Here is a 127,518-nt window from a genome sequence, read left to right as displayed (position 1 = left end):
CTCGATACATGAAACAGTCATCGAGACATATGACACACTCATGATCAACTCGATACATGAAACAGTCATCGAGACATATGACACACTCATGATCAACTCGATACATGAAACAGTCATCGAGACATATGACACACTCATGATCAACTCGATACATGAAACAGTCATCGAGACATATGACACACTCATGATCAACTCGATACATGAAACAGTCATCGAGACATATGACACACTCAACTCGATACATCAAACAGTCATCTAGACACATGAAACACTCAACTCGATACACGAAACAGTCATCGAGACATATGACACACTCAACTCGATACATGAAACAGTCATCGAGACACATGAAACACTCAACTCGATACATGAAACAGTCATCGAGACATATGACACACTCAACTCGATACATGAAACAGTCATCGAGACATATGACACACTCATGATCAACTCGATACATGAAACAGTCATCGAGACATATGACACACTCATGATCAACTCGATACATGAAACAGTCATCGAGACATATGACACACTCATGATCAACTCGATACATGAAACAGTCATCGAGACATATGACACACTCATGATCAACTCGATACATGAAACAGTCATCGAGACATATGACACACTCAACTCGATACATCAAACAGTCATCTAGACACATGAAACACTCAACTCGATACACGAAACAGTCATCGAGACATATGACACACTCAACTCGATACATCAAACAGTCATCGAGACATATGACACACTCAACTCGATACATGAAACAGTCATCGAGACATATGACACACTCAACTCGATACATCAAACAGTCATCGAGACATATGACACACTCAACTCGATACATGAAACAGTCATCGAGACATATGACACACTCAACTCGATACATCAAACAGTCATCTAGACACATGACACACTCAACTCGATACATGAAACAGTCATCGAGACATATGACACACTCAACTCGATACATCAAACAGTCATCTAGACACATGACACACTCAACTCGATACATGAAACAGTCATCGAGACATATGACACACTCAACTCGATACATCAAACAGTCATCTAGACACATGAAACACTCAACTCGATACATGAAACAGTCATCGAGACATATGACACACTCAACTCGATACATGAAACAGTCATCTAGACACATGAAACACTCAACTCGATACACGAAACAGTCATCGAGACATATGACACACTCAACTCGATACATGAAATAGTCATTTAGACACATGAAACACTCAACTCGATACATGAAACAGTCATCGAGACATATAACACATTCACTTGGTGCATGAAACACTCAGCTCGGTAGACGAAACAGTCATCTCTACAAGAAAGTCAACTCGATATTCGAAACGACCAACTAGATGTGTTTACATATTGCCATGAACGCTGCTATTTCGAAATAACGTTAATAAAATAATTGAAATAACGACAACATAATCGAAGTAACGAGAATAAACTTGATTTTGTTTAGAAAATAAACTAAAAAAATGAAATAACGAGCAATTTCGATGAAAGCAAAATAATATACTACCAAAGTGGCACCAATGGGCCTTCGTCCTGTTAAACCAGATTCCACTGTACATCGTTTAACATACATACAGTAGTACTTTGTCTAAGATAAACAAGCTCTTACTGTTGGCAAACCGCACGTTAAAACAAGAGCAGTGACAGCAATAGAGACGGATCCGATCCGTAGCACAAAATCTGTTCAATATCACCTCCCTTCTGGGGTTTAATATCTTCTGGAAATGCAATTGTCAGGTCTGGCGGCAGTAAGGCATAGACTTACTTCAATAACTCCTTCCAAAAACAAGCATGACAGTCCATATAATTCTGTAAACACAAGTAGTTTTTCCCGTTTAAAATAATAAAGCCTAAGGACATAAAACACATGTGAGCATGCTCATACCTGAAGTACAGCGGTATATAAATAAATAATTATTATCATTTCCCTTTTCAGACCAGCCGAGTTAATCGAAGTGAATGACTCTACAGGGTTGCTTCACTTCTCAACACACTGCACAAAAACTCGATGCAGAGGTTGTTCAGATGGCCCTCTCCTTGAAAAACTGTATCTGGGCCGATTTGATATGGCACTCCGCTTGGTTGACACCCATTTCTGTACCGTCCAGCAGTACAGAACCATCAATAAAATCAACATCGACATTGAGATTATGTCCCACATCCTTGGCTAGTTTTAGAAAACTGTTGAATGCCTTGTTTTCATCATGAGTCTTGACATGCTTCACAAGAGGATCATCAGACAAATAAATGTGTGCAAAAGTGCACGAAACAATTCTATCATAAAGAGCATACAGGTTAATGAAAACACGCCCTCCCATCATAATTTGTAAAAATAGGCGATCGAGGGAAGAGCGAGTAGGGTGTAATCTATTGTCTGACATGATTCTTCGTGTGAGGAAGTCAATACTCTGAATTTCTTGTTTCGTGCATGTACGAACATCAAAAGAATGCGAAAGGACGGGTACAGCATAAGTATTTGTCGCTTTGACTTTACTGAGAGATTTTATCTAGGACATGCCAGAATCATTAGTCAAAGGACTCGACAATGAGAGTTTTAGAGTGGTTTCTCCTCTGGCAATAAGCTCAAGGTCATCCGTGTGCAGGGGGTGAGTAAGGGGTGTTGCAGATCTGTGCTGGGGGAATCCAGGATGACAGCATTTCCTCTTTGCTGAGCAAAAGGCTGGAAGGATTTTTTTACAAACAGAGAAGCAAAGGACAAAAAGAATCGCCCTGAAATATTCCTCTTCTAAAAGAAATGGGTTCCGAGGTGATCACCTACCCCTGCGAAAAAATCTCAAGTTGAGATGTATAATCAGTTCTTCTTATTATTATTACAAAAGGAGTACTAAATTAAGATTAAACTGAATCCGAAACATGGGGTCAGTGTGATGTCAATATCTGAGGCAAAGTAATTTTAGTGTCACATACCAATTCGTGAACATGTTGTAGTCAGAGGTTATATGGACATTGAATCAGATCAAGTTTAGCAAGTGGAGTAGAAATTGTAAGACTTTTCAGGTAAGTTATTAACATCTGACATCGTAGTAATAATAACAATTTAAGCCTAAGTTTATTGCAGCTACGTCAGGTATTGATTATCTGAAAAGCGGATACTACTTCAGGTTGAGAACTAATCGTATAACTAGCTGCCTCATTCATATCTGTGTATAAATGTGTTATATTTTATTAGAAAACAAAAACAATAGTTATTTTAAATCAGAATAAAATATAAAAAAATCCAATAATATATGTTTTTATTATTTTCATCTCGCGATTCGTCAAAATTTGTTTTCAAGTTTAAGAGGTATATTTAAAAAAACTATTTTGATATTGATGGAGACATTAAATGAGGTTTCTTTAAACACTTCACTAATTTCTCACGGATCAGAGGATTGAAAAACACTGCATCTCATGTATTTATATTTTTTACATATTTCTTTTTCGAGTCGGTGAAAACTTTAACCAGGTTTGAAATCAAAGGTCTGGGTTTACATAACACACACCGTGGACAATTTTAGCGCCTTAAAGCGGGTAATGCTTCTTGTGGTGACACTTGCATATTAAAACTGAACTATATTTAACACTGATTTAACTGAAAGGCTTTTAGCCGGGGAAGTCTTTCAAGGCGATTACGGCCGAGGCGGAGAGCGGGAATGTTACTATGATCTATCCGGTGCGTTCTCAATGTGTTATTTACGCTGAATGACTTCACAAATACTTCGTAAACCTCCGTAATACCGACTGACACCCAAGCCCTAACACCAAAGAGAGAGATTTGAGAACAATAGACTGACGATCGGATGAAGTCCACTCCAGGCATTTCAAGAACAAAAGTAGTGGTAATCCTAGTAGGATCTTGGTCTCCCAGTGTCCATTACACTTGGCTTGATCGTCTGCATTCGCAAGCAGTGATTGCAACTTGATCGCAGATTAATCCAGCGAGGGTGCTGTGCCTCTGATTGGCCGACGAGGATGGGAGAATCTAAGAGCAGACGACAATCGCACGGTGACAGATTACTAAGGACACTCGTTGAATTCAAAGTAGTCACTTTGGCGTAAGTAAGGTGAGAAATACGCTGCGATATCCCCGCAGTATTGTCGCCAATTCTGGCATTGGTTTCATGCGAGTGTATCAGCGCACTCTCTGGAATGGCACAGACAACGGATCCAGAAATTATTGGATGCTAAATCGGTGGTCGTGTTTAGCATTTCGTCGCCCGTGGGTGTCAATGGAAGACAAGCGTGTTGGCTCGCCTTATGCTTGGGGGCTGAGTTTAAATGTTTAAAGTTGAAGCATAACCCGCGTGGCTTTCGTTTGGATCTCGCATTCATAGAGCCTTAATCATGAGAAAGCCAGCTGTTGTTAATCCCTTTTTTGGTGGTGGTGGCATGTTTGTTGTTTTGGTTTAAGAAAAAATGTTTTTTGTTTTTGCTGTTTCTTATTGTCGCAATTATTAATTTTATTTTATAATTATTTACTTTGAGTTGGTTTTTTTATTTTTAGGAAGGAGGTGGGGAAGTGGGGTTGTTCCAGCAGAAAAAAACCATTTAATTTGGTGTAAAACAAAATAAAACGAAGAGATGAATGCATTTCATATCTATTTGATATTATGCTAATGGTGGCCCAGTCACGGGACGATGGCGCTGAAAGAGTTCTGCCCCTCAAATTATTCATTTGCCCTAATGTATGAACCTTGGACTGCCAGCACTAGGGCTGCGTCATTTTGAGCTTTGTTCCCACATAACCCCCGGGGAAACCTTACACAGGCTTTCCACAACACCCACCAATCATAATTATTTGGTGGGTGTCATCTTACCTCAAATGCGTGGATCGTTGCTCATGAAACCAACAACGGGTGCATCTGTCCCGGATTCGAGTAGTTTTGTTGGTTTGTTTGTTTAACGCCGCACTCAGCACTATTCCAGCAACATGACGGCGGTCTGTAAATAATCGTGTCTGGACCAGACAATCCAGTCATTGACATCATGAGCATCGATGTCATGCATCAACCAAGTCAGCGAGCCTGACCACCCGATCCCGTTAGTCGCCTCTTACGACAAGCATAGTCGCCTCTTACGACAAGCATAGTCGCCTTTTACGGCAAGAATAGGTTGCTGAAGACCTGTTCTACCCGCGATCTTCACGGGCTGACTCGAATACTATTCGAGTGGAATATTGCTGCCCGTTGCGTAAAACAACATTCGCTCATCTTCTTATAAACGTTCCAAGCTTTAAACCCAAGTCACTCATCCATCACAGTGAGTGAGTGTGGTTTTACGCCGCTTTTAGTAGTATTCCAGCAATGTCGCATCAGGGCCCCCGTTCCTCAAAGCGATCTTAGCGCTAAGGTGATCCTAAGTCCCATACTTTAACATAGGGTTACGATCATCGTAACGCTAAGATCGCTTAGAGGAACGGGGCGCAGAAGATGTAAAAAGGCTTCATCCATTGTACGTATACCAATATGGAGAATCGACCCCGAGTTTTCAGCGTGACGAGCGAATGCTCTAACCATTACGCTACCCTACTGCCACCATACATCACGGAACTGAAGACGATTGCCACGTATGCTTGACGAGGCCACCGGTTGATTGGACTAAATAACCTTTGGGATTGACTGGCATATCACCGTCTGATATTGAAGGTCAAAGAAATATGACGATTATCCTAACGACAACTTGAGACTTATTGATAGGACTTTGACTAAACCTGATATAGTTGGAGCCAAAGACTATTAGGGGTGTCTATTTGATCAGATTTAGGTTCGCGGTCGTTTGAGGCCAAGGTCACTGGAGATGACTTCATGAAAGCCGGATGATGTATGGGAATATTTATTATATATCAGGGAACACTAACTATAGCTTTTCAATCAAGAATGAATTTATATTTCTATTTATGTCACATGTCAGGCCATTTCAATCTAATTAAAATCGTATATTTTACTCTGGTTCGATAACACTCAGACATAATGCCTTCACTAAACTCAGTTTTTTTGTTTGTATGTTTTTTTTTAAGTCGCACTCAGCAATATTCCAGCTGTATGACGGCGGTCTGTAAATAATCAAGTCTGGACCAGACACTCCAGTGATTGGCATCATGAGCATCTATACACGCAATGATACGATGACATGCATCAAACAAGGCAGCGAGCCTGACCACCCGATCCCGTTAGTCGACTGTGACCGCAAGCATCGCCATGATGCATTCCATCCTATCCCAATTGTGTGGATCGATCCTCATGATGTCAGTCAGTGGATTGTCTGGTCCAGACTCGATTATTTACAGACCGCCGTCATATAGCTTGACTATTGCTGAGTGCGGCGTTAAACAACAAACAAACAAACAACCATTCAGGTCGAGGAAGCAGAAGGACCCTCTCCAACCCACGAGATTTAAGAAATGAGCAGATTTCGTCAGAAATTGTTATGATGTTTGTTTGTTGTTTAACGCTGCATTCAGCAATAGTCTAGCTGTATGACGGCGGTCTGTAAATACTGGCGTCGGCTTAGGTCGTTTCTCGTAATAACAATCACTGGTTTGTCTGGTCAACTCTCGGTTATGCACGGTCCATATAGCTGGTATATTGCGTCATTAAGCAAAAAGACACCTTAAACAAATTTGCATTTTCATCAAGTTTTTGGGGGGTTGTGATAGTTGTATCTTACCATGTACTTTACAGACAAATTTGCTATCTATGATGATATAGATATTGAGGTGTCATTTAACTTGGATTCTGTTGATCGGAAACGGTATGCAAAATGAACTGAAAGAACGCACATAATTACATACTCACCGACAAAGGAAACGTACCATATACGCTGAAAGGCAAAAAAAACCATCATGTGGATGTATCATATAAATATCTTTATTTTCAAATGCTTATATATGTAAGTAAAGACATCGGAGAAGGTCAGTGTTTGGCCCCCATGAAATTAACAGTCTGGGGAATGTTTTTCGAATTGTGAATTTGGGGACGCACCAGAAGACATCACAGCTGGGGGGTTCAAAATCAGTACCTGGTGTGGCCATCTCCTGTACATGGACTGGACTAGCCTGTTGATGAAGGCCATTGGGATATGGGCCCATTTCCGCAGGAACGCGACACGCAGTTCTGCTGCAGTTGTCGGCCTTGGGCGTACGTCGTTGAATCGGCGTTGAATCTTATCTCACAAGTGTTCAGTAGGATTCAAATCCGGACTGAGGGCAGGCCAAGGCATGATTTGGATGTTGTGCTGCTGGAGGAAGTCCCTGGTGACTCTGGCAGTGTGGGGACGGGCGTTGTCTTGCTGAAAGGTGTAGTTTTGATGACAGGCTAAAAAAAGGCACGATATGGGGTCTGAGGACTTGGTCAATGTAGCAGAGAGCTGTGATGCCATTACCCCTGCCTGGACCAATATTCTGAAAGACCACAGGTCCCACTCTCTGGTTCAGTCCGATTCCACCCCAAACCATGATGCTTGGGCCGCCCCACGCGTCTCGTTCCATAACACAAGCATCAGCATAACGTTCGTTATTAACTTCCAGGTGTTAATTGGTCACTGCTGGTTTAATAGTCTGTCAGAGTATTGTTTTAGCTATCTATTGTGTGCAGTCTTAGCTGACCCATGACTATCCGGGGTAGAATAGGTCAGACACGATGTCAATCACTGGATTGTCTGGTCCAGATTCGATTATCAACCGACCGCCGTCATATAGTTGGAATTGTGCTGAGTGCGGCGTTAAACAACAAACAAAACAAACAGGAGTACATATCCGTGACATACATGGACGACGGTAAGAAAGCAACACATGAGTTCTCTGCGAGCACGTATTTGATGAAAACAATTCTAATGTATGACTTGCAGTTGCTCCGCACGAGAAGCTCGCACCAGAGCTAGAGACTGCAACGCGTGTCCCGGACTCCTCGTGCAAAGCTGATTGACGTCAGCCGCGTGGGATGCATTGACATTTGAAATCAACACCGAAGTACTTTCGTCTGCTCAAGTCGAGTGCCTGTCGTGATGGCTAGCCGTCCTCAGTAATATTTGATCATAACAGACTTTGGATTTTGTTTCTGTATCGGAAACATGCTGTGTATTATATTCAAGAGGAAGTCCAATTTCAACACGAACGTGTTTAGCGTGGCCGTTGTTTGAACAAATATTTTTTTTAAGAGAAAAATGTAATTTTCCAGGTTTCGGATGAAGTCGTTTTTATTCTTAAAAGAAGGATGCGGAAAGCTGTCGTGTTTCATTCAGATGGGCACAGATGGATCCTGGTTTGTGCTTCGATCTGCTGGTTAAATCCCACATGTGGCCCATGTGCGATATTTGGTCTGTCAGTGTTCCTGTGTTTGAGGGTTCCACGTTCCAAGGGGGCGGTCGGGTAGCCTAGTGGTTAATGCGTTCGCTCGTCACGCCGAAGACCTGGGTTCGATTCCCGACATGGGTACAATATGTGAAGCCCATTTCTGGTGTCCCCCGCCGTGATATTGCTGGAATATTGCTAAAAGCGGCGTAAAACCATACTCACTCACTCACTCACTCCAAATTCCAAACTTAAGGGGGCGGTGGGGTAGTCTAGTGGTTAAAGCGTTCGCTTGTCACGTCGAAGACCCGGTGACCCTCGCCGTGATATTGCTGGAATATTGCCCAAAGCGGCGTAAAACCAGGTTATCAGAAGTGTATATCTTATCAATTAAGAATCTATTTAATCCTATAAACTACCGATGCGTTTAACTGTAACTTACTCTTGATATCTAGCTCTTTTATCTCAGCACCCGTGAAGATGCGGGTTAGAATAGGTCTTCCGTAAAAGGAGACTATGCTTGTCGTAAGAGGCGACTAACGGGATCGGGTGGTCAGGCTCGCTGAATTGGTTGATGCATGTCATGTCACTGTGCCTGTTCCGAAGATGCTTCTGACACCACGTCAAACGTGCCGCTCTATGAATCGGAATACGGAGTTTGCCTCTCGAAACCTTTTCCTAATGGTCTGGGCCCCGTTCCTCAAAGCGATCTTAGCGCGGCGATAATCGTAAGCCTATGTTAAAGTATGGGACTTGCGATCATCTTGGATCGCTTTGAGGAACGGGGCCCTGGTCACTAACGTTAGCAGCGTTCGAAAGCTGTAGGGCGGTCGGGTAGCGTAGTGGTTAAAACGTTCGCTCGTCACGCCGAATACTCGGGTTCGATTACCGACTGGGGGCACGGGTGGCCAAGTCGTCTAAGGCGCCGCGATTCGCTGTGCAGAGTTGCGTCCCTTGGGTACGCCAGAAACCTATGATTGTGGGTTCGAATCCCTGTTCGCCCCGATTATGTTTCTAGGTTTGTCAGCACCATACCCGTGCTCGGGGGTTTCACCGAAGTGGTAAACGTCTGAGACCTGCATCACTTCGGGCTTTCCCCCCACATTAAGCTGACACGCCGTGATATAACTGGAATACTGTCGATTCCCGACATGGGTACAATGTGTGAAGCCCATTTCTGGAGTTCCCAGCCGTGATATTGCTGGAATACATTTGTATTACTAAAAGCGGCGTAAGACAATACTCACTCACTCGCTCACTCACTCACTCGTTAGCTGTATTCTGGGAGCATTAGCAGTAATGGTGCTTTGGCATAATGCGGTCAGGCGATGAGTCGATTGTGTATTTGACGTCGACGCATTAAGATGTCGTGCCACTTCACACAAACTGATGCCTTCCCCTAGCAACACGTTAACCTCGGCTCAATCAAACAGCTGTTCCCTATCAATTTTGAATTTGTGTTAATGCTTTTTAAAACATGTCGGTAAGCTCAATTCGTTAAATCAGAATCCCTCGGGTTAATGGGTTTTATGCGCCTTACGTAGGCGAGTGGTGTAAAACCTAACGCGGGACGCATAGAACCCCATGTACCCAGAGTCATCCTGTAACAACTGAAACTAACCCGCGCATATTCAAGTTTATAGGAAATGACTGCATGAATTTCAAAAAGCTTCCGTCCAGCACGTGAACGATGCTTCTGTGGTCCAATTGGCCGTCTGCCCCAACGGAAGTCATTTCAGGACGTCGTTTATTCCAGAGTGAGTGAGTGAGTGAGTGAGTTGGGTTTAACGCCACTTTTAACAGTATTACAGTTATATCGCGGTGTCTAGCTTAATATTTGGAGTACAGCTCGAAGTGATGCAGGTCTCAGACGTGTACCACTTCGGTGAAACCCCCGAGCACGGGTATGGTGCTGAACCATAATCGGGGCGAACCGGGATTCGAACCCACAATCATAAGTTTCTGACGTGTCCAAGGGACGCAACTCTGCACAGCGAATCGCGGCGCCATAGACGACTAGGCCACCCATATCAAACTACATGTACTAAACTTTGAGTGAGTGAGTGAGTTGGGTTTAACGCCGCTTTGAATTCCAGTTAAATCACGGCGTGTCAGCTTAATGTTGGAGGAGGTTGAAGTGATGCTGGTCTTTCAGGGGGCTGACAAATGTAGAAACATTTTCGGGGCGAACAGGGATTCGAACCCACAATCTTAGGTTACTGGCGTACCGAAGGGACGCAACTCTGCATAGCGAAATGAGGCATTTAAGAGTGAGTGAGTATGGTTTTACGCCGCTTTTAGCAATATTCCAGCAATATCACGGCGGGGACACCAGAAATGGGCTTCACGCATTGTACCAATGTCGGGTATCGAACCTGGGTCTTCGGCGTGACGAGCGACCGCTTTAACCACTAGGCTACCCGACCCCCCCTGAGGCAATTAAGACTACTGGGCCTCCCGTGTCCCTACAAAGCTTTGAATTCATTCCGTGTTCAACGCTGTGTTGGACCTTCTAATGAAAAAGAGGCAGTACGTTTCGTGTGACTGAAGTACTCTCGTATAATTTGCTATTTACTGTCTCGAATTAACTAGGTTGGGTGGTGGGCGGAAATGGGATTAAACGTAGCGTTCAAGATTATTGCACACTGACTTATCACGATTTAATAGTGCTACCACACTAAACACCGTGCCGCAGATTAACATGAATACCCAACTTAGACACAGCATGCCGACTCCGAGCTCACCAGTCCTTGTTTTACTCCCTTACATCTGTGCGCCAGGGTAACAACAAGTACCATCCTTTAACGTCTTTTGGTATGACGTTGTCTTGGATCGAAACCCGACCTTCCGCTCTCCGAATTCAGCGGGACCAAGTAACATGTCAAGGATCCCAGACCCGTGGAGATCCGGGGTAGAGAAGGTCTTCAGCAACCCTTGCTTGCCGTGAGACCCGTGAAGATCCGGGGTAGAAAAGGTCTTCAGCAACCCATGCTTGCCGTAAAAGGCGACTATGCTTGTCGTAAAAGGCGACTAACGGGATCGGGTGGTCAGACTCGCTGACTTGGTTGATGCATGTCATCGATCCCAATTGCGTGGATCGATGCTCATGATAATAATCACTGGATTGTCTGGTCCAGGCTCGATTATTTACAGACCGCCTTCTTATAGCTGGAATATTGCTGAGTGCGGCGTTAAACAACAAACCAACCAAAGCAATCAAGGATCCCATGCGTGTGGATGCTCTTAGGACCGCGACGTTAAATTTTAACTGACTCACTCACTCGTATGGCTGATGGGGACAGTTCGGTTGTGTGATGATTAAGTCATGTGGAGCGTTGCTCATAGCATCACCCACCTGTTTACTAGCCCCTGCTCATACTGTCACTCAGTATCTTGCTGCGCACAGACTTTATCATTTACCAGTCGTCGTGATGCAGCTGGAATATTGCTGACTGCTTCGTTGAACAAATATCAGTAATAGTAATTGTGACTGATTGAAGTTCAAACAAGCTCGATCATCTCCGTGGTCAGTGTTAGAGCGTCCGCCCGGAGAGCGGAAGGTCCCGGGTTCGATCCCTTGCCGCGTCATACAAAAAGACGTTAAAAGATGGCACTTATTGTTACCCTGCCTGGCGCTCGATATTCATCGCCTAAAACAAGGACTGGTCGGCTCGGAATCAGTATAATGTATCGGAGTGGGGTCTTCATGTTAAACTGTGGCATTGTAAGTCAGTGGGGTAGCACAAATCGGCATTAGTATAGTCCGGACTAGTACAAGCAGCCACACACCCTCACGTAGCTGGAATATTGCTGAGTGCGGTGTTACAACATACAAACAAACAAAACACACGCGTGCATGCATATAATCTTGTACGCGACGATAAACCCCATTTTGCCCTCACCTCAAACGAGCTCATTCGCACGCGTTGCAATGTAAGGGAGGTAACTCTACACATATTGGAAGGACAGTAAAATATTAATGTCTGTTCTGTCCATGTTCACAGGCTGAAGGAGAGGTGGCGTCATTAAACTCGCGACTGAGTGCTCGCTATGCAAATATCAGAGGACACCCCATTTACCACAGGTTAGAACAGGCCTTCAGCAGCCAATGCTTGTCGTAAGAAGCGACTAACGGGATCTGGCGGTCAGGCTCGCTGATTTGGTTGATTAAGTCACAGTATCCCAAATGCGTGACTGATGATGTCAATCACTGGATTGTCTGGCCCAGACTAGATTACTTCCAGACCGCCGTCATATAGCCAGAATACTGCTGTGTGAGTCCGACGATTAAGTGACTCACTTACATAATTATGAGATCATGAAAGTCCGAATGTGTTTTCTAACCTCGATCAGGTTCTCACGCACACGGAACGAAATCGTCGACTGTCTCTCGTTATGACCGTAGTTCGTTATAATCATATATACAACAAATGGTCGGGACTAAAAAATAAGTTCGTTATATCGGTCAGTTCGTTATAATTGTGTTCGTTATAACCGTAGTTTACTGTAAAATACAAAATAATGATATTCCTTCTTGTCGTTTTTGTACTATATATATATATATATATATATATATATATATATTTCTGTAAAATTGATATATATATATATACATACTATATATATATATATATATATATATATATATATATATATATATATATATATATATATATATATATATATGATGCAACAATTTCAACAACAAATTAGAAAGCAATTTCATTAAAAATGTTCGATGTATTACAGTAAACTACTGTTATAACAAACACGCTTATTACGAACTGACGGTCATAACGAATTTATTTTTCGGTCCCGGCCATTTGCTGTAAATATGCTTATAACAAACTACAATTGGCTGTCCCTTTGAGTTCGTTTTAACCGTAGTTTACTGTATATTAATATTTTATTTTTGAGCAAATAGTCTTAAAACAACATGGTGATGTTCAAATATCAATCATCATATTTATAACAAAAATAATTTCTCTGTTCGTAAACAGACAAACGGAAGAGACTGTGGCGTGAACACAGTGATGCACGCTGAATCTCTACTGAGGGTACAGTGTCATGTCTGAAATGTTTCAACAGTAACTTCACTTAAATATTTCCAATGATGAATGAGTGAGTGAGTATGGTTTTACGCCGCTTTTAGCAATATTCCAGCAATATCACGGCGGGGGACACCAGAAATGGGCTTCACACATTGTACCCATGTCGGGAATCGAACCCTGGTCTTCGGCGTGACGAGTGAACGCTTTAACCACTAGGCTACCCGACCGCCCCTCCAATGATGAAAGCAATATGAAGTCTTTCATAGGCATCTAGATGCACTTTTTATTGATAAACACTTTTATTCTTTGTCACAAAGTTTCAGAGCTTCTTCTTGCCCCTTCGCGGGTACAGAGTGCATAGTGTTATATACACAGACATGATGACGATATGTTGACACAAGGTAGGAGGGGGAGGGAATGACATGTGGCATTAGTAATTATTACACTTTAGTCATGAATTTTACACCTAAAGCATTAATGGACATTTTATGGTAATCGTTTATGAAATAAATTTGACTATTCTTTCACTTTCGATATTTGTTGATACAGGTCACCTTTGTCAGGACCATTTATGCTACATAATAGAACATGTTCTTGTGCAAATTACCAAGGAAACTGTTTTGTCCCTTTTAAGGAATCAAAATGGAGAGGCATTCAGTGGCCATCACTGGCGTCACAGGACAGAAGTCACTGGAGCACGCTACATTTACACAACTTTAATGAAATGTTCGTGTTAAATCAGAAGGTGGGTATTGCCAGAAAGAAACAGATTTAGATATATTTGATTGTGTCACTTTGGTAAGCGTCTTTATTCATAGTGAACACATCCTAACAGCCTCAATGAGTTGCTGATGCTATGTATGGTAACCTGAAGTGTTTATATCTATAATGTCTTACAAACTTCACAAGACAAAACTACATTGTACATGAGCAGACTGAAACAAAAGTCAACATGAGAGGATTTCACATAAATCAGGTATAACCACCAACAAACATATAGCCCCAGTGTAGTGGAGAAAATGTCTATTTTATGCAGCTCAATTCGAATTGCGTGCATGTATTGATGATACGAGAAACAAAAAAAGCAGAGACATCAGCTGTTACACAAAATGAATCAAAAGCCGCTCATAGATTCACAATGAAGAGAATTTATTTGGTTAAACATATTTTTATTTCAAAAGAAATCTGGATCGGTAAACAAGCAAAACTTGGTTATGTAAATACCTCTCCTGGTAACAACTTTACAACAGCTGGTTATATATCAGATTATATGTAAAATAGTGCTAAACATAAACATACTAAATGCACAAATGAAATATATGAAGCCAATACAAGTGGTGTCTGTGAAATAAGATATAGCAGTTATCCACATGCATAAAATTAAGCTACTCGAATCTTTTGCTTTTGACAATGAAATCGTGAACTGATTTAAGAATAGTCATGTTTGTAGAACTGCTAACTAAACTACTGCCATGTAATATCGTTTTTAAATCATACCCATGTGTGTAGAAATACATAGTGTTTCTGATATAATCGTATTTTTGACAAGTATAGAAAAAGAGAATCTATTCATCTATGGGACACTAAAAGTACTCACGGAAATGAAAAAAAACTGTTTTTCTCAATTTAAAAATCGACACAAAGTGTTACGTAGCTGAAAATACGAAATAACAAAACAACTCGAAAAGTACTAGTCTGGATTTGCTAGTTTGATCTCAGTGAACAATACAAAATGTACTTTACAGGAGGTAATTTGTCGGCACTTTCAACATTCAAAAATCCCGACATGGATACAGTGTGTGAAGCCCATTTCTGGTGTCCCCCGCCGTGATATTGCTGGAATATTGCTAAAAGCGGCGTAAAACCAAACTCACTCACTCACTCAACATTCAAAAATAAAACTAAGTCCAAATTGACATAGCAGAAGCAGACTATAGGCATTATGCACCTGTTCTCACCTGTCGTCAAGGTGTCATAGGTCACCTTGATCTACTTACACCTGGTTATGCCCTGTTTCACAATAGTCTGTTTTATTCACATTTTTACACACTTTTACGTGTAAAAAGGCATAAAAACATTTGATAGGCTGTATTTGTGCCACGGCCCAATTAGTACTAATTTAGTTGTTTGAATATTTACATATTTTGTATATTAACTGCATTTATTTAAGATCTGAGGTCGAAATAACAGGTATTTTTTCATTTCCGTGAGTACTTTTTTAGGAGAGAACGTAACGGAATACACTGCATACATATCGTTTGTCTCTATGTGAGCAAGTGGCCTACAAAACACAAACTACCAAGTGTAAATCAATATTTCTTGATAATACAAAAAACTCATTAGGAGCATGGTACAACCTTGACAAATAAATGTTAATCTTACATTTTCAAATTTTTCAGAGTGTCGTGCCCTGATGACGCGGCCTTCTCATGATGTCTGCTACACAAGGTATAGAATGGGAACTGATGTCTGAGGAAATATGCAGAAACGACAAGTATCACTTTAGATAGATCTGAAAATGACTCTTAGAATTAGTAAATATTATAAAACGTATCTCGCCTAAATATCAAATGTGACAAAACAATTGTTGAGATCCATTTCAAATTCTAACGACCAACATAGCTGAGACGCCCAACGCTAACACCGTATTCGTGCGTGCGTAATTCCCGTGCACCCTTTCGAGTTGAGTTGACTGGTTCAACTATGTCATATGGCCCTGTGACGCAGGGGTAGCATTATGCAGATGGCTGTTACAATGAATGCTCGTTCCACCCGTGACGAACAGGTCTGAAATATAGTGATAGCTAAATAGACAGATTTTTTATTCATGGACCGATTGTCTTTAAATGTAATATCCAGTTATGTATGACTGTATAATAATCGCATACCAGCTTTGACTGAAGTAGGTCCGATAGTTTTTCAGAAATTGTAGTAAACGTCAGTACCTTAAATTACCTTCCAGATTATACACGTTGAGCAAACCATCCCCTATCTTACAATGTCATGATTGTATACTCCTATGTATTTTACTGCTGAATATCAGATTTTTTCTCTGTAATGTTTAAACATGCATACAACATATATCTTACTTTTAGTAAACTCTCGCAAAAAGTATAACACAAACATCCTAAGACTTTACAAGCACTATACGAATCTTTACGAATTAATACAATATATCCCCTTCCATGGCCAGAAGTGGCATAACATTTTTAAGAAATATTAGAGAATAATTTGATTTCCTTTAATTCTTGATTTACTATATTATTACATATACCACTGTGTCCAGAAGTGGCCAAGATTGCTATTTTCAAGAGAAAAGTTTCAATGATATTTACACATAGCACATCCTCTATATCTCCGGGGATCGCATGTCAGTGAGCGTCGGTAATGCATACTGAAATGCTAGCGCTGGAGGTATAGAAAAGACATATCACCACCGCGTGCATTTTTGACAAGTTTTCCAGAATATCTTGTAACACCTTTATAATTAAACAAAAAACTGTTCCCATATGCTACTATGTATTGTACATTGTTCACATCATGTAAACTGGACGGCAAAAGAAAGTACAGGTCGAGTTCCACGATCGATAAAAAAGATAACAAGAAGAGGTTTTGTTGTGGGTAATATAATCTAGTGAGGGGTAATAAATGATTAATCAACCACAGTTTGAATGAAATTGTGCAATAACAGGTAATGTAAGCTGCATGTCGAGTTTTACTTCTGACGCACCTTTTCCTGAGATCGGAAATGTTAAGGTTGTGCGATAATTGCGCTCACGCGGCACAGGATCTACCTCTGGCTATAAAATTACGTAGAGATGGACATTATTGAATTTCCTATCCGGTGGTCTAAATTGAACTGCAAATATTAAACCGGTTTTAGGAAAAGGCACTGCTAAATGTTGTCCGAGAATTTATTCTGCGTTGAAAAACAGGAAATGTCTCAGGTTTTTATCGTACACCGATCAAAGTACTGTGCGATGTTTTTATTTAGCAGCTTTACGGAAACTGGGAGAACAAAATACTGCCTTATATCTGAACGACATAACTAGATATCAAATGGAGTTATATGCGTTTGTGTAACGACATACATTCAATGCGAAAAATAGCCTGTCGTAAACTCCGCTGTGCTTAGCACTAGTTTATTGTAGCTCAGGTCACTTGCTGTGAAATAGCTGTGGGTAAAGACAATATATTTTCGTGGTGTTTTGTTAACGAGGGACCAAACTATTCAAACACAAATATCGAGATAAAAGCTGTATGACTGTATTGGCGTCGCATTACCGGCATACGTGAAACGTGATTTTGTAAACACTATCAAATATGGCGGAATGTTCACTTCGTGTTTGTGTATTCTACTAAACATTCTAAACGATTCTTCGACCGTTTGGAATGATCATTTGCGATTTGATAAGACAGATGCTCGTGATCACTAATATGCTATTTTTGAAATTCATTTCTCCGAGTAAATATCCGAAATTAAGATATCAAAACATGCTGTAAATAACGTTGAGTGGTGATTTAGTAATGTGTAAAAAATGGCGCCATTTACGATGTACCTAATTTTCAGATGTCATTTTCAGCACTTTTGCTTGGCCTAAAATGCCAGTGGATGATATCACAGAACAGGGAATTTCCCACCTTATTCAAAACTGTGAAGTGTATTTGTGTGGGTGATGTATTTTGAATTTTATTAGACTTCAAAGTGAGGGTTGAAGGGAGGGACATAGATCTATGTGTCCCTCCGGCATCCCGGGGGTTGATGACAGTAGCGGGTGACCACGCCTAGGTGAACACTACCAAGCTGACTGTCGTTCATTTCAGGATTGAAGTTGTAGTTGTTGACGTTCATCAGCTGATGAAGACAGTGCCTCACGTGAGCAAATTCCACGAAGCTAATTTTGCTTTTATGGCCAAAAATATTCGTGTTGCGTTTCTTTTTTTGAAGAGTATAATATCTTTTTTTGCGATGTAGGGTTAGTCGAAAAAAATAATTCTGACAAAACATTATTTTGACAGCTGACAGTTAATTTAATTTGTCTGTAAAATATAAAACTCAAGACAAACTTTAAAATCGATGTGCAATAACTAGGCTCATTGACTAACTTGTCATATACTTGATGAGACCGTGAAGATCCGGGGTAGAACAGGTCTTCAGCAGCCCATGCTTGCCGTAAAAGGTGACTATGCTTACGGGACTGGGTGGTCAGGCTCGCTGACTTGGTTGATATATTATACCAAATGCGGAGATCGATACTCATGATGTCATTCACTGGGTTGTCTGGCACAAACTCGATTATTTACAGGCCGCTGTCATATACATGTAGTTGTAAAATAGCTCAGTGTGGCGTTAAACAACAAACAAGCAAACAAACATTTGATGACCTCTTCTAAACTGACGGCCAAAAGAAACGTTACCAACGATATTTCCTGGATAAAATATGACCAACACAATTCGAAGCAGCAATAGCAATTGTATTGTAGAAATACATCATTCAGAACAGTTAAATGTGAATTTACTAATTCAACAACAAAGTCCTTGACCTCCAACAGGGACATTTCTTGACAAGGGGTCATGCGTCCAGTATTGGTTACAACTTTAAGGTGACGACGGCCCAAACCGTTCAATACCGGATATGACCTCCATGAGCGGCAATGCATCTTCGAATGCGGCGTCGAACTGAGTAGACAAGTGTCCTCACATCGACTGCAGGTATCCGATTCCATTCCTCACGGAGGGCAACGATCAACGCTTGTCTCGTGAAGAGAGGATGTTGACGTTTCCGAAGACGACGCTCCAGCTGGTCCCAGAGATGTTCTATGGGGGACAGATGTGGTGATCGAGCTGGCCACGGCAGGACAGCCACGTTGTTGGCCATGAGGAAGTCTCTAGTAATACGGGTTTTATTGGGTGTGGCGTAATCTTGTTGGAACACCCTCCTTTGTTGACGTTGGATGAAAGGAAAAACCACTGGCCGTAAGATATTGTCAATGTAGCGTTGTGCTGTCAGATTGCCTTCGATGCTGACAAGTTCCGTCTTCTCGTCCCCGCACAAGCCGCCCCAGACCATCACACTTCCGCCCCCGTAAGGTTCAACCTCCTGGACACAACAAGGAGTCCTACGTTCACCACGTCATCGATAAACTCACGTCCGCCCATCAGGTTTGAAGAGTTTGAACCTGCTCTCGTCACTAAACAGCACTCGCCACCATTCCCTTTGTTGCCATCGCTGAGTTTCCCTGCACCACGTCAATCTGGCACGTAAATGTTGACGGGTCAGGGTCATGCCCTTGAAAGGGCGATAAGCCCGGAGACCATAATGTCGTAGTCGTCTGGTCACTGTTTGTCTGCTGACCGGATGTCCTAAGCTGTTGGCAGCTGATGACGTCACAGTAAGAAATCTGTTCCTCAGATGAAGTACCCGTAAAAAGCGGTCATCCTGCGGGGTCGGGACCTTTGGTCTGCCACTCAGTGGTCTGTCTGCGGTTCTGCCACTCTGTCGGAGACGTGCGACAAATCTGTTATTGGTCATCTTGGAGCAGTTCATGTTAATAGCAACCGATCTCTGTGTCGCTCCCATCTGCAGCATACCTATAGCTCTATCCCTCTGGACAGCGGTCAGTCTTGGCATGTTCGTTGGTGTTAATCATCGCAACCAATGATAGGGAACGGATCCTTGCGTAATATATACCCAGAAATTGGCCGATAATTTGGGGAAGAATGTTTCAAAAGATTGCTGAAAAACACCAATATCTCCAAAAATCCGCAAGGCACGTGCAAAGAACGACAGAGAACATGAAGGCTGTATTCGTGAGATGTGTTCTTTACTGTTTTTGAACAGGTTGGCATCTTTGTTTCAGAGTGGCAAATCAGTTAATGTTGGTAACGTTTCTTTTGGCCCTCAGTTTAGTTGATGTAATGAGACGATGGTGACAATGAATGCCAATAGGGACCAATACCCACGCGGCTTTACTACTCCATATACACACGTTCACAAACTGGGTGACATCACGTCCCACTACGGGCAAGCAGATTAGGGGAGATGGCGAGCCCAGTGGTTGAGGCGTTCGCCCGTCACGCCGAAGACCCGGGTTCGATTCCCCTTATGGGTACAATGTGTTAAGCCCATCTCTGATGTCCCCCGCCGTGATATTGCTGGAATATTGCTAAAAGAGGCGCAAATATACACTCACTCATGTTAAGTCGTGATATTGCTGATATATAGCCAAAAGCGGTATAAAAGAAGACTTATTCATGTTAAGCCGTGATGAGCTGACTAATGTTAAGCTGTGATATTGCTAGAAAATGACAAAAAGCGGCTTAAAAACGCACTCGGGCATGCGATTAATTACAGTCGGGCATGTCATTCATTTAAGTCGGAAATACTATTAATGTAAACACGTAAACAAATAACCAACAATATCTTGGCTTTTTATGATTTTATTGAAGCAAGAGGTTAACCGAAGCAGCGCATTTTATATCAGATATGGCCGCGTGGTCGGTACACACCGTTACCATAGCAACAAAAAGATAGATAAAACAATAAATTAAATAGAAAATTGACAGTAGATTTTTATAATATTGTATATTGTATGACTTGCAGCCTAACAGCATAAGCTGATGCCGTGACATTTTGGTCACTTGTACGACAAGACAGGTGATCACTCTTGTTACGTCCGCTTCCGATACTTAATATGAGCAGTGAAATATGCACCATGACGTACATGAATGACGTAATAATTCATGACATTGAAGAACACAATGTAGGTAGCTGCCTTTTCACATCAGACGTTGTAGCGATGGACATCCATATCGAGTGAGTGCATGTTGCTTTACACCGCGACCAGCAACAGTCATCCTTACAACGCCGGTTTAAAAATGATCAAATCAGGCCAGGTAAACAGGTGGTTGATAGTATGAGCAGCTATCCTGATTGGTGTACGATGGCAAACCAGTTCGTAACCACCCGATCCTTAATTAAGTCGTCTGAATAACAGTCATTCAAATCAAAATAAACTGCGTCCAGCGATTGCCTTGTGACAAGTAGATACTCTTACATTTTGATTCTACTTGTTACTGCAAGACAAACACATTATGTTAATTTTTTTGTTTAAATGCAATTGTCCGACCTACATATTGATCCATTCTGTTTGGCATGTTACGTGAAACACATTCTTTCTATGTTTGGCCTCAGTATGACCGGGAAATGACGCCCGATTTGACGATTACAACTTATTTCTCTGACCTCTTAACAGAGTGGCCTTGTTGAATATCTACGTAACGTAACAGTTACGCTAATGACTAAATAAATAAATTGACAGAAAATAACAATATGGTCACCAAACGAGGAATTTGAAGATGCGCCCGTACAATCATCAGTCGCATGGCGACCGTCACCCGCAGTTCAAAGGTATCTTGGCTCAGACAAACGGGAAGCCCCTGCATTTTTGAAACCCTTCTTCTGTAACTTCAAATGTTATTTTGTATACAAGTGTATCAGTTAACAAGGGATAACGTGTGCCACAACACAAGTTTTTTTCTCTGAGTCCCATTTGCTTAGCCTGAATCCCAAATACTACTGCACCGATTTCAGAAGCACATGTCAGAGTTCACTCTACAAAGGCAGAACTATAATTTACTGAACACGTTCTTAGGTGCATAATATACTGCAGAAACATCGAAACAAAATTGTATGTGGGACATTTTATGCAAACATTTTTTTCAGAATTTGAATTCCGCGTACCAAATACGTATATTATTAAAGAATCCTCTCTAAATAGATACCTGAATCCCGCGTACCAGGTGGTTGGGAGCCTCAACAATTAACCCTTGACTGAACGTGACCACCAGGGCACAGTTCCACGAAGCTATCTTAGGGTAAATCAGTGTTAAAGTCATGGAGTTATGACTAGATGTAAGCTCGCTTAGTGGAACGGGGCCCTGGACCCTGCGTGTCCTGTTGTAACAGATTCTGGTTCAATGAATGCCTGTGACTATTTAATAAGGTCCAGCTTTATGCCACATTTCACAGAGAAACATGTCTACTGACTGGGCCACTTGTTAGGTAGGTGAGCAACACATCTATCGAACGCAGCTGTAGAGAACATATACATTTTGAATTTGTATGTCGATCTCAGCTGTGATGACAAGATATACCTAAACGGCCTCCGCAATCTTGTATGTCGAAAACGGCTAAGTGATTATGAGTATCAAAACACAGCTGTAACTAACAACATGTCGACACATTTTGAACGCAGCTGTAATGAAAACATATATCGAACACAGCTGTAGTGAACATACATATAGAACACAGCTGTAGTGAACATACATATCTAACACAGCTGTAGTGAACATACATATAGAACACAGCTGTAGTGAACATACATATCGAACACAGCTGTAGTGAATATACGTATCGAACACAGCTGTAGTGAACATACATATCGAACACAGCTGTAGTGAACATGCGTGTCGAACACAGCTGTAGTGAACATACATATCGAACACAGCTGTAGTGAACATACATATCGAACACAGCTGTAGTGAACATACATATCGAACACAGCTGTAGTGAACATGAACATCGCACATAAACCGAGCAAACAAGTATGTCGAACACAGCATTAGCGAAACATATCCCCGTGTATTCTCCCAGACTAAGAAACCAATAATTCGAATTCGAATAAAGAGAACACAATGAAAATGAAGTAACTGGTCCTAAAAACAAAAAACAAAAACCGGAAATTTTAAATGGACAGCCTCCAACTCAAATGTTTATATGTGACCCACCAGGAGAAGGGTCTTAGGGGTGCAAGGATACAATTGTGTTGTGACGTCATGTATGCGGACTGTACAAAATAGCTTATTTTTCTCTAGTTAGTTCGTAATGTAATCAAAAACATTTTTTTCAAAACCATTCAGCTACATGTCTATTTTCAATTCATCTGACATTATGTCTAAAAACTGTAATTATTACATAAATAGACCTGGAAAATGAGACAAACTGTTTCCTGTCGTGTGTCTCGGTAATAAATATGAATTGCGAATTGCATTTTTGTGTCCCGGAGATACTATATTATTAAAATAGAATGAAAAGTCAAAGTCTGATATTTCACCCATAAGGTCCCTTATCCCATGGTTGGACACATAACTGTCATTGTTGAAGAAATGCTATCCTCGGTTACCGACTTACGGCCCCAGTTACTTGTGGGCGCATTACAAACGGCGGTATGCGTGGATATGCTGATATAACATAGCTGCAGACGGTTCAAACACGTGTGATATGATCATGAACACAAGTATATCCGCATATCCTCAACAACAAAACGCACAGGGAAACAACAATAGAAGCAACGGCTATACAGTCAATTATTTTAAACGACAGGTACATGAACATTGAAAAGGCCGACACGATCGGAGTCATTGGCGCATGAAAGATTTAATGGCGATCTTGCTTATCACAAATAAGTTTTGCATTGTAAACAATTTAAATATATAATAGTATTTACAAATTGCATATCGGTTAGAGATAAGGGACCAAGTATTTGATATTCGGGGGAAGGAGGAGTTGGGTTTTATCGAAAATATAAATAAAAATGCTTGAAATATATAATTATGCTTCAAACTGATGAAGGAACGAAAATGTTTGCGAACAAAAGATTTATTGATACCAGATGGTTTGTTTGACAAAAATATTTTGGCTCTCAGATTTAAAAAAAATGATTTTGCTGAAAATATGGTCTCCTCCACACAATTCCAATCTCCCAGAATATCAAACGGCCGGCCCCTAACTGGCTGTTGAACTGTAATACTTCACGAACACATACAATGAGCAAATCTGTTGTAAATATTCTAGCAAATATTCAGGCACTGTTATTGGAAGCGACATGAAAACGTAACAAGGACCATTTCACAAAGCAACCATTTTTCTCAGGGATTAATATCGTTTAACAAACGGTTTTTACAAAAGTAACAACGATGCCATAGCTCAAAATATCAAAACTGATCCTAAAAAAGACTTTATTTCCAAAACTTTCCCTGGAGGAATTTCGTCATCCCAACTATAACCATTGCCAATGGTTTATGTATGAAAATGTACAGCATAAAATCTGTAGCGAACACTACAATACAAAGTAGACACAATTTATGAATAACAACTTGTTTAGTAACTGTAAAGCCTGTGAAGGTTGTTATCCATAAATTGTGTCTACTTTGCTTGTTATCCATAAATTGTGTCTACTTTGTTTGTTATCCATAAATTGTGTCTACTTTGCTTGTTATCCATAAATTGTGTCTACTTTGTTTGTTATCCATAAATTGTGTCTACTTTGCTTGTTATCCATAAATTGTGTCTACTTTGCTTGTTATCAATAAATTGTGTCTACTTTGCTTGTTATCCATGAATTGTGTCTACTTTGCTTGTTATCCATAAATTGTGTCTACTTTGCTTGTTATCCATAAATTGTGTCTACTTTGCTTGTTATCCATAAATTGTGTCTACTTTGTTTGTTATCCATAAATTGTGTCTACTTTGTTTGTTATCCATAAATTGTGTCTACTTTGCTTGTTATCCATAAATTGTGTCTACTTTGCTTGTTATCCATAAATTGTGTCTACTTTGTTTGTTATCCATAAATTGTGTCTACTTTGCTTGTTATCCATAAATTGTGTCTACTTTGCTTGTTATCCATAAATTGTGTCTACTTTGCTTGTTATCCATAAATTGTGTCTACTTTGTTTGTTATCCATAAATTGTGTCTACTTTGCTTGTTATCCATAAATTGTGTCTACTTTGCTTGTTATCCATAAATTGTGTCTACTTTGCTTGTTATCCATAAATTGTGTCTACTTTGTTTGTTATCCATAAATTGTGTCTACTTTGCTTGTTATCCATAAATTGTGTCTACTTTGCTTGTTATCCATAAATTGTGTCTACTTTGCTTGTTATCCATAAATTGTGTCTACTTTGTTTGTTATCCATAAATTGTGTCTACTTTTTCATCCGTCAACGTCTGAGTACTGCCTATCGAACAAGTCACTACAACACAGGATTTAAAAAATAATCAAATGCGATCAACGTTTGAAAATACTCTTGAAATCATTGGTCATAAAGTCTTTAAGAAACAAGAATGAGCCAACATATTCTTTCCACGGTTGAAAATACAGATTTTCGTCCAGTTAGAACACATGCCTGTATCAGGTTACGCTTTCACATCCTTGACCACGTAATGTATCTCGCCTTGGGTCATGGCTTATAATCCCTGTAAACAGTAGCACGAGGTTGCACCACAGCTATTGAGCTTGGCAGAACAGTACCATAAGAATCTGTACAAATGGAAAGTAGAAAAGTTTCCAACTGAAGGAACTCATCCTATGGTATATGAATATTTATGAGTATAATCATACACAATATAATCATATTTATAAATATTCAAATATGCAAAATACGAACATAATCATTATCTAAGGACAATTATTACAACTAGGTTTATAAAACATAGAGTATTGCTCTGTCCAGCAATGACTGGCCCTGTTGCTGTAATGATGACCGGTATATGTTTGTATAAAGTCTTGCTAATGCCATATTCTGACCCAACAAAGAAATGCGACGTCAAATAATGCGGTTTGTTTCACAAGAGACGTAAATGTTTGAGAAAGTTGGGTCCAACTCGGCCTGGCGTGACGATGTCAGTAACATAACGGTGAGTCACCAAACTGTGCAATGAACGCTGAATAAAACTTCAGTAAAACCAAGCCCAGACTCTGTTTTAGACTTCTTGTAATAGACTTCGATCCCGCCTATTCTAAGATTGAAATGTAAAAAAATGACAAGCTGGTTTGTTTGTTCCGTCGACTAGAAATATGTAAAATGTTGAAAAACAACACCCTTATTTGCTGTCGCTTTCAATATAAATAATTTATTAATAACAGTTCAATTAAAACCTGTTTAAACATTCTCTTAAATATTCCCAAACCTACTTTATTTATTAAATTGTTCCCTACCCAAAGACCTGGATTTATATGTTTAATATTTTCCACGAACAGGCCTGAATTTGGGGTCCATAGGTCCGTCAATCCCTTAAAAAGAAAAAAGTTTGGCTTAAAGTGAGTGAGTGAGTATGGTTTTACGCCGCTTTTAGCAATATACCAGCAATATCACGGCTCTGGCTTAAGGAGCACCGGTATGGAGCCGACAAGCCACGGATTACAACAAGGGCACTCGTTTTCAGCTGTTCAAACCAACCCCATCAACTAACAATAAACCTAGAGAAGATTGGGATGCTTACATGGACTGGCAGCACCAATTTGATACAGAGTCTTCTCCCTTTATTTTTTGTTTGGAAAATACGAAAGGCACAAAGGGATGCAACTCTGGACTGATTATGAATCAAAATTAAACTAGATCATTTGTTAATCATCACATTTTCAATACTGACTTCGCTTTTGTTTAAATCCTTATGAAAAAGATACATGGACACAAATTGATAAATATCATGCATATATAAACCATAACGAAACCAGTATACATCCTAGCTATACCTCCTAGCTGTACCTCCTAGCTATACCTCCTAGCTAGTGAAACAGAAGTTACTGAGAATATTTACAAGGTGATATCAACTAAACTTTCGTTGTGCTGTCTTTTTCTGAAATGAACCTGCATTTCTAACATCGATCGTTCAAGAGCATCTTTCAACAGATTTCAGTTATGTTGTGTCAGCTTGATAATAATGCAGGTCTTTGATGTTTCTCACTTTGATGACACTAATAAACCTGGTCTGGTGCAGACAAACCAATGATCTTAGTCAGGATGAGTCCTGGATTCGAACCCATTATAATGGCATTCTGTGCGCCAGCGATTTCGGGGCACCCGTGCCCCACGAACCTGATGAAAGACTGTTTGTGGCAAGAATCTACGTGTTTGTATAATACACCAATTCAGACAGCACAATTGGTCACATAGACGCAATCTTTAACGTTGTTATAAACAAATTGTCAAATATATTCACAATCAAAATATACACCTTACAAGATGACAACAGCACCAAATACAGTATCAATTGAAAAATAATTTGCATTTTACATTTAATGTACACTAGTATCATAATTTCACAAGACATCTTGAAAAATAGGACGGATGTATAGTTGAATATTCGACCAAATATGTACTACAAATCTATGTACTGTTCCTACCTACATTGCATCACTATCAAGAAATAGGAAACATTCCAGTCTGTCGGTCCTCGCCGGTATTGCATAAACGATATATCTGTATACATTTAATCGTAGGCATTACGGTTCCTTACCATTATATTATATACATCTGGAGACAGGGAGGAGTGATGGTGTGGGTATGTTCCGTCCCTGTTTCAGAAACATTCCAGCCATATCATAACAAGGGAAACCCATTTAGGTTTAACAAATTGTATCATTGCATGGGAATCGAACCTGGACCTGCGGCGGAACAGATGAACCAACCATTGTTCCACCTCTCAGCAATGATCTGTGAGAATGTTACACTACCATGTAGCAATTGTCAAAGCTGCTGTCAGGTTGTAGGATCAGAACTGTACGAATAACAACACAGTTAGACCGTGTCAACAATGATGAGAAAGCAGTGGCCATTTGTTCAAGTTGTCAAGCATTGGTCACGACTTGGTCAAGCATTGGTCAAGCAAGGCAATAACTTACACCTCATTACTTTGTCTACTCTCATCCCGTTACCTCAGTCAGTCTACGGTTGAACAAGAAAAGGTTTCAGCAATTTGTTATTTTGATATATATAATATGTGATCTATGGGACCGTCGGCGACCGTTTTGAATTATCGGAGTTGGGATAAGGTACAGTCGCCATGGCCTGACATATAGTGATAGTGGTATCGTGTTCTCAATAACAAATAAAAAGGAGGTATTATTGATTTGTAGCTTTGAATAATATATCTGTCAATATCTTAAATTCCATTGTAATTGCGCTGCCATGGCCATGATGTATATCATATGTCTAAGAGAAACAAATCGCTTATGATAATGTTATATTATCATAACACAATTATATTTGCATTAAAAACTTAAATGCTGTTTGTAACAGTAAATGCATTTCGTTCAATGACTATTTGTTACACTCCAACATTACACGTGACCTCTAATAATAGTATGGCAATAAGATAGGACTATGAATGTGTCACAGCGACAGCTGTCATACATATAACGGTACACACAGAGAAAGAAAGGTCTGGCAGATTCAACAGTACAGGGCATATATCGAATATATTGGAAATACAAACTTCGTAAATGAGAATTTCAACAGAAATAACGATATTTGTAAAAAAGGTAAATATGCTGCAATAGCTGTGGTAAATGAGAAAGTATATACCCAAAGACATTTCCGGGAACTATTTCAGTCCGTATTGGTATAAACCAAATATATTGCACGAGAAACCGACAACACGTGCATAATTTTGCTTTGATTTGCACCTATTTGATTTGGAAACAAGTTCTGGATGTTTCTGGCAAAACCTAGAAGGAGTCAGATTCTTTGCTTTCGCTATTTTAGAATCATCCAAATGCTTTAGAAAACGAAAAACATTATGAAAACGTTTCTTTCATGGGGTATTATTGAATACCCTGCCGGGCAAAAGTAAGTATACACCAAAGTTTGATGGCGGCTAGAAGTGAAACAAACAAGAAATGGTTATTGGATGGTGACGTATTTGGTATGGCTACCATAGTTTTCTTGTTTACCTGAAGTTTGCGGTGTTGAGGGAACTCTCTTTAGCCTAGTAACGGTTTGATAACGTTCGTAGTTTTTCAGTCAAACTTTTTGGGCCCAGCAGTTCAGTACGTTAAATGTTTACCCTCTTCCATGTTGATGCATCAACTGCCAACGAAGAAATATTAACAAAATTCTGAAGGCTTCTATATCTATCGGTATCGTACCAAAAGTTGTAAATTGATATGACGATAATCGAAGGTAAACATTCCTTCTCGTTTACCTCTTATTAAATGTTTCGATTGAACCAGTTTTGCAAATGTTCTTAGCTTCGGCGTAGCTTTTCATCGAGTGAGGTTGAACGCGGCTTTAAACAATATTTCAGTTCAATCACGGCGTGTCAGCTTCATTTGATAGGATAGCCAATCGTCACGTAGCCGAACGTGAAAATATAAGCGGCAAAACCTTTCCCTAATCATGAGAAATCTCTGCTAAAAGCAGCGTCCATTGTACGATTCCGACCATATAACGGGCATGTACTTATTAATCACTATCAAATAGTGATGATACCGGGTGTTGGCGAAGACGCCATCGGTTTTGGTGCTGACCCCACTGGAGGTCAAGTTGTATGTAGCAGCCTGCAGGACAGATGCCAACTGACCTTAACAGAAGATTTACTGGACACAATCCGGACAGCCAATCACTGATGAACATTTCTCGATGTATTTAGTCGAGGCTTATTACAGGCTTATTTTACCTGACTTATCCATGGGCAGGAAACCCAGTTAACCAATCAGAACATAATGACAAAGAAAGACAACCCTATGGTTTAAATCCGGACAGTCTTGACATTCATTTTAAGAATATAAAAACTGGCTTTGTTTTACTGGACGAAACCAAATACTTTGACCGTCAAAGAACCCTCTCACACGCCATGTTTTCACGGATTATTTTTGGTCACTAGAGCGGTTAAGAAGAGGCATCACCAGTGGTCGTTTCTATGTCCAACCCAGTGTGGACACTCCGCCTATTTTACCCTAAATCCCCGACCCAGGGATCGTCCTCATTGTGTTTAGTAGACAGAGAACGAACTGCCCGTCCCCTTAGGACACTGGGTTGTTCTGTCGTGTTGGTCTAGAATGTATTTCCATCGATCCAGCTGTCCTCGAAATAACCCAGTCCTAACTCATCTTCATCCAGCTGATGAAGGTTGTCCCCGACGCTGGCACTCATCCTCTTCATACGCGCATTGCGGTTGCCCCCTGGCTGAGGTTTCTTCTTCCTCTTCTTCTCCACCAGAGCGTCGATGTCTCGGACCAGATTGTCTATCCCATAATACACGGCGTCTTCCCGTAGGAGGTCCAGCTCCCGGAAGCCCTGCGGCAGAAGGAGCTTCGAGGTTCGGAGATAGTTGAGCACGTGTCTAAAACATAAACGAGAGACGCTGATATCGAGATGATAATAATAATGATAATAATAATAATGATAATATTGATTATATATAAAATTCCAGCCGATCCCATCGTGTACGAGTTTAAACAAGTCTCAACAATATACCCAAATGTTCACAACGCACGATGTACAAGGTATGTACAGCCAGAAACTAGTTAACACAACGTAATGTTATTACCGATCCCATCTTGTACAAATCAGACCAGAAACCATCACGTACGTCATATAAAAAGGAAACTGACGCCATCATGTACGTCGTTTAAAATCAGAATCGACTCCATCATGTACGTCGTTTCAAATCAGAATCGACGCCATAACGCACATCGTATAAAATCAAAACCGACGGCATCACGTCCGTCGTATGAAATCTAAACCGACGACATCACGTCCGTCTTATGAAATCAGAACCGACGTCATCACATCCAATGTATAAACTTAGAACCGACGCCATCACGTCCGTTGTCTATAATCAGAACCGACGCCATCACGTCCGTCGTCTATAATCAGAACCGACGCCATCACGTCCGTCGTCTATAATCAGAACCGACACCATCACGTCCGTCGTCTATAATCAGAACCGACGCCATCACGTCCGCGGTCTATAATCAGAACCGACGCCATCACGTCCCTCATCTATTATCAGAACCGACGCCATCACGTCCATCGTCTATAATCAGAACCGACGCCATCACGTCCTTCGTCTATAATCAGAACCGACGCTATCAAGTCCGTCTTCTATAATCAAAACCGACGCCATCATGTCCGTCGTCTATAATCAGAACCGACGCCATCATGTCCTTCGTCTATAATCAGAACCGACGTCATCACGTCCGTCGTCTATAATCAGAACCGACGCCATCACGTCCGTCGTATAAAAACAAAACCGACGCCTTACGTACAACATAGGCAAAATCCCAACCTACGTACGAGTATTATCATTTTAAATGTTAATACCAAGTTTCCGTATCACTAACGCACCCTTTGAACCCCCATCACATTAATGCAAATTTGCAATGATCAGGCGATCGATCACACACAGCAAGCGGACAGATGTTGCCGGTTTTCCATCTGGCCCATGCTGTTCGTGTTGCGGTATGGACTCGCGTCAATGTGGCGCTGTAGACAGGGGGCGTGTATCACAGCCGCTGTCAAGCTGCCTCTGACAGATACATAACTAATATGTTTGTTCTTTACGTTGTGAGCGATTAAAAGATTGCTATTTTTAATCACCTAGTCATGTCATTTTCAACACTGTATTGCCTTTTACGCCCAATCGAATCTGTCCCAGCGGATAATTGAGACTGGTTATCATCTTGCGATGATGGTTTTTTATACTGCTTTGGCAACATTTCAACAATATCACGCGGGAAACACCAAACATGCGTTCCAAACATTATATCCATGACGGGAGTCGAAACCGGGCATTGACGAGTGAGCGCTTTAACATATATTAAAACTCACCTCGTATTTTAATTTGTTGTTTCAACATCTAGAACCCCTCACAGAAGACCGCTTCACTATATTCATTACAGCAATATTCTGTGAATTTCTATTCATTATTAATGTTATTAATTTCCACAAAAATTATTGATCCATACTAGCAATTTGTTTATCTTAGAGTTTAATATTTACACTGTTGTCCGTTTTAAAGTTGATGGAAGGACGTCGTAAGTTTTGCCCATTCCAATTGACTTTGTAAAATATATAAAATGTTTAAAACAAAACTAGGATATCTTCACTTACTGTTCCTGATAACCTTTTCATGTTATAGAAATAAAAGCGACAAAACCCGTTCCATATGCATAAGAAATCTCTGCCCAAAGCTGGGTCAATTGTAACTCGGAAATTTACTCCAGAAACGCAGAAAAATATTGAAGAAAATTCTTCTAAGTCCACAATAATTACTTCACATACTGCTAATCCAATTATTTACACGCAGTCATAACTGTAGACGAGACCACGACATCGTTCAGCGCAAAAACATCACTTGGTCAGCCAATCAAATGTAACGGAATCACATGTGTAATTAGGTCAAGCAGGACCGCAAGCTCTTACTGTTAGATCTATGGATTGGCCCACATACATATGCAGGCAGGTGTTCTACGCATACAGGCAGATACAAATGGAAATGATGATCAATATAAAAGGAAATCGTAGGGACTTGAGGTGAGGTGAAATGGGGTTTAACGTCGCGTTCAAGATTATTGCACTTATATAGGACGTGCATGCACGTGTGTGTGTGTGGCTGCTTGTACTAGTCCGGACTGATGCCAATTCATAGTGCTAGCTCACTGAAATACCATACCGCAGTTTAACATGAATACCCCTTCAGACACAGTATACTGACTCCGAGCCGACCAGTCCTTGTTTTAGCCCCTTAATGCCGAGCGCCAGACAGGATAACAACAAGTACCATCTGTTAACGTCTTTTGGTATGACGCGGCCGGGGATCGAACCCCGGACCTTCCGCTCTTCGGGCGGAGGCTCTACCACTAGACCACGGAGGCGGTCACGTAGGGACTTGAAGGTGAGCTCGGGACAGCCGGAAATTCGACACATCAAGGTTTTACTACACATTGTGAATGGACGCATCTCATTAACACTACGAAGCCTGGTTGTTTGTTCTTTAACGCTGCTGTATATGACGGCGGTGTGAAAATAATCGAGTCCGGACCGACCAGACAATCCAGTGATTGACATAATGAGCATCGGTCCACGCAACTGACAAACGAGGACACGCAATCAGCCTGACCATCGGCCAGACCATGCAACTTAGATACGATGGCATGCATCAACCAAGTCAGCGGGCCTGACCACCTGATCCCGTTAGTCGCCTCCTACGGCAGCATTGGCTTCGTGGAACCTATATACTTACCCGGAATTCCCACCGGCCCTGGGGAACGCTGTAAAAGCTTGAATCAAATATAATTAATTGAAATTGTAGATTGCATATTACATATAACTGTCATTTTTATTCTGGTGAAAAGAAAACGCAGAGTGTCAAATGATGATCTGACTTCAATCTCACTTCTGAACAGACCCGTGAAGATCCGGGGTAGTATAGGTCTTCAGCAACCCATGCTTGCCGTGAAGATCCGGGGTAGAATAGGTCTTCAGCAACCCGTGCTTGTCTCCCCCCGTGAAGATCCGGGGTAGAACAGGTCTTCAGCAGCTCATGCTTGCCGTGAGACCCGTGAAGATCCGGGGTAGAAAAGGTCTTCAGCAACCCACGCTTGCCGTAAAAGGCGACTATGTTTGTCGTAAGAGAAGACTAACGGGATCGGGTTTTCAGGCTCCCTGACTTGGTTGATGCATGTCATCGTATCCCAATTGCGTGGAACGATGCTCATGATATCAATCACTGGATTGTCTGGTCGAGACTCGATTATTTACAGACCGCCGCCATATAGCTGGGATATTAGCGATTAGTTATATAGCTGAGAGCGTCGTTTAAACAAACAAACAAACAAACACTTCTGAACAAACCACGTCAATTCCCGACATGGGTACAATGTGTGATGCCCATTTCTGGTGTCCCGCGCCGTGATATTGCTGGGATATTGCTAAAAACGGCGTAAAACCATAGTCACTCACTCACTCTGGTGTCGCCCGCCGTGATATTGCTGGAATATCGCTAAAAGCGGCGTAAAAACATACTCACTCACTCAGTATTTGTTCCCCTTGACCAATATCAATTCTGGGGCAGTCTGATTGGGTTTGCGAGTTATGAATACATGCACCTTGACAGAGGTTTCTATAATTTCATCAAAATTAATAACGGTGTCCATTCTGTCGATAGCAGTGTATGGTGGTAGCGAAGTAATTAGGTCGACCGATAAATTCCAAACGTGAAACCTGTGCGTAGTTATATATCATATACGATTGCTGTGGTATAGCGAGGGTGGTATATTGAGGAGGTACAGCATGTATATTTGTAGCTACTGAAAGCCAGGGGGATTCCAGCGGTACTATGTTTTGAAAGGGGCGGTGTGGTCGCCTAGTGGTCAAAAAGTTCGCTCGTCAAGCCGAAAACCCGCCGTGAAGTTGCTGAAATATTGCTGAAAGGGCATAAACCCAATACCCAAGTTGGGAATTTTAGTTAAAGTTGAGCCATATATATTTTTAGTTTTAGCATAATCCGTCATTACCCCCAATGTGTCGCTCCTAGGTATGAAACTGAATATTTTTATAACTGCATGAACATTTAATTGAGCCGATACTTTAAGAAATAATATGAATGATAAATGACACATCTGTGTGCTCGTAACTAGGGCTTAATAGAGGCTTAATACTGTAATTAATCTTCACCATGCTTATGCGGTGAATCACACTGGAGATTGATCGCGTGACGACAGTTGCAGACGTATTATTACGTGAAGGAAAGACATCGATATTATTTTGAAGATAACATTAGTTAGCTTGGGTAAATTAAAATGACGATACAAACAGCAATATGCTATACATTGTTCTAAAGGATAGAAAGAGGGAGGGAGGGAGGAGATAGAGGGAGAGAGAGGGGAGGCGAGAGAGATGGACAGAATGAGAGACAGAGGGAAAGAGAGAGAAGGGGCAGAGGAGAGAGACAGGGCAGACAGGGAGAGAAAAAGATACAGAGGGAGAGAGAGAAAGAGAGAGGACAGAGAGACAGAAGGAGGGAGAGAGACAGGGGAGAGAAAGATACAGAGGGAGAGAGAAAAAGAGAGGACAGAGAGACAGAGAGACAGAAGGAGGGGGAGAGACAGGGAGAGAGAAAGATACAGGGGGAGGGAGAGAGAAAGGGACAGAGGAGAGAGACAGCAGGGGGAGAGAGAGACAAAGGGAGAGAGACAAGGCAGACAGACAGATGGAGAGAGAAGGGACAGAGGGGAGACAGAGAGGGAGAGAGACGGACAGAATGAGAAATAGAGGGAGAGACAGAATGAGGGAGAGAGACAGGCAGAAGGAGAGAGACAAGGCAGACAGATGGAGAGAGAAGAAGGGACAGAGTGGCGAGAGAGAGGGGGAGAGAGACAAGGCAGACAGACAGAGAGAAAGACAGAGGGAGAGAGACATAAGGAGGGAGAGAGAGAGACAAGGCAGACAGATGGAGAGAGACAGGGAGAGAGGGACAGAAGGCAGACAGGGAGAGAGACAGAGGGAGAGAGACAGACACAGAGTTATTGGCGTTGAAACCGATGTGATTCCTACTTACCGTTTCAGAATGATAGACGGAATTAAAAGAAGAGGAAGAGAGAGATATCTGTGACAAGTTGTGTGGTACTTTGAATATGAACTAGACCGAGTTGTAACTTGCTACATGAGAACTTACGTTACATTTCTATTGGTAAGATCATTTTCATAATAGAGTGAGCGACAGACAGACAGACGACAGACAGAGAGAGAGAATGAGAGAGGGACAGATCAGAAAAAGATCATTAAGGTGTATCCACTGATGTCATCCAAGAGGTAGCGCCCCTGACTATATCATGCTGTTATCGGATCGTTATCTTCTTTTTTTGCAAACATTTGTAACACCAGTTCTGTTGTGTGGGCATTAGTTTCTGAAAGTGCCTGATCAATGTATACATCTAATATCAAGGAGAGTCATCTTTATGAAGAATATATATCAGAAGGCAGGTGTCCGTCCATGGCATATTTAAACCTAGAAAATAATACGAAGCACCATCTCCTTCGATCTCCAACGTCTGTGTTGTCATATGGGTATATCGATCTAAACTGACATTGTTCTCATTTTGATCTAAGATACCACCGAGTCGCAGGCATAAGTGTTTGTTTATTTGTTTGTGTGTTGTTTAAAGCCGGATACGATGACATGCATCAATCAAGTCAGAGATCCTGACCACCTGATCCAGTTAGTCGCCTCTAACGACAAGCATGGGTTGCAGAATACCTATTCTAACCCGGATCTTCACGGGTCCAGTCATGCGTACTGTAAAGAATCGCGTGGATGGGTGAGTTGGGTTTAACGCAGATCTCAAAAGTTTACCAATTTGGTGAAACCCACGTGGACTGGTATAGCGCTAACAGACCTCGAAAACATAATCGGGGCGAACCGGGATTCGAACCCACAATCAGAGGTTCCTGGAGTATTCAGGGTATGCAACTCTGCACAGCGAATTCCGGCGACTGGATCCCCCGTGCCCACAGCAGAGGAAACAACCGAAAAGGTTGTTAGATAACTATTACCATTTGGGGAATCGAACCCGGGCTTTCGAAGTGACCAGCGACCATTTTAACCACCAGACTACCACAAACCCCCTTAGTGTTAGTACAAGGCAGACAGAGAAACAAGTGTTCATAGACTACAAACAATAGTCAGGTCATAGAGATTAATTATTGTGTGTAATTGTATATCAATACCAGCTGTGCATCCGTTACAATCTGATTTCCATACTCATAATACCGACAGACACCTACACAGTAGATCGGCTATTTAACCTCAGGTTTAGGAGAGGTCGACAATATTTCCCAGTTTATGTCAGAAACAATATGATTCATCTTCGCTAATCCGGGGGTTTTCTGTCTTCATTCTACTTTCACTCTTCCATCGCTCTCAATTAGCACAGAATATCTCTCGAACCCCGGACTTTCCGCTCTCCGGGCGGACGCTCTACCACTAGACCACGGAGGCGGTCCCCTTCCATCGCTCTCATTTAGAACAGAATATCTCTCGAACCCCGGACTTTCCGCTCTCCGGGTGGACGCTCTACCACTAGACCACGGAGTCGGTCCCCTTCCAGTAGATAAGGGTAGGAGGATAGATGATGGTTGGGAACGGTAGTGTAAGGGTAGAAGATGAGTAGATAAGGATAGTAGGAGGTTAGATGATGGTAGGGTACGGTAGAGTGAGGGTAGAAGATGAGTAGATAAGGGTAGGAGGAGGTAGATGATGGTAGGGTACGGTAGAGTGAGGGTAGAAGATGAGTAGATAAGGGTAGTAGGAGGGTAGATAATGGTAGGGAACGGTAGAGTGAGGGTAGAAGGTGAGTAGATAAGGGTAGGAGGAGGGTAGATAATGGTAGCGAACGGTAGAGTAAGGGTAGAAGGTGAGTAGATAAGGGTAGGAGGAGGGTAGATAATGGTAGGGAACGGTAGAGTGAGGGTAGAAGGTGAGTAGATAAGGGTAGTAGGAGGGTAGATAATGGTAGGGAACGGTAGAGTAAGGGTAGAAGGTGAGTAGATAAGGGTAGGGGGGTAGATGGTGGTAGGGTACGGTAGAGTAAGGGTAGAAGGTGAGTAGATAAGGGTAGGAGGGTAGATGATGGTAGGGAACGGTAGAGTAAGGGTAGAAGGTGAGTAGATAAGGGTAGGGGGGGTAGATAATGGTAGGGAACGGTAGAGTAAGGGTAGAAGGTGAGTAGATAAGGGTAGGGGGGGTAGATAATGGTAGGGTACGGTAGAGTAAGGGTAGAAGGTGAGTAGATAAGGGTAGGAGGGTAGATGATGGTAGGGAACGTTAGAGTGAGGGTAGAAGGTGAGTAGATAAGGGTAGGAGGAGGGTAGATGGTGGTAGGGAACGGTAGAGTGAGGGTAGAAGATGAGTAGATAAGGGTAGGGGGGTAGATGATGGTAGGGTACGGTAGAGAGAGGGTAGAAGGTGAGTAGATAAGGGTAGGAAGAGGGGAGATGATGGTAGGGAACGGTAGAGTGAGGGTAGAAGGTGAGTAGATAAGGGTAGGGGGGTAGATGATGGTAGGGTACGGTAGAGAGAGGGTAGAAGGTGAGTAGATAAGGGTAGGAAGAGGGGAGATGATGGTAGGGAACGGTAGAGTGAGGGTAGAAGGTGAGTAGATAAGGGTAGGAGGGTAGATGGTAGTGGCTGTGCGCTTGATGACCCTGTCATTACCCAATCTGGTTCGACGGTAAGAGCTCCGTTACGAGTACATTACGATGATTAATAGAAGCTCTTCGATATTTACAATAATGAACAGAAACCTGTCAATAACTACACATTCACAAATCTTTCCCGACCTACCGCTCTTCACTAAACCAAAATGACCAAGCAGTTAAGGTAGATGGTATGGCCTATCAAGTCAACGGTCAAGGCTTGTCATGGCTGTAGATTCAGGCAGCATTGGTTCGGAGTATGAATTGAATAGCCTCCCTTAGGGATATCTGACTCCGAAGGTCGGGAGTCCCAGATTGGTCCTGAATCCAACTCCCTCAATCAGAACTATAATTACTGACACAAGAGTATATGAGAGGAGAATAAATAGAAGAAAACTCCGCGGGGGTTGTGGGTAGGAATAGATATGAAGTATTCCTTGCTTTCCGTCAGGACACGCTGACACAACAGGGCAGGTTGTCATGGATACGCGACGACGCGGATCGTTATGAATGCCATCAATCTGACTGACTAAGAGAGATGATAGAGTGAGAGAGTGAGAGAGAGACAGACAGACGGACGGAGAGAGAGAGAGAGAGAGAGAGAGACAGACGGACGGAGAGAGAGATAGAGAGAGAGAGAGACAGACAGACAGACGGACGGACGGACGGAGAGAGAGAGAGACAGACAGACGGACGGAGAGAGAGAGAGAGAGAGAGAGAAAGAAAGAGAGAGAGATTCAAAGACTTGACTCACAAACCCTCGCTCGCTCATTCATTCATTCATAATAATACTTTGTTTCTGCCCCCCTAGTATCTGCATGGATGATACGAATAGTTAATTTATGTAGTCAAGTCTCTTCGTATAACCTACAGACTTCCGTACAAGCAAATGAAAACAACTTGCAGGTAAATGTTTGGTTCTTTTTGGTTCTTGGCCAACATCCTAGTTCAGGGCTCCAAATACAGTGCATTGCCCCTACAATGTATACGCATATTGAAACCCCCAGATGGCCTTGTGTTTGAAAACAGCAGATAGCGTCAGTTCAACAAAATGCTGTGTCAGCGAAATAGTACGTCAATAACGTGCTCTTTTGTCCCGCTCGTGTACACAGGCAATACACGTTTATCAATAAGTATTGCAATATGCTGACAGATATGAATACAGGAATACGTTCTCGCTTTTCCTCTCTCTCTCTCTCGCGATGTCGTGTAGCCTACCATCTGCGTCCATTCGGCTTCGAACGCAGCTGGTCACACGCCAGTCATATGTTGCAGCGTGACCCGTCTGAGGAACGTCACGAACGTCAAACTGGATTGACACAACGGCTGATTTTGTATACATACCTCTGTGTTGACGCAATGCAAATACTTGTATCACTCGCGACGTAGAACGTAAAACATGGAAATTATTCCATTGGAGTGTACAATATTATCGTGCTGACTTTACAAAAATCGTGTTAGAATGCATGTATTCCCTAGGTCTCGTATCTATCTATCTATCTATCTATCTATCTATCTATCTATGTCTGTCTGTCAATCTTGACATCCCCTATTAATCTATAGTTATTTATCGATCCGTCCATCCTGTATTAATATATTTGTATGTATCAATCCATAAATCACATCAATAATCCATCCATCAATCTACATATCTAGCCAGTCATCAGTTCATTCATCCATCTTTTTATCCATCCATATCTACGTCCATCTACCCATCCATGTGTACGCCCATCTATCCATCCATCTATACTTCCATGATCCTTCTACATATCTATCCATTCACCAGACCATACATCCATCTGTTCGTCCATCCATACGTCCTTCTCTCCATCCATGTGTACGCCCATCTATCCATCCATCTATACTGCCATGATCCATCTACATATCTATCCTTTCACCAGACCATACATCCATCTGTTCGTCCATCCATACGTCCTTCTCTCCATCCATGTGTACGCCCATCTATCCATCCATCTATACTGCCATGATCCTTCTACATATCTATCCATTCACCAGACCATACATCCATCTGTTCGTCCATCCATACGTCCTTCTCTCCATCCATGTGTACGCCCATCTATCCATCTTTACTTCCATGATCCATCCACATATCTATCCATTCATCAGTTCATCTTCATGTTTGCCCGTCCATCACAATCTAAGAGAATTGTTGTAATATCAAGTCGGAAGTAGACGGATATGCTTGTCGTAAGAGGCGACTAACGGGATCGGGGGGTCAGGCTCGCTGACTTGGTTGATGCATGTCATCGAATCCAAAATTGCGTGGATCGATGCTCATGATGTCAATCACTGGATTGCCAATCCCAGATTCCATTATTGACAGAGCGACGTCATACAGCTGGAATATTACTGAGTGTGGCGTTAAACAAACCGTGGAGATGTGACCATCTCAGTAGACAGAGGACAATGGCACGCATGGACTCCCGCAGCATTTGTGTCCCAGTTTCAAACAGGTTTCTACGGGAGCCTGTCTGTCTGACCCGACAACAAGACGGCCAACAGAAACATTAATCATGAGCTGACCGCCTCAGTACCCCCGCCGTACCTCTCCCAGCCACAACACACAGTATGACTTTGTGTTTCTCGTTTGATATCCATAAATGGTGGTAGGTGTACGGGGTGGGTCGGAGATTGGGGGGCAAAGTATAACTTTAACACACAAACACGCGCAGACAGACACACCACACATACATATCACACACACACGCAGACAGAAACAACACACACACACACACACACACACCGTCCAGACCCAGACTGTCTATGGACATCAGACCCTTCAGTGTACCAATTTTGACAACAAACACACCGACAACAAACATTGGGTGATCCAATGGTCCTTGCCATTTTTTGTGAGATTACGTGTAAAATGCTCAGTACTTAATCTTCATGCTTGGAGATCGGGGTCAGGGTTCTGTTGTCTGACTGCTCTTTTGTCTGTCTGTTTGTTTGTTGTTTTACGCCGCACTCAGCAATATTCCAGCTACATGACGACGGTCTGTAAATAATCGAGTCTGCACCAGACAATCCAGTGATTGACATCATGACCATCGATCCATGCAATTGGGATACGATGACATGCATCAACCAAGTCAGCGAGTCTGACCCTCCGATACCGTTAGTCGCCTCTTATGACAAGCATAGTCGCCTTTTACGGCGAGCATGGGTTGCTGAAGACCTATTCTACCCCGGATCTTCACGGGTCCCTGACTGCTTGTATGTCTCGAGGTACTCGTGTGCTTACATGCCACCTTGATATATGGTGAGGTGAGGTGAGGTGAGGTGAGGTGAGGTGAAGTGAGATGAGTTGAGGTTTTCGACTTCCATCCAATAGATAGTTATGATTACAAATGAAATTTGAACATTTAAACGATTCTATAGCTCCTTTTATATGTTTTAACATGTTCATTCGTAGTATGTGATGGTTATATATTTTTTCATATCTTAACCCGAGCCGACCTATTCTTAAAATGAAAATAATTGAAACCCACGAGCACGGGTATGATGCTGACAAACCTAGAAACAATCGGGGCGAACCGGGATTCGAACCAACAATCATAGGGACGCAACTCTGCACAGCGAATCGCGGCGTGCCCCAAGTCAGACAATAAATGTTTAATCTTCGACCGAGTAGAGTTTGAATAGATAATGTACTGGATAAATTGAGGTTCACTTATACATACTTTTTGTACGCTGTTTATAAGGTGTAAGCAATAGCTTTCCTGTTACAATGGTAGTTTCGCCCCTGGCTGTAATACGAAAGCCTAATGTTGTCAGTTTGGTCAATTAATCATCGCAATGTTTCGTGATTCTATTTCAAGTGGCGATGACTGCGTATTGCCGGTTTCTTTCTGCTATCCAACTGTGACACCGCAGTTTAACATGAATACCCCACTGAGACACATATACTGACTGCGAGCTGACAAGTTCTTGTATTATACCGCCGAGCTCCCAGACAGGGTAACAACAAGTGCCATCTTGTAACGTCTCTTAACGTATGACGCGACCAGGGGATCAAACCACCGACCTAACAGCTCTCCTGGCAGACGCGGTATCCAATGCACTATACGGGCGGTTCCCGCGCTAAGTGGCGCATAGCAACAAACAGAACATACAAGCGGTATCAAATGATATTGAACAGCAGAATGTACAAACGGTATCAAATGATATTGAACAGCAGAACGTACAAACGGTATCAAATGATATTGAACAGCAGAACGTACAAACGGTACCAAACGACATTGAATAGCAGAACGTACAAACGGTATCAAATGATATTGACCAGCATAACGCACAAGCGGTATCATATGTTATTGAACAGCAGAATGTACCAACGGTATCAAATGATATTGAACAGCAGAACGTACAAACGGTATCAAATGATATTGAACAGCAGAACGTACAAACGGTATCAAATGATATTGAACAGCAGAACGTTTCAGCGGTATCAAATGATATTGAACAGCAGAATATGCAAACGGTATCAAATGATATTGAACAGCAGAAACAACAATACGGTAATTATCATGGCCGAATCAGCGTCGAAGGGAACGCGGACTTATCGCCAGGGAACGCGACAGACATGTATAAGAACGATATGATAAGACGACTAACGATACAGTATTTTTTGTGGTTTTATGGCAGATATGAGCTTCCGTCGTGTCGAGACGCGACACCCTGGCTCTTGGGTGTCTGGTATACACTTGTGTTATTACAGATAAGACGGAGAGGTTTTTTTTATTGAAAGACGATTTCAACACTGGAGCACCTATGGAAGGACATAATAACAAATATCGTTATCACAGTGAGTGAGTTGGGTTTAACGCCGCTTTTAACATTATTCCAGTTATATCACGGCGTGTCAGCTTAATGTGGGAGGAACGCCCGAAGTGATGCAGGTCTTAGACGTTTACCACTTCGGTGAAACCCACGAGCACGGGTATGGTACTGACAAACCTAGAAACATAATCGGGTCGAACAGGAATTCGAACCCACAATCATAGGTTTCTGGCGTGTCCAGGGACGCAACCTTGCACAACGAATCGCGGCGCCTTAGACGACTGGGCCACTCGTGCCCCCTCGTTATCACAGACTAGACAAAGTTTATTTACAGGCCAGTGGCCAAACAGTATATCGACCAAATAAAACAGTAATGAACGCAGCAGTATTAGTTAGAGTTAGTCTCCATCCTCCCACACAGTCCCATCAACAGCACATCTAAGTTGCCCAAGAGTAATCTAAGTATTGAAGTCAATTCTGTTTGCCTTCTTCATGATAAAATATACATATTTGGAACGTTTAAGTTGTTTGTTTGTTGTTTAGCGCCGCAATTAGCAATATTTCAGCAATATGACGGCGGTCTGAAAATAATCGATCTGGGCCAGAAAATCCAGTGACTGACATCATGAGCATCGATCCACGCCTCAGTCAGGATGATCAAGACATGGACTCTTTTGACAAGAATGGGTTGCTGAAGACTAGTTCCAATCCGTATCTTCACGGTGTGAGTAAATAATTGTTTGTCGTAGGAGTCTGGGCGGGCGGGTAGCCTAAAGGATACAGTGTTCGCTTGTCACGCCGAAGACCCGGGTTCAATTCCCCAAATAGTACAATGTGTGAATACAATTTTCTGGTGTTCTCGGCCATGTTATTGCTAAAAGCAACGTAAAACAATACTCACTCACTCACTCGTAGGGGTCAACAAGAATAGGGATCGGGTTTCCGGTCATCGTGCCTCAACGACAGCCTCGAGCTGCACAACTGATTCCGTCAAAACCATCGTCTACCTCTCGCTTAACGGAATACACATTTGAACGGAGGAGTCTTTTCACAGCCAGTGGGAAGCACTGCCATACAATCCTGACCATCTATTAGACATGCCAACATGTTCGTTTGTTCAGTATTCAAATTTCCTACCGTAGCCAGTTTGAAACTTGATGATATAAATAATTTCATTGGATTTATAGAAAAGGACAAGATCAGGTTTGTTGGCCTGGATACGTCTGAGGCAGTATACGGGCCTATTCCAAAGAATTTTGTATTTATCATTTTTCATGACGCCCTCTACATGTTCTGGGTCGTACAATGGATGGACCTCTATGTCAAAATCACAAGCATGGCGAAGACGGTAATAAAAGGATAGAGCCACTCCATCATGTTGCTTAAAATACTGTATTTGTGTCAAAGCTTGCATTCCCGGTGTGTTGAACAGTCTCATTACATTCATTACATAATCTACATTTCATATCATATTTCATATGATGCAAAATCATACATTGACGGTTTCGAGTGGGAAGTGACTGGTCCTGAGCAGCAAACAGAAACACTTCTGTATCACTTTTCGGGCCAGACGACTTCATCCAAGCAAAGGACTCTGCAGGGTTGCTGATCCTCTCAACATACCTCACATAAACTCGATGCAGTGGTCGTCCAGATAGACTCTCCTTGAAAAACTGCGTCTGGGCCGACTTGATATGGCACTTCGCTTGGTTGACACCCATTTCTGTACCGCCCAGCAGTACAGAACCACCAACATAATCAACACCGACATTGAGATTATGTCCCACATCCTTGGCTCGATTTAGAAAACTGTGGAATGCCTTGTTTTCATCATAAGTCTTGACATGCTTCACAAGAGGATCATCAGACAAATATATATGTTTGCAAAAGTGCACAAAACAATTCTATCATAAAGAGCCTCCACAATAATAATAATAATGATAATGATGATGATAATTATTATTATTACTATTATTACAGCTAACATTAATGCAACAACGGTTGAGGTGTGTGTGTGTGTTAGGGTTAGTGGAGGGGAGATGGGGGACCTCGTAAGCGGGAAAACAACTGCACTTGTTAACGCGGTGGAAGTCAATGTTGATATAAGTAATCCTTTACAATGCTGGAGGCGCATGTCGAGGCCCCAGACAGTGCACTGCTACGTGTTACTGTTCGTGTGTAACTGTCTGAAAACTGTCCATCGTGAAGTGCCAGTCGCTTAGGATACAAACATCAGCGTTCTTCGGACGTACGACAAATAAGCCGGAGTTGGGATAAGAACAGGAAATTAAAGGATGGTGACGGAGATCCCTCGACTCAATGCCGGGTATAGATAATAATATTATTGTAGGAAGATATCCAAGACATTATTATAATTATTATTAGACATCCCAAGACATTATTACTATCATTATTATTATTATTATTATTATTATTATTATTATTATTATAGGAAGAGATCCCAAGACAGTCGTAATATTACAGGGTTGATAATGAGAGTTGACGGTGATGACGACGACGACGATGACGGTGGTGGTTGTGTTGATTATTAATGATGATGACACATGTAACTGATGAGATGAACATCAACAGAAATTCAAGACGTTGATTTATCCCCACAACATATCCCGCCCGTCTGATATTCCGCAAGTCTTGTGATGCTGTTTGTCTATCCGATCGTACAGCCTCACCTGTGCAAAACTGCTGAGATAACTTGGCGATGACTCACATTGTTGCTGAGAGCACTAGGTCGCCGGCGGGTCGCGAACAGGATGACGACTGCCGACACGTGTGTTCATCTCGAATGATGCAATTTAAGCAATAGATCATACTTCTGCTCAACAGAACCACACTTCGGTGTCACGTAGGTATTTCGGCAATTTGCATAATACTGACAGCGTTATGAATGAACATCCATCGTCCAACTCGAACTTTTCAGTAGGTGTGGCATATGTGGACATCGATATGTCCATCAGAACAGTTGCTCGTCTACGGTGTCCATGTCTAAATCTAACAGCGATTTTCGATTAATAATAATGATAATAATAATAATGATAATAATAATAATAATGTCTTTATTGTCTCTGTCACGAGCATAATTCGTTATTATACAGTAAACTACGGTTATAACGAACTCAAAGGGAGTACTAATTTTAGTTCGTTATAACCGTATTTCGTTATATGTACATATACAGCATGACTACAGCAGGTAGTCGGGACCAAAAAGTAAGTTCGTTATATCCGTCAGTTCGTTATAAGCGTGTTCGTTATAACCGTAGTTTACTGTATATACATTCTAAAATGTTAGCGTTGGCTACATAGTTATTTATTTGTTTGTTGTTTAGCGCCATATTCAGCAATATTCCAGCTGGTGGACCGAATGCGCCAAGTTATTCTCTATGGAGTCAGTGCAAGTTCAAAACGCCCCATCTTTCTTACGTCACGACAACAACGTCGTCATCCGCACCCCGGCAGTATCGGGTCGGAGGACACAAGAAATAGGATGCCAGCATTGTACCCATGTGGGGAATCGAACGGGGTCTTTGGCATGACGAGCGAACGCTTTTACAAACAGCCTTTTTAAGATATGACCGCATTATGTAGTAAATACATGTACAGTAAACTACGGTTATAACGAACTCAAAGGGACTACTATTTTGAGTTCGTTATAACCGTAGTTCGTTATAAGGACATATACAACATAACTACAGCAATTTGTCGGGATAAAAAAAAGTAAGTTCGTTATATCCGTCATTTCGTTATAAGCGTGTTCGTTATAACCGCAGTTTACTGTATAGTATACATTTCACGGAGGGGCGACTCACATTTCAAAGCGGTGACACTGAGTACTGGCTGTACATGTACAGGGTGATCAGTCATGACCCGCTGTCCCGACGCCTTCATGAATAGTTTTGAAAGTAAGTAATCACTCAGGCTAATGACCTTGTCGAAATGAAAGGCCTTGATCCACGAGGTGTATACCACTTGGATCTTGGCTAAGGTCCATTGCCTTAAAAACCGCTTTCGGTTCAATGACGGTGCGTCAGCATAATTTTGGGAGAAAGCCCGAAGTGACACAGGCCTTGTACGTAAATCACATTATCATTTTTTTAAAACCCATCACGGGTATGATGCTGACAAATCTCCGTCCATGATTAGGTCACGTCGAGGATCAGGATCCACGACAACCGTTTCCTCACACGTCTAAGGGACGCAACTCAGCACGGCGAATTTCCCTAAATACACATGTCGGGTCACTTTTAAGTGTCCTGAAGAGTGGGCGTGCGCCTTCTATTGCGCAAGTAATATGTCAGCTATGTAGCCTCTAAACAAACGAATCTGGAACTGACCAGATGTTCCACAAGTTCTGGCTATTGATAAAGTCCTCGATTGTCATGACTCGCATGTCGCTAAATATAGACCATCCCCACGTAGAGTTAATATGTTTGAAGCAATCATAGGTACGGAAGCTCTGTTTATGCCCCACAATCATTTCATGATATATCTTGAAAATTCAAGTTCCTGTCTGTCAAGTGTCAGCTCAAAGCAGAAATTAAGTATTGGGAAGTTCAATTACTGAATTCATTTTATTTTGAATGTCGAAGACAATATTTATAAATTTCAAGATAGAAATAATAGTTTTCATCTTCATACCTTCAATTTCCAAGATAGTATCATATAGTTTTCAAGATATTTTTCAACCTAATAACTTGAATTTTCAATTAAGTATCTTTAATGTTAAAAAATCAACAACAAATATTGCCCAAATCGGCTTCCGTAGTTAAGAAATGAGCTCATCAACACCAAAAAGCGACAGTGGGTGTGTCCAAAAGAAGTCACGTAATACATAGGAATCAAGTTTACATTTTGAAGATTGCTAACCTACCCAAGAAATAGAGAAATAAAAAGTCTCCCTTCCTACACGGGTAGTTTTGAGTAAAGCGATGAGAAACACGATGACTAGATGACCTGATCAATAAACGTTTACTGTAAACACAGATAAGCTGCGAATTTGCATAAAATCCCCCCAAAAAAACAAAAAACAAAACAAACAACAAAACAAACAACAACAAAAACAAAAAAACTATTCCAAACCCAAATCCTTTCAATAAGTTTGCGTACAGAAACGCGCGTATTAAATGGAAAATTCAAATTTCGGAAACAGCACGGGTAAATACCCAATGAAGCTTTTTCAGCATGCTTACAACGGAGCTAATTTCAGAAACATAATTACGAGCTAATTTACTTTCAGAGTCAAGCCTTAAGTTATATACATCATTAAAAAAAAACATTATTTCATTTTCTCTTAAATTTCAAAATGCTTACTCATTTAGGGAAAAACCCAATAGAGTGATGAATAGATGAGTGAAAAATATTGGTTACCGAATGAAAAATGTATTAACCCATAAAAATAGAAACCTTCGGGTAAAAATTCAATAGCTCAAAAAGTTATCTGGAGCTCTGAAACATACATCGAAATGTCTACCGATGTGCTTCATGGCCCAGGATTTATGTGCAATACATAAAACCAATCATTGAATGTACTCAAATTGTTAGCATATTTTTTTTTTATGACTGAATATTAACAAATAAAAAGTACGATAAAATTCGTTTTCACCCAATTACGTACTATGAGCTCTCCTTGTCACCAAAATATAAATTTATTAAAGAATTTTAAAGGACCAACACCGAAGTCTATCTTTCTTCAAGTCCCCGTTCCACAAAGCGTCCGTACCGCTACGAATGCCGAAAGTGAATCTAGTCGAAAGACTATGTTAAAGAATGGGAATTGTGATAAGTGCTAAGATCGCTTTGTGAAATGGGGTCTTGGCAAAAAGATAGCCGTCGGTGTTAGTCTTTGACATACAGCTCCCACAATACGAACACAATAAAGTCATAAATAGTCGACAAGTGACACCCATTGCCTGGTCGACATGACCTGTGACCTTCCTGTCAATCACGTCATGGATCACTGAAATTGACACCTATCCTTATCCAGCACGTCTGTGCAATGGCTGATCAATCTTCAATTCAACTGTCGACAAACTCTTGATTGATTTTGCCACTTGAAATATTTGTATGAATGTGAGATTTTGATGAATTGTTACAAATACCATCAATACTATTGACTGAATTAGCTACGAATGCAACCTCTGTGTTCGCGGTCGTTTCTGGACGGAAGCCGACTGTGTGAAATGGAGCTGTATAAGGGCTGGGATGAGTCCAAATTTACTACCCGGGTACCCACCCCCCTATTACCCGACCCAACCCGGGTACCCACCCCCCTATTACCCGACCCTACTCGGGTCCCCACCCCCTATTACCCGACCCTACCCGGGTCCCCATCCCCCTATTACCCGACCCTACCCGGGTACCCAGCCCACTATTACCCGACCCTACCCAGGTACCAGCTGTAGGTCTCAAGAGATAGGTACAAATGTCCGGTTGGGGATAGTTTGACAGTAGCCCTGGCAAAATGTATTTAGATATTCATAGAAAACGATCTGGTCACTGCATACACTGACGTTGAATGAACTTTTATCTCTATTCAAACATACAACGTCAGCAGGAATGGGTGCATAGACTATTAGTCAGAATGAAATTCGAAAATTAGTCACTTTTAGTGTAATGTGGAAGTTCTAGATATTATTGCCACTAAACAATATATCTCGTGACTAACCATGGATCCGGGTAGACCCAGTATCGTGTTTTCAGATTTTCCTTGGAAACAGTTTCGTATTTTGAGATTTTTATAGGAAACAATGTTGTATTTTGAGATATTTGTAGGAAACAGTGTCGTATTTTGAGATATTTGTAGGAAAGTGTCGCATTTTGAGATATTTGTAGGAAACAGTGTTGTATTTTAATACTTTTGTTGGACCCAGTGTCGTGTTTTGAGATTTTTCTTTGAGACAGTGTCGTGATTTGAGATTTTTGTTAGAGACAGAACAGTATTTCGGTCATTGCTTTAAGTCGTCCGGGACATTTTAACCGAACAATGTTATTTTATTTTCACAACGTATTTCCATTGAAGTTTAACAAGCAAGTTAAATCTGTCTAGCATTTCTGTTCCGATAAGTCACACGAGAATAAAGTATCCGAATGTTCTCTTACAGCCACCACACTATAATTCAAATAAGGACGAAGCCAGAATTAACGAGAGCTTCAACATAAACAAGATATGCGGCTGTTGGACGTGTTTCATGTTGAATAAAGTATCGGGTAATTGAAGTTCGAGTCAAGGGAAGTAACATCTTAAAAAGTTGCGCTATATTGAGTTTGAGTTACGAAAGTTTAATATAATATGTCGAGTTGTTGGATTTCGAAAAAACAAAAGTTTCATGGTAAAAGATATAGCCAGTTGGAGTTAAGGAATGTTTCATATAACGATATATCGAGTTGTTGGATATCGAATCGACAAAAGTTTCATGGTAAACAATATATCGATTTGGAGTAAAGGACAGTTTCATATAACGATATATCGAGTTGTTGGATATCGAATCGACAAAGGTTTCATAGTAAACGATATATCGATTGGGAGTAAAGGACAGTTTCATATAACGATATATCGAGTTGTTGGATATCGAATCGACAAAAGATTCATAGTAAACGATATATCGATTTGGAGTAAAGGACAGTTTCATATAACGATATATCGAGTTGTTGGATATCGAATTGACAAAAGTTTCATTGTAAACGATATATCGATTTGGAGTAAAGGACAGTTTAATATAACGATATATCGAGTTGTTGGATATCGAATTGACAAAAGTTTCATTGTAAACGATATATCGATTTGGAGTAAAGGACAGTTTAATATAACGATATATCGAGTTGTTGGATATCGAATTGACAAAAGTTTCATTGTAAACGATATATCGATTTGGGAGTTGACCCTGAAACGATATATCGAGGTGACAGAAACCGATATCCCACCGCATGTGGAATATATGTAAAAGAACAATATCGGCCTGTACGCGCGAGGGAATACATTGCAATGCCTAGATATGACCACGAGACTACTCGCTAGTACATGTACCGAGCCCTGGAGCCCTGGTTGTATACCACCGTATACAGAAACCTAGCTGATATAACCACTGATTTATACACGCGTGGAGCCACGAGACTCCACCAAGCATATCGGAATTCGCTGAGCTTTTCACATGGTTAAGGCGAAATGGGGTTTATCGGACAATGGTATTTCCCTCACATAGCGACGTGCCAGTCCGGACTCATGCTGGTTTTACCGTGCTAGACCGACTCCACGCCGACCAATCCTTGTTTTATTTCCTTAATACCCCGCGCCAGGCAGGGTAACAACAAGTACCATCTTTAAACATCTTTAGGTTTGACGCGGCCGGGGATCGAACCCTGAACCTTCCGCTCTCCGGACACAGTATACAGACTCCGTGCCGACCAGTCCTTGTTTTATCCCCTTGATACCTAGCGCCAGGCAGGGTAATAACAAGTCCCATCTTTAACGTTTTTTAGTTTGACGCGGCCGGGGATCGAAACCCGGACCACGTCACTATGTAAGTCCAACGATTTTGACCGCGACATTAAACTGAATTTCCCCTCACCACAAGTGTATGAGTTTAGTCAGCCTCTCCTCTGAGAGCACCTCCGTGTTACATATATAATGGCGTGTCAGCGTGGTGTGATAAGACATCCCAGTGGCGTAGGGCGCAGATGTTTATATATTTATTCAAACCAACTAGAAAGCTGATCACAGTCGGGTACTGTCTAGGATTCGAACTCTTCGGAACGGATCCTGTCGCAAGTAAAGAACGCAACTATGCGAATCACGGCTACGGACAATTATACAAGCAATGTGGGCTTTCTCCAGCGGATCCTGAAAAGTCACAGGGACGCATCTCTACATACCACAAATATAACAATACCGTTCTCAGGTTGTGATCGACACACATCCCCGTCAGTTCATAATGAATATTGAATAATGTCGATAAGGCAGTTTAACGTGTGACCAATCACAGACCACACAGCAGACCTTACATACCGGCCTTATCGTGTTTCACACATTCAAGGGGTCATTTTACTCTGCAGTCACGAATTCGGACGAGTTAAAGTTTGTGGATGCATAATTCATGGACAAGATGTAGCCACATTGTTGTCAGATTACAGAACATTAATACTCATTCATGCATATATAAATATTATAGTCTAATTTGAATACATACAAATGTAGCTATGGAAATGAAGAATGAATCAATAATGAAAGTTGAAAATATGAATAAATAAATAAGTAATTGAGAATTGTAATCTATGTTTTGGTACTCAATCCACTTTAGCCCCTTTCCAATTGTAACTTGGATTATTGTGCATGCTTTGGTATATATACTGCCGGGCAAAAGAAAGTATACACCAATGTTTTGGGTGGCTTAAACTGAAACAAACAAGAAGTGGTTATTGGATGGTGATGTATTGGATACGGGTTTCACAGTTTTTATATTTACCTGTGGTGTGTTTCGGCGACTGTTTTCAGCCTTGTAACAGATTGATAACGTTTGTTATTTTGTGGTCACATCCAATTTTCAAATGTGTACTTTCTTTTGCCAGTCAGTATATATATTTTTTATCATCCATCGGTTATATCTCGATGTGACATTGCGTTATGGATAGCCGAAGGCGAATCTTAACTTACAAAGTTCATGATGTATTTATTTTAATTACTTATGTCTGGAAGGTTTAATTTCTGAATAAACGTTTGTGTTCAAATAAGGAAACGTTTTTGCTTTGTTAATGTGTGTAGTCAGTACACGTTGGCATCAATATAATCTTTAACACATATTTTGATATAGCTTAACACCTGGTGTCATCGCTTGTTTCACGTGGTCCATTCACATCATTTTCCTCACGATTTCAGTTACGGTCTACGAATCTGTTGAGGTCGATCTTCGAGACTGATAATGATCTGGTGTTGACGTTTTGAATATGAAGGTGCATATAAGAATATTATTTATATCAATATTGGTGTTGAATCACTACGAAATAAAGTGGAGTGAGTGAGTATGTATGGTTTTACGTCGCTTTAACAGTATTCCAGCAATACCACGGCGGGGGACACCAGAAATGAGCTTCACACATTGTACCCATGTCGGGAATCGAACCCGGGCGAGACAAGCGAACGCTTTAACCACTAGGCTACCCGACCGCCCGAAATACAGTGGAATGGTTATAGTGGCGGAGTCAGTGTCTGGTAACTGTATACAACGAAACTTCGTTAATCCGAACGACCCTGCTTCAACAACAGTCAGGTTTAACAAACAGTAAACTACGGTCATAACGAACTTAAAGGGACCACTAATTTTAGTTCGTTATAACCGTAGTTCGTTATAAGCATGTCTACAGCATACAGTAAACTATGGTTATAACGAACTCAAAGGACCACTAATTTAGCTCGTTATAAACGTAGTTCGTTATACAGTAAACTACGGTTATAACGAACTCAAAGGGACCACTAATTTTAGTTCGTTATAACCGTAGTTCGTTATAAGCAAAGTTATATACAGCAAATGGCCGGGACCAAAATTACAGTTCCTTATATCCGCCAGTTCGTTATAAGCGTGTTCGTCATAAACGTAGTAGTTCCTTACCAACGAGTCATTGTTCCGATGTAATGACATCTGCAGGTACACGTATGTATACGTTACTGGAAGAAATCGTCATAAAAGCGGAATTCCAGATAAACGGTGTCCGGGCTAGCGAGGTTTCATTATATGTCTGCTAAATAAATCTAATCACGAATAGCCACTTTAAAAACTCGTGATCATGTATAATGGGGAAAACATGACAAATTATGCTAAAAAATATATACCGCCCCACTTCTGATGGCCTTGGGGATTTTTGTATGTTTCCGTGACGGTGAAAAAACACATGGTGATGTTGAACACATCTGGTTCTCATAATATGTAAAGTGTATTGTTAAATATAATTCCATATCTGATCATCCCTATCAAACGGTGAGCAGTACACATGCACTCATCTGCATTTGATTGGAGAGCCGTTTCAGTGCGCTATTTAAGAAACTCAATCCAGGGGTACAGGATTTTGAAAAGGTGGGCTGCCTTTAACATACAACATGCCGGAAGAAAGCAAAACAGTTTTCGTTTGGATAGTGGTGGCTATATTGTTGACAGTAGACTATGTAGTTATATGTTTTTTAAACGTTGACATGTTATGTTGACCTCCACGAGGTATGTGTGTGTGTGTGAGGGGGGGGGGGGGGGGGATACCACTCGGTGGGATCGGTGTGTAATCAATCATTCCTGACGTTTTTCATTAACTCTGACCTATGACAGACAGATGTTCCCACGTTGCCTGTGTCAACTTGATGTTTATATGTATGAATATGTCACACAAGACGGTCATGAAGTCGCATCCAAATATCCATCATCTGTTTTAAAAGCATGTGTTTCATCTAGCTTTTTCAAGTACGGCTATTTGTGTGAGTCGTTTTGCAAATCGATTAAAACCATTTGTTCTTACTGAAGTTAATGACATACAAATTGCAATATATCAAGTTCTGTCCACGTATACTCCACGCGAATCCAAATTAGCACTGTTGATCTACGAATGACGACAATTTCCTCTCATTGGCAATCCCAAAGTGGACACGGGTTTCAATTATATCAGCAATATGCAACAACAAAACGTTTTCCGAATGACAAGGTAGTCTGTTTACAGACTGCGTCACGTGTTTGAATAGTACACGCTGTCAGAGCTGGAGAATCGATAAATTCAGCTGCAATGGACAAGATGTCTGCCCTTCCTCACCTACCTGAAAACATGGCCGTCTCGGTCAATTACGAAAAATCCTCTGTCATCTCGGTAGCAGTACTGGTTTCCTGTAGCTATTCTCCATAAAATAGTTCCTTGGTATAACGACAGTGTTGATCTTAGCGTCGTGTAAAATGTCCCTCCGACATTCAAGCGCATCACCTTGTCGTTTGAACGGGACATTTTCTTCGGGTTTGCTTGTCGTCTGCTTTTTGTCGTCTGCTCGGTTGTCGCCTTAGTTCATGGTGTCGCAACTAGAATCTGTAGCCCGGGGTGTTCCGATGTGTAGAAGTGGTTATTAGTTGTGTGTGTGGCTAATAGCTGTACATACAAACGCGTGGCTACTTCCAATGATTATGACGCCCTCACAATCCCGATATAGCGGGACAGGTGTGTATAACGGGGAGGCTCTCCACCGATGCGCCGCTCGGCTGTTTCCGTCTCGGCTGATCGATGGAGGGCTGAACAATTAAATATTCATGCTTCGGGCTCTGGTATTACATTCATCGGCCCTTAACACGGATTGCGGTTTTTTGGATGCGTCATGCATCGCTGACGGTAAGATGTGTCTACTCAAATGTCACCTGTCAGAAGATATTATATCACCACTCTGACCTCATGCACTGGGATAGAGAAATATGTCAAAATATATTTCAATATTCGGCTTGTTGAAATAAATTTCGTGTTGTTCACGACCTGACCGCCACTAAAATTGCTCGTGCCCCTATTTTTTTTCATTTTAAGCTGTTATAAAACGTCAATTTTAACTCAAATTTCATTTTTGCACCGTTGCCTCCATGGCTTGAAGCCCCTCACTTTACACCACGAGCCAAAGGCTACAGGCATAAGCGTTATGTGTATAGATTATAGGTATGAGCGTATAATATTAATCGGTTAACAACAGTTAGTGACACAGTACGGAATCATTAATATGAACATTGCGTTAGGGCGGTTTAAAGCCAATGTTAAAATGTGGGAGTAGAATAACGCCAAGTCCCCGTAATGCAGTTATGTTTAAAGGTTAAAAAACATAATTCTGTCGGGACCAAAAGCTGAGAAGGAATTGGTATAGGCTGATACAACTGAGAAGAGGTTGAGTATAGGCTGATAGAGCTGAGAACAGGATGAGTATAGGCTGATAGAGTTGAGAATGGGATCCGTATAGGCTGAAAGAGTTGAGAATGGGATGGGTATAGGCTGAAAGAGTTGAGAATGGGATGGATATAGGCTGACAGAGTTGAGAATGGGATGGGTATAGGCTGACAGAGTTGAGAATGGGATGCGTATAGGCTGACAGAGTTGAGAATGGGATGCGTATAGGCTGACAGAGTTGAGAATGGGATCCGTATAGGCTGATAGAGTTGAGAATGGGATGGGTATAGGCTGAAAGAGTTGAGAATGGGATGGATATAGGCTGACAGAGTTGAGAATGGGATGGGTAAAGGCTGACAGAGTTGAGAATGGGATGCGTATAGGCTGACAGAGTTGAGAATGGGATGCGTATAGGCTGACAGAGTTGAGAATGGGATGCGTATAGGCTGACAGAGTGGGGAAAGGGATGCGTATAGACAGACAGTTGAGAATGGGATGCGTATAGGCTGACAGAGTGGGGAAGGGGATGCGTATAGGCTGACAGAGTTGAGAAGGGGAGGCGTATAGGCAGATAGAGTGGGGAAGGGGATGCGTATAGGTAGATAGAGTGGGGAAGGGGATGCGTATAGGCAGATAGAGTGGGGAAGGGGATGGGTATAGGCTGACAGAGTTGAGAATGGGATGCGTATAGGCTGACAGAGTTGAGAATGGGATGCGTATAGGCTGACAGAGTGGGGAAAGGGATGCGTATAGACAGACAGTTGAGAATGGGATGCGTATAGGCTGACAGAGTGGGGAAGGGGATGCGTATAGGCTGACAGAGTTGAGAAGGGGAGGCGTATAGGCAGATAGAGTGGGGAAGGGGATGCGTATAGGTAGATAGAGTGGGGAAGGGGATGCGTATAGGCAGATAGAGTGGGGAAGGGGATGCGTATAGGCAGATAGAGTTGAGAATGGGATGCGTATAGGCTGACAGAGTTGAGAATGGGATGCGTATAGGCTGACAGAGTTGAGAATGGGATGCGTATAGGCTGACAGAGTGGGGAAAGGGATGCGTATAGACAGACAGTTGAGAATGGGATGCGTATAGGCTGACAGAGTGGGGAAGGGGATGCGTATAGGCTGACAGAGTTGAGAAGGGGAGGCGTATAGGCAGATAGAGTGGGGAAGGGGATGCGTATAGGTAGATAGAGTGGGGAAGGGGATGCGTATAGGCAGATAGAGTGGGGAAGGGGATGGGTATAGGCTGACAGAGTTGAGAATGGGATGCGTATAGGCTGACAGAGTGGGAAAGGGGATGCGTATAGGCTGACAAAGTGGGGAAGGGGATGCGTATAGGCAGACAGAGTGGGGAAGGGGATGCGTATAGGCTGACAGAGTGGGGAAGGGAATGCGTATAGGCAGACAGAGTGGGGAAGGGGATGCGTATAGGCTGATAGAGTGGGGAAGGGGATGCGTATAGGTAGACAGAGTGGGGAAGGGGATGCGTAAAGGCAGACAGAGTGGGGAAGGGGATGCGTATAGGCAGACAGAGTGGGGAAGGGGATGCGTATAGGCAGACAGAGTGGGGAAGGGCATGCGTATAGGCTGATAGAGTGGGGAAGGAGATGCGTATAGGTAGACAGAGTGGGGAAGGGGATGCGTATAGGTAGACAGAGTGGGGAAGGGGATGCGTATATGCTGACAGAGTGGGGAAGGGGATGCGTATAGGCTGATAGAGTGGGGAAGGGGATGCGTATAGGCAGATAGAGTGGGGAAGGGGATGCGTATAGGCTGACAGAGTGGGGAAGGGGATGCGTATAGGCAGACAGAGTTGAGAAGGAGTACAGCACGGGCTGATAGAACTGAAAACTGGATGGGTATAGGCTGATAAAATTGTGAAGGGGATCAGTAAAGGTTAATAGAGTTGACAGAGTTTGTGAGGATGGAGTCCTGAGGCCACAGTGGGTTGCGATCCTAGCCCTAAGATCGCACAGGGAACTGTGTCCTGGACTGGTCGTGACATCCATGCTGTGGGGAATAGTCCCTGGATGATCAAGTACAAGCACACACACATACACGCACGTACACACACACATATGCACGCACGCGCACACACACACGCACGCACACACGCACGCACATACGCACGGCACGCACACATACATACATAAACAGCGCCTTCCAGATTGCCAGTCCAGCCAGGATAGACATATCACTTTCAGAGAAACGTACACTCGGATCACATAAAGAAATGTTACCATGGAAACACAGTTGTTGGTGTTTGTAAATTTTGTCATTTCTCCGACTTCAACTCCATCGCGACTAATAAGCCTGACAAAACTGTAGTTTAATGAAACTTTCACTTCGCAAACGAAAACTTTATCAGAACATACACGTCTTCACAGCAATACAAAATATGGATGATATACACATGACATATCCCAATAATTGACTATAAAAAGTGAACTACACACACATTGTGTTATCGGCACAGTCTTGCTTGACAACCGTATAAGGATTTATACCGAAACGTCGCTTTTTACAATATAAAAGAAGTTGTCATCCATAAATTGTGTCCACTTTGAAACCACACACGACATTAAAAGCAAATGAGAGTTATCTCCCTTGGTCTGAGATAGACATCGGTCCCCGGAGAGGCGCCCGTAAAATCAGCTGTTCTACTCGGATTCATTGTATTTGTGTTTGAAACCTCAGACAAACCAGGATTCTTTTTATTCGGATTCTCTCCATTTTCTGTTACCGTTTGCCTCGTATAGTTTGGGTCGTAATTAATACTGATACCTGTGTTATCAGCACTGTATATATTCAAGGCGTGAGACGGTCCTACTATAGTTGTATGTATACTCGGAGTACGGGTGGCCCAGTCGTCTAAGGCGCCGCGATTCGCTGTGCAGAGTTGCGTCCCTTGGGCACGCCAGAAACCTATGATTGTGGGTTCGAATCCCGGTTCGCCCCGATTATGTTTCTAGGTTTGTCAGCACCATACCCGTGCTCGTGGGTTTCACCGAAGTGGTAAACGTCTGAGACCTGCATCACTTCGGGCTTTCCTCCCACATTAAGCTAACACGCCGCGATATAACTGGAATAATGTTAAAAGCGGCGTTCAAACTCGCTCACTCACTCACTATATGTCTACTGACTCTGTATAAAAAGACCCGTGTCATGAAATCAGTAAATCATCACACAAGGTCATCAATGTCAATGAATACTCAACACATGAGTTCAAAACGCACTGTTTTAGGTCTATAATTACAAAGAGACAACGAAATGAGACCAACCATTGGCAGCAGCAAAACAAATTGTTTGTTTGTTGTTTAACGCCGCACTCAGCAATATCCAGCTCTATGGCGGCGGTCCGAAAATAATCGAGTCATGACCAGACAATCCAGTAATTGATATCATGAGCATCGATCCACCAAGTCAGCGAGCCTGACTACCCGACCCCGTTAGTCGCCTTTTACGACAAGCAGAGTGGCATGTTACGGCAAGATTGGGTTGCTGAAGACCTATTCTACCCCGGATTTTCAAGGGCCCATGACTAAGTGCAGTGTGCCAGTGTCGGGAGATTTGTTTGTGAATTTTCGTGGTCTTAGGATGAGAGCAGTGGCGTCTGGGGCTAATTTCGGCATATAAAATTAAATGAAGCAACCGGACAGGAAAGGAGTACAAATAGCATATACATATATATTTCGTCTGGTTGGCACCATGGGGAACAACACTGTTCTCTTCTCCCCACACTGTGTGTGCAGCTGATAAACTCGCAAACTACGCTGTCGACTACGACATGGAAAGAACTGTGGATGGGGTCAGACTGTCTTTCACTCCCCTGCTTGCCAAATCCTACCGTCAGATCCAAGCAAACATTCCTCTAACGGCTATCCAGATCATCTACCGATTCATTCTTTCTGATGTTCATCAAACCAACCTCCGAAATAGGCTCCTAGAGAGTCTCAGAATTCATTCAACCCAAGCTTCTCAATTTTTCGAAGCATCCCCAGAAAGACATTGTCCCGACAAACAACCTGTTGGTTCTGCAACATGTTGACTGGACGTTCAGATGGTGGGTGATGGAGATGGAGATGGGGATGACGATCGCTCACAAAAAGGTTTGTTTATAATATATTGTCAGGAATGAAGCTCACTTTACACTTTTCGTAATGTTTTTTCTTCTTCTATTATTATTATTATTATCGTTTGTTTTAATGAGAAAATTACCGAATATATAATTAATATTTTCATACCAACATGTATTCAGTTTCAATATCGATATTTGTGTTGGAATAGTTTAGTTTCTCGTGAACTAAACACCACGAAAAAATATTGTCCTCACCCACAGTTAATTCTCACCAAGTTACAATAAACTAGTGCTAAGCATAGCGGAGTTATGCCCCCTTTTCTTTGTACGCGTGTAACCTCTCTGTCGCCTTTGACGTCACAGAGAAAAATAAATAAGTTTTCGTCATTTACGGCAGGCTATTTTGTGCATTGAATGTATGTCGTTAAAGATACGCATGTTACTCCATTTGATACAGAGTTATGTCGTTCAGATATTTGGAAGTGTTTTGTTCGCTCACACTTCCCGTAAAGACGCAGAATGTATTCTCGGACAACACTTATAATTAGCGGTTTTCAAACCGGTTTAATATTTGCAGTAAAATTTACACTATCAGATAGGAAATTCAATATTCTACATCTCTGCGTAATTTTATAGCCGGATGTAGATCCAGTGCCGCGTGAGCGCAATTGTCGCACAACCTTCACTTTTGCGATCCTAGGAAAATGTGTGTCAGAAAAAAATGTCGACATCCAGCGGGTTAAATCGAAGTTGAATCAGACTAAATATTCACTAATAATAATAATTAATTAATAAGTATGATATTCAATTCACCAATCCGAATGGCGGCTTGGTTCAAATTTCGGAATACAAAGATACTAAAGTAAACATATTTATTCGCAAGGAAAATTCCGAAAAATTGTCGGGATCTAATCCCATCTGACAACGTTTCTGAGCCAATCAGATTGCTCACTCCCATGTCACAGTTTTGCTTTGAGTATAGCGCATGCGCAGTCGTTGGTAATTTGTTTCTGTTTGTCGGCCCCGCCGTGATGCTGGCGGACTCCTGCTAAAGGCGGACTGACCCCAACAGGTCCCTCATTTTCTGTTAAGTAGAGACGCTGTGCTGTGGTGTACAGAGGGGTGAATAAACATGTATGTGCCTTCTTCTCTTTTCAAATATGAACCAATCAGATGATCTGCAGCTTCTATACATTCATATCCCTGGCACTCTCCATCATCCAGCTCTCTGTGCGTTACCTTTCCATTCCCCTTGAGCATTGCCCTAAACAACCGTCGCTTCGTCTTGTCCTGAAGGAACTTGTGCATTGTCTGGTTTAGGAAATCCAGAGGTTTGTTAAAAAAATCCTCAGCGGATATCTGGTTGTCATGGTGATACGCCGTGACGAACAGTTTACAAATATTGGGAAAACCGTAAGGGCAGTCTATCTCACATATGGCTTTAACCCTTTCCTTATCAAAATCCAAATCTCTCAATTCAGGCACCGCATTCCAAATTTGTATCTTTTCGTCAACATCTCTCTCCGACAAAACATTGACAGTGTTTTCGTCGTTGAACATATATGTCTTTAACCTTCCTAAATCAGGTGAGGCCGATTGCAATATATAATCTCGACCAACAAACAGAACGGTTACCCTTTTTCGTCTTTCCGCTATGTCTCCCATGTTGAACTCCATCGTACGCAGAATGTGGCAAAGCACCGGTCTCCATCGCGACCACTCCGCGACGCTGAAATCCAAGTCTCCCAATACGTCATCTAGCATGATGACAGGCCCAGAACAGGTCAGGGTGACCTCGGAGAACTCTGATGGGGATTCGACCTGAAAGACTTGTCTCCCCTTGTTATGCTGATCTTTGAGGGCCATGTAAGCAATCACCGACTTCCCTTCTCCGGGGCTCCCCTTAATAGTCACCCAAGTGGCTCCTTCGTCGAGTTTATTCGTCACCTTTTTGAGAGCCTCAGTTTTCACCATGTCTTGCGTCCATGTCTCAATCCTCGTCGCGGTTCTTTCTGCAACATATAAAGTGGAAGAATGATATTCGTATCAGTTTCATACCTCGCGGAGCGAAGAAATCATTTTAGCACCATGATTACAAATATGAAAGCATTTGTGAAATATCTCTCGTTGTCCAGTTGACGATACACATGATTTGCAAATCCTGCACATTGAAATCCATGTTATGAACCGGATGTGTAGTTTGTTACTCGATTTTGATTGGACTGTGCATAGACTCGTTAGTCCAGCCAAAATGTAACTCCGGAATTCCAGCCGAGGTCGGCAAGTGGGGAAACTGGTCTTTTATAGTCAGTTGTCTTTCGGGAAGGTAACATGTCATGTCTGCATCTCCAGATCAGTAAAGTTACAAATTATAGCAACTGTATTCAGGCCATGTTATGCAGTTACTCACTCCGTATCTTCTGTGCTGCAGTCAGCGGGGCCTCCCCCTCGTCCTCCTGACCGGGGGCAGGTTGACCAATGTTCTGAGTTCCTCCAATGGTCAGGTTCCTGGCTTTTGGGGCCGTCACCTGCTGCTCCACCTTGATGAAGTTGTACTGGACTGCTGAGTGAGTGAGTGAGTGGACTGCTGAGTGAGTGAGTGAGTGGACTGCTGAGTGAGTGAGTGAGTGAGTGAGTGGACTGCTGAGTGAGTGAGTGAGTGAGTGAGTGGACTGCTGAGTGAGTGAGTGAGTGGACTGCTGAGTGAGTGAGTGGACTGCTGAGTGAGTGAGTGAGTGAGTGAGTGAGTGGACTGCTGAGTGAGTGAGTGAGTGAGTGGACTGTTGAGTGAGTGAGTGAGTGGACTGCTGAGTGAGTGAGTGATTACCAACATTACAGTGAGTGAGTGAGTGAGCCTGATTACCAACATTACAGTGAGTGAGCCTGATTACCAACATTACAGTGAGTGAGTGAGTGAGCCTGATTACCAACATTACAGTGAGTGAGTAAGTAAGCCTAATTACCAACATTACAGTCAGTGAGTGAGCCTGATTACCAACATTACAGTCAGTGAGTAAGTGAGTGAGCCTGATTACCAACATTACAGTGAGTGAGTGAGTGAGCCTGATTACCAACATTACAGTGAGTGAGTAAGTAAGCCTAATTACCAACATTACAGTCAGTGAGTGAGCCTGATTACCAACATAACAGTCAGTGAGTAAGTGAGTGAGCCTGATTACCAACATTACAGTGAGTGAGTGAGCCTGATTACCAACATTACTGTGAGTGAGCCTAATTACCAACATTACAGTGAGTGAATGATTGAGCCTGATTATCAGCATTAGAGTGAGTGAGTGATTGAGCCTGATTACCAACATTACTGTGAGTGAGCCTGATTACCAACATTACAGTGAGTGAGTGAGTGAGTCAGATTACCAACATTACAGTGAGTGAGTGAGTGAGCCTGAATACCAGCATTACAGTGAGTGAATGATTGAGCCTGATTATCAGCATAAGAGTGAGTGAGTGATTGAGCCTGATTACCAACATTACTGTGAGTGAGCCTGAATACCAGCATTATAGTAAGTGAGTGAGTGAGCCTGATTACCAACATTACAGTGAGTGAGTGAGTGAGCCTGATTACCAACATTACTGTGAGTGAGCCTGATTACCAACATTACTGTGAGTGAGCCTGATTACCAACATTACAGTGAGTGAGTGAGTGAGCCTGATTACCAACATTACTGTAAGTGAGCCTGATTACCAACATTAGAGTGAGTGAATGATTGAGCCTGATTATCAGCATTAGAGTGAGTGAGTGATTGAGCCTGATTACCAACATTAGTGTGAGTGAGCCTGAATACCAGCATTACAGTAAGTGAGTGAGTGAGCCTGATTACCAACATTACAGTGAGTGAGTGAGTGAGTGAGCCTGATTACCAAAATTACAGTGAGTGAGCCTGATTACCAACAATACAGTGAGTGAGTGAGTGAGCCTGATTACCAACATTACAGTGAGTGAGCCTGATTACCAACATTACAGTGAGTGAGTGAGTGAGCCTGATTACCAACATTACAGTGAGTGAGTGAGTGAGCCTGATTACCAACATTACAGTAAGTGAGTGAGCCTGATTACCAACATTACAGTGAGTGAGTGAGCCTGATTACCAACATTACAGTAAGTGAGTGAGCCTGATTACCAACATTACAGTGAGTGAGTGAGTGAGTGAGCCTGATTACCAAAATTACAGTGAGTGAGCCTGATTACCAACAATACAGTGAGTGAGTGAGTGAGCCTGATTACCAACATTACAGTGAGTGAGCCTGATTACCAACATTACAGTGAGTGAGTGAGTGAGCCTGATTACCAACATTACAGTGAGTGAGTGAGTGAGCCTGATTACCAACATTACAGTGATTGAGCCTGATTACCAACATTACAGTGAGTGAGCCCGATTACCAACATTACAGTGAGTGAGTGAGTGAGCCTGATCACCAACATTACAGTGAGTGAGCCTGATTACCAACATTACAGTGAGTGAGCCTGATTACCAACATTACAGTGAGTGAGTGAGCCTGATTACCAACATTACAGTGAGTGATCCTGATTACCAACATTACAGTGAGTGAGTGAGCCTGATTACCAACATTACAGTGAGTGATCCTGATTACCAACATTACAGTGAGTGAGCCTGATTACCAACATTACAGTGAGTGAGCTTGATTACCAACATTACAGTGAGTGAGTGAGTGAGTGAGCCTGATTACCAACATTACAGTGAGTGAGTGAGCCTGATTACTAACATTACAGTGAGTGAGTGAGCCTGATTACCAACATTACAGTGAGTAAGTGAGTGAGCCTGATTACCAACATTACAGTAAGTGAGTGAGCCTGATTACCAACATTACAGTGAGTGAGTGAGCCTGATTACCAACATTACAGTAAGTGAGTGAGCCTGATTACCAACATTACAGTGAGTGAGTGAGCCTGATTACCAACATTACAATGAGTGAGTGAGTGAGCCTGATTACCAACATTACAGTGAGTGAGTGAGCCTGATTACCAACATTACAGTGAGTGAGTGAGCCTGATTACCAACATTACAGTGAGCCTGATTACCAACATTACAGTGAGTGAGTGAGTGATCCTGATTACCAACCTTACAGTGAGTGAGTGATTGAGCCTGATTACCAACATTACAGTGAGTGAGTGAGTGATCCTGATTACCAACATTACAGTGAGTGAGTGAGCCTGATTACCAACATTACAGTGAGTGAGTGAGCCTGATTACCAACTTACAGTGAGTGAGCCTGATTACCAACATTACAGTGAGTGAGCGTGATTACCAACATAACAGTTTGTGAGTGAGTGAGTGAGTGAGTGAGTGAGTGAGTGAGCCTGAATACCAACATTACAGTGAGTGAGTGGGAACAACATTACAATGATCACCTCAATATACCTGATTATCATGATTATCCAAATTCCCCTGGTTATCTTAATTCCCCTTGTCATCCTGACTTCCCACATTGCCCTGATAATCTTAATTCTCCATCAGAAGGAGTGAGTGAGTGGGTGAGTGAGTGAGTGAGTGAGTGGGTGAGTGAGGTTTTACGCCGCTTTTCGCAATATTCCAGCAATATCAAGGCGGGGGACACCAGAAATGGGCTTCACACATGGTACCCATGTCGGGAATCGAACCCGGGTCTTCGGCGTGACGAGCTAACGCTTTAACCACTAGGCTAGCCGACCGCCCCCCATCAGAAGGAAATATGTTTTGAGGCCTACCTGCAACGGTTTGATCAGAGGTTGCTGAGTCCCAGAGTGAAGGCGCAGTCAGATTGTCTTTTGTTGCCAGCAGATGAAGCCCTTCTTTTGCCATGACCTGGTCTATTGCTGCTTGTAGGCCATGCTCTTTTGTTGCCATGACATTGTCTCGTGTTGCTTGTAGACCCTGTTCTTTTGTTGCCATGACATGGTCTCGTGCTGCTGGTAGACCCTGTTCTTTTGTTGCCATGACATGGTCTGGTGTTGCTTGTAGTCCCTGACTTTGGGCTGCCATGACATGGCCTGGTGTTGCTGGTAGACCCTGTTCTTTTGTTGCCATGACATTGTCTGGCGTTGCTTGTAGTCCCTGACTTTGGGCTGCCATGACATGGCCTGGTGTTGCTGGTAGACCCTGTTCTTTTGTTGCCATGACATTGTCTGGCGTTGCTTGTAGTCCCTGACTTTGGGCTGCCATGACATGGCCTGGTGTTGCTGGTAGGCCCTGACTTTGTGTCGCCATGACATGGTCTGGTGTTGCTTGTAGACCCTGACTTTGTGTCGCCATGACATGGTCTGGTGTTGCTTGTAGACCCTGACTTTGTGTCTCCATGACATGGTCTGGTGTTGCTTGTAGTCCCTGACTTTGGGCTGCCATGACATGGTCTGGTGTTTCTGGTAGACCCTGTTCTCTAGTTGCCATGACATGGTCAGGTGTTTCTGGTAGGCCCTGACTTTGGGTTGCCATGACATGGTCTGGTGTTTCTGGTAGGCCCTGACTTTGTGTCGCCATGACATTGTGTGTTGTTCTATCTTCTAAAGGGGAAGAAGTCAAACCGGAAGCACATAGTAAAGGCGTGATATTGGCACACTTAAGAATCTGTTTCGTCAGGATGTCTGTTTCTGAAATGATTAAAATGAAGAATAAAGAGACTACTACATCGTATCATCGTAATGCATATTTTTCGACCATCGACCCTACTGCTTTGGGAAACGCCCAAACAATGGAATGGAAAAAAGAAAAGGTGATCAACTTTAAGATGCAATTATGTTTATCATTTTCAGCATTGTAAATGTGTTTTGTAACTTAAAACGCACCTCGATCCACTTTTCGATAGGTCTCGTGTTGGACGGTGTTCACTATGACATTAGTAGGACCTGCCCGGGAATAATATAAGTCACCGCAGCCGTCCTCCTCTTCCTCGCCGAATCTTTCTTCTCCACGCTCGTCTTCAGCAACTTCCTCATCAGGTGCCACGCTGTCCTCATCCTCATTATCATCATGATGACCTTCCACGTCAGTGTCATCTCCTCGCTCCCCTTCTCCATCTTCGTTCTTTGTGTCCTCTTCCTCGTTGCAGGCTGGTCCTTCTGCCTCTTTGTCTCTGTCTGCTCGGCAATCATCTTCAGCATCTTCTTCATCAGCCGTCACATATTCATCATCATCATCATCATCATCATCATCATGAACGTCTGTGCCCTCCATTTGTCCTCCAATACTACAACGTGCCTTGTGTAGCTGACGTGTTCATGTCAGGTGAACAAAGGGTAGCAATGAAGAAAAAAACTATATGTTTTGAAGTTCGACCTGTTAGAAAATACAGTGGTCCGTTATTATTATTACAAATAAATGGATCGAGTCAGGCTAAGTGTCTTGGTTGATTGCACGTCATCGTATCCAACTTGCGAAGATCGATGCCACTTGTTTGTTTGATTGTTGATTAACGCCGCACTCAGCAACATTCCAGCTATATGACGGCGGTCTGTCAATAATCTGGACCAGACAATCCAGTGATTGACATCATGAACATCGATCGATGCAATTGGGAAACGATGACATGCATAGACCATGTCAGCGAGCCTGACCACCCGATCCTTAAAACAAGCATAGTCGCCTTTTAAAGCAAGCAAGGCCTATTCTTCCCATGCTGTTGATGTCAATCTCTGGATTGTCTGGTCCAGGCTTGATTTTATACAGAACGTCGAAAAAACAGCTGGAATATTGCTGAGTGCGGCGTAAAACAACAAAACACAGTGTTGAATCACGTTTTTGAGTAAATCATGGGAGTACATATGTACTCACGAGTGCAGGCACGGTGCTGATCGTGACAAACTGAGAATCACAATGAAGGCGAATTTGGTAACGATTACAGTAACAGGCACAATGAATAATTAGTCACATGCGTCGATTTCGTCACCCGTGTTGAGGTGAATCAGTGAACTAATTAAATAATGAAAGCACTCACTTGCTCAGTTTCCGCTACGTGTACATCACAGAGGTTGGTTTATGTATGTTCAATCTTCCATTACGAGGTTTTTATCAGCGTGTATCAAATGAGATCCCGCTGTGAACAAACGCTGATCCACACAACTCTGACATCTGACTCTATCACACTGTGTCTGATCTCAAGTAGATACAGTTGTACATACTTCCTGTTACATCCGCCGTATCTGGTTTTAAACCAACAGTTCCGACACGTCATCATCAAGCTGTTTCCGTTTACGAAAACAAAGCGGATAGAGAGTGGTTTCTGTTTTGAATAATACCATATATGACGGCGGTCTGTAAATAATCGAGTCTGGATCAGACAGGCCAGTGATTGACATCATGAGCATCGGATAGAGAGTAGTTTCTGTTTTGAATAATACCATATATGACGGCGGTCTGTATAGTCGAGTCTGGACCAGACAGGCCAGTGATTGATATCATGAGCATCGGATAGAGAGTAGTTTCTGTTTTGAATAATACCATATATGACGGCGGTCGGTTTAATCGAGTCTGGACCAGACAGGCCAGTGATTGATATCATGAGCATCGGATAGAGAGTAGTTTCTGTTTTGAATAATACCATATATGACGGCGGTCTGTATGATCGAGTCTGGACCAGACAGGCCAGTGATTGACATTATGAGCATCGGATAGAGAGTAGTTTCTGTTTTAATAATACCATATATGACGGCGGTCTGTATGATCGAGTCTGGACCAGACAGGCCAGTGATTGACATTATGAGCATCGGATAGAGAGTAGTTTCTGTTTTAATAATACCATATATGACGGCGGTCTGTATGATCGAGTCTGGACCAGACAAGCCAGTGATTGACATCATGAGCATCGGATAGAGAGTAGTTTCTGTTTCAATAATACCATATATGACGGCGGTCTGTATGATCGAGTCTGGACCAGACAGGCCAGTGATTGACATCATGAGCATCGGATAGATAGTTTCTGTTTTTAATAATACCATATATGACAGTCCAGTGATTATCATATCATGATAATGATGGCTTGGTTCGGTCCTTGTATTACTGTCTTCGTCGTGCTTCCATGGTACAACCCAGAACATGTAGAGGGCGTCCTGAAAAATGAGATAAATATGATTCAAATTCTCCGGAAGTTCTTGTTGGACTGACCAGGGAGCTCTTGGGAGCTCTTGGGAGAAGTCCATTCGCTATCTGGGCTGCGTGTAGACGGGGCAAGGACCCTGAGCTGATGATGAGCCTAACAAGCCTGACTGTGCCAGGATCACCAAAACCCTCTTTGCTGCATTTTTTATTTTAATCTGTATACAATAAGTAATAGTGTGATGATGATGATGATGGTGATGATGGTGATGGTGACAGTGATGATAATTACAATAGCCTCTCCTCCAATCCTTCCTTACATGTATTATTGATGGTAATCATAATTACAATGATCTATCTTCCAACCATCCCTGCATTATCATAATTATGCTGACCCGTGTAGAATAGGTCTTCAGCAACCCATGCTTGCCGTAAAAGGCGACCATGCTTGTCGTAAGAGGCGACTAACGGGGTCGGGTGGTCAGGCTCGCTGACTTGGTTGATGCATGTCATCGTTTCACAGTTGCGTGGATTGATGCTCATGATGTCAATCACTGGATAGTCTGGTCCAGACTCGAGTATTTACAGACCGCCGTCATATAGCTGGAATATTGCTGAGTGCGGCGTTAAACAAAAAACAAACAAACAAACAAACATAATGATGGTAATGATAATTACAATAGTCTCTCCTCGTAAACATCCCTGCATTTATTAATGATGCTGCTGATGCAGACACTAATAGTGATAATAGTAAATTGAGGTAAGTTGTATTGTTGTTGTATTCAAGATTATTGCACTTGATTATTGCACAGCGACGTGCATGCACGTATGTGTGTTGAGCGTGTGTGTGGCTGCTTGAAGCAGGCCGGACTAATGCCGGTTTTACAAAGCTAGCCACTGTAATACAATGTCGCAGTTCAACGTGAATACCCGACTTAAACACAGAAACTGACCCTGCGCCGACCAGTCTCCATTTATCACCATAATGCTGAAAGCCAGGCAGAGTAACAAGAACCATCATTAAAGCATGAAAATGTTTTACAAGTTGAAATGGGTCAGCCCGTGTGCAACCCGTGGAGCACCCGTGTCAAATGCGGGTTACACACGTTGTCAATGCGTGTAAGGGGAATGAACTTCCAGGCTCTCGTGTACGCCATTGCGCAAGGCGGCGTGCTTTTTTTGCTTTTGGTTTGAGTTACATGAGGATGAATAGTTGGAAAGATGTAAACAAACTGTTAAAAGAAAGTATATCTTTGTCTCGCATATGTATACTGATATGCATACATACGAAATACATAAATAATTAGGAAAATATTTTTTTAAACATTCCTAATTGTAAATTATTACACTAAACATGTTTTTGTTATTCGGCACAATCATTATAGGGAGTCATGCTCTGCCCTAGACTGGTTTACCTACCCTAGAGCCTTTGCGATCCTCGCCTGCTGCCGCTAGGAGGCGAAGAGCATGGAACCTGTCCAGCTCTACCCGACCTACACTATATTTCTCTATACAGCATTACCTGCGGTGAAACGTTGACCCATTTCCGTTTTGCGGGTCCATTGTCTGTCGAGAGGGACGGGGACAGGCCTATAGCATATCGCTGTGTGGGCAACGTTGACCCCATTTCCGAGGTATTAGCACTTTTGGACAGTGTGTATAGTTGACGTGTCAGGCGACAGGAGTAAACATGTTTGCAGTAGGGAGGTAGATCTCACAGAGAAGTGTGGCTCATCGTTTAAAATGCACTCACGACGTTGTGGGTTTCAATTTTAACAATATCTGCATGTCTCCACTGATCTGCTCCATTATACAACATTATTACAACAATGTAGCTATTACTTCAAAAAGATTGATCATGAACAAATATTAATAACTTTACCGCGGTGGATATATCAATGTCACCAGTTAGATATATCAATGTCACCAGTATCGTATACTACTATGATTGTGTCAACTTAATACCCTTTGAAAACAATAACAAATGTTTCAGGAAGTCATTGTTGTGAAAACATATTGCTAGTTTTGTTTTCATAATATGTTTGTTTTCTACTTTTAGATAGGTATGCTAAAAATATGTTATTGCACCCTGTGGTTCCTCTGCATCAACGCATCTTGCAGGGTATTCCGGCGTGACTGTAAACTCTGTTGTGCAGGGCCCCGTTCCACAAAGCGAACGTAGCGCAATGACAGTCGTAAGTCTATGTTAAAGTATGGGAGTTACTCTAGAATTCAAAAGGTGGGCCGTTGTATGGTATTAAATTAATACGTGTCAACTGTTGATGTGTTTGAAGTATGATTCTGTTAAATTTTATAGGACTATGCTGTGGATCGCCTGTTCACAAACGACGGTGAAATCTCAAAAAAGTATTAGTGGCTAGTAAAAAAATAACACTAAACTCGCTCCCGTGTAATAACAAGTTTATAAAACTTTCGCTCGTCATATGCCAGAATCATTCACTCTTTTGGTATTACACGGGAGCTCGTTTAGTATTCTATATATTCACGAGTTTCTCAACTTTGATGAGTAAGTAAGTGAGTATGGTTTTACGCCGCTTTTAGCAATATTCCAGCAATATCATGGCGGGGGACACCAGAAATGGGCTTCATACCTTGTACCCATGTCGGGAATCGAACCCGGGTCATTGGCGTGACGAGCGAACGCTGTAACCACTAGGCTAGCCCACCGCCCCTGTAAACTTGGTATTACACGGGAGAGAGTTTAGAATTCAATATGTCATACAAGGGTAGACCTTTGAATACAATGCATGGTAACTGCATCACAATGCTTTGCAGACCACTGTGGTGACATCACTTACCATGACGTCACAATCAAGTGACATCACTAATCTCGCTGCTTCTGAAACTGGTTTGCACTACTGTTAGCAAAACATTGCATTATGACAAAATTGGAAGAGTGATTTTAGATGACAGATATAAAGAATTCAGTGAAACTGTGGACACCTATTCCGGGTCTGTATGAATGAATGTCGGTAAGATAAAATAGTTGTCAAACGATCTCTCGGGACATAAGGTGTGATGTACTCTGTGTGTGAGCCTGACGGCCCGGGGTACATACTCTCGTTCACAGGGTACACCTTACCACTCCTTATCATCCAAAACTGTCTCCCATCGCTTGGGTGAGCTCAAGCGATATCTTCATTGTAGGTATCGCTACAATGAAATTGGATCACAATGCTTTGCAGTCCATTGTGTCGTCATTGGTTACCATGACGTTACAATAAAATAACATCACTAATGGCTGCTACTGAAGCTGTTAGCAGTACTTTATACACTTAAGACTTTGCTTATTACCGTCTTCAAACTGAAAAAGCTGGAAGAATGATGTTGGATGATAAATAGAATCTCACCCTTGTATTTTGATATCTAATATATCAACACTCGTTGATAAAAGTGGACACACTCCTCGGGAAGCCTTTGCGTTTTTCCACTTTTATCAACTTGTGTTCATATATTTCATATATAAAGACATTCGGATGAGATTCTCTATATATACCCTCACAATCGGTTGACAATTTATAGTGTAGGGCGATATGACGGGCGATATAAGTTTGGTGGCATAAACGTATTTTTGTTATCGAAAATTCTCGTTATTTCAATTACTTGTTTAGTTATTTAGAAATTTAGATTTTTCTCCTTTCTTCGATTATATATCAACATTCGTTGATACAATCCTTGGCAAGCCTGGGAGTATTAAATATTTATCCACTCGCGTTGATAGATTGATATCAAAAGACACTCGGCTCTTCCTATACTGCATACAACAGCATATGTAAGAGAACTTCAGACAGCATGCGAAAGTAACTATGTTATATCTTGTAGGAGTAGTTTGCGAGGAAGTTTATAGCATGAAGCATTATATAACATCCAAAAGACACCATACAGCATGAAAAAATATGTCACATACTACAGTATATAAGCCACGCCAGTATATAACGTACATGCGTACAGCAATGTATAACATATGCTAGTATAAAACAGACAACTCTGTGTAACTTATACTGACACACAATGAATTTTGTTTATTTGTTCGTTTGTTTGTTTGTCGTATACGCCAGCTATGTGATTGTGTTCTGTAAATAATCAAGTCTGGACCAGACAATCTAGTGATTGACATCAAGAGCATCGACATACGCAATTGGGATACGATGACATTTGTCAACCAAGAAAGCCAGCCTGACCATCCGATCCAGATAGTCGACTCTTAAGACAAGCATGGGTTGTTGAAGACCTGTTTTAACCCGGAATCTTTACCGGACTCTTCCTGTATGCATCACTCTGTCAACGCATCCTGCTGATTGCGCATTGCATCCGCCTTTTCTGTCACGAGATCTGTTTTGCATTTCTGTAAGGTTTTAAATTAATTCCTTGTTCGGTCGTATTGCCAACCTCAAAATCACATCCTACACGGTCTGTTATCTTCTGCTCCTCCATCCCGTGATATCGCCCAGTAAGATTTATGACCCGACTCTACGAAAACCATTTGGTGCCACTTTGGTAGGATAAATATCTTTGCTTCGATTGGTTTCTCGGTATTTCAATTATATTTTCGAAATTTCAAGGGTTGTTGTGTTACTTCGATTTTTTTCATGTAATTACGTATGTTCCCGAGCCGCCAGGCTCACACACAGGGTACATCACACCTTATGCCCCGAGAGATCGGTTTACAACTATTTTATCTTACCGACATTCATTCATACAGACCCGGAATAAGTGTCCGCAGTTTCAAGCCTCGTTACTTGTTTTGAGCAAAATACAATACAACGGGCTGACGATGCAAACGAGTCGGGTTACTTCCCTTTACCCAAAGCATCCAGGTGAACATCATTCGATACTCATGCGAGATGAGCTGGTTACCGAAGTTGTGTTCCAATTGATTTCTCAACGAACGGCCACAGGGAAAATAACAAAGGTCAGATCGTACCTGAAATCTGGCACCTCTCCTTAAGTCCCCCTATTACAAATGTATGTGACCTGACTCTCCCCGTTATATCGCTCTGCAAGATATATGACCTGACTTTTCCCGTTATGTCATCCTACAATATGTGTGACTGACTAGAGCGGCATGATACATACTGAGTGAGTGAGTGAGTGAGTGAGTGAGTTGGGTTTAACGCCGCTTTTAACAATATTCCAGTTATATCGCGACGTGTCAGCTTAATTTGGGAAGAAAGCCCGAAATTATGCAGGTCTCGGACGTTTACGACTTCGGTGAAACCCACGAGCACGGGTATGGTGCTGACAAACCTAGAAACATAATCGGGGCGAACCGGGACTCGAACCCACAATCATAGGTTTCTGGCGTGCCCAAGGGACACAACTCTGCACAGCGATTCGCGGCGCCTTAGACGAGTGGGCCACCCGTCCCCCCTGATTCATTATACATATGTGGTGATTCGAACCGGGGCCGTCGACGTGACGAACGAACGCTTTAACCACTCGGCTAGTCCACCATCTCGGACTAAGAGAGAGTTGAGTATGATCCGGGTAAGGCGAGGAAGGGTCATGAACGGTTCAGTTCTGTGAGGGGTCGCACTTCGCTATGTAGAGTTGCGTCCCTTCCAGAAACTTATGATTGCGGGTTCAAATCCCAGATTCGCCCGGGTTAGGTTCCTTGTTTTGTCAGCACCATACCCGTGGAAATCCAATGCCGAGTTGTGTCAAGCCGAAGTAATACTCTAAAGGACTCAATTTCATGATGTACATTGGGCGCTAAAAAGACGCAGGATCTACATAGCATCATCATTGCTACACGTATATGTCAAACACTAAATATTATATACGGTCTGTGAGGTCAGGTTTTCATGCATTTAGTGTTCTTTGTGGCCAGTGTTACTGAGCTTGCACACTCATAAGACATTGTGACATGTTTTGAGGTTTATCTGGTTTCAAAATCCAAGATGGCCGCCATCACTGCGCAATTACCGTAAGCGTCAAAACTTGGGCAACCCTGGTTTGATTTTAACAACATTGGGGATTATGATGGGGTTTGTAGGGTGCTGGAGTTGATTCATGCATATTGTGAAAAGGAGAAGCAGCTTGTTCTTTGAAAAGAGTAAAACCAATCATTGTAAAAGATTCGCTGGTCGAACTCTCGGATTGTAGGAATCCTCACTGGAACATCTAGCTGGCCTCCATTGGCCGATTGCTATTTCTATTCTTTTACCTATCAGTGCTAATTACCCCCGGCCTCCCGTTTGCCCATTGTCCATTGCCAATTACCAATCATTGATAATCTAGAGCTTTAGAGCTAGCTCCCACTCGCTCCACATAGAAACCGGGAGATATTTTGGTATCCCAAGACAGCGAAGGTTATGTATGGTTTGTAAAACAGGCTATGTTGAGTCTGAATACCATTTTGTATTGGTTTGTGAAACATATTATGCTCTCCGAGTGACATATATTCCTCAAAAATATTATGTAAATCCATCAATAGAACAATTTTACATACTTATGTCGTCTCTGCATCAGTCAACAATTAGAAGTCTGGCTTGTTATATTTACCACGCTTTTAAGTTAAGGAATTCATTTTTGCAGAAGTAATATTCTTTATCTATGAATGCCTTGCTGTTGTGTATTTAGGTGTACACAGTTGTATTTTTATACATGTCTGGTGAACCGAATTGTACTATGGGCCGCTGGCCCACTCATGTACTGAATAAACAGATTAGATTAGATAATCTAAGTCCTGGCTTCCAGTTTTCCATTACTGATAGCGCTAATTACTGTAAAGAGTTGCTTTCCATTTTCTATTTTTAATCACCTTTCAGCGCGAATTATCGGTTGGCTTTCAGTGTTACGTTTCTATCCTTTTGTTTTCTTATTACATTTGCTGTTCTTACATGTGCATATATACTGAACCGCAAAGGAAACGTCACCCCAAGTAACATTGCATGAAAAGTTGTCATTTAAATATTTGGGTAATTTCTGTCAGAGTTTCTAAGATTTTTAAGATGTTCGGAAAAATGAAATTTGATGACAAAAAACCCAAAGTAGATAACAATAAAACCGATCGCCCAAACGCATCACGTCAACGGCAAACTGAAATGCACATGCGTTCCCCCATTTCTTGTCCTGTAAAACTCTACCAGATCGGATAACATTCCTTCGTTATTGAATTGCTACCACATGCCAAGATTGACAAGAAATCAGCGACACCAAGCCCTTGGACGATTGCAAGCAAGCTGGACAAACCGCCCGTCAAGTAGCCAATGCATTTCAAGTCCAAGTCATGACCATATACAGGCTCCAGCAACGGTACCTGACCACCAACAATACAGATGACAGACCACGTAGTGGAAGATCAAGGGTCACCACCCGACGTCAGGATCGTCAGATTGTGCAACGACATCTTCAACATCGCTTTGTTACTGCTGTGGAAACTGCTCGACAGACCATGGGGACACACCAGCGACACACTAGTGCTGACATCGTGCATCGACGATTGACGAGCAGACACCTCCACTGTCACTGGCCACACCGAAGACCCATTCTGACACCATGTCCTCGCCGTGACCGTCTTCAGTTGGCAACACAGCACCAGCATTGGCGCCACCAGCAGTAGAGTAGAATCCTCTTCTCAGACGAGAGCCGTTATTGTATCTCAACAGCAGATGGCAGAGAGAGAGAGTCTGGCGACGCCGTGGGAAACGTTATTCGGATGCTTGTGTTGTTGAGAGGGACTCGTGGGGTGGTCCGAGCAACACGGTGTGGGCTGGAATTGGTCTTGCACAGAGGGTCAGCCCTGTGGTCTTCCAAAACATCGGTCCAGGGCGAGGCAATGGTGTCACAGCAGCTCGGTACATTGATCAAGTCTTGAGACCACACACCATACCTCATTTGGCACGTCGCCACAACCACGAGTTTCAGCATGATAACGCCCGTGCCCACACTGCGAGAGCAACAAGAGACTTCCTCCAGCAGAATGGCATCAGAACCACGCAGCAGCCTGCCCTCAGGCCCGATTTAAATCCCATTGATCACTCTTGTGACGAGATTCAAAGACGGCTGAATGACGTCCGTCCAAGACCGACAACTGCGTCAGGCGTTCCTCAGAGTGTGGGCTCAAGTGCCTATAGCCTTCACCAACCGCCTCATTCATTCCATGTCATTAATGCAAATGGCGGACACACGAGATACTGACTTGTGATGGTATTTCCTCAGAGACTAGTGTTGTGTTTCACTTTAAGAACATTTGACACTTTAATTTCAACCTTGATGATCAGTTTTGCCAAGTTTCATCTTTTTAACATCTCTCAAAGTATGTTTACAGTGTTTGGACAAATAAGGTTTCTCATATAGCTAGCCATGGTGACGTTTCCATTGCGGTTCAGTATATGTGCTCTCTGTTTTATAGAATTCCTTCACGTGATGAAGGAGTAAGAACATATTCCGAAACGTTGTGTTCCTCCTAATAAAGAAGGTATCCATTAATCCATTAATCTTCTTTTGCGCTGCAATTACCCTAAACGCACCATTGACCATGTCCCATGAACACCAAGCATAAAAGGTTAAAAGTATGTTTTTTAACGTTTATTTGAGACAAATATATAAATCGAAAATAAAGAGTGGATTCGTCCTTTCTCCTGAACCTTTAACATTTCAAATTTAAGATATTATTCCACAAGAAAATCCAAACTCTCCATTTCTTCATCAGAAAGTTTAAAGTTGTTATGTGCAAGCCAAAGGGCCAAAGGATTTACACTGAGTGAAAGAGTATGATTTTACGCCGCTAATTGAACTAATATCACCGTGGGAGGACACAGAAAATGGACTTAACACATGGTACCCATGGGGAGACTCGAAACCGGGTCTTCGGCGTGAAGGGCGAGCGCTTTACCCACAAGAATACTGATTGCTTCTGGGGGTTTACAAAGTTGCTGAACCCCATTTGTTGGCAAATCAAGAAACAAATACAAGCCTGATTTGAGATTAAAACCCACGATCCTCGGATTCTGACAAACAAATTCCACAACCAATTAGACATCAAACGAAATCTCCAAAGAAAATTACAACGCGCTAAAAATATAGTCATGATAACTCTCAAAATCATGAACATATCTGCTGCGTGAGGTGTTTGTTCGTCTGATTTGAACAATATTTCCAAAATATCACGGTTTGACTCTTTGTCTTAAACTTGTCACATCCGTAAGGCTCACCATCGGGGCCAACCTAGGATTCGAACCCACAACCACAAGATCGTCCTAGGGATAAGGAAGATATGTCGGTTCAGTGAACTAGCGCTAAACTTAACAATGCCGTCTGTACCTTGACAATGCTTTCCAAAATGTAAAACGATTCATCCGTGGAATGGCCGGGGCGTCCGATGCAGTTAAAGCATGGGCTTGTCCTGGCAATGAATCGACTCCATAGATCGGTACATCGGAAGAGGAAGGTGCTTGATGTCACCATCGGAAGAGGTTGAATATTGCTGAATGGGCAAAACACACTCATTCGGTAACTTGAATTTAACCAAGCTGATATGTGATAATCTACACTATATATTAACAAATATCCTTCCAATAACGAAATAGTTTCATGAAAGAGGTGAGGTGACGTGAAATTGGGTTTAACGTCGCGTCCAAGATTATTGCACTTATATAGCGACGTGCATGCACGTGTGTGTGTGTGGCTGCTTGTACTAGTCCGGACTGATGCCGATTTATAGTGCTAGCTCATTGAGATACCATGCCGCAGTTTAACATGAATACCCCACTCAGACACAGTATACTGACTCCGTGGCGACCAGTCCTTGTTTTAGCCCCTTAATGTCGAGCGCCAGACAGGGTAACAACAAGTACCATCTTTTAACGTCTTTTGGTATGACGCGGCCGGGGATCGAACCCCGGACCTTCCGCTCTCTGGGCAGACGCTCTACCACTAGACCACGGAGGCGGCTTCAATGAAAGAATAAACAAGAATGATATTTATTCATTTAAGACTGTAATGATGCTCAGTTCAATACACTATTGTTGTATACTTCAGGGTAGAATTGGTATAACGGGATAAGGGGGGGAGTTTGTGTGTGTGTGTGGGGGGGGGGGGGGGGCGGTCGGGTTCGCTCGTCACGCCGAGGACCCGGGTTCGAATCCCGACATGGGTACAATGTGTGAAGCCCATTTCTGGTGTCCCCTGCCGTGATATTGCCGGAATATTGCTAAAACCGGCGTGAAACCAAACTCACTCACTCACTCTTCTCAGAGGGCCTGGATCAGTTCTTGTCGGTTGGCTGGATGATATGGTCGCTGCCGAGCATCACGATCTATGACATTTCAATAGGTGTCCTAGGGTGAACATGTCTGGGGAGCGTGCAGGCAACAGCAACGTTGACGTTGTTGGCTGCAAGGAAGTTCTGTACGATTTCGGACTGTATGGGGTCCGGCGTTGTCATGCTGATAAAGGATACCACGTGGCAGCTGTTGTATAAAGCACAATCGGATGAGGAATGTCATCCAAGTAACGTTGAGCGGGTAAATTTCTGTTAACGATGGCCAACAAATTCCTCCCCACACCATAACACCACCATAAGGCAGGACCTTCTGAATGCGACATGCTGACGTCTGTTTTCCGGCGGTAAACACGTTTACTTCCGTCAGCTCTGAACAGACAAAACCGCCTGTCAGGAATCGTTTCCAGAGATGAAATATACACGAGTACCGGTCTTCATTGGGCGTAGTTACCCTGGTTCTGCCTGTACATAGCCTGTCTGATGTCTGCCCGGTCTGTCTGTAACGTTGCATCAGGTTAGTGACAGCAACACGTGAGCAATCAAAAGTTTTATTATTTAGATTTTAGATTTAGATTATTATTTCATATGTAGTTTCTGGTGCTGCTTCGGTGTGTTTTACTTTTTCTAATTTGCTACAAAAAGGCGTGCCGTGGACGTGTACAGCTTTCTGCATAGAACATTATTTTGTTTTGATCTTGTGGTAATTTTTGCAATTCCATTTTCAAAGTGGTAAAGATTTTCTGGCCGTCAGTATATATTGCGGTGGTATACTCTGCGGTTTTATACTGAGGTTGTGTTTTGCAGTTACATATCATAATTGTATATTGAAGTTACATAGGGCAGCTGCATATTGCTGTTAATATTAATAATCATAATATTATAATATTGTATATACTTATATTGCTCAAGACTTCAAGCACAAGATGCATGCTCACATTGATAAGTGTGTATTCAATTTTCATTCTCAGATTCCTGGGGAGTATACAACCCAAGCTATGTGTTTTGCAATGGTCAGTTCACGACAGTGGCCTTTGACATGGAGGAACTTGTAACTGAGAAGCCGAGCTCCAAAATCAGCAAATAAAACTGACAAAAATTATTGTTGTCCTGATTCTATCAACCCCCGCTACACAGTCATAACCAATAAACCTGTATAAGCAATATCATATGTACAACCTCAGTTCTCAAACGGTTTAACATCAATTTAATTGATCCAATTTCTTGTCTCTACCAAAAGAGGAGGTTTTGAGTCGATCGATTATCTTTGCACAACGATACTCCAGGAGGTTGTTGAAATATTCATTTACGTTTAACTTATGTTTCAGAAGCAACTAAAACATAACACATATCCATACAACCAATGCTTGCCGTAAAAGTCGACTATGCTTGTCGTAAAAGTCGACTATGCTTGTCGTAAAAGTCGACTATGCTTGTCGTAAAAGTCGACTATGCTTGTCGTAAAAGTCGACTATGCTTGTCGTAAAAGTCGACTATGCTAGTCGTAAAAGGCGACTAAAGGGTGGACAGGCTCGCTGACTTAGTTGATTCATGTCATCTATCGCAAAAGCGTGGATCGATGATCATGATATCAATCACTGGATTGTCTGTCCCAGACTCGATTATTTATAGACCGCGGTCATATAGCTGGAATATTGCTGAGTGCCGCGTAAAAACAACCAACCAACCAACCAATATCATATTGTTGTATTCTGCGGCCATATGCCCCAGTTGTATATTGTGGCTGTATAATGAGGTTGTACATCTCAGACTGACGGCCAAAGGAAACCTCACCATACAGTGTAGTTTTAAATCTCTTCAGTTTAGTCATATAACATCCGATATTGGTATGACAGTTACACGCAGTGTGTTGTTGTAGCACAAACAAGCGTTCAACATTACAGACAGAGGCCACGAACATCTAAAATTGCTCACGTTCAATGACGCGTCACATTTAAAGCGTGTATGACCACACCCTGCTAGAAGACACGCACAAAGTTTGCCATCTGATGACGTCATGTGGGATGCGTCGACATTTTTCTTGGAGGGCCTGGATCAGTTCTTGTCGGTTGGCTGGAGGATTCGGTCGCTGTCGACCACGACGATCAATGACATCCCAGGGGTGTCCTATGGGGGACATGTCAAGGGAGCGTGCAGCCCACGGCAACACGTTGACGTTGTTGGCTGCAAGGAAGTTCTGTACCATTCCGACTGTATGGGGTCTGGCGTTGTCATGCTGATAAAGAACATCACGTGGCAGCTGTTGAAATGGAAGGAAAATCGGACGAAGAATATCATCCTTGTAACGTTTAGCTGACAAATTTCCGTTAACGATAAACAGTTGTGTTCTATGATGCCCGGAAATTCCTCCCTACACCATCAACCTCTCCTTCACACGGCTCGACCTCCTTCCCGCAACACGCTGCCGTTCGTTCTCCGGCGGTAAACACGCGGTCTTCCATCAGCTCTGAACAGACAGAACCGGCTTTCATCAGTGAAGACGGCCCTCTCAATTTCTGACGATGATGTTGCGCTGTCAATAACTGTCCCCTGAAAGGTATATGTAAGCCCTCATGCCTTGAGCCCCCGTTGGCCTGGTCACTGACCGATGGCTAACACTATACCCTCATTCGTCGCTGATCACGTCAATGTCATTAAACGATTCTGGAGATGCAAAGTACGCAAGTACTGGTCTTCATTGGACGTAGTTACCCTGGTTCTGCCTGTACATAGCCTGTTCAGATGCGGTACGGTAAGGTAAAACGCGAGCCACCAAATTTTTAAGCAACGTGGGCATGTGTGGCTCCCATATGTATCATATCCAGGGACCGCTCGCGTTGTTCGGGTGTCTGTGGTGGGTTTTTTATCAGTGAGTGTGTCTGACATCCAATCACTTTATATACCCTTGTTGCACGTGTCGTTTCAACTGCCCAAGCAGCACATGTTTTTTTCACCCTTTTTTCGCATTTTCAACAAAAACAACGTGCCGTGGACGTCTAACACTTTCTGCACAGAAAATGGTTGTGTTTGGACGATGTGTATTGCATTGATTAAGTGTGAACTTGTGTTTTTAAATTTTGCAATTTTTTTTAAGGTGGTAAAGTTTATTTTGCGGTTTATTGAGGTTGTGTTTGGAGGTTAAATATTGTAATTGCATATTAAAGTTATATAGGAAAACCGAATATTGCTGTTAATATTAATAATAACAGTGTGTATACTTTCATTGCTCTGGACTCCATACACTCAATTTTCATTCATGGAATGACATTAAAATTGTCTCCGTTCCCCATAAAACCGTATGAGGAACATGATATGTACACCTCCATTTTTCAAACACTTTAGCATCAAATTAATTGTTCCAGTTTCTTTTCTCATCAATCAATAAAAGATACCAAAAAGAAGGTTTTCAGTCTATCGATCTTTTATGCACCACAACACTCCAGGAAGGTCTTAAAATATTAATTTACGTTTCACTTTTTTTAAAGAAGCGACTTAAGTATTACACATATGAAACATATCCATACAGACAGCCTCCTCAACAACATGGGTTGTTTTAGTGTTCTCTTCCTGTCAGCTCTTGCAGTGGCACCTGGATATAAAGCAAGTTATGTCATGGCATTGCCTATGTCACCGTCTACACGTATAGGACACGTGGTCAAGTCGACACGTATAGGACACGTACGAGATATGTTACAAGGCGCTGTTTCATGCATGTTGGAGGACGGGTGCAACAACTTCACTGTACCGTGTGCCGCCGGGGATTTGACCTTCAAAAAGACTCTGAGGACTGAAAGAAAGGACGAACCTGACTATTGTCCACTGTTGGTTTGCATGTTCCAAAAGGCTGGTGATGGCAAGGGTTACAGGTATGGCTGGTTTGGAAGGGTTGGACGCAAACGACAAGGGATTTGTGCTTCAGTGAGTGAAAGGGAACAAGGAGCTTATGCTGAGAAAGCCGAGATGGAATCACCATCTCACACCACGAAACGAACGCATATCAAGAATAACCCAACAGAATACAATGCTGACTCATCTCGGTACACTCAACAACGAACTCGAATCAACAATGGTCGAACTGGAGAGGATTCTGATATGTCAGAGTGGAGTCTGCTGAACGAACAATCCCAGTCGGACTCAAATTACTACTGGGTGTAAAATTTAGGATAGGACAAGAAATACGAAAATGTCATTAAGTGACGATGGTCCAGTATAACATGACATTTTGGTGAACATAGTTTAGTATATTTCATTTCAACAACTTTAACTGATATTGTGTGATGCTGAGTGATAATATCGTTAATGAAAATCCTCCTTGATCTGGACTCTGATCTCCATTGCGAATGTAAGTTGTGCTGCTGTGCTTCCTGTTTAGAAATCATCCAGGTGAATCAGGTGAATCATTATCTGGCATTTTGGAATTGCATGCACCATTGCAAGAAGGTACAAAATGTTTCAAATATGTCACAAGATATGGAGCAGTGGAAGAGTAAGCATTTATGCCTCGTAGTTCGAAGTTGGATGGACTTGTATATTATTCTATAAGCAGACTTCATGTCGAATTTTGCTCTGATCTGAAGATGTGTTCTGGTTGGCCGATGTGAGTGTCGGAATATGTGACTTTCCAGGCATAGACTAACATCCATTCTCTCAAAGAAAACATTTACCCCAAAATATTTGTGAAAGTTTCTTAATAAAATATAATAAAAAGGATCCCTGGGACTCTCTTCATTTTCTAAGACTAAACAGATCTGCAGAGCTTAGTGTTTGCGTGTGCCTGAGTGAGTGGGTGAGTGAGTGAGTGAGAGCATGCTTGTATTAGTCTGACTGTATGCTGGTTGTAAAGTGCCTGCCCACTAAGATACCATGCTGCAGTTAAACATTGATCGAAAAACGCTACATATCGTCACCGGTAGTTAAAGTATCTTAACAACTACTACTCTTCTAGGGGCACGAGACGTGTCAAAGAGTCATTTCGCTGTGCAAAGTTGCTTCCCTTAGGCGTGCCAGGATCGGCTGATCGTGCAATAATGGTTTGTCAACATATTAACCATGCACATGGACCTCCAAGAGGTTAGCATGTGTGACCACCGTTACTTTGAAATATTGACAGTTGACATGCCGTGATATTTCTGAAATGCATGGCGATGGCCTGTAAATAATCGAGTCAAGACCAGTCAGACGGTGACACGTCATTAACCATCATGACTATCGGGATCGGGTGGTCAGACTCGCCGGCTTGGTTGATGCACGGTATCGTAGGCTAGATGTGAAGATGCTCATGATACTGATCACTGGATTGTCTGGTCTAGACTCGATTGTTCACAGGCGCAGTAGTATTGTGGGTTCAGTGTCAGACTACAAACACCACTTCCTTTTAACCCTTACCCTTTGCGCGAACACCCGGTGTCATCACTCATGATTCTATCATATAATAATCACAACCCTGCCTTTCACGTTGCATGACATCTATTTCGGAAGATAATCGAGACTGGTTATTCTCTGGCATCGACGGTTTGAAGTTAGACCAGTTGTGTAGTTCTCGTTTCTTTTATACATTCTTCAAAAAAAAATCTTCTCGCCACTAACTGGAAAAGTGTACGAATTTTGTCCTGTGGAATTCTGCGCCGTTCTGCTTGTAACGCGTTGGCCAGTTGTGGGAGTGTCTGCGGCGTGTTCTGACGTTGACGTACACGTCGATCGGGTTCATCCCAGAGGTGTTTGATTGGGTTGAGATCTGGAGATCTAGACGACCAGGGCAAGTCGTTGATGTTGGCATTTTGAAGGTAGTTCACTGTGACACGAGTTGTGTGCGGTGGAGCGTTGTACTGTTGAACTAGCTCCCTTTGGCGGTCAATGGAAGAAAGTGAGGTTAAAGAATTCGTCGCATGTAGCAATTTGCTGTCACATGTCCCTGAACTACAACCAAGTCAGTTCTCGTGGTGAAGGAGATGCGACCTCCCCCCCGCCCCACGCAATGACGCTACCGCCACCAAATTTGTCGAATTTACGTACACAATGTGGGGCAAAACGATCATTTCGACGACGATAAACACGTTATCTTCCATCTCGCCGGTGAAGAAGATATCGTGATTCATCGCTAAACCACACTCGTCTCAAGTTTCTCAAATTCCAAGTCTTTAACGTATGGCACCAACGCAAGCGTCACTGTCGATGGATCTGTTGCAAAACTGGTCTTCTGGGTCGGATTCCAGCCTCGCAAAGATGGTTGCTGACAGTCTGGTCCGATATCCTCCTAAAACCAGGGATGCGTCCTGCAGTCTCCGTATTTTTAAACGTGAAATATATTTAAGGATATTTGATTTAATGGTTTAGTATTTATAGTACTTAATAAACCTGTCATATGTTTGAAACTTAAATTTTAAAATGCATTATATTTGGTCATATTTACTCTGGAACACAACTTTAATAAAGTAAATAATTTTCAATTATGAAACTTGTTAGTTTTGATAAGAAACTTCTTTTGTAAATATTTTTTTTATGAAGGAGGGTTTTATGCAATGTAATAAGCATGTGCATAAATTGTTGTGTAATTATCAAAATAAGTTTATATATTGAATGTGAATAGATATGATAACATGCAGATGTATTTTTTCTAGCACTTTGGTAGGCTTGCACTACAAGTTTTATTCTCATCTACAGAAATTAAGAAACACCCCATCCCTCCCCCTCACACACACTCAAAAATGGTTCATTGAAATAATTAAAAGTTTAATTACTGTACTTTGGATGAATGACAGTCATTACTGCATGCGAAAAAGATTTTCTTAGCCCTGTCAGTAAATATACTGATCCCCAAAATAATTATTCTATTTAAATGATTGTCCTCTAAACATGCACCAAAAAAAAGAACATATGTGAAACTTCTATTATATTGTAATAAAGAAGTTGCTCATCCATAACAATTTTGTCTTAGTTTCTATTATAAACATAAAAAAAAATCACTCAATAGTAAATGAAATAACCATGAAACCAAATCAATACATTATATTGATGACTATGATTTAGCATTTGAAATACATATATCAAACCATAACCTGTAAAACACACATATCCCTTAATTTCGAATTTCATTTCAATATAAATTATCATGGTCATAATGAAAGTATGTCAGTCAAAAAAATAAAACAAATTTATTTTACTTGCATAAAACCTCTTAGTCTTAGGTGGTTTCAGGTTTGTGCAAAAAGTAACTGATGTTAGTATTCCATATGAATATTCACAGTGATATACGTGTACTTATTTATCAAATTATGTAAATATGATTTGTTAAGTCCAGTCATGAATAAAACTGATGTTTGGACATAGTAGTTTTACACTGTGCATGTACTTGATGTCTTAGTTCTATGTTGTTGCTCTGTTAACCATTTGCAGAACATGAATGGGATTTTTTCTTGGCTATGCAGGAGTGAATTGCTGATGCACAGCAACCAAAAGATGAAGCAGCATCCAGCATACAGCAACTTCAAGTCAGAAAATGCAAAACAAATACACTGAATTATGAAGGTGATCACCAATGACATGTCCTACATTCAGAAAGATACTTACTAATAAATGAAGTGTAATGTTATTCTTAAGGAAGAAATAAAAAGTGTGTTACACCTCGTCAGCAGTATAATTGTTATAACACTGCAAACTGTGATCGATAGCATGGGAAAGATTAACTGTGATGAACAGTTGTGTTTTTTAAATAATACTTCTGGTTTTGAGGCTCAAACGATCCCAGTAAAATAAAAAGCCGAAAGTCCAAAATCATTACAACATTCAACTTATCACTCAGTGAACACTGATGAACACAATTTGGTACAGCAACATTGACTTGATGCTGAGATAGAAACAATTGTACCTATTTTTCATTTATTTTTGTGTTTCAAATATTTTGCCAATAAAGCCAAGTTAAACAAATGGGGTTTGTATGGCATTATCCACACAAAAACAATAAATAAGCTTTAGATTTATTCAGTGATTTTATTACCAGGTCATGATTACTCTCAAAATATTAAACATTCTTGGCAAATATTCCCCCAAACCAAGCCTGAACAAATAACTGTGCCAGTGTGAATTGGAATATTTTCAACAGCATGCACTGTCACTAGTGTCAGTATCTAGATACCCTACTGAATGGAGAGTCCCAAGCCGTTCTGCATCACCATGTTGATGACAAGTGGGTCCTATTACAGCAAGTGTCTAGTGTACATGGTGTATTCTGGTGGTCACGGAAATCATTTACAGAACCAGTACTTCAGATAAAACTTTAATATGTTCACAACTGTATACACAACCAAAGCTGTTCTTTCATAGACAATGTATTGCTTGACCACAAAATATTCAAAGAAATATGAAGATATGTTACTGTTTCTCCCCTCAAACATGGACAGCTGGTTCCACTCCGAAAGATGGATAACTCTTACGAGAACATATAACATATACTTCTAAAAAACCAACAATTTCATACAATGCCTACATCAAGATACAATCAATGAATTAAGCATGTACATTGTATCACCAACTGATTATGCTAAACAATTGCTAAATGGCGTTGTAATGAACAAGTCTATTCACATACAGAATGCATTTAAGTGAGGTCACGTTTCAGAGATCTTAAAAACAAACATTGCAAGGATCTAATCACCATTATTTACGAAATAGTTTGTTTGTGAAAAAAAACAACTGATTTGTCAGTGCACATAACATTATCATCATGATATTGGCACATATTTATTTTTTATTAACATATGTATTTTATGGTCTCTGATAACACAGGCATCCCTATAAGTCTCTTTGGACAACGTTATTACTCATATATATTACAAGTATTGACAACAAATCAAAACAATTTACATTGCCAATATGCACATGATAGGCTTTCTAATGACTATAGTTGTGTCATCTCCCCTAGACCCATGAATATAATTCTGTGACGTTCCTTGTCGGAGCTGAACATTTAATATTGGAAAAAGGCTCAGGATAGATGTAATGGAAATTTGCAATAACATTGTATGATGCATAAACTGGGAGCATATTGCAATGGCAAATACCGTCTTTATTTTTGACAAAAAATGACAAATTCGACAAACGAGTCACAGCACGACTGTTTCTGCTCATATTTCACTGTACGTGTTAGGATTAACCGATCAGTATTGACTTATCAACACTGACAATTACACCAGCCTATCAGAAGTGTGAGAAGAGTGAAAACTTACCTCAATATTTATGAATGGGTCGATGCCATAGGACGTCTTGACAACTCTGCAACTTCTTTGTCAAGCCAACACTCGCTATTCATGCCACCTAACTCGAGTGTTTAAATGCCTGTGACAATGTCTTGTTTTTCTAAGCTACACCAGAGTGTTCCGAATATGATTAGCCTGGCCCTGTCAGACGTAACACTGCATTCGTGACCAACTCATGTTATTCAGGGACAAGCCAAATAGCGACTCGTGCCCCTCTCATGGCCATTTTTGCGACCGGGTTCCGTCTTAGCGCAAACGGGCATACCTAAAATAATTGTCAACTTCCTCATATATTATCAATATTTCAGATGCAATTTAATGCACATCGGGACATGCAGAATTATACAGTATGATTGAACACATGTAACTGTAACTGTGTCTTGGGTATATTTTTAGATGCAAGACATATGTAAAATCAAAAATATTTCTAGGCCTAACAGTGACAACGTGGTAAGAATAACACTTGATGTGTGTATACCTAAATTACCTATATGCTCATTATTACGTTTTTAAAATCGGAAACGTAATATTCAAGAGATTTTTGTGACGCCTGGTGACCCGCATGCTTCGTCAACAGGCCTATTCTTCCTGTCCCACCCTATTACCGGCATTGTCGTCAATATGAGTTTGTCTGTATCAGGTATGACTATTCCCACCACCTTTAGGCTACAGAACAATTCTTCTTGGCAAAATCAAGAAACAAATACGATATGTCGCCAAACGTTGTCTCAACAAAATTACACAATACTCCACCCAGCTGTTTTCGGGACCATATGCTTAGAGTAACACGAAAATGGGGTACCTCCCAGTACGTTCCTAAAGTCGGTTGCCGAGTGGAAACGTACTGGGAAAAAAAGATTCTCTTTGATTCTTTCCTATCCGAATTCAAAATAACTGCCATATTTATTGATAATTAACTGGATGTCGTACTTCCCTCCATTGATGTGTTTAGTGGTTGAAACCACTTATTGCAGTAGGCCTACATCTTATTCTATTTAATAGATAATTGGTTGTTGGTTTGTTCTGACAACCATTCATAGAATATGCATTGCAACGTTGCAGGGAATCTTTTTATCATCTGTTATGAGGCCAGATTGTGAAAAAGAAGAAATATTTAATATATAATTAATCATTAAAAACAGTGGGTTGTTTAACTGAGTGGACCATATATATGTAAAATGTTTACAAAAAGCTCATTTACTGTCACTGTCAATATAAATATAAATTATCTAAGAAATCATAAGTAAAACTTCTTGAATATTAGTAAAAAATATTTGAAATTGTAATTTTTTGTTTGGAAATTTGGACCTCCCGACCAGACCTTTTGAACAAAAACTTCTGTAACAACAAACCCCTAAAACTCTGTCATAACTGACTGGAAATAATCACATGCAGATCACCCACATAACCTGTGTCCAGTGTGTTCTAAATATTAACATACCTTGTTGGCAACGGTGGAGGCGGTTGAGAACTTAAGAAAATATCACAAGCACTGGCTAAATGCTTGGTGGCAGCTTTGTACACCATGATAGACTGGGGACCTCTAATTTCTGAGCATCGGTGTCTGGCATGGCTTAGCTCGAAACTTCATATTTGAAAGATACAACATAGAAACATTAACACTTTTATCATCTATATCTCACTATCACAAGATATAAAATGGTAACGTGATTTTTTTTTCATGTATTAACGTACTACAAATTGTATATGTTTGTAAATTGCATTGAACATGCAATTTGAATAATCTTGGGCATGGTTCAGTAGATTTGTATACCAGGTATATTAATCGAAACTTGTGTGGTGTTATATCTTAAATGCAAAATATTACAGAATATCATTAATATTGACAACATTCATAAAACATGAGCTACTTCTAATTTTTGTCTTTGCAGATTGAGCATTATGGAGAGTCTATACATCAAGTTTATGTGAAAAGCTATTTTTTGTGATGTTATTATGAGTTATTTTATTTTGAAACCATCTTATATTATTACTCTATGTAAATCTATACGACATTAATTTAAAATATACCCTTTTTTTATTATCACAATGTTTCTCAAACAGTTCTTCCCATTGTATGCATCTTGGTCCAATAAAGTATGATAACAATGTTGTTCATTTGTTTTTACTCGGCAAGAGTGTACCCCTTTAAGAATAACTTATGTATTGCCACGTGGTTTATGTCTAGAAAATAACACACAATTTACAAGCAGATTGGGGTCAGTCTTGTCTTGAACAAACTATGATCTTATCAAGTCTTTGAATGGCATTTGGGGCGGTCGGGTAGCCTAGTGGTTAAAGCGTTTGCTCGTAACGCCGATGACCCGGATTCGATTCCCGACATGGGTACAATGTGTGAACCCCATTTCTGGTGTCCCCCGCAGTGTTATTGCTGGAATATTGCTAAAGGCGGCGTAAAACCATACTCACTCACTCACATACACATTGCATTGACATGATGTTAGATGAATACACGTAAGTAAAAGACGATGTCAATTCAAGATACATTTACTCTGTATATCATACTTCAGTTCCTCACTCACTCATTGAATGCCATTGAGCAGTGGTACACATTAGGATGAGCATTTATGGATGTCAGTTTCTTTTTTACCTGATGTAGGAGTAAGTTTATATTCCGAAACGTTGTGTTCCTCATAATAAAGACGTTTTTTTCCATAAATTCTCTTCCTTATCGTCTTAGTCCCCATTGTTCTCAGCACCCGTGAAGATCCGGGGTAGAAAAGGTCCTCAGCAACCCATGCTTGCCGTAAAAGGTGACTATGCTTGTCGTAAAAGGCGACTAACGGGATCGGGTGGTCAGGCTCACTGACTTGGTTGATGTATGTCATCGATCCCAATTGCGTGGATTGATGCTCATGATATCAATCACTGGATTGTGTGGTCCAGTCTCGATTATTTACAGACCGCCGCCATATACCTGGAATATTGCTGAGTGCGGCGTTAAACAACAAACCAACTGTTGTTCTCGGATTTACTTCGGTCTGGCGATTTATTGTTCCAAACAATACCTGTCGGCAACGTGAGATCACCCCTACTAGAGGAGGCATCATCAGGAGGTAGCGTTTATATGTTGTTGTTGATTTGTTTGTTGTTTCATAGCTGCTCTCAGCAATATTCCAGCTATATTATGTTGGTCTGCAAATAATCGAGTCGGGACCAGACAATCCATGGATTGACATCATGAGCTGCGATCCACGCAATTGGGATAGATGACATGAATCAATCAAGACAGCGAGCCTGATCACCCGATCCCGTTAGTCGCCTCTTACGACAAGCATATTCACCTCTTACGGCAAGCATGGGTTTCTGAAGACCCCGGATCTTAACGGGTCATGTGATATTGAAAAGAATCGTCAGCAAAATCACAACATGTACATACATATATATAATGATACGTTAACAAGAAACAATAAAATGTTATTTACAGAGCATCACACAATAACAGCTGAAGCTGTTGCAGTGAAATATCCGAAAATGTGTTCAACTAAAGTACTAATGTGCTACATGTTACGCTTAACCATCGTCACGAAATTACCTCTGTTTTGTGCTATCCATAACATTAACGCTATTGGTCGGCAGAAAACCGCAGCTTGATTTGATATTGTTTCTTTGAATGCCACATTGATTCATCGTTTTTGTGTTCAGTTGAGTGCCTTTTGGATTTAATTTCTTTCTGTGGACGCCACTTTGAATTATCAAAATAGTCTCCAGTTAGACCATCGTTGATTTGATTTTGTTTCTTGGAATGCCACATTAATTCATCAATTTCGTGTTCAGTTGAATGCCTCTTGGATTTAATTTCTTTCTGTAGACGCCACTTTGATTCATCAAAATCGTCTCCAGTTAGACCATCGTTGATTTGATTTTGTTTCTCTGAATGCGACATTGATTCATCATTTTCGTGTTCAGCTGAGTGCCTCTTAGATAATTTCTTTCTGAGGACGCCACTTTGATTCATCAAAATCGTCTCCAATTAGATCATCGTTTACTTGGTTTTGTTTCTCTGAATGCGACATTGATTCATCATTTATGGTTTTTGCTGAGTCACCGTTGTCTTCGGCGTCGGAGGGGTTAATCTTGATTTCGGCCTTGTCAGCATAAGCTCCTTGTTCCCTTTCAACCCCTGAAGAACAAATCCCTTGTCGTTTGTGTCCAACCCTTCCAAACCAGCCATACCTGTAACCCTTGCCATCACCAGCCTTTTGGAACATGCAAACCAACAGTGGACAATAGTCAGGTTCGTCCTTTCTTTCAGTCCTCAGAGTCTTTTTGAAGGTCAAATCCCCGGCGGCACACGGTACAGTGAAGTTGTTGCACCCATCCTCCAACATGCATGAAACAGCGCCTTGTAACATATCTCGTACGTGTCCTATACGTGTTGACTTGACGACGTGTCCTATACGTGTAGACGGTGACATAAGCAATGCCATGACATAATTTGCTTTATATCCAGGTGCCACTGCAAGAGCTGACAGGAAGAGAACACTAAAACAACCCATGTTGTGGAGGTGGCTGTCTGTATGGATATGTTTCATATGTGTAATACTTAAGTCGCTTCTTAAACAAAAGTTAAACGTAAATTAATATTTTAACACCCTCCTGGAGTGTCGTGGTGCATAAAAGATCGATAGACTAAAAACCTTCTTTTTGGTATCTTTTATTGATTGATGAGAAAAGAAACTGGAACAATTAATTTGATGCTAAAGTGTTTGAAAAGTGTAGGTGTACATACGGTTTTATGGGAAACGGAGACAATTTTAATGTCACTCCATGAGTGAAAATTGAGTGTATGGAGTCTAGAGCAATAAAAGTATACACATTGTTATTATTAATATTAACAGCAATATTCAGTTTTCCTATATAACTTTAATATGCAATTACAATATTTAACCTCCAAACACAACCTCAATAAACCATCGCAGCAAATACCGCCGCAAAATAAACTTTACCACCTTAAAAATAAAATTGCAAAATTTAAAAACACAAGTTCAAACTTAATCAATGCAATACACATCGTCCAAACACAACCATTTTCTGTGCAGAAAGTGTTAGACGTCCACGGCACGTTGTTTATGTTGAAAATGCGAAAAAAGGGTGAAAAAACATGTGCTGCTTGGGCAGCTGAAACGACACGTGCAACAAGGGTATATAAAGTGATTGGAGGTCAGACACACTCACTGATAAAAAACCCACCACAGACACCCGAACAACCCGAGCGGGCCCTGGGTATGATGCATATGGTGGGTCGCGTTTTACCTTACCGTACCGCATCTGAACGGAGTAGACATCAGACAGGCCAAGTACAGGCAGAACCCGGGTAACTACGTCCAATGAAGACCGGTACTTGCGTGCTGTGCATCTCCGAAATCGATTTATGACACTGACGTCTTCAGCGACGAATGCCTTAGGGTAGATTGTTAGTCATCGGGTAGTGGCCAGGCCAATTGGGGCTCAAGGCATAAGGGCCACCATACATACCTTACAGGGGACAGTTATTGACACCGCAACATCATCTTCAGAGAATGAGATGCGCTCGGACTGTACACCGTTGGCAGCGACGTGACTGGCAGAGGGTCGTCTTCACTGATGAAAGCCGGTTCTGTCTGTTCAGAGCTGATGGAAGACCGCATGTTTACCGCCGGAGAACGAATGGCGGCGTGTTGCGAGAAGGAGGTCGAGCCGTAAGAAGGAGAGGCTGATGGTGTGGGGAGGAATGTCTGGGCAGCATAGAACACAACTGTTCATCGTTACCGGAAATTTGACAGCTAAACGTTACGAGGATGATATTCTTCGTCCGATTTTCCTTCCATTTCAACAGCTGTCACGTGATGTTCTTTATCAGCATGACAACGCCAGACCCCATACAGTCGGAATGGTACAGAAATCCTTGCAGCCAACAACGTCAACGTGTTGCCGTGGGCTGCACGCTCCCTTGACATGTCCCCCATAGGACACCTCTGGGATGTCATTGATCGTCGTGCTCGACAGCGACCGAATCCTCCAGCCAACCGACAAGAACTGATCCAGGCCCTCCAAGAAGAATGTCGACGCATCCCACATGACGTCATCAGATGGCAAACTTTGTGCGAGTCTTCTAGCAGGGTGTGGTCATACACGCTTTAAATGTGACGCGTCATTGAACGTGAGCAATTTTAGATGTGCGTGGCCTCTGTCTGTAATGTTGAATGCTTGTTTGTGCTACAACAACACAATTCGTGCAACTGTCATACCAATATCGGATGTTATATGACTAAACTGAAGAGATTTAAAACTACACTGTATGGTGAGGTTTCCTTTGGCCGTCAGTCTGAGATGTACAACCTCATTATACAGCCACAATATACAACTGGGGCATATGGCCGCAGAATACAACAATATGATATTGGTTGGTTGGTTGGTTGTTTTTACGCGGCACTCAGCAATATTCCAGCTATATGACGGTGTTCTGTAAATAGTCGAGTCTGGGCCAGACAATCCAGTGATTGATATCATGATCATCGATCCACGCTATTGGGATAGATGACATCCACCAACCAAGTCAGCGAGCCTGACCACCCGATCCCGTTAGTCGCCTTTTACGACAAGCATAATCGCCTTTTACGGCAAGCATGGGTTGCTGAAGACCTATTCTACCCCGGATCTTCACGGGACATATGATATTGAACTGAACTTGGCATAATTACTGAGAAGTGTTTTAAATAAAACATCTTCAAATATAATTCGTTTTTAACCTTTCATCTGAACTATTACCTTAGTGGAAGGATATTTGGTCATATAGATCAGGTTACCACCTATGGATGTGACAAATCTAAGACAAGGAGACAAACGTGCGAAAATATCGTCTCAAGCAGACTAAAACACCTCACGAAGCAGATATATCCCTGATTTTGAGAGTTATCATGACCATATTTAAGGAGCGTTTTATGTTTATTCGTTGATTCGTGATGCACAGCCGTCTTATTGGTTGTGAAATTCGTTGGTCAGAATCCGAGAATCGTGAGTTTGAATCCCAAATAATTATCCTTTGTCAACACAAAGTTCAGCAACTTTGTAGACCTCTGGGGTAACCCAATGGTTAAAGCGCCCTCTCGTCGCGCTGAAGAGCCTTGCTCGATTCTCACCATGAGTCCATGTTCTGTGTCCCCCACTGTGACATTGATAGAATAGTACTATGAGCGGCGTAAAATCATATCCATTCACTCGTTGTGCACCCCAACATTAAACTGGTAGGCGTTAATCCCGACCGTCTGATGAAGAGTCGGAGGTTAAATTATCTTCTTTCCGCGTTGTAAAATAATATCTTAAATTTGAAATGTTGAAGGTTCATGAGAAAGGGCGAATAAACTCTGTATTTTCGATTTTCATATTTATTTCAAAATGAACGTTAAAAAACATTGTTTTGGCCTTTTATGCTTGACCTGCATGGGAAATTTCAATGTTTTGTTTAACAACGGAAAAGAATATATTTATTTCCTGTCTTGAAAAGAACGTTGGATGGAGGTTACTTTTAAAATGTCCAAAGGTCATGTGATTTCTTTTCCCTGAATATTTTATTGCTTGCATTTTTATGGATTGCTTTTATAGACTTGAACCTTTTCCTTCCATCACCCAGAATCTTACAGTAACTTATTCTTTGGTATCTTTGCTGTGGCCATTGTGGAACATAAGAATAACCAATTCCAGAGTTTTCACCTTAGCGTTGTATTTGAACAGCGAGGCAACGGAATATTGGACCATTTTTAAAACAGCTGAATGCGCTATAATCGTACACTTGTACCTACATTCTGTCATGCGATGGTGATAGTTTCTTCAGTAAACCATTCTTGCGTAACAGGCAACTATGCCTGTCATTAGAGGCGCCTAACGGGATCGGGTGGTCAGGCTCGCTGACTTGGTTGATGCATATCATCGTATCTCATTTGCGTGGATCGATGCTCATGATGTCAGTCACTGTATTGCCTTCCTCAGCAATATTCCAGCTATATGACAGCGGTCTGTAAATAATCGAGTCTGGACCAGACAATTCAGTGATTGATATCATAAGCATCGATCCACCAATTGGGATCGATGACATGAATCAACAAAGTCAGTGAACCTGACCACCCGATCCCGTTAGTCGCCTTTTACGACAAGCATAGTCACCTTTTACGGCAAGCATGGGTTGCTGAAGACCTATACTACTCGGGTACTGTAAATATTAAACACATGAATTGATGTAATGCAAAAAAAATAGATACTTTTGATATGTGTGTTGCACAAAAACAATTGGTTCATTGTCGTATGATAATAATTCCAGATGGTTACCTTAAAAACACCCTAAAGAACAAGGTCGTAGAACACCAGATGTCTTCATTGATTTCAGCGATCCATTCATGTGGTTAGCTTTGAAAATTGACTGATAAAGATACAGGTTCAGAGCCCAAACCTAACGCCCAAGACACCCGAAACATGCATAATGCAATTCATCCGTGTAGTGGGTAGAGGGTCATTCTTGATTAAACTATCAATATTTGCTCTGATGGAGTATTTGTGATCAGATTGGGAATGTATCAACTACAACACAATGAACGTCTATTGTCATGAATTAGGATCTCAGCAATAGTTAGCCAATATGTTCAATGTGTCACAGTCTATGATTTGCAATATTTGTAACCGGTTTCTGCGGAAAACAAATTGTTAATGACCGGCTCCGCACAGGTCGCCCCAATATATACAAATCAAGGATCGATTAATCAGAAAACAGGCTTTTAAGAAATCGAGCCAAAACAGGCAATCAAATCGCTGTTCACTTGCGTCTGGCTACCGGAGTCCCTCATAAACAGTTAGACAGGGCACCAGTGGTGTTCAGAGCGTGGCAAAAAGTCATAGACGAACGCCAACTGAAGCCAAATGGCAGACTTAGCTATAGGGTGCCTCCCTAATGATATGGTGCGGGATAACAATGACTGCCAGACAATACCACCAAGACATTATACTGGCGCCAATAGTTGTACCGTTTGCGCGCCATGTTAGTTCTGTCTTTCACGACGATAAAACTCTTGCCCACCGTGCACCTATCACAATTGACTTCCTCCAGCACGAAAATATCACGAGAATGCAATGGTCAGTCCTGACCTTCCCCCGTCAGGATCTTGACGTCAAAGCCACCCGTTATCTTAGCCGAACTGGTTCAGACGCTCCAGTAGGAGTGGACAAGTCTGGGACCTCAAATTGTCATTTGGAAATTGATTCCGGCCATGTGACGAACGTTTGACCAAAATTGGGAGCTTAACCTGTTATTGATCATCTCAAATGTTCATTTTTCGTCTTTCTCGCATGCTAGAACCTTTTCAATACTGCACCCCTGTTTAAATAACGTAACAGTACATACCTTATTGGATATTTATTTGGTGGTACAACCACTTACTCTGCGACATCATCCCGATGGTTTAAGGTATAACTAAAAACGTTTTGGCTACAAACTATACCAAACATAGCCTTGCAGGTAATAAAACCCGCTCTTTATCCTAACGAGTTAGAGCTGTAGCTACTGGGCCACTCCACTGCACCTTAACAAAACCCACTCCACTGCACCTTAACAGAACCGCCCCCATGGTGTAGAAGATGGAACACCTGCCCGGAAAAGCGGAGTGTAGGTGGTTCGATCACCTCTCGCGTCATACCAAAAGACGTAGTAAGATGGTACTTCATGTTACCTTGCCTGACGCTCGACATTCAGGGGACATAACAAGGACTGGTCGGCTCGGAGTCAGTATACTGTGTCTGAGTGGGGTCTCAGGTTAAATTAGGGCATGATATACTTCAGTGGGCCAGCTATACAACAGTGCCATCATCCTCATATACACGAAACCAGATCTTCTCAAAATTTATTTCACAAGCTTCGTTATAGAGTTATGTTACTTCATTGACTTGCCTTTGCATGGGTTTGTGACGGATACACTCTAAACCTGGTATCATCATTAATTTATTATGATTGTCAGAATGGAAAATAGACTCTGCTTTTGGCACTGATTTCATATAATTAAGGAACTGGTTTGGTTGGTTTTATTTGCAACTCAAAAGGTGTATTGTTTACAATGTTAACACTCGTTCACACATCAGGAGCCAGTCACTGTGTAATACAAACACCTATCCATGTAATATTGGTTGAAGGACTTCGTTTATCATAGGAAACCTTGAATAACAAAACGGTTTAGTCCAGACTAGTTCGCGTTATATTCAGAAAACTTATCACGAAACATTATGGAAAACCTGACAGGTACTAAACATTAGTTTAATGTGACCATTCCTGAAGTTCATATTGGCCTACACAACATTGTGTTTGATTCTGTTCTCTCCTAGCTGTAACCGTGAAACAGCGCCTCAGCTAATGTGTGTACGAGTATCTCTGATGTGGGTTATGGCCAAAAGATCACCTTACGTTTGCAATTTAAATATTTGTAAAATAAAAGATTGACAGTAAATCAGTCAACAGAAAAAAGTAAAACAGTAAGTTGTGCCGCAAATGTAGAACAACTGCCTCCAGATAGCGTGACTATTGTGTCTCGAAAGTGGCGCGATAGAGGCGCGAAAGTGGCTTGAAAGTGGCGCGATACTGCCGTAAAATGGTGCGAAAATGTCGCGAAAGTGCCGTAACCTTACAAGATGTTATCGCGAAAATGGCGCGAAAGTAGTTTCGCGTTAATGCCTTACAGTGGAACGATGATTCCGAGTTAGGGGCAGGAAAGTTTCGCGAAATTTTCGCGAAAATGGGGGAAGTTACTTATGAAATGTAGTGTAAGTCCAGAGTATTAAGTGGCTTCAGCCATTTGGAACCACGACCTGTGTTAGGCCAGTGCTAGTTACAGCCATAACATCATGGTGGCACATCGGTTTGGATCACAATAGTCTGTGTGTGTACTAAATCAACTATTCCGAAATGTTAATAGCATTATCAAATCGTTATGAACTGCATGGAATTCTATCTTCCATGCTATCCGTTTTCCATGTCATCTTGTGGCATCAGTACTGCCCAGTTATCTAAATGTACACCGCATGACATGGAACTGAAGTATGATATACAGAGGAAATGTATCTTCAATTGACATCGTCTTTTACTTACGTGTATTCATCTACCATCATGTCAATGCAATGTGTATCTGAGTGAGTGAGTATGGTTTTACGCCACTTTAAGCAATATTCCAGCAATATCACGGCGGGGGACACCAGAAATGGGCTTCACACATTGTACCCATGTCGGGAATCGAACCCGGGTTTTTGGCGTGACGAGCGAACGCTTTAACCACTAGGCTACCCCACCGCCCCCAATGTGTATGTAGCAGGGCGTGGAGTCGTCACACAGATGACATCCTTACCCTGTCTGCCTGCTGCCGGGGTTAACCTCTTTGGTCATGTGAACAAGGCGTCCGACCTCGGATCAGAAGGTTCGTGGTTCGAATCCCATCACAGGACTCGGAAATGTTATGGTCTGGGAGTTCTACACGGCCAGGAAACATAAACAAAATGCTCAACAGAGGCATGACGGGCGGCAGTTCAAAACATTAACTATTCAAGATTGAGAATAGACAGCTAGTATGTCTAATGCATCTGTTGAAATATGAGAGTTTAAAAGGTACGAGTTGCTTTGAGAAAATAAACTGTAGTCATCGAGCGAAAATATTTATAATTCAGCAAGCTTTTTGAGATACTGTTTGAGAAACGTTGGCTAGGTCGACACGTTCTTGCTATCAAGGGACGAGCACAGCTATCACTGTGTCGAATGCATTTCTGGAACACACGTTTCTGAGTTCAATGTAGTGCATTCGGTGAGCAAATATCAACTCCTTGTAGGAGATTCATGACAAGCTGTTTGCCAATTCCAGAAATAGGGGCACATTGATTTTACTTCTGGAATGAACAGATTCGGGTGATTTCTCCGACTTAAACCATGTTATGGTAGATATAATGATAGTGATGGATAACATGATATTGACACGACACTAGAATGAACATTTGCATGGGGAATGTCCCCTGACTGAATTCCTGTCTCAAAAACAACAATAGCGTGACGACTTCAGTGATCATTGAGTATATGGCCTCTAACTGAAAGGGGGCGGTCGGGTAGCCTAGTGGTTAAGGCGTTCGCTCGTCACGCCGAAGCCCCGGTTCTATTCCCGACATGGGTACAATGTGTGAAGCCCATTTCTGGTGTCCCCCGCCGTGATATTGCTGGAATATTGCTAGAAGAGGCGTTAAACCAAACTTACTCACTCACTCACTCACCCACTCACTCTAACTGAAAGAGATGCCTTATATCACAATCTGCCATCACTGTCATAGCGTTCAGAGAGACGCGTTCAGCAATATCACAGTGGCGGACACCAGTAATGTGCTTCCACATTGGATCGTGAACAGAATTGAACCAAACTGTTCACCTTGGCGCACCACATGGCTGTAAGTAACAGCAATAATACGCCCACCAAGTGAGAGGGTGGGTTTCGTTTTACACCCTGGAAGAGTATTTCAGTTAAATCACGGTGTGTCAGCTCAGTGAGAGACTAAAGCCACACGTGGTTCCAGTCATAGCATTGGCATGAGCCTGACATGACATCTGCCATCATCAGAGTGATATAATTTGAAACAACCAGTTTTTAAACATATATATATATATATATATATATATATATATATATATATATATATATATATATATATATATATATATATATATATATATATATATATATGTTTATTTATTGGTTCCATACTTGTAGAGTAATAGAATATTCCGTCCAAAACATATTTTGGAATGCATAGAATGACACAATACACTCTATAAAAAATGTGAAGGTTTGGAAACAAACACTGTGACATTTCAAACCAAAAAGGTTGCAACATACAATCAAACCTTGGATTCCTACTAAATGAATATGCCTTTTGTCCAATAAAAGTGATTGATTAACGTATTAGAGTAGTCAGAGCAAAACCAAATATAAATTCAAGAGTTGTTTACCTTACATAACCATGTCATGTCTGTAATCCAGTTTAGAGTACAGTTGGAGAAGGGTTTGAATTTCCCACTTGGAATTCGAAACTACTTTCAATAAACCAAGTGCCTTCAGACATTTTGTCTTTATATAGTTTTTTTTGCGGTAAAAAGGTCAAGTGATGATAAAAAAAGTAATACCAAGGAACTTGGACTCTTTTACAACTTTACTAGGAGCTCCGTCCAAAACTGTCCGTCTGTGACTCTGCTTGACTTGTATGAAGGATACCATCTAGGTTGTCTGGCAACACGTTGAAATGGTAGGAACATTTGTGACAGGTGCTGGAGAAGAGACTGTTTTAGCAGCAGTAGTTTGGGATGGAGTTTGAGGAATTGTTTTGCCTCATGATATGATTGATTTTGATATTGAGAATTTTAGATTCATGGGTCTTTGGAAGCTTTGGCAGATCAGAGGTGAACACTCAGTGTTTGTTTTATGAAGTTTGTAATTTTACAGTGGTAACGCCTTGGTTTTTTAGTCCTTGCTCATGTCAGCGAGACTTCAAAGCATAAGTCAGTGTCCTTTGCAAAGAGAAACAACCTTGATGTTAACAAACTGCTGTAATCACAGAAGGTTAATAAATTGGTGTCTGGTCTGCACCTACAATGCCCTTGGAGATGACAATCCATTAAAATTTAGCCCATTTGCTATCAGGCAACAAAGGCCAAGAGTGAGTGAGTGAGTGCGTGACAATTATCGTCACATCGGCAGTATTTCAGCCATATCGCGACGAAACAGTTATGATAATTACATTGTGATTTAATAAAAAGCTGTCAACGATGGACAGTAAGATAATTAGAATATCACAGGTTCAACTGTAAAACTAGTTGAGAACAGTTAAAACAATACATGTATAATCAACAAGACAATATAACAATGGGCTATAGATCACCAGCAACCAAAGTTATGCCACCTTACTAGGGACCGAGGGGACTAACATTACTTTTGCTACCTGCACGGCTCCCCAGTAGGATTTACACCAACCCTTCAGCTGCTAGTAATGGTATGCAATTTTAGCCAACCGTTAACAGAAACAAATATACTACTTTTTAAAACCGAGGTAATAATAAATGTACTTTGAATGATGTGGTCTTACATATCCTCTCAGGGGGACAATAATTTTACGCTACTTCAACCCCCTTTGAGGATATAGCCACTGACAATCTAAGTTACAAATTATACATTTCCAATATAAAATATAGCTATGTACACAATTCAAAATTTATCAAAGAGTTCCATTTCTTTTAAAAAACCTATGATTAAATGAGAATTGATTCTATTAAAAATATCCTTAATTGATGATGATGTAAAATATTTATCCCTAGTGATGAAAAATCAACACAGTCAAGCAGGACATGCTTGACGGTGATTCTTTCATCACAAGGGATACAAAATGGAGGATCCTCATCTTTCAATAAATACTCGGTTGTATACCTGCTATGGCCAATACGACATCGTCGAATTATGACCTCCTCAAATCTGGACTGACAGCCCAAGTAGGTGTAACCGTTTGTTGGTTTAAGTTCATGTAATTTATTTATACCTACTTGAGTGTCCCACTTCTTTTGCATTAGATCAGTGATGTAAGATCTAATTATGGGTTTATAATCAGTGTATGGTAGAAGAAGTAGTGTCACAGATTTGGTGAGTGCTGCTTTTGCAGCAGCATCGGCCATTGTATTACCAATGATACCAACATGGCTTGGTAACCAACAAAAGACGATGTCGTACTGGCCAGTAGCAAGATCATTTTGAAGTTCAATTATTTCACGTAAAAGTGGATGATGACAAGATATATTATTAATTGCCTGAAAACATGAAAGTGAATCAGAAAAGATAATGAACCGTTTATGTTTAGATTGGGTATTTATATATTTAAGAGCAGTTAATATTGCCTGTGATTCTGCTGTAAAAATAGAACTGTCATTCGGTAATCTAGATGATATGGTTCTGGATCCAATGACAGTGGCGCTGGCAACAGCGTCACCATCCTTGGACCCATCCGTAAATATGGATTTGTAAGTATTATATGTGTTCCTTAATTCATTATATTGTTGTTGATAAATGAGTTGATTGGTGTCAGATTTCTTCAGTTTAGTTAAAGTTAGGTCCACCTCTGGATGTACTAACTACCATGGTGGAGAAGAGAAAAGCTGAGTGGGGGCTATATTACCAAGGTTTATTTTAGCAGCAGAAATATCAGCTTGTAGTCGTATCCCTAGTGGTGGAAGAAGAGAAGATTTTGTTTTGTAGAGATTACCATAAAGGGGATTAAAAACACAGTCATATGCTGGATTGGAGACATTAGAACGTAATTTAGAGATATATTGTAGAGCTAATTTAATGCGACGGAGGTTTAGGGAAGGCTCGTTAGCTTCCACATACAAACTATGAACAGGCGAAGTTCTGAAGGCTCCAAGGCAAAGCCTCAGGCCCTGATGATGAATGGTATCAAGTAATTTTAAATTGCTCTTACAAGCCCCACCATATATGATGGAGCCATAATCAAGTTTAGAGCGGATAAGTGTTCGATATAGTAGGAGGAGGTTTTTTTATCCCCACCCCACTTAGAATTTGAGACAACTTTTAATAAATCTAGGGCCTTCAAGCATTTATTCTTTAAGTATTTAATGTGGGGCAGAAAGGTCAAATGATGATCGAAAATTACACCTAAGAATTTGGCTTCCTTTACAACTTTAATGGGAGTGTTATCTAAAATTAATTCTGGATCTTTATGGGGTTTATATTTTCTACAAAAATGTTTGGTTTTAGATTTTGAAAATTTAAAACCATTTTCGAGAGACCATTTGTGGATTTTATTTAAACAGAGCTGTAGTTGCCTCTCAATAGTATGCATGTTTTTGCCACGACAAGAAATATTTAAATCATCCACGAAGAGCGATCCATCAATCGAAACATTTAAAACTTTAGACAAACTATTTATCTTAATACTAAACAATGTGATAGACAAGATGCTTCCTTGTGGGACACCCTGATCCTGATTATAATGATCAGACAGGGTAGAACCTACGCGGACCTGAAATTGCCTGTCAGTTAAAAATGCGGATATAAATTGAGGCAAACGGCCACTTAATCCAAAATCATGTAAATCTTTTAAAATACCATGTTTCCATGTAGTGTCATATGCTTTTTCTAGATCGAAAAAGACACTGCATGTTGTTTATTTATTATGGCATTTTTAACAAATGATTCCAAGCGAACCAAATGGTCGATGGTACTCCTGTTTTTCCGGAAACCACATTGTATATTAGTAATAAGATTATTGGATTCCAGGTACCAAACGAGACGATTATTTATCATGCGTTCAATGGTTTTGCAAACGCAGCTTGTCAATGATATTGGTCGGTAATTTGATGGGTCAGTATGATCTCGACCGGGCTTGGGTAGCGGGACAACTATAGCATCACGCCACAAAGGAGGGAACTTCCCTGAGGTCCAAATGACATCAAAAATATTCAAAAGTGTTTCTAAGGATGATTCTGGTAAGTGCTTCAGGAGCTGATAATGTATTTTATCAGCTCCTGTAGCAGTATCGTGAGCTTGTCCAAGGGCAGTGTGGAGTTCATGAATAGAGAATAGTTCATTATAATCTTCCCCATTATCTGAATTAAAGTTTATAGGTTTCTTTTCTTGGAATGTCAGGAATGTCAGTAAAGTGATCAGGTTTTAACTTTGCTGTACATAGAAGGTCATACAGAGGCCAGTTAGCTTTGGTAAAGTTCAATCTAGAGGACGGAGGAACATCAGATGGGATAATAGGGTGTGGAATGGTTGGAAAGTGGTCACTTCCACAGAGGTCATCGTGGACTGACCACTCAAATTCATTTAGCAGGTTGGAATCTGTAACAGACAAATCCAGAGAAGAGTATGTGCCTGTACCAGGATGTCAATATGTGTTTGAATTATCATTAAAAAGGCACAGAGTATTGTTTGAAATAAAATCTTCTAAGAGCTTGCCTTTACCATTGGTATGATCACTACCCCAAAGTGGATTATGTCCGTTCATATCGCCCATTATAATACAGGGCTTAGGAAGCTGGTCATAGAGAGCTTGAGGATTGGATTGCTGAAGAGATACAGATGGAGGAATGTAAAGAGAGCACAGAGTAAAAACAATGTGCATTGTGATACGAACTGCGATAGCTTGTAGAGGTGTATTCAGAGGAACAGGGCTATGAATAATACCTTGTCTCACCAGGATTGAAGATCCTCCAGTTGCTTTAGCTCATGGAGGTGAAAAGAAATGATAAGAATCATATTGTCTGATGTTGATTTAAACTGTATTTTTAAAATATGTTTCCTGTAGACAAAAGGCTGTTGGCTTGAAATCCAGTGTTAATAACTGTAAATCATTAAAATTGTTTTTAGTCCTCTGCAATTCCATTGTATTATCGGGTTAGAACAGGTCATGGTGGTTCTACTGGGGATCTGGACCGAGAGGGAGGTCCACTCCCATGGTCTGTTGGAGATGGAGTGATCTCCATCGCCAAAGTTTCAAATTGATTTTGAACCTTAACAGGTGTAGGCTGAGAAGAAGGCACCTCCAAGTGTTGGAGGGCCCATGCCTTTTTTTTCAGTTTTTTTTTTTCAGTTTTTGTTAAATGGAGGTCTCCATGAATTGGAGATGATTCTGGTTCTACTATTTTTGTTGATTTCACTAGCTCCGTCTGTGAAGCTGATGTTACTCTTGTTGTGACACTGTGAGATGATTGGGCTGACTTGTCTTCTAGCATCTGCTGATTACCAACCCAAGAGATGGTTGTTTGGCATCCTACAGATACTGTGGTGGCCTTGACAACAGGAGTGACAGTTACTGCTGCTGAGTAAGATTTTGTTGAGTTATTTGGAGATTGTGACTGAACTAGCTTCTTTGCATCATGAAAAGAGATATTGTTAGTGTGTTTAAGTTTTAATATTTGAGATTGACGGATAAAGTGTGGACAAAGTTTGGATGAGGCAAAGTGGTCCCCATCGCAATTTGCACACTGTATGGCATCAGTGCACTCAGTGCTCTCATGAGAGCCACTGGAGCGCACACAAGCTACGCTGAGAGTGCAGATCTTGGCACCGTGTCCAAAATGTTGACATTTGTAACATCGGAGTGGGTTTGGTACATAAACTTCCACTCCGATATTAAAGTACCCAGCTTTTATAGATTTAGGAATTTTGGAAAGGGAAAAAGTAAAGAGATAGGTGTTGGTTTTGATTATGTTATTATCCTGTTTTCTGGTGAAACGCTTGACAGCAGTAACACCTTGATTTGTTAGTTCGGTCACAATCTCATCTTCACTCATGTCAGCTAAACATCGGGCTCTGCCTCTCACAATGCCTCGACACGAGTTCAAAGTCCTATGTGCAAAAACAGCAACCTCTACATTTGCAAATTGGCTGATTGATAACAGATTAAGAGATTGATGTTTCCTGGCACATTCCACAAGTATGGAGCCATTACGGAGGCGGGTAACATTGTTAACTGTACCACAACAACCATTGATGGCCTTAGGAATAGTGAACGGGTTCAATTTCAAAGGTTGATGATCAGCCCAGGAATCTAATTTTGAGATCAGTTTCGTCATCAGAGGAGCTAGCATCTAGGTGTTTTCTTTTCGAACCAGAGTGTTGTGTCGACATAATGAAAGGAAGTGGTTCTGCACCCCTGCTCCCCACCCACCATCGAGTGTCAACACGGACAGTGTGTCATTGCATTGGATATCCAAAATGCAAAACACCAGGGCTACAGGGGTGTTATACTCCAGCAAATATGACTTGAATAGCTATATTTATCTACCAGATGTAGTGCCAGGCAGATTCAGTCCATGACAAGAAACTGGAGATATACAGAATACAGAGGTCAACATCACCAGATTGGCCCATGAGCCACCGCCTTCTGGCGTAAGACTCTAGGCAATTTATTCCATCAAAAATTGGTAATTCATACAAAGTAGGCATGGCCAAGACCAAAATATACATTATAATACAACACAGGAGTGCATATACAATATTACGCACAGGGCGAAGTAAGGGTCGAAGTAGTGTGTTGGGCAAAGGAACACAGTTCCAGGAACCAGTGCCCTCAACTACCAGACTCCCGTCCTCCGCCGACACAGGGACGCAACCCACGGCAAACAGGTTGCCCATTTTAGTCGCCTCATACGACCAGCAATGGGAGGCTGTGGAAATATTCTGCACCGGTTCCACACGGGGGAAGAGCTATTAGCGCTACCCAGCACTCACCACGAGGAGGTTGCTCTTCATGAGTGCCACAAAGGCCAAGAAACAGCAGCTTCATCCTCAGACGAAATGCAGTCAACGTGTCTATGTTTGTTATTCTTTGATGAACCAGATTGTGTGTGTAGAGTGATTGATTGAGTGAGTGAGCATGGTTTTACATCTCTTTTAGCAATATTCCAGCAAAATGGGCTTCACGCATTGTACCGATGTCGGGAATCGCAACCAGGATTTCGGCGTGACGAGCAAATGCTTTAACCACTGGGATATGCAACCGCCCCTGAGCGTGGAGACATGGTGTAATATTAGAATTCAACACTCTAACTCCCAACCCTCCATCGCGTGTCAACAAGGAAGATGTTGCAGTGGAAGATGGCCAGCAACATCAGGGCTACAAATGTGTCATACTCCAGAAAGTACAGACATGAACAGTCATGATATCTTAACGAAGAAGTGCCAGGCTGGTTTGGCCAATGGTACCGATGTCTAAGATGTAGAACACGATACAGAAAATCAAAGGCAAGGGTACAAATTCTGGTGTTCATCATTTTAAGTGAGTGAGTATGGTTTTACGCCTTTTTTAGCAATATTCCAGCAATGTCACGGCGGGGGACACCAGAAATGGGCTTCACACATTGTACCCATGTCAGGATTCGAACCCGGGTCTTTGGCGTGACGAGCGAACGCTTTAACCACTAGGCTACCTGACCGCCCTCATCATTTTAAAGAAGGCAATAATATATTAACCGACAAATAAGACATTGCAGATATTTCGTTAACTAACTGCATTTGTAAAACCATGGAATGCATGGTCAATAATCAAGTAGCATGTTTCTTCTGGAAACCAATGATCTTATTTCAAATATCCAACGTGGTTTCTGCAAAAACAGAAGTACTAGTGACCATCTGGTTCTTTAAGAATATTTCATTAAAAGTACCTTTGGAAATAACCTGCATGCTGTATCAATCTTTTTTTATCTTTAAAAACTTATGATACAACATAGAAACATTGTATTTTAAAAGATTTACATGACTTTGTCACTGGATCAAAAATTATATCATCTAGAATACCGGACAATAGCTCTTTTTTCACTGCTGAGGCCCGCGCTATCCGTAGTATATATTCAATGACAGTCTGCATGTAAACTGTTTATCATCTTTTCTGATGCTCTTTCTTGTCTCCCGGCATTGAATAATGTTTCTTCGGCTCATTGAAATAGTTTACATATTTTAGAACTTTACAATGATCTTGCTACTAGCCAATACGACACCGTCTTTTGTTGTTTACTGAGTCATGTGGGCATAACTGGAAACACAGTGGCTGATGCTGCAGCAAAAACAGCACTCAAGAAGTCTGTGACACCACTTCTGATACCATATAGTGATTTGAAATCTGTAATAAGATCTTACATCCGTGATCAAATGCAAAAGAAGTGGGACACCCATAAATTACATGAAGTTAAACCGACAATTGGTTACACCTATTTAGGTTGTAAGACCAGATTTGATGAGGTCATTATGCGATGGTGTCGTATTGGCCACAGCATATGAATATTTATTTAAAGGCGAGGATCCTCCGTATTGTGTCCCTTGTGCTGAAAGTATCACAATCAAGCATGTCCTGCTTGAGTGTATTGATTTTTCCACTACAAGGTATCCATATTTCAGTGTCAAAACATTGAAGCACCTTTCAAGCAATGTTAATTCATGTTTTTGATAATTCAGTTTTTAAAAGATGCAGAACTGTATGATAATGAACTAAGATTGTTCGTGGCTATGCCCTCGACTGATGTTGAAATAGCGAGAAATGTGTAGTCTCGACAAAACCCACAAGAACTCTGAGCCCAGAACCAAACCCCCTCGCCCATTGGGATCACCAAACCCGGCCAAGACTAATGGCAGAAACACTAGCAGTGCAAGTTCCAACCTTAGAGGATGAATCTACCTGATCCCTGCCCCTTTGACCACCATTGCAGTGAAGAAGCACTTCGACCCTTCAACAATCATAGAACATCGGACTGTAACCAAACAAGACCAGAAATCCGCAATTTCCGAACACGTCATCAAGACCATCATGTGGGAAGCTATAAAAGTCATGTCCACCACCAACAACAACAGCTGGCGTCTACACGATTTGGTTAGTTGATTTGTTGTTTTACGCACACTCAGCAATATTCCAGCTATATGACGGCGGTCTGTAAATATTAGAGTCTGGAGCCTGACCACCGGAACCCGTTACTCGCCTCTTACTTTTACTACTACTACTACTACTACTACTACTGCTACAACGACTATGAGTGAGTGAGTGAGTGAGTGAGTATGGTTTTACGCCGCTTTAAGCAATATTCCAGCAATATCACGGTGGGGGACACCAGAAATGGGCTTCACACATTGTACCCATGTCGGGAATCGAACCTGGGTCTTCGGCGTGACGAGCGAATGCTTTAACCACTAGGCTACCCGACCGCGCCACAACGACTATGACGACTACTACTACCACTACTACTACTACGGCGACAACTTCTGTTTGTTGTGTTGTTTAAAGTCGCACACAGCTATATGACGGATGTCTGTATATAATCGAGTCTGTGAGCATGGATCCATGCAGTAGGGATCTGATGACAACCAAGTCAGCGAGCCTGAACTCCCAATCCCCTTTAATCGCCTCTTCTGAGCATCTATTGTTCAAGACCTATTCTACCCCGGAATTTAATTTCATGGGTCTACTACTACTACTACTACTACTACTACTACTACTACTACTACTACTTCTACTGCTTTTACCACAACTACTACTAGGCTCGCTGACTTGGTTGATGCAATGTCATCGATCCCAGTTGCCTCTAATCGATGCCCATGATGCGGCGAAACCGCATTATCGGTGGTTTGAGAAGGGAGCTAACTCTGTTTGCCTAATCGAAAGTTCGAGGTGGGCCCACATTCGAAACTACACGCACTTGTTGTTGAGAATATGTACAATGTAAACTAACCCGCATTACGAACTGCTATTTTGTCTATTTAGAATAAGTATTATTACTTATAATTGGATTAGAATGTACAAATGCAATGACAATACAGCAGAACTCACTTCTACGAACATCGCCAAACTAGGTCGTGGGGTCATTAAATACATGAGTTATTCCTTTTATGGAACAAGTTCTCGGAGAAGTTTAAGGCTTGTATCATGACTGTCATGTCCGAGATCAATTCAAGTGTAGACATATGTGGCCTCATGGGCCAATCTGGTTACACAGACCTCTGAAGGCTGTGCTCTTATGAAAAGTGAACGTGAATTTATCTTTGATATAAAGTTTTTCTAAGGCTGTCAACGAGTTTGTTTAAACGTGTTGCAAGCCTTTGCACTACTTATTTTGATTATGAACTGTAGGATGCCAGCTAAAATATATCTTTGCTTTCGTCCTACACTTTCTAGCCTGTTTGCAATCACCATTAAACCATGGTTTGCGAATGTGTGGGCGAACAGAGGACTTAGGAATAGAAACGTTAGTTGGTCTGAGAACAACTGAACATGATCAAGGTCATAGAATATGTTCGAGTAGAAAGCACTTGAGACTGTGAGGGAATATGTTTTTTTGTCTTCATGGTAAGAGTGGTTATAAGAGATTTTGATTTTAAGAATTTTTTATTCCAGTTCGAAATTCGGGCAGGATTTGGATGATGCCATATGTTCATCATTGAAGTTGAACCTTCTGATATCTCGTGTGCACTCGGTGCTCTCATGAGACAAACTGCAATGGGAACAAACTGTTTTACGAGTGCATGGTTTGGCACCATGTCCAAAGTTTTGGCATTTAAAAATGGATTAGGTACATATAGCTCCACTCCGATGTTGAAGTAACCGGCTTTAACAAATTTAGGTAATGTTGTAAGTCCAAATGTAAAAAGATGGGTATTTGTTTTGATAATGTCAGTATCTCAATTTCTTGTAAAACGCTTCACAGCAGGAACTTCGTGTAATTACAATCACTCACAATTTCTTCCTCTGTCATATATGCCAGACAAAGAGCTCAGTCTTGGGCGATACCTCTGCAAGAATTCAGTGTCCTGTGCACTGAGACAGCAACCTGAGTGTTAACAAACTGCTTTAATCCAAACAGGTTAACAAATTGCTGCCTCTTTGCACAATCCACAAGTAGTGAACCATATCTCTTGAATTATTTAGGTGAGAAGTGGCATGCATTAGATTCAGTGTGATGGTTGCCTTTTTTTACGCCACCATTTAATGAGTTTTGACGAAACTGAGGTGCGTACATACAGCTGCCATAACGAAGCAATGTAGCTTTTAACATACATACATTCATAATGATGTTGCAATCGTGGGGAAAACGTCATGACGTTGCTAAGGGAGGGGACAATGTCATGGTATAGGAAAGGGTGGGGACATGGTTATGGTATTTTAAAAGGATATGAAAACGTCACGGTATAGGACAAGGCGGGTGCAATTTCATAGCAAGGGGAGGGAACAAGGTCATGGTATGGATATGAAACCTGAAAAGCATATATAGAAAGGGGCTTGTACGAAAGGACGGGAATAGCATAATTGAAGTAAAGAGTGAGTGAGTGACGTTTTGCGCCGGGTTTAGCTATATTCCAGCAATATCACGGTGGGGGACACCACAAATGGGCTTCACACATTGTACCCATGTCGGGAATCGAACCCGGGTCTTTGGCGTGATGAGCTAAGGCTTGTCGTAGAGAGCAGGTATAGCAGAATGATAGTAAGAGAAGGGTACAGCCTAAATGTTTTTAAAGATGCACAATGCCGTTAATTTGGGGCAAATAATCGACGTGTATCTTACTCACAATAAACCTGCAAATTCCCTTTGGGCAGTACTCTGATAAGATGCATTGGTTAGGCACGTCAATGCAACAACAAATCTTATGCATCTTGAAAGCTTTATGGCTCAAGTGTTCGATGCGACGTCAAATGCAACACAATAGAACAATGGAAACAAGGATTGCACTGTCTTCGCTTATCAACAACAAACAGCTAACCTCTGTTTGCATGAGTGGCTTCCATCTGATTTTTCAGACGTGAAGATCATTGCCAGTGGCATGGTGGTCACCTCAATGGGCATGAATGACGTACTGTATGCGCAGTCAGTTATCGATTTTCTGAGGAACGGAGAAAGTTACGGGGCTTACAAAGAGCTGTCTTCACGAAGCCATGTCACTTTGAACATACTTAAATTCAACCTATCTCAGGTAAATTGTCATTCCTTCAAAGGAGTGTTTCCGTGAGGCAGTTGTCTGAAACAGTGAATATTTGGATATCTTCTGAAACTCAAATGCTGCAGATGTTGTCTCTCTTCAGTCTCATCTTCAGGTGTACTTACTTCTTGAATGTCACAATTTTAACTTGCATCGCTGCCTCGGAGTCTTTGACGTCTTTGCATGCAAGGCGCCTAGGGGAGTACGACGGTTGGAAGATATTGCAGTCAGAAATGCATACTTTCACAAATCTGAGCAAGATCGAGTGTATGAGTGCATGTTCCAGAGAGAAGTATTGCTCAAGTTTTCACTTCTTTCCCGGTGGGCCAACCTGTGTCACTCTACGTGAACGTTTTAACATTGTTCCTGTGACGTCACTAGCTGTCCCTGGGTATCAGCTTTTCCAGACGGATAAACGTAAGTATAAGTGATCTATCAGTATACGGCTTTATTATGATAATAACAAGTACAAGCATTAACATGCACACATTGACAAGGTGTCATTCAGTTTATCACAATGTGTTGTCATCAAACTTTGCCATACCAATCTTGAAGTGTTCGTTTTCCAAACACACCACTTTGACCCTGACTTCACCTTGACGGGTGGTAGAATGGGTCTTTTTCTATCAATCGGCTGGTCATGTCCCTGTGCATGACGATTTTGATAAGGTATATGACTCAGTTCCCTTACTTTTTATCGAGTTAATGAACTTGCCTAAAGTGTATAACCAGAAAGTGGTGGCTCATGGGTCCCCTAGTTCATCATCAGTCTGGTTGATCCTCTGGAGTATACAGTGTAGCATTCCTGTATTTCTATGGTGTTAAGTTAGCGGAATTGCTGCTTACCAATGATATCACCCTTGATGGCAGAGACCAGGTGATCACATGACATCAACTAAGTTAGCTGACATACCTGTTAGAGAGACAATTCTTTCATCAGACGATCGAGAACAAAAACAGTATTTCCACTCTTCCAGCGTTGTCCACCGTTGACTGTGAGCTGGACGTGAACTGCAAGTCTCTTCTCAACTCCAGCTGTCATCAGGCTTCCTGTATGTGTGACGTTGGGCATCGCGCTGATGGACACACATGTCGCAATTACACAGGTACAGTTGACTAGAATGCGTGTGTTGTTTTGATCAAGGTGCTTCAACTATACTCAACAACAAAAGTTCCTGTGACACCAATATTTTAGTGTATTTTTCAAACAAGTAAAGATTGGTTTTCAATATTGTAGTACATGTATGGAATCAAGTCACAAAAACGCAACTACTACAGAAAAGCATGCATTCCATGCAAAAGTTGACTTTTATGCAAGCCCCATGCACTTCACTACCAAAAAAAAGGGAATAAAAACATGTGCGTTAACGGGATTCCATATGCATTGTTTATCATCGTGCTGGCAACAACCCCTCAGAAAAACAACAAAATTATTCAACGGAACATAATGAAATGCCACACCTGTCCGAAAATGAGGGTCCGCGAACCATTGGTATACTTGAAGCAAGATCGAGTCAACATGTTGCAAGACAATCTAACGTCCACAGAAACACCATTTGGTGTTTATGGCAACGTTGGAAACATACCAATGCAGTCAGAGACCATCCTCGGAGTGGCAGGCCACGCGTAACCAATAATCGACAAGACAACTGGATTCGAACAACACACCTACAAAATCGATTCCAGCCAGCAACAGTGACTGCAAGAAGCATCACTGGCCTGCGACGAATAGCTTCACAAACCGTACGTCGTCGCCTCAGATGTGCAGGGATTGTCGCCAGAGGGTCCACCAGACATCCCATTTTGACAGGAAACTACCATCAAGCAAGTCTACAGTGGTGCAGACAGCGTCTACGCTGGACGGCCATGCAGTGGGGATAAGTTCTATTCACTGACGAGTCTCGTTTTCACCTCAGCCACAGCGATGGACGGATTCGAGTGTACCGACGTCGAGGTGAACGTTACGTCAATGTAGTATATGGTGGGATTACAGCAAGACAGAGGACCCGTTTGATAGTGGTAGAGGGAAATCTCAATGGACAGCGCTACCGCGACGAGATCATCGGCCCTGTTGTGCTACAGTTTTTGCATCGTCATGGCTTTACCTTCCAACATGACAACGCCCAGCCTCATATTGCTCAACTTGTTCAGGATTTTCTTCAACAAAACAACGTGAATGCCATCCCCTGATCTCTCACCAATCGAGCACATGTGCAATGAGATGGATCGGCGCCTTCGACGTCAACCACATGTTCCACAGACACTCCAGGAACTTCGAAACATGCTACAGCACATATGGACAGATGTCCCACAGGACTTTGTGCGACGCCAGGCCCATTCCATGAGACGAAGACGTGTTGCTTGCATCGCAACCAGAGGTGGACACACACGCTATTGATTTGTAAAATGACATTTTGGCATGTTCATGTTTTTATATGAAATCACACATTTGCTGAAGTCAGTATGGCCAATTAAACCATTTGAACACTTACAGGAGTCTTTTATCTGTTGCAAACCGAAATTTTATTAGATTTGGTAAAAGACATAACATTACATTTAATCTTATTCAATGTCACAGGAACTTTTGTTGTTCAGTAAATATGTCCAATTAGAATAGCCTTTGATCAATATAAAGATTGTGATATGAACGTAATTTGATTTAACCATTGTGAATTCCTTTTTTTCAGATGTATAGGTGTCATCTAGTTTTTGATGCATGGTAATATCACTTGGAATTATTGGGGAATTTGCACATTCCTTTCACATTATATTCAAAGTCATTTTGTTAAATTCAATTATTACATTTTTCTATGAAGTAAACTTGTACAGCACAAGTGGAGAATGGAAAAATATGGTGTCATCGGGACGTTTTCTACCATTCATATGCCCCCATAGATGCTTTGCAGTCAAAAATGACTCGAATATCTAAGATTCTGGTATAAAACAGCGTTACTTAAAGATGTGTCAAGACCAATTTGCGCGAAACAATAAAAAAGGGCAGGCAAGTAAAAAATGATCTCGGAAAAGCAAAAACCTGCAAATTGGTGGTTTCCTTTCAGTGGCATGTCCATCATCTCTTGGCTACACGTGGGATGCTGAGACTGACATGTGTTCCCGGGTCGAAACAAAAGTGAAGGCGAGCTGGGCTGAGGCTGTGAAACGCTGTAGAATGAGCCAGGGACGTCTTGTTAGACCTGACACTGACACCAAAATTGATCAGTTGAGAGTGCTTATGAACAGACCTTACGTTGGTATGAAGCAGTTTGTTCTTTACTTCTTTGAGTGGCATTTAGAAGTTGGTGTGATGAAGTAAGACGAGTTCTATGGATGAACAACTTCTTTATTACATTTAGTGCGACGTTTCGGTGTAGATCCTAACACCTTTACCAAGCAAGTGATGGATAGTGCTAAACAACATAGGTATATATACTTATTAACATCAATGTTTATACAGTAGATCAATTTATGGACACAGAGAGCTGATTAAGATAATCGGAAGTCATTGGATGACTATTGAACACAGAGTCAACAAGCAACATTCTCATCAAAGAAAACACAGTTTGTTCTTTAGTCATGATTTTATTATCACTGGTTCTTTTACCAATTTCTGACACTGCTTTTTTAACAGTTTCTGAGGGGATAAGGGTTCCCAAGATTTTGGTTGTTATGTTTATTTTAATATCATCGAACCCTGCAGCATGTGACGGTGATCATGCAATCAACTGCTGCTGTCTCACTGACTTGTGGGGTGGTCGGGTAGCCTAGTGGTTAAAGCGTTCGCTCGTCACGCCAAAGACCCGGGTTCGAATCCCGACATGGGAACAATGTGTGAAGCTCATTTCTGGTGTCCCCCGCCGTGATATTGCTGGAATATTGCTAAAAGCGGTGTAAAACCAAATTCACTCACTCACTCACTGACTTGTGAATTTGGTAAATCATGAACAAAATGTACAGTCGAGCGTGTGAGTTGACTTTGTTAACCAAGGCAGGTTGGAATATTCGAGAGATATTGTCACGGTGCTTAACTGACGCCTTCGCTAGAATACACCCATCCCAAAATCTGACTCGTAACTTTCAATAGATTTTAGTTTAGTTAGTACACAAATGTGAAAGTCGAAATTGACTGTAGTCTAAATAGATAACTGACATGCAACTCAAATGTAATGTAACCTGATTGTGTATGCACAATTATACAGCACCTCTCTCAGAACTTTTATCGGGGCACTGACACGATGATTCAAACTGTGAGCCATTGTAATATTAATAATAAGACTAATAAGAATATTATAATAAGATGCACTTTAAGACCAAGTTGTGTATACAATAAAGGCCAAGTGGTTATTTAGCTACCGCCTAACAGGTAACAAGAAACCTGACGGAATTAACATTTTAACACACATAAGCAAAACAGTGGAAGGGGGCAGTCCCTCAATCTGAACCTCATCATATGCAGCTCTATAATTTTGGCAAATTGGCATACATACAGGTGTGCCAGTTTCCAAACATCAAATTATAATACATCAAAGAGATATCGACCACATGGGAGTCGCACAATAATTGTGTACCCTGGTCGAAAGTCGGAGCAAGTCAGGCGTGAATGAGCACAAGAGTTGTGTACCCTGGTCGAAAGTCGGAGCAGGTCAGTGGTGAATGAGCACAAGAGTTGTGTACCCTGGTCGAAAGTCGGAGCAGGTCAGTGGTGAATGAGCACAAGAGTTGTGTACCCTGGGCGAGAGTCGGAGCAGGTCAGGGGTGTATGAGCACAAGAGTTGTTTACCCTGGACGAAAGTCGGAGCTAGTCAGTAGTGAATGAGCACAAGAGTTGTGTACCCTGGTCGAAAGTCGGAGCAAGTCAGGGGTGAATGAGCACAAGAGTTAATGAAGGCAGACTCCTGTCCTGATCAGACAAGAGCGTCAGCTGGCACATTATCTACACCTTCAATTTTTAAATGAGTGAGTTAGTTAAAATTTTAAGTCATATCGGCAAAATTTCAGCCATATCGTGACTATCAATAGTTAAACATAATACATATATTGAAACACATAAAAAACCTGCCAACGAGGGACAGTAAAATAACTAGACTTATCACAGAAATAAATTTAAAAGTAGTATGTAATCATAAAATCAATAGCACTATATATAACATTACATTATAAAAACGGGCTATAGATCGCCAGCAACTGAAGGTAGATCACCATACTGGGAACCATGGGGACTTACAGTACTTTCGCTTCCTGCATGGACCCCAGTCGGATTTACATCCCTTCAGGCGTTGGCGATTTTTGACAAATTTAGCCAAATTAAAAGAACACATATTCTCCGATTAAAACTGTAGTTGGAATAACATACTTTGAATGTTTTGGACTTATGATACCTTCTCAGGGGGACAATAATTCTACACTTCTTCAACCCACTTTGAGGATACAGCCACGATCAATCACAGATATTTATTTATTCCACTAATGCTAAAAAGTCATTTATTTTATACAAAGCAAATTAACAAAATTTATTAAACAACTCTTTTCCTTGTAAAATGCCAATAATTAAATGAGAACATTGAAATCTTTATCCCTTGTGATGGAAAAATGCATACAGTCAAGCATTATATGCTTGACCTTGATTCTTGTATCACAAGGGATGCAGAATGGAGGATCCTCACCTTTCAATAAATATTCATTGGTGTAACACGAATGGCCAATACGACATCGTCGTATTATGACCTCTTCAAATCTGGACTGACAACCCAAGTAGGTGTAACCGATAATTGGTTTAATGGCATGTAATTTATTGATATCTACCTGGGTGTCCCACTTCTGTTGCATCAGATCTCGTATATATGATCCAATCACAGGTCTGTAATCAGTGTATGGAACAAGAAGTGGTGTCACAGATTTGTTGAGTGCTGCTTTAGCAGCAGCATCGGCTATTGTGTTACCTTTGATTCCATCATTGCTTGGTAACCAGGAAAAAACGATGTCGTATTGGCCAGATGCAAGTTCAGTATACAAATCATGTATTTCAATTAAAAGTGGATGTTTAGTAGATTGATTTGTAATTGCCTGAAGACAGGAAAGAGAGTCGGAAAATATAATAAATTGTTTATGCTTTGGCTGCTTACGAATGTATTTTAGTGCTGTTAATATGGCCTCTGATTCGGCTGTAAAAATGGAACAATTATCTGGTAGTCTAGATGATATTGTCCTGGAACCAATGATGGTGGCGCTGGCAACTGCGTCATCATCCATTGATCCATCAGTAGATATAGATTTATAAGTATCATATTTGTTTCTTAACTGATTATACTCTTGTTGAAAAATTAGTTAATTTGTTTCAGATTTTTAAAATTTAGTTAGAAAAGGTTGGATTCAAGTCTGGTTTCACTAACTGCCATGGAGGGGAAGTCAAAAGTTGGTTCGGGGCTATATTTTCGAGATTTATTTTATAAGCCAAAATGGACGATTATATTCTGAAGCCGAGGGGTGGAATAAGAGATGATTTTTTAGTATAGAGGTCTTTATAAAGAGGGTTAAAAACACAGTCATAGGCTGGATTGGATTTCAAAGAACGTAATTTAGAAACAAATTGTAAAGATAATTTTATGCTACGTTGTTTAAGTGAAGGCTCATCAGCCTCCACCTACAAACTATGAATTGGAGAAGTTCTAAAGGCTCCAAGGCAAAGCCTCAGGCCCTGATGATGAATAGAATCCAGTTTTTTCAAATTGCTTATACATGCTTCACCATAGACGATTGAACCGTAATCAAGTTTACAGCGGATGAGGGCTCTGTACAGTTGGGGGAGGGTTTTAAGATCCCCTCCCCATTTTGCGTTTGAAACTACTTTTATTATATCCAGAGCCTTCAGGCATTTAGTTTTGAAATAGTTAATGTGTGGCAGAAAGGTCAAGTGGTGGTCAAAAATAATACCAAGAAATTTGGCCTCTTTTACAACTTTGATAGGAGCACCATCCAATACTAAATCAGGGTCCTTATACGGCTTATACTTTCTGCAAAAATGAATGCAGTTAGTCTTGGCTTTACTGAATTTGTTTAAACACAATTGAAGTTGCCTTTTGATGGCTTCCATGTATTTACCACGACAAGAAACATTAAAATCATCCACAAATAATGATCCATCAAGTGAATCATTTAAAACCTTCGACAAACTGTTTATCTTTATACTGAACAATGTTACAGACAAGATACTGCCTTGTGGGACACCCTGATCCTGATTATAATGGTCAGACAGTGTTGAACCCACACGAACTTGAAATTGTCTGTTTTTTTAAAAACTGAGCTATAAATAGAGGCAAACGGCCCCTTAAACCAAAATCATGTAGATCTTTTAAAATACCATACTTCCATGTGGTATCATATGCTTTTTCGAGATCGAAAAATATTGATGCAGCATGTTGTTTATTTATCATACAATTTTTAATAAAAGATTCTAAACGACCTAAATGATCGATTGTACTACGATTTTTGTGGAAACCACATTGAATGTGAGTAATGAGATTGTTGGTTTCCAAGTACCAAACTAAACGATTATTTATCATACGTCCCATAGTCTTACAAACACAGCTAGTGAGGGATATTGGTCTATAATTCGAGGGATCGGTATGATCTCGACCAGGCTTAGGAATAGGAATGACAGTAGCATTTCGCCATGATGATGGAAACTTACCAGAAGTCCAAATATTGTCAAAGATAGTGAGCATTGTTTCTAAACATGATTCAGGCAAATGTTTAAGGAGCTGATAATGAATATTATCAGGCTCCGAAGCAGTGTCATGAGCTTGTCCGAGGGCAGTGTGGAGCTCATGAATGGAAAATACTTCATTATAATCTTCACCGTTATGTGAGTGAAAATTAAGTTTCTTTTTTTCTTGTTGTTCCTTATATTTCTGAAAGTTAGGTACATAATTAGATGATGAGGCATGTTGAGCCAATGTTTCACCTAATTTATCAGCAAAATCAGATTTATCTGTCAGAAGAGTGCCACCCCCCTTGAGATGGTGAACACTGGATTTGGACCCTTTTCCTTTAATTTTCTGAAACATATTCCAAACCTTTGAAATAGGTGTTCGTGAATTAATTTAAGAAACATACTTTTGCCATGACTGTCGTTTATTTTGCTTAAATGTGCGACAAGCCTTGGCGTTTGAAATTTTAAATTGATTTAAGTTATGGACGGTGGGATGGCGACGAAAATATTTTTCTGCCTTCTTCCTAGCCTTTCTAGCTTGTTTGCAGTCCATGTTAAACAATGGCTTACAGATGTGGAACCGTAGAGGATTTCGGAATACATTCATCAGCAATTATATTTAATTCATCTGAAAAAACCTGAATAGGATCATGAACATTTATAAATAATTCAGGCTGTAATCTTTCAGTCCATAATGTATGAAATAAAGACCATGTACATGTCAACAGTGATGTTACAATATCCTGCTCTGATTGAGTTTGGGATTTTTGGAAGGCTGAACGTGAAGAGGTATGTATTGGTCTTAACCACCTGACCACTCCTCTTGGACGAAAAGGGGCGGTCGGGTAGCCTAGTAGTTAAAGTGTTCGCTCGTCACGCCGAAGACCCGGGTTCGATTCCCGACATGGGTACAATGTGTGAAGCCCATTTCTGGTGTCCCCCACAGTGATATTGCTGGAATATTGCTAAAAGCGGCGTAAAACCATACTCACTCACTCACCCACTCGTGGACGAAAAACGTTTTACAGATGTGAAATTTTGTTTTTTTAGTTCTGCTAAAATTTCATTCCTCGGTCATATCAGCAAGGAAACGGCCTCTGTCCCTCACTATACCCTTGCTGCTGTTCAGGGACCTGTGAGGGGACACCACAACAGGAACATTTGCAAGGTTCTTAATTGAAAGAAGACTAACAACTTGTTTGTACCGCCTACATTTGATCAGCAGGCATCCACTGTGTAGTCTTTTGGCATCTTCAACATCCCCTGCTATACCTTGTATAGCCTTTTCAACAGCAAACAGGTTGAGCTTAAGAGGAGTGCCATCCAAAGCAGAGATTACCAGGAATCTGGGCCAGTTTTCAAATGTTACTGTTGGTGTCCTCGGACTTGCAGTCTCATTATCGGAACCATCATGCGATTCATGTGATCGTTTTTTTCATAGGGGGTTCCATGGTGGTAGTAATTGTGTTTCACCCTCTTGGCTCCCCACCCACCATGGAGTATCAACAAGGACGATGTCATACACCTGTGGGTCTCCGACAGGCGACACCAAGGATACCAAGAAGGTGTACTCAAGTAGAAACATCAAGAAAATGTTCCACCAGATTGGCCACCATGAGCCACCGCCTTCTGGGCATTGAGACTCTAGGCAAATATAGAAATATTGTATAAATTGATGATTTTGAATTCGAACTAGACATTTCAAAAAGTCTACAGTTGTATGAGTGTTATATGACATTGATCCATTTGTCATATTTGTCATAATCATAATTGATAAAGTCAATAGCATGAACGAAATCTCACAACAGACTTTTTATAGATGTGCAAATGAAATATAATGCACAGGGCTCAGCATGACCAGCTGATTGATAGGATCGGGCCCATCCTACCACCCGTCTAGGCGAAGTAAGGGTCGAAGTGGTGTATTGGGCAAAGGAACGCTATTCCTGGAACCAGTGTCCTCAACCACCAGACTCCCGTCCTCCGCCGACACAGGGAGGCAACCAACGGCAAACGGGCTGCCCACTTTGGTCGCCTTTTACGACCAGCAGTGGGGTGCTGTGGAAATATTCTGCCCCGGTTCCACACGGGGGAAGAGCTATTAGCGCTACCCAGCACTCACCACGAGGAGGCTGCTCTTCACGAGTGCCTTCAATATTTTAAATGGAGAGGGGATGCCATTGTAGCAGTAAAAAACATTGAACTATACGCTGGTTGATGGCTTTCAATGTCAGTGGATTATAGTCGGTATACACAAGCACTTGATGAGAACCTGTTTTCACGAATACCTCAAAGCACAAGTCCAAGAGACTTCTTCTCCACATGTGAAAATTTCCGCTGGTGTCGATTCAACTTTCTTGAGAAGTAGCTCACTGCCTGATCGACACCATCCCATCCTCTTGAAGTATGACTGCTCCTGTACCGACTGCGCTAGCGTGGACGACCAGCTTGAAGGGGACGCCAAGGTCGAGAGTGGCCAGCACTGGCGACGGGCACAGAATCGTCTTCAGCAACCAGAATGCATGCTCGCATATCAACGTCCAGGTGAACTTGACGTCCTCATTCTGCAGGTTGGTGAAAGGGAGTGGCAACCGAAGTGAAGTCAGCACAGAATGGTCGGTAATACCCCAGGAACCAGGTCACCTCTTTCCAAATGGAAGTCGGGAATACTGTTCACCGTGGCTGTAACAGGAGCGACAGAATCCAGGCCTAGGATTTGGTTGGTTGGCTGGTTTGTTGTTTTACGCCGCACTCAGCAATATTCCAGCTATATGACGGCGGTCTGTAAATAATCGAGTCTGGACCACACAATCCAGTGACTAATATCATGAGCATCGATCCAGGCAATTGGGATCGATGACATGCATCTGTCAAGTCAGCGAGCCTGACCACCCGATCCTGTTAAGCGCCTTTAACGACAAGCATGGGTTGCTGAAGACCTATTCCACACTGGAATCTTCACGGGCCTCCAGGCCTAGGTTCGTCATCTGAGCGAACTCATTCTTAACCAGGTTAACGGTGAGATTGGCCTGCCATGGAATCTTGCTAGATATTTTATCCAATTACCACATTCTCAAGGTATACTTCTACACTAGGTATGTCTGCCAGCACCAAGTCTATAACTCATTCAAAAACTGCAGGACGATGATCTACCCAAATGACACTGATATGGTACGTTCAGAGTAACAGTGTTTTACACCCATTTCTGTTGGGGAATTCTGGTAGTGTCCTTTCCATAGGTCAAGGTTAATGATGTGTTTTCAGTGTCCAACATGTTCAATGCAAAAAAATCGATGTTGTTGATTGTCTCAGGTCGGCTGACAAACGATCCATGAAAAAAGCTGATCCTTGTAGAATGTGCAAGGATACCACAATCTGTCAATATCAAGGTTGCTGTCTCAGTGCACAAGGCACTGCAACCATTTGTAGGGCGTCGTCTGTGACAGAGCTTGCTGCCTGTTGGCCAGGACCGAAGATAAAACTGCCAAGGAACGACAGTCCACTACATATGTCAAACGAAATACCGTAAAGAAGGATATCTTCACCTTTGCAGGAACGTCAATCCCTCGATGGATCACAGATGGTTATTGTAATATTGTAGTTGAGTTGTATATTCCCAATCCAATCCGGTACAGAGGGCCCTGCCTAGGAGGTCAAATTACTGTAAAACGATTGTCACATAATTCCTACCATAATCAACTATCATCAAAGAGTGTTTTAAGCCAACTCATTACTGAGCATTTTTAATAATATTGGCACAACCACCAGTTACCAAAGTGATGACTAAATCCTGCTGGGGTAACATGGAGGAAGCTGAGGCACTGTAAGTCCCCAAAATCATCGGCCAGCTGGTCTAGCTTTGGTTACTGGTGGCCTATAGCCCACTTTTTAAACTGTAAAAGTAATATTGTTATTCCCAAAAATACGGAACCGCAAAAGAAACGTCACCATGGATACATATATGAGAAACCTTCGTCGAATTAAAAATTTCACGTGATTTTTAATCATTAATGTCTGGCATTTTAATTAACGGTGTTAACCATAATTTGTTCCAAGCACCTATGGCATTCGGTAGTAACATCAACAGTTTGAATCATAAGACCCAAGAACGAGAATCTGATGGCACACAAGTTCAGTAGCGTGCATGGCCACCATGTGCGTTGACAACTGCCACACAACGCCTCCACATGGACCCTGTGATGCTTGTGAACACATGATTGGGAAGACGACGCCATTGTTTCTGCAAAATGGTGCCAAGATCTTGCAAATGCTTGGCATGTTTCGTATTTACAGCTACGTAACACTTTGTGTCGATTTTTAAATTGAGAAAAACAGTTGGTTTTTTTCATTTCCGTGAGTACTTTAATGTGTCGCTGGTGTGTCCCCATGGTCTGTCGAGCATTTTCCGCAACAGTAACAAAGCGATCCTGAAGATGCTGTCGCACAATCTGACGATCCTGACGTCGGGTGGTCACCCTTGGTCTTCCACTGCGTGGTCGGTCCGCTGTAGTGTTGGTGGTCTGGTACCGTTTCTGGAGCCTGTATATGGTCCTTACGTGCATTGGCTACTTGCCGGACCAGCTTGCAATCGTCTAAGGGCTTGGTGTCGCTGATTTCCTGTCAATCTTGGCATGTGGTAGCAATTCAATAACGAATCAATGTTATCCTGCCTGGATGGATTTGTACGGAACTCATGTGCATCAGGTTACCATGGCTTTTGTCGTGATGCGTTTGGGCGATCGGTTTTATTGTCATGTGCTTTGTTTTTTTATCATCAAATTTCATTTTCCCGGACAAGGTATTGTTAGATTTGAGAAACTTTGCAAAATATTACCCAGATACGACAACTTTTCATGCACTGTTTCTTGGGGTGACGTTTCTTCTGCGGTTCAGTATATGTTTGACAAATTTGTATTGAAGTATAAATTTATATTCATGAATCACTTGTGTATATACCAACATGTTCTCATTGCTATATGACTGAAATAATTCCTATGCGGGGTGTAATCTCTCTCGCCCTTTTTCTCTCTCTTATGGGTCGGTCGGGTAGACTAGTGGTTAAAGCGTTCGCTCACCACGCCGGAGACCCGGGTTCGATTCCCGACATGGGTACAATGTGTGAACCCCATTTCTGGTGTCCCCTGCCGTGATATTGCTGGAATATTGCTAAAAGCGGCGTAAAACCATACTCACTCACTCACGCCCGAACAATCAGATCGAAGCCATTCATGCAAACAGAGGTTGTCACCGCACATTATCGCTGTTCATCATTGATAAACGAAGACAGTGCAGTCTTTGCTGTTGAATATGAAATGTTTCTCACTGTTCTTTAATGCTTTGGTGTTGCTTGACGTCGCATCCAACACTCTTAACCAAATAGCATTCGTGATGCATTATTTATTGTAACCATCTCACTCACTCTCTCTCTTATGGATACTAAACAATAACAACAAAGCTGGAGCGTCAATGGTGAGCTGGGGACACAGGAACGATTGACATCACGGGTGCATGCAAAGATTGTCTGTCACTTGAATATATCCACTCATATTTCAGAGATAAATTTCTTCAATTAAAAACCTCAGTTCATTTTAGATCCTCTTTGTAAAAATGTTCTGAAGGAACAATGTATACCCAAAGCCCAATATTAACTTCATGTTATCTATCATAGAACGACCTTATTAAAAGCGTACGTTATGTATACAGCACCGTTTTCTATATACAAGTAATCAGTTTTATGGCTAAGTATAAAGTAATTGGGTTAGAATAAGCTGTCCTTCTAGCGACTAAATTAATCAGATGACCTCACCCAGTGTCTTGTTGACTGTGTGTCATCGTGATCGCTTATAATATAACTCGATTTTTTACAGGCCGCCATTATGAGTGCAATATTTTGGCGTAAAAAAACGAGCAAACTGAAAGAATGATTTGACAAGTTTTTGTTTCTATTTCAGGTACCCTTTGGGTTGGAGCCCGATATGATGACGTCACTAGGAAGTGGCAGTGGCTTGACAACACCTCGTCAACTATCACCTCGTCCCTGTGGGCTCCTAGGCAACCCAGCGGAGATGGCAGCTGCGTGGAGGTTTATCATCTTAAAAACTGGTTGAATGACGTTAACTGTTCATTCAAAAGATTATACATTTGTGAAATGCCTCTGAATTGAATTTCATGATTCTATTTGTCTCCTTTTGGTTCTGAATCTCCGTATATGTTAGTTCTGGTTACGCTTAAGTTTTCTGGCATATGCCTTCTGCTCGTTATGATCAACCATCAGTCATCTCTACGTCCTTTTACGTCTACATTCTTCTCAAAAAGTAAAAAAGGATGACCCTGAATGAAGAGCAGGATGGTCAATATCGGAAAAGGAAACAGGTGTGTTTATAGCTTTACAATCAAATTAGTGTCAAACATATTAAAATCAATTCAAATATACTCTTGAAAAAGTTGACCATGAAATTTCAATGTTAATACCAAGTATTAGAGAAAAGATAAGTATTGAGAACAAACATATTTTGTAAAACTTAACACCAAAACACATCCAAAACACAACCAAAACACATCCGAAACACAACTAAAACACAACCAAAACATAGTGAGTGAG

The 127,518-nt window shown here is 41.5% G+C and overlaps 2 protein-coding genes across 3 annotated transcripts; both read right to left on the bottom strand.

Moving 5' to 3' along the window:
• Positions 1-20,823: 20,823 nt before the first annotated feature.
• On the bottom strand, positions 20,824-55,366 carry LOC139472719 (BTB/POZ domain-containing protein KCTD4-like). The gene is made up of 2 exons (XM_071255169.1): positions 54,976-55,366; positions 20,824-30,522 (listed from the first exon to the last, which is right to left on the bottom strand). The coding sequence occupies exons 1-2, from the start codon at positions 55,155-55,157 to the stop codon at positions 30,234-30,236; spliced, it is 471 nt and encodes a 156-aa protein (XP_071111270.1). The 5' UTR covers positions 55,158-55,366; the 3' UTR covers positions 20,824-30,233.
• A 5,735-nt stretch (positions 55,367-61,101) lies between these two features.
• On the bottom strand, positions 61,102-68,202 carry LOC139472775 (uncharacterized). Of its 2 annotated transcripts, none has more exons than XM_071255241.1 (5): positions 68,092-68,202; positions 66,944-67,433; positions 65,870-66,748; positions 62,555-62,707; positions 61,102-62,156 (listed from the first exon to the last, which is right to left on the bottom strand). In XM_071255241.1, exons 2-5 carry the CDS (start codon positions 67,329-67,331, stop codon positions 61,222-61,224), a joined length of 2,355 nt encoding a protein of 784 aa, XP_071111342.1. In that variant the 5' UTR covers positions 67,332-67,433; positions 68,092-68,202; the 3' UTR covers positions 61,102-61,221. The 2 variants fall into 2 exon arrangements, with proteins under 2 accessions (XP_071111342.1, XP_071111343.1); XM_071255242.1 differs by having other exon boundaries at positions 62,555-62,704.
• Between the last annotated feature and the right edge of the window lie 59,316 nt (positions 68,203-127,518).

The sequence above is a fragment of the Haliotis cracherodii genome, unplaced genomic scaffold (genome assembly GCF_022045235.1).
Source record: "Haliotis cracherodii isolate W230 unplaced genomic scaffold, xgHalCrac1.p SCAF_25, whole genome shotgun sequence".
Taxonomy (NCBI): domain Eukaryota; kingdom Metazoa; phylum Mollusca; class Gastropoda; order Lepetellida; family Haliotidae; genus Haliotis; species Haliotis cracherodii.
This window is presented reverse-complemented; position numbering and strand designations above follow the sequence as displayed.

Bases quoted from the DNA above. Each gene is read 5' to 3' on its own strand.
- LOC139472775 (XM_071255241.1), bottom strand. From the start codon at position 67,331: ATGGAGGGCACAGACGTTCATGATGATGATGATGATGATGATGATGAT. The intron at 66,749-66,943 runs GTGCGTTTTAAG...TAATCATTTCAG, and splicing joins CTATCGAAAAGTGGATCGAG to AAACAGACATCCTGACGAAA. The intron at 62,157-62,554 runs GTGAGTAACTGC...TATATGTTGCAG, and splicing joins TGCAGCACAGAAGATACGGA to AAAGAACCGCGACGAGGATT.
- LOC139472719 (XM_071255169.1), bottom strand. From the start codon at position 55,157: ATGTCCCGTTCAAACGACAAGGTGATGCGCTTGAATGTCGGAGGGACA. The intron at 30,523-54,975 runs GTAGGTGAGGAA...TTTATGTTTTAG, and splicing joins CGAGACGGCCATGTTTTCAG to ACACGTGCTCAACTATCTCC.